Source organism: Limanda limanda, chromosome 7 (assembly GCF_963576545.1).
Source record: "Limanda limanda chromosome 7, fLimLim1.1, whole genome shotgun sequence".
Taxonomy (NCBI): Eukaryota; Metazoa; Chordata; class Actinopteri; order Pleuronectiformes; family Pleuronectidae; genus Limanda; species Limanda limanda.
In genome coordinates this window covers 21,507,901-21,652,079 of record NC_083642.1, presented here as the reverse complement: position 1 = coordinate 21,652,079, position 144,179 = coordinate 21,507,901, and the positions used below count along the sequence as shown (strand labels likewise).

General features: G+C 40.8%; 8 protein-coding genes across 9 annotated transcripts in view; 2 read left to right on the top strand and 6 right to left on the bottom strand.

The window, feature by feature from the left end:
* The window catches only part of mad2l2 (mitotic arrest deficient 2 like 2), a 3,630-nt gene extending 174 nt beyond the window's left edge, over positions 1 to 3,456 (bottom strand). The window contains exons 1-8 of the mRNA XM_061074731.1: positions 3,147 to 3,456; positions 2,786 to 2,904; positions 2,629 to 2,700; positions 2,445 to 2,545; positions 2,228 to 2,322; positions 1,619 to 1,692; positions 1,417 to 1,509; positions 1 to 677 (exon numbers count right to left, since the gene is read on the bottom strand). The exon at positions 1 to 677 is cut by the window's left edge and continues 174 nt beyond it. Coding sequence (XP_060930714.1) covers positions 639 to 677; positions 1,417 to 1,509; positions 1,619 to 1,692; positions 2,228 to 2,322; positions 2,445 to 2,545; positions 2,629 to 2,700; positions 2,786 to 2,904; positions 3,147 to 3,186 — 633 coding nt within the window. The 5' untranslated portion in view covers positions 3,187 to 3,456 and the 3' untranslated portion in view covers positions 1 to 638. The remainder of the gene's footprint in view (positions 678 to 1,416; positions 1,510 to 1,618; positions 1,693 to 2,227; positions 2,323 to 2,444; positions 2,546 to 2,628; positions 2,701 to 2,785; positions 2,905 to 3,146) is intronic.
* Positions 3,457 to 5,082: 1,626 nt separating this feature from the next.
* Positions 5,083 to 10,937, top strand: LOC133005327 (solute carrier family 25 member 45). The gene is made up of 7 exons (XM_061074982.1): positions 5,083 to 5,179; positions 6,105 to 6,161; positions 6,262 to 6,305; positions 6,384 to 6,455; positions 6,564 to 6,746; positions 9,376 to 9,610; positions 10,417 to 10,937. Exons 2-7 carry the CDS (start codon positions 6,125 to 6,127, stop codon positions 10,695 to 10,697), a joined length of 852 nt encoding a protein of 283 aa, XP_060930965.1. The 5' UTR covers positions 5,083 to 5,179; positions 6,105 to 6,124; the 3' UTR covers positions 10,698 to 10,937.
* A 1,364-nt stretch (positions 10,938 to 12,301) lies between these two features.
* Positions 12,302 to 19,821, bottom strand: LOC133004797 (solute carrier family 35 member E2A-like). Its single transcript, XM_061074317.1, has 9 exons — positions 19,514 to 19,821; positions 17,771 to 18,196; positions 17,103 to 17,238; positions 16,803 to 16,930; positions 15,615 to 15,735; positions 15,489 to 15,542; positions 15,323 to 15,395; positions 14,991 to 15,136; positions 12,302 to 14,474 (listed from the first exon to the last, which is right to left on the bottom strand). Exons 2-9 carry the CDS (start codon positions 18,048 to 18,050, stop codon positions 14,231 to 14,233), a joined length of 1,182 nt encoding a protein of 393 aa, XP_060930300.1. The 5' UTR covers positions 18,051 to 18,196; positions 19,514 to 19,821; the 3' UTR covers positions 12,302 to 14,230.
* An 18,309-nt stretch (positions 19,822 to 38,130) lies between these two features.
* Positions 38,131 to 39,199, top strand: her3 (hairy-related 3). Its single transcript, XM_061074655.1, has 5 exons — positions 38,131 to 38,184; positions 38,291 to 38,386; positions 38,478 to 38,559; positions 38,691 to 38,884; positions 38,936 to 39,199. The coding sequence occupies exons 1-5, from the start codon at positions 38,131 to 38,133 to the stop codon at positions 39,197 to 39,199; spliced, it is 690 nt and encodes a 229-aa protein (XP_060930638.1).
* A 3,484-nt stretch (positions 39,200 to 42,683) lies between these two features.
* LOC133005698 (uncharacterized) lies at positions 42,684 to 46,934 on the bottom strand. Its single transcript, XM_061075459.1, has 11 exons — positions 46,901 to 46,934; positions 46,694 to 46,778; positions 46,258 to 46,407; positions 45,992 to 46,146; positions 45,725 to 45,861; positions 45,531 to 45,624; positions 45,331 to 45,442; positions 44,609 to 44,835; positions 44,303 to 44,474; positions 43,927 to 44,054; positions 42,684 to 43,813 (listed from the first exon to the last, which is right to left on the bottom strand). The coding sequence occupies exons 2-11, from the start codon at positions 46,773 to 46,775 to the stop codon at positions 43,496 to 43,498; spliced, it is 1,575 nt and encodes a 524-aa protein (XP_060931442.1). The 5' UTR covers positions 46,776 to 46,778; positions 46,901 to 46,934; the 3' UTR covers positions 42,684 to 43,495.
* Positions 46,935 to 50,059: 3,125 nt separating this feature from the next.
* LOC133005300 (probable G-protein coupled receptor 153) lies at positions 50,060 to 83,341 on the bottom strand. Its single transcript, XM_061074944.1, has 6 exons — positions 82,945 to 83,341; positions 67,632 to 68,248; positions 64,487 to 64,916; positions 57,574 to 57,763; positions 54,879 to 55,063; positions 50,060 to 52,729 (listed from the first exon to the last, which is right to left on the bottom strand). The coding sequence occupies exons 2-6, from the start codon at positions 68,003 to 68,005 to the stop codon at positions 51,896 to 51,898; spliced, it is 2,013 nt and encodes a 670-aa protein (XP_060930927.1). The 5' UTR covers positions 68,006 to 68,248; positions 82,945 to 83,341; the 3' UTR covers positions 50,060 to 51,895.
* A 4,495-nt stretch (positions 83,342 to 87,836) lies between these two features.
* On the bottom strand, positions 87,837 to 137,411 carry acot7 (acyl-CoA thioesterase 7). 2 transcript variants are annotated; one of them, XM_061075353.1, is made up of 9 exons: positions 137,377 to 137,411; positions 130,421 to 130,538; positions 129,507 to 129,663; positions 120,734 to 120,825; positions 120,345 to 120,459; positions 119,736 to 119,822; positions 106,025 to 106,141; positions 99,055 to 99,239; positions 87,837 to 88,302 (listed from the first exon to the last, which is right to left on the bottom strand). In XM_061075353.1, exons 1-9 carry the CDS (start codon positions 137,409 to 137,411, stop codon positions 88,204 to 88,206), a joined length of 1,005 nt encoding a protein of 334 aa, XP_060931336.1. In that variant the 3' UTR covers positions 87,837 to 88,203. The 2 variants fall into 2 exon arrangements, with proteins under 2 accessions (XP_060931336.1, XP_060931335.1); XM_061075352.1 differs by lacking the exon at positions 137,377 to 137,411 and adding an exon at positions 132,841 to 132,968.
* A 1,329-nt stretch (positions 137,412 to 138,740) lies between these two features.
* On the bottom strand, positions 138,741 to 139,653 carry LOC133005796 (transcription factor HES-2-like). Its single transcript, XM_061075587.1, has 4 exons — positions 139,564 to 139,653; positions 139,365 to 139,460; positions 139,163 to 139,250; positions 138,741 to 139,063 (listed from the first exon to the last, which is right to left on the bottom strand). The coding sequence occupies exons 1-4, from the start codon at positions 139,651 to 139,653 to the stop codon at positions 138,741 to 138,743; spliced, it is 597 nt and encodes a 198-aa protein (XP_060931570.1).
* Positions 139,654 to 144,179: the final 4,526 nt, after the last annotated feature.

The following is a 144,179-nucleotide window of genomic DNA, read 5'->3' as shown; positions in this document are numbered from 1 at the left end:
CGCAATGAACGTTTATCCTGCAGTTTTAGCACAGCATGCATGATGCCACTGTAACCACCCTTCAAGGACTGAGATAACTTGACCTCTGACCTCCTAGAGGATGTGACAAGGCTACTTCTTCTCAGTGATCATTTGCAAAAGAAAATGCCTACCAAGAACAATGAGTAGTGGATATTTTTACATTTAAAACACTGCTGAACCCCTCTGATACAACTGGGATTTAAAGTGAAACTGATTCTTGGTTCTCATCAAGGATTCAATATCCTCTGGAAGGTTGTTGTCATGTTGCAACTACATTTCAATCTTGATGATCACGTTACTTTAAAGATCTGCAGTCAAAACATTAAAATGCACAATACATGACAATAAGAACAGAAGCACATCCATCTATACGTGTATGGTATGTTCCTCAATCACAGACAAATGAAACAGCCCAACACAAACTGCAGGTTTACAAACTTCTCAAACACATTCCCACAGGAAAATCCCACTCTTAATAATCCCATGTGTTCAACACATCCTCGTGTTTCTTCCAAGCTGTTGCTGAGAGGCTGCATTATACTAGTACTTAGCTGATGATTCAGTGTTGTCACATAGAGGCTTTTGCTGCACTATCTGAGTTTCTACAGAGTGTGGAGCTATGTTTTCTGGGCTCTCTCCTCCACGTAGAGCTGCATCTGTGAAAGAAAAAGAACAAACAGATATCAGTAAGTGTGGGAGCATTTGAAAACAATTCAACAAAACATAAATGACAGAATTTGATTTCAAACTGTTAATCTGAGCAAGAGGATAAAACTCCAGTTGAGTGTCTGTAGCTGTTTTCAGACATGACCTCCAGAGGATGTCCAGAAACGAGTCGGTACTTTTCCACGTTCACACATGTACAATGGAGAAGGAGGTTCTCTGGTCAGATATGTCCTAAACAACACAGACCTCTCTGGAGGGTTAGGGGCGGTGCGGCAGACAGGAGGCAAAACGTAACGTCAAAACTCCACTGCAGAGATCATGTTTCTGTTTGCAGCACATTGACACCGGAGTCTGGCTTCATCACATCTGCGTCGCTATCTACTACGTGTATGACATTGCTTTTTCATCCTGAGATATTTGTATATTCTTTTAGGTTTTGTTATTTTTTGCTTTCGTGGCATGTTAGAACAACATCAACACATCCACTTGCTCGCGGTGAATCCTGCGGAGGATCTACTGCTGTTTCCTCAAATGAGCTCCTTTGGACATTCAGAAGAGTTTTCATCACAGGGCTGGCTAGAGAAAGTCCCCGGAAAGTCCGAAAGCTCTAACTTGGACATTTGCACTCACACATATAGCATTTTTTGAAAGATCTCTGAGTTCAGTGCATTTCTGGAAGACAAGATGCTGTTTTTTCTCTTTGAACTGATGAGAAAGATGTTTGCTCACTTTTACGATGTCAGATGTCATGGTCTTCAGTGGGATGAGTCTCGGCTCCTGCATGTGGACTTCTTGTTCATCAGCAACTATCCACGGGAAATCCTGAGGGGGAAATGCAGAAACAGGAAACAGCAAATGCATGGGATTATTCTGTGTTTACATATAATTTGATTTGTTTGTGTTGATGCAGCGGTTTAAAAAAAAAACTCACCTTGATGACTTGAACCTTCTCCATGTTGCGTGTGGCAGCATCTCTGGTGTGTACTAGTACTGTAAATGAACACCCTGTGACAAAAAATAAATAACATTATTAAATCTATGATTTGTATCCATTCCCTTATGGATATTATTTACATGTCATATAATCTCTCGTAGAGGCTTTGCCACCATAATCTTAATTATCTCCTAATAATTCTTCTCTCTAGTTGCTCAACTATTAATTTGCTCAAAGGCACCTTCTGTAATTTTAGTGAGCCTCTTTATAAGCAATAAAGAGCTGGACAGAGTCATGTTCTTGACTCAGGAGACTATTATACCCTGAACTAAACCTTGCAGGCTTCCTCTCAAGTTACACCCAAAGCCGGTCTCCTTTGCTAAGACATACAGAGGAGTATGTCTCCCTCGTTGAGGACTCATGTGCAGTGAGAGCACAGGCAGCAGGTTCCTTGGTTACTGATAAACAGGTGCACCCGTGAATGATTTCATGGGGAGAGGATGTCAATGAATAAAATAAAAAGTATTTCACAAACAAATCAAATGTATAGTCAGTTAAACAGAATTTTTTATAAATATTTGTATTCTAAATGAATAATGCTTTTACCTGGCGGGTTACTATTTAAAACAGCATCACACACACTGATCTTCAGGATGAACGCCCTCAGCAGCTGCTCCACATGTGAAAGTAAAGTGTCAGAGCTGCAAAGCAAAAGGAGAGTTAAGGACCACGATCACAAAACAAGCATGTCGGTGTTTCAGCAATATATAAGGATAGAGATCTATATTAATTTCTGAATAAATACATAAATAAAAGTAAAAACCTGATGGACAGCAGTGTAGGTTGGGAAATCTCAAACACAAATCTCTCCACTGGATGATGCTCTTTGTCCATGATGACCACCACCACCTTCTCTGCATCGTTCTGGGAAGTAAGTGGAAGATTTTAACAGAGGGAAACACACGTTACCGAATATGAACTGGTCTTTGCTTCAGGTCGTGTCTTGCCTTTTCAATCAGCGGCTTTACGCAGTGCAGCGTGTCTTCGATATACTGATTCAGCTCCGGGTGACATGACATCTGCAAAGAAACACACAAGATAGAACTTAATGGGACTTCCAACAATATGTGAGCATGTAATAATTACACATAAATGTATCTGCACCTGCACAGGTACGTTGTACTTCTTCCTCTTCTGAAATATTCCCGAGGGATAAACTTCTCGGACGTACAGGATGAGGTGAATAGCGACCTCCAGGAACTCACACAGGATGTCAGCGACCACTGAAACGAGACCGATCCATAGGGACAGAAACCATCTCATTCAGTGTCTTTGCTCTCGTATTGACAGACTCACATCAAACCCAGAACAACTGATCAGCTCCAGAGTGTTTACTCATAATGACAGGACTGTATAGAAATACAGCACCGATTAGTTTCATGCTAAGACCTTCACGTTTTGGTGAATGAGATGTATTGTCTCGAAGCATTTGCCAGAGGAGAACATTTGACCATTTCACGCTTACCTTGTCCAAAGTTGAGATCTTGTCTCGTTAGAGTTGTCATGTTGTCTTCCTCACAAACGGTCGAATGAAACAAACACGAGCTAGTTTCCCAGCAGGCTATCGCTAGCAGCCTGACGAGCCTTCATCTTCTGTTTCTGTTTGTTCGATGTCCGACTGGACGACGTCCACCCGAGGGAAAGCAGCGCTGAGCTGGGGGTTTGAACTACTGTGCTACGGAAACACTGAGGCGGATTTTAAACAGAATCAAAATATAATGTAGTTCACGACCGGTGTTCCAGTTTAGCTGGCGATCTTGGCAACTGGGGATTTGTTTTCTTTATTCCAGATGTTGTCGGTGTATTGCAGACTCGGTCACAGATTCGCCATTTTTAAAAGCGCCTGTGTATGAAGTGCGGTGATCTACCGGAGGTGTCGTTAAAATAAACCTAAAAAAACACACAGTCTATTTCAACGACACTCCAGTAGATTACCGCACTTCATACACAGGCGCTTTGTGAAAATGACGAATCTGCGACCGAGTCTGTAACCGACCGTCAACATCTGGAATAAAGACAACATATTCCCAGGTGCCATGGTCCCCAGCTGAACTGGAACACCGGAGGTGACGCCGCTCGCCGTTGTTAAGATACCGACGCGACGTCGCGCATCTCTGTGTCGTCACTCGTTGTTTACAAGCAGTTCGCCGTCCACTCGTGATGACTATTCTGTGATCCTGCAGATTACTCATTGACTTTGTCTAAGAAAGGAGAACGAACCATTACAATTGTTTTAAATATGTTAATTCTCCGACATTTCTGAAGATCAGTGAATATATAAATTCATGCAGAGCATAAAGGTCAATTTATATAACCAGAAAAAGTACTTACAATTTCAAGTTTCCTTTTTGGTAAAAATGCATGTCATTCAAGGGGTTCCTATTGTAAGTATCTATTTATAAAAAAAATATTCATTTTGGAGCAAAGGTTTTGTATTGAATTAATTTAACAAACCTTTTTTTTCTAACTTGTTCCACATTACTAACTTTATTTTACATTTAATCTTACAGTACTTCAATTTGTTTCTTCGTACAATGCAACCTTTACACCATGCTTTATCTCATATCTACTCTTGTCTTGATGACAGCTCAAAACGATATACAGGACAGGTTTTTGCCAGGCCTCCAATTTTGGGGCCAGTATCTTGCTCAAGGACACTTTGGCACGCAGATGGGGAAGACTCTTTGTGAATAATCAAATACGTTGTTGTTCTACAGTTCATTGTTTTCTTTGAACGGTGTATATGGTTGTTGTACACTTAACCGTGATATACTTTTTTTCTCTGATTCTATTTGGTAACTGTCCGAATGTTTATCTAGTTTTTTTCTTTGTATTATGATGGTACATTGTATGTGCTCTCTCTCTCTCTCTCTCTCTCTCTCTCTCTCTCTCTCTCTCTCTCTCTCTCTCTCTCTCTCTCTCTCTCTCTCTCTCTCTCTCTCTCTCTCTCTCTCTCTCTCTCTCTCTCTCTCACACACACACACACGTCACGTGACGGCTCTCTGGTTACGTCCCTCCTCTCACCTAGTCACTGTTACAGGGTAACTAAAATTGATGATTATTGGTAAAGGTGTGGAAAGTCGGAAGCAGCAGCGCGGTCACAGACTCGCAGTCGGAGGAATCCACATTTAAAAAGCTTAAAAGCCAGAGAGTAGCGTCGCGTCTGTTGCGTGGATCCATCCATCGAGTCTCAGACCACCGGGATACATGTTCTACAGACCGACTCTTGTCCACTGCTCCTCGGGTTCAGACTGCATGTTGCACCGGTGCTGGTTTGGCCGTATGTTTCGGATGTGGAGGCTTTCTTAACCGTAGTAGGGAGAATCTGTTATAAAATGCTAAAGTATGTTTCTCATGGTGGCCATCCATCCACCCATCCATCAGGCTTTTACAAACCTTAAATCAAGGGTAGGCTACGTGGGTCCTGTACAATTCTACAGCCACCATGTTTACCTTGATGAGGACGTGGTTCAAACACTAAGGTGACTTATACAACAGGTAACACAGTTTGACTAACATAATACATCTTTGTTTGCATGTGGCTTAATGCTTTAATTCATTCACCTGATGATAAGTACACAACCGGAGAAAAGGTCAAGTCTTGAAACATTTTTTGAAAATCCTGTGAAAATGAAATGCCCCAAGTCATATGATGAGGCCTAGTAGGATTATCAGAAGTATGGAGTGTTGTGTGACAGTTTAGCGGGATTATGCCTTCACACTGGTTTATATTCATTTGAAATGAACATAAACCAACTGTGGCACAGAAGGAAGAGACTCATTTACTAACTTTACTTGTGAAAATGAATATATGTGGAGCATTAACTTATATTATTAGGAACATTTAAATGTTCCACACCAACAGCCTACATTTCATGTTTTTTCCATGTATTGTTAAATCAATGACGGGTTTTTTTTATTTAAAAGAAAGTGTCACGTCATGTAGCAATTTTAAATTTTGATAAACCTTTTTTTTTTTTTTTTTGAATAAAAGTGATAAAATATTATTACAGACAACACATGAAAGGCTGTTGGTGGTTCAATCCCTGGTACCTCCAGTCAGTCCAAGTGTCCTTGAGCAAGATTCTGAACAGCTTAAGGCTGTGTGGTGTGTCATTTTTAAAGTGCACTGCAAAGAATGTGTGCGTGAATAGGTTCATGCGACTTTTTTTGTAAAGTGTTTTGTGTGGTTGATAAGACTGGAAAAATCCTATATAAAAACAGTATACTTAACACGTCGACCGATTCAGCTGAAGCGGGCCCCATCTAGGGGCCCCCAGCTTTATATACAACGGTTGATGCTTACAGCAGCCTCTGCCCCATCATGGTCAGTCATATATTAACCACTATATATAGCAGCTGTAAAACATCAGCCTCAGGGATTGTCTTTACCACTGTTCAATCACGCCTATTTTCTCTGCAGGTTGTGAAGCTGTGACAGTCATGCCTTTTGCGGAGTTCATAGCTGGGAGCATTTCAGGTACAAAGAAATCGATTAAATAGAGTACTATTTGTGTAATAGTATTATAGTTGTATACATGTGCAGAAATAACATTTGCATGCTGATTATTGTATTGTAGGTGCACTGGGACTGGCACTTGGACATCCATTAGACACTGTGAAGGTTGGATAACACACTTTATCATAAACATGATGATTTGCATAAAACTAGCTTTTTTTCTGACACATGTTTTATTTGTAGGTGCGTCTGCAGGCCCAGTCCATGTATAAAGGGATACTTCACTGTGTGGCTAAAACGTACAGTCATGAAGGGGTAAAGGCCACACACCTTTCAACTGTTTCACAACATGTCACTGCATAAATAGCACCAGCCTCCACATATTGATGCTCACTTACTGTATTCATTTGATTTTTACATCAGCTCCATGGTTTCTTCAAGGGCATGGCATTTCCTGTGCTGACAACCGGCATCATCAACTCCATTGTTTTTGGCTCTTACTCTAACGCCTTAGATTACCTTACTCAGTCTCAGCGCTGTGACCGTAGCAAACCGGCCTCGACTGCACACGTCTTCACTGCTGGCTGCTTCTCAGGTCTGATGCAGGTAAGAACACATGATGTTCACCGGCTGCTTTCATCCAGAGCACTTGGAAGGACAATGGCTGCAGATATTACTGCCAGGACTGTAGGGCTCCACAGTATTATAGAATTGACCATTCCCAGAATTGACCATTCCCAGAATGTGACAATTCTCCATTCATAACGGCAGCAGCAAATTATTTCTAGTCTCATTTAGGATGTGTGTGTTCCACAGCTGCTAAAGAGTAGGTGAAGGGGTCGTGGGAAAATAAGATTTAATCTGGCCCCTTGAGGTCCTAGTGTTCACTGCAACCCATAGAAGAAGTGTTGGTCAGAATAAGAGACTGTACATAAAGATGGACCACACTTCCTCCCACTATCGGGAAATGAAGCTCAAATATTTGCGTAGTAGTAGTGACAGCACCAATCGCAAGTCAGTCTCATCTGTACATCCAGTTTCACCCTGTTTTATAACATCAATTAACTAATTAAAACCAAACTTATCTGAAAAATCTACTTTTGGACAGACATCAATGTGATAAGAACTAACTAAAGTGACAGAAACCATTGTTTGAAAAAAATTACAACTCCATTAACATGAAGGAGGATGTCCAGAGGGCGATTCAGATGCTTTGGCTTCACTTTTAAGGAGCTGGCACATCGTCCATCTTTATATAAAATCTATGGTCAGAACAGGTTTGAGAATATGAAGTGTTGTGCAACAGGTGTTGAGGAGAGGCAAGAGGCTCATGAAAACCACAAGTGTAGCAATCAATTATGTTAAAGGGATAGTTCACCCAAAAATGAAAATTCACTCATTCGTCTACACACCACTATGCCGATGGAGGGGTCGGTCAAGTGTTTGAGTCCACGAAAAACTTTAGGAGTTCCAGGGGGGGGAAAGCGTGCAACGCAGCGCCAAATCCAATACAAGTGAAGTCAATGAAAAGTAAAAGAAAAGAAAAAACATAAAATGCCTCCACCATACTCGTGTGGTGTCATCCAAGTGTCCCTAAACCCCAACATTCATATTCTTCTTGAAACAGCATTATTTACACCATGTGTCCTCTGCTGCCCTCTTCTGGAGACGTGTTTATGCATGGATCACTGCAGACATTTAGGCTAAAAACATGATGTGAATGACACTGTTTCGAGTTGAATTTCACTCTCGGGGCTTACGGACACTTGGATGACACCAGAGGAGCAGGATGGTCTCAAGTTGTGTTCTTTTCTGTTGTTTTAAGTTTAAAGAAGTGGTCACCATTTACTTAAATTGTATTGGATTTGGCTGCAATGCTGTTTATCCCTGACACTCCAAAACTGTTTTGTGGATTCAAACAATTGACCCACCCCTCTATCGGAATAGCGGTGAGTAGATAATGAGTGAAGTATCCTTCTAGGTGGGCAGCTGTGAAAATGTGGGCCATCCATTAACCAGAAGGCTGGTGGTTTGATCCCTGGTTAAGTGTCCCTGGTTAAGGTACTGAACTGGCTGTGCCACCTGTGTCTGACTAGTTTATGATAGAGAAAGTGCAGCACTGTATGAATGTGTGAATACCATAACTGTACTGTGAAGCACTTTCAGTGGTCATCAAGACTATAAAAAGGGTTATATACATAAATACAATTTAAGGTTGATAGTTATTGTTTTCAAGTGGTAATTGACCCTGGTTCTTATGTTCAGGGTGCAACAATAGTTAGAAAATTCCTTGTCATTGACACAAGTGTAAGTCAAAGTTAACTGTGTAACTAATTTGGAAGGCGATGGTCAGGGACTCATTAACATCAACAGGACTCAATCAGAAATAAGCATGAACACCATACCATTGTCAATAATAAACCCAACCTTTAGCCTTGTACATTCACCAACAGGGACCAAGGTAATTAATCCTAATTAAAAAATCAATCCTGCCGAGCTGGTGCTGTAGGAAAGTTTAGCAGGTCATCAAACTCATAAGGAATCATCCTCAGTGGATCAGGAATACTGTCTAATGTCAGTCAGTATGTTATCTGACCACCAGGAGGCTTCCAAGAGGCTCCTCTGTACCAAGAGCTGACTGGAAATTTTCACAAAGGAACAGAGAGAGAAACATTTTTTGAGATCACATGCTTTGAGATCAATTGAGCCATAGACATTAGTGACAGAGTCACCAAGTAGCCAAAGCTACTATTATCACAGGATAAAAAAAATTAACTTTTATAACAGGAATCATAACTTCTGCTTGGACACTCGCTGACAGTATCAACTCATAGGTAGGGATCAAATAACCCTTTTCATGTGGTTACAGCATAGACTGTATATATAGTATATATAGTCACAGCCCTATCATGCAGTAAATTCACTCTCACCAATCCACACTGGACCATTGTATTCAGTAGGTGAAAACCTGTCTTCAAGGAGCAAGCATGTGGGTTTCAGTTGTAGCCCTGCAGATCAAGTTCCACCGCCAACAAAAGAACAGGGTGGGATAAAGGGTGGAAGCATTTTTCTGTTTGTCCAACAACACCCTGGAGCACAGGAAATCCGCACGTTCACAGTTTCAGCACAAGCTGAGCCTATATAAGCTCAAGCAAAAATACTGTCTAAAATAAAAACAAATCCTCATGGCTTTTAATTTAGGTGGACTAACCCTTTTATTAATGTCATGTTTCAGGTGTTTGTTTGTGCACCTGTCGACCTGGTGAAGGTGCGTCTGCAGGGTCAAACATCTGCTCACCGATACCGTGGACCCATTCACTGTGTTTCCGTCATCCTGAGGGAGGAAGGACCCAGAGGTCTGTTCAGAGGAGGGCTGGCTCTCGCCCTGAGGGATGTACCCTGCTACGGACTCTACTTTATGCCCTATGAGGTCACTCGATTGGCTCTGACAGGGAGCGGCAAAGAATCAGGTCAGCTCCAGAGAGATCGACTCAACAGCACTAACCCTAATGAAGCACTAACACACATAAGTTTGAGGCTTCAATCGAAATACTGCTCATTAAGTTTGAATGGGATGACACCATGCGTTACTGCACTGTGCTTTGGTTTTACTGCTTTGCTTTGTTTGATTGTGTTTGCTTGTGTTGTGAATGCAATACAAATACAGGCTCTGCCTGACAGCAAATGTCCGAATGAGCCTGGAGGGAGGAGGAGGAGCTGATGAACCTGGAGTGGGTTTATTTGGTTGTGGACTTTGGTTTGAGCATTGCATAGACAGCCAGCGTGGCACATTATCACCAAAGCTGTCAATGTTATCTGTCAGTATAAAAGTGTGATTGGTTGTTGTCGCCATGATGTTCGCACCAGCACCAAGGGTCAGGCAGGCGGGCTACCCACTCTTAAGTGTTAAAGCAGGGCGTGCATGTGAGTGCTCTGTCATTGAACTTGTCACTTTTGATATAAGTCAAAGTGTTGTATTTTTATTTATTTATTTTAAATGTCTTCATTTTGACTTGTCTCATATTTTTGATTCGCCATGAGGACATTTGGGGGTTTTCTTTTTTTTCTCTACCTTTCATCTTTTTGGGTTTCTTGGTAGAAAAGTGCTTTCATAAAAGACATCCAAGATATAAATATATGTTATATACATAAAACTACAGAACAATGTTAAGATTTCCAGTAGCTCTCCCAAATGTTATTTAATCTCTACTGTTAAGTTTCCCGTTTCCCACTTGACTTTAGATTTACATCAAGTCCTAAACTTTTCTGTCATCAGATACCTTTGCAATATTGATGGCCGGTGGCACGGCAGGAGTGGTGACCTGGATCTTTGCCACGCCCATGGACGTGGTGAAAGCCCGACTCCAGATGTCAGGGGCAGGCGGACGGGTATACAGCGGAGTCCTGCACTGCCTGAGAGTGAGCGTGAGAGAGGAGGGAGCCAGGGTCCTTTTCAAAGGCCTACTACTGAACAGCCTGAGGGCCTTTCCCGTCAACGCCGTCACCTTCCTAAGCTACGAGAGTCTGATGAAGATGTTCTGTCCGCCAGCGAGATGACGTGATGTCTTACAGTGACAAACTGTTTGTCCTGCAAACTGAAAACCTTCTGTCCAGTCTCACTCTGGTGTCTGGAACACAGTGGACAATGTTTAGGTGCTAGCTGTAAAAATTAAACTAAACTGTTGTTAGACCTCTTTGTCCTCTTTAATAATATCATATGTGGAGGAGGCTCCTCAGGTGGTGGGGGGATTTGACATTGTTAAGATTCAACTAAATTAAAGTGACAACTGAAACATCTCCATGACAACTGAAGGCTCCATTATGCTACTCCGAATCCGTTACGGGCGGACGAACGGACGGATCGGACGGACACTTTTTCATTTATACTTCTACGTGCTGAAAACAATTCACCGCCAGAACAGTAGGTGGCGCAACGGAAGACAAGCTTGGAGAAGCCTACCTCACGAGTAATCAGAAGAAGTCAACGCTGTTTATTTACTTACTCCCCACTTTCCATACACACAGTGTAGGCTACGATGGCAACTAAATAAAATAAAGTGACACCCAGCAGGTCAAAATGCAGCGGTTCCCCGGTCTCGTTTCCGAACTATGTTGCTGATTCCACAGCTTGAAGCTGCTTGAGGCTACATGTAGCTTGAAGCCACACGGAGCTAGCTAGCTTCAACCCCAGCTTCCACACACAGTCAGCAGGGACTCCCGACACTAACTTCTACCCAGTGTTTGCTTCTAACCTGAAGGTATTGTAGAAACAGTGTCATGATAGAAGTGGAATTAAAGTCGTGACAGCAGGTTTTTGCACTGTTACCACCGCAGTTAGCCAACTCATCTGCTAATGAAGGCCATGGCATGTGGCTCAAAAAACCTAGTTCGAGGACATTGACTTATAGCAGCGACAATCAAGATTCAAATGACTGAGTATAGTTTGAATAGGGTTTCTCATAACGACAGCTTTAGAGAACTTTTAGTTTATAATCTTAACTCACATTAGCATGGTTACACCATTTGCCTGGTGCCAGAAAGCTCCTCAAAAGTGAAGCCAAAGTGTTCAGCTCACCTCCTGGTGGCTGGTTGCATTATATGTCAGAAATTTCACCACCTCTATATAAGAAGATTCTCTCAAAGATGGCTTCCGTCATTGTAGTTGGTTCTTATAACAATGATGTTCGTTAAAGGGTTTTTCTGGTAAGTTTTGTTTAAATTAATTTTTTGATGCTCTAAAAACAGAGTGAAATGTCATTGTGTCACGAATGGTCGAGCACCAATGGCTGTACCTTTAAAGAGGGGCTGTGGCTGAGGGTTAGAGTTAGGGTTAGAGTTGTTATCCTGCAACCAGACGGTCGGCTGTTCAATCCTCAGTCTTCCCCATCTGCATGCTGGGCAAGATACTGAACCTGTAAATGGCCACTCACAGATGTTGAATGCACCAATTGTAAGTCGCTTTGGATAAAAGCGTCCGCCTGATGACATGTAATGATACCAACACACAAACTATATGAATTTGACCCTTGAGGCAGCACTTCAAAGACTAAATAATAGAAGTTAAGTGTACAAAGATGTTTGTATGGTAGCAGCATTAATTCATAGTATTGCTTTTTATCAGCATTTTACTGAGAAACACTCAGACAATGAGAGGAAACATGTAGAATGAACATGTTTATTACATAAATTCATAAAATGTTCAAATCAGAAAAGAATGAACAAGTTTTGCTGAGGCACAAAAAGTTAAGCATATGTAAAACATTTGATAAAAATACATTTGAAAAGAGAAAACATGTTACTGTGTGACAATAATTACCAAAGATGTGTCCTATCAGGGACCTGATGGACTTTGTCACTCACTAACGAATCAAGTAGAAGATAAACAGAAAGAGGCCTGGACACATGAGCAGAGCAGCAGACTAGAAGCTGTTTGATTGAAGCTGCAATCTGAGAATAAACATCATGAATGGATTATAAGTCCCCTGCCGTTTATTTTTGGCCAGATGATAAAAGCGGCACTAATGTGTTGTTAGAAGAACACAAAGGGAGGCGCTGGTATCACCTGGTGAATGTGAACTTTAATTATGTTGTTTCAGCTCTTATCCTGAAATCTTGAACGTTAAGAGTAGGCCACGCGGTAGCACATAGAAATATGTTTTACATTAAATGAAAAGGGGTCATAAAGCTTTTTAAGAAAACCGGTTCCCTACAACTAAGTTTTGTATTTGTTTCTGATAACACAGCAATCACCTGAGATATTTGTACAATGTGACTGTCAATCAGTCAGATGACTACTAAATAAACACGATTTACTTTGTATGGAGGTAAAACAAATGAGCACATGTTACGTTGCTATTAATTTCTCTTTGCACAAGGAGAAAACAACTGTAAAAGAGAAGGTCAACCAGGCTTAGCTTTGGCTCAACAAACCTCCAAACAGCCTCACATCTCAGGCATTTGTGCCTTGTTCACAGTTCAAACATGACATTGTCGGTTACCCCGTCACAACAGTCAAATCTTACAGCTTCGATGCTCTCCTACTCGCTATAGCACACTACATTCAGCAGCTGCTGTACCACAGATGAGATCAAAAGTCAGCTGGCACTGGAATTGTAAAACGAAAAGTTTACAGAAGTCCCTTCCTTCAGAGAACCCGGAGCTCCCTCATTTTAAAAACCAGTTTTCAACAAAGCATAGATTCAGGGAGGATTATAAAGGACAAAGAAAGATTCTGTTCCACAGGACTAGTGTTGACATGGTCAGACCAGTGACCTGAGCCAAGCCACACACCAAAGTCTTCTTCTAGCATTAAGACATGACATTGACACTGAATATAAAAAAACATTAGTGGTTTTTCTTTAAAGCAATTTTACGAAACTATTGCAGCGTGAAAAAATATTCTGGGCCATCTTTCATCCCGTTACTTCAGCGGCTTAAACTGCTGGAAACAGGCGCAGCAGGTTAACAGGAAAGCTGAAGTGTAAAAAGTTGACAGAATAAAAAACTCATCTCCGACGTTCAGTGTGAAAACTTTTCAAATAATTCAGAGTGTGGTCCGATTCTGGAAGCTGGTGATCATGAGGAATATAAACCGTTTGGCTGGGTTTCAGTTCAGTCAGTGGAACTTCACAGTCGTCGCTCAGATCAAGAGATGGTGACAGGCTTTGTTTTTCTGTCCATGAAAATCAATGAAAAGGTCCGGTGTGTAGGATTCACATGGACCTCACAACAGAAATGGAATATAATGTTTATAACTATGTTTATATTAGTATAAATCAGCTAAAACTCCTTGTGTCACATAGTCTGACATGTTGAACCGCCAAGTTTCAACGGTAGCCGGGGAGGGGTAGGGGGCAGTTGTTTGCAGTGTGCAACTTAACTGCTAAATGCCACTAAAAGCTGCAGACTGAAACTTTTAGCTGCATGGACTTTCAGACCAATGGAATCAATCACCTCTTGTTGCCGAGCAAAGGTTGCATATTGATGCTTCTCTTTTGTAAATATCCAGTCATCCCGTCTGGACAGCCACAGGCGAGCAAACAGATCATCGTTTGATAATTTGATCCCATTTCAAGCAGCACGTCTGTCTTTCAAGTGCCGAAATCTTTGTGAGTCTGAGCAGCGAGGAAGTCCTGGTGGTCCGGTAGTGGTTTCTGGTTCTGCGCGGCAGCCATCGCCTGTAAGCTCAGTCTCTGGATCTGTCTGGCCTTGTTGTAAAAGAAGACCCCGATGAACACGAAGACGGTGCCAGCGGCGTTGAGGACTGTGATCTTGTTACTGAACACGATGATGCTCATCCACACTGAGAGGGCGTGCTTGACAGTACTGGCAACACTGATGGAGGAAGAAAGTATAAGCGTTGTTAAAAAAAGTGTAAACAAAGGTGGCTTGTCAATCAGAGAGTTAAGAGGAAATCAGTGTCACAGTTGTTTGTAGATAAGTATGAATGTATATGTAAAGTTGTTTGTAGACCATGCAAGGTAAGACTTTAGTCAACTAGAAACTGGCCTTACAATACAACATTTCCATAATGCAGTCAAGATTTAAAGTGGTGACAATTTACCACTGGCAGTCTGGTCAGTAGCTTTAGCAGATTTGAGAAGTGAGCTTCTGATGCTTTCATTTTAAAAGCTTGAATTCCTCAAATCCAGACATATGCCATTATGACCACAAAGACCTATAAGCAGACTTGATGTATAAAATAGCCACAGTTCCCCTTTAAGACAAAGAGAAGCTGAGGGTGTACATTGTGAATGGCAGAAATCTGCAGAAACACTTTGTTGGTATCTAAAAAAACGCGTGATCATACTCACAAAGGAGTGGTTACACAGGTTTGCACAAGTTTCCTACCTGAATGTAACAGGGGAAATCCGACCCATGAGAGCATAGGCGGTGACGCTCTGCAGGTGGAACAGGCCGCCGTCAAATAGCAGCAACAGGACTATGTCTTGACTGAAGATAAAGCTTCGCCCATTCTTCCCAAGCACCGGAAGGTCCTGAAAACACAGTTACACTTTGTGCCATTTACACTCATACAACAGCATTCACCTTAAGTCCTGCCACATGCAGAAAACCAGTCCCACAATTGACTTAATTATAATGTGTACAGTAATTACACTGGTTCAGCCTTGCAAATAATTTAGTGCAATAATAATTGTCACAACATTTCCATGTACACCTACCATGAGGAACACCCAGGCAGGTATAAGCATGATGACTGCTGCTGCACTGGTGTAGAACTGCAGCTCTGGAGGGCTAAAATACATTCATCAGATCATTAATGAGTGTCTAGTTTTAGAGAAAGGTGCCATTTTACATTTATAAATGGAAAGTGCCACAGTATTTTACCTGAACTTGTATGTGTCTCCGCTGAGCAGCTTTTTAGAGAACACGTTCTGTAAACTGAGATAAGAGAGTAGCGGTTATATGAATCATTAAACTGCTGGGGCGTGGCTGTGTTGTTTGATGCATTACCAGTCCATGACGTTGGTGGAGAGCGCGGCAGAGAAGCCAAGCATGTTGAAGCTGATCTCTGTGGCTGTGCAGAGGGCCAGGCCGGCCATGACAGGGAACAAGGACAGGTTCACCCACAGTCCTGTAGTTTGCAAAACAAACAGCAAACACAATGAATAGGGGGAGAACTCTTAAATGCCACATAACTCATTACTTCATTTCAGGAAGTGCTTCTGGTATTATTTACACGAGGTATTCAAGCGTCTGTTCCAGTTAGAGAAATGGTTCCAAACTGTCCAAAGTGTATGCCTTGGATTGTATTTTTTCAAGCTGGTGTTTTTCTTACAGTTGTGCATTGCAAAACAAGGACGTCAAACTCTACGCTGCTGGAAACAATGAGGGGGAGTCAGGTCAGAGAGGAAGAAAAGTCCAATGCATGGAATCACACTATGCACCAGTTCTACAGCTTCCCAACCAAACAGCACGTTGTTATTGAAAGTGAATATCCTGTTATAGTAACCTTACAGATTTTTTTACTTGAAAAAAAGAATTGATGCTGTACAAATATTGTGCAATTGCTTTGAAAGCTTTGCATCCCATTCTAAATAGCAGAATAACCAGAATTATGGAGGGTCACTTGCTTTTCAGGAAGTTGGTGTCACTTGTTGTCAGCCAGACCGTGAGTCGTCTCTAAAGATATCTCTTGATAATGTGAGTTGGTTAAAGGTGGGTTCTCCTCCAGGGCATAAAAACAATAAATCCAAAACTATGTTCATTCAAGAAAAAGGAAAAAAGTGTGTTCTTGCTGAGGGGGAAACATTCTTGTAAACACAGCTCAGAATTATATATTGTTGCAGATCCAGCAGCTGATGGTAGATTATGATTTCAACTAGATTGCTTAGATATACAATATGCCCACTCACATATACTCCTGTCAGACATGTTCTTTTATAGATATACTTTACACATTAATAAACCTCTCCATTTATGTCTTTTCTCATGAATGTTGTAAATATTGTAATTTGTGTATATAATCTATATATGGGATATTAATTTGATGGAATGATATTTTTCCATTATTTTGGGAGCTACATGACACCTTGGTTAAAATACGTCAACAGATACCATCCTCAACAGCTGGTATTACCACATTTCTTGAACTCATACGCACATACACAGATTAGTGTACCACTAAATGTCAGTGTCTACCTGTGTACTCCCCGAGGATCAGCCGGGACATGATGACAGTGAAGATGGGCGCTGAGCTCTTCACCGTCTCTGCAAACGACACTGCCACATTCTTCAGGCTCACCAGGCCCAGAACCACGCTGGTGAACCTGACCAAGAAGCGGAGAATTTAAAAGACCCATGATAACGTTTCCACTACTTTCTTATACGAAATTGTTGTGATTAGCAAATTTGAGTTGCATCAGTACAAAAACACTGGTAAAAGCCTCAGAAACATGTGTCTTTGAAGTAATCCTGCAGTTTGTCGAAAGATGAGCTAACCTGATGAGTCCAACAAATAACATGATCATGATGAAGTTGGGAGGGTACTCGGTTCTGGTCTTGTGCTGGTACAGGCAACAGGGGACATACATCTTCAGGAAGCCAATGACCGTGGTGGACACCATCTGAACAGCACCTGGGGAGCGTGAGAGAGACACAGTAGAGCTACAGCAGCCAACCCCTGCAACGTGAATGTCAAACAGCTCCTTGTCAAACACCTGAAACTAATTCACTGTCACCTTGTTCTTCCCGACGACAAAGCTCACAGGCTCATTCCAGTTATAGTCAGTAGCTGCAGCTCTACCTGCTGCACGCTGTGTTTTTTAGAATCAGCCTTTTATTTCCATTTACTAAAGTCAGTGAGAATTATCCTGTAATGACACATACATTATTGAGGTAGAAAATCCACCATTGTAAACTATGTAATATTATATTATATTCAAACATAAAGTGAAACTGCTTAAGGCTGTAAGATTCTGAGTAAATACAGTGAGCAAACTTTTGGCATGTGGCAGAAAGTCTTGCTATTGAGGTGTCCCTTGTTTTATAAGCCTGGAAGAAAGTCAGTCTGAACACTCGTGGCATCATGCATATTCATGATTCATTATACTGCATTAATTCTAGTATATATCAATATGAAAAGTAGCAGAAATATAGTATGTCCTTACCCAGCATGCTGGGCTCCCCCTCCAACAATGACAGGATGTATTTGTTGAGGAACAGAGTGCAGAAGCTGAAGAAGTACCAGAGGCCCAGGTAGGTGAGTGAGCGCCAGTTCCACACCCCAGACTCATTCTCGATTACTGTGGTCTCTGTGACTGTGATCTTCAGGACATGTTCCCCTGGCTGGCTCTCGCTGCGGGCCAGCACCACTCGCTCCTGCCGCGTGCTGAACGGCGGCAGGAGGTGCCACAGCGGATGCCGGGCAGACTGCCTGCTGTTTGACATCCTGCTGCGTGCTCAGGGGCCCTTCAGGTGAGGGATACGCTGAGGAGCTGGTAAGTGTTTTTTAAATGTTAGTCCATCTTCTGATTGGTGCAGCAGGAGATGATGATGATGGGAGTGCTTCAGGGACTGGTTCTCTTCTGCTGCAGCTGGAAATAATAAAACACATCTGCTGTGAGGTGAGAGGAAAACACAAAGGTGAAAATCAGGGACTTTTCAAAGCAGTTATTATTACAGTTCTATTAATATGATGTGTTTCATCCGATATTTCACATACAATCACAGTCACAATTTTTTGTAATGATTAACACTGTATATGTTTTTAAACAATAAGATTAGATGTGATAAGGCATATCGTGATGATAGCAATGTCCCACCTCTCATGCTGTGCTGAGGAATTTATTGCATTATTTTATGGATATGTTAACAGTTAACATATCCATTTAATCTTATTTGACCTGCGAGTCACGAATAAAGCTTATAAGCATATTTTAAATGCATCCACAATACTTTGATTATACCCAAACGATCAGCTGCGTTATATTACCAACTTACAGGTATGTTGTATTTAACACATATGAATTGCATAGAAACACAGCAGTGTGGCAGAGAGAAACTGAGGGTTTCGCTGAGATCAGAGACAACGGAGAACCTCCACTAATGGTCACACGGGTTACGTTTTCTTTGAATGCAAACACTGGGAAGTCTGCTCCAGCCACAGGTTCAGTGTGGTTAGCCTCTACCAGGAGGTACCAGCGTCAATCTAGGTAAGTAGATAGGGAAGGAAGTGAATAGATAGATAATTAAGTAGGTAAGCAAGGAAGTAAGCAAGTAAGTAAATGGATAGGTAAGATAAGTTGTAGGTAAGTAAGTAGGAAAGCCAGTAAGTAAATGGATAGGTAGGTAAGTAAGTAGGTAGTGACAGTTAGTCAGAAGGTAAGCCAGTGAGACAGCAAACTGTCAGATGTCTGTATTCAAGGGTTCAGTGTAAATGGTAGTGACATCTAGTGGTGAACTTGCATGTTGCAGCTGAATACCCCTCACCTCACCTACCCCCTTCCCAACATGAGAGAGAACCTGAGGTAGCCTTCAGTTGTCATAAATAATCAAAAGGTGTTTAGTTTGTCCAGATGGGGATACTGTAAAGAAAATGGCGACCTCCATAGAGAGGACCCGCTCCTGATGTAAATATAAAGTATTTAAATAAAAATGGTTCATTCCAGGGTAAAGAAAACAACAATTCATACAATTGAGATGATTAAACACTCGTGAAAACATCACTGCACAGCATTATCTAAATCTTCCACAGACTGATGAAACAGACCAGAGATCAGATTTCAACACAAACGTCCGGTCGCACAAATCTGTGCTGCCTGGGCAACACCATGTCAGCCACAGCTGTTTGTTTTGAGACCAATCCCTGCGGCTGTCTCCAGACTCAGTGACTTCAACTTCCACACGCTTACCTGTGTGTTGTGTGTGTGTGTGTGTGTGTGTGTGCACGCCTCAGCCTGCAGCAGGAAACAACGTGTGTGAGTGGACGAGGCGGCGGGCTGGAGGGCTGGGGAATGGAGGGAGGCTTGAGGGAGATGGTGTCAAAAGGCGGAAGTTGCACGTTTACGCTCGCTGCCCGCTGTGTGTTCGAGGCGGCGACGCAGCACACAGAGAGGAAGCCACCGAGCCGGGAGGGATGTCCACCATGTTCCCCAGCACAGAGAGGAGACCACACGTCCACACACATGCAGCTTCTGCTCTGCTGGTAAACACACCAGTGCTGCTGTCAGACCGCTGCAGCTCCAAGCTAACGAGAAACTACCACAGAGTCACAACAGCAACCTTTCAAAATAAAAGTCCCTCTCCTGAATTACTGTCAGCACGAACCCAGAGGCTGGATCTTTTAAGTACTTTGTATTATAATTTATTTCCCTTATCATGAATACGTTTATGTTTTTATTTTAACCGACCGGGGTGAACCCGGATTTAAAATAAATATGCTTTTAGTTTTAAGATAAAATCTTCTTGTTTCCGGTAAGACGTCTTTGAGCTTGACGCAGCTGCCACGAGACAAATTGGCGATGCTGTAAATCATGCGTTCATTGTCTCCAGGTTAATTAGGTTATTCAGCCCTGTTATTCAGGTGTGACATGGACATTTTAATTTCGAATTGTAAATTAAATGTACAATTGAAAACTCACATTATAGTGTTGAGCCCAATGTTGAAAGAAGGAGACATGACTCGAAATCTTCACCTGTTCGTATTTAATCATCCAAAACGGCAGGATTATTAGATTCAGAGACAACTGTGTAGTCCCCAATCTATAGAATTGAGCATATTTAACATTATATGCTCTGTGTGATATTGGACTTAGTTCAGCACAAAGATCACAGATCACAGATCAATAGAATCTATAATAATAATAATCTATATTAGATGATCAGACATCGCTGAACCCTCGCTTCCTCCTCATCCTTCCATTTGCGTGCATCCATCGCGCAGCATTACGCACCAGTGTCACAGCAGTATTTATTTATTTAGAGCAATTGGACAGATTAACTTACATCAGTGGATCCCAACCTCCCCTCTGGGATATTATTTGGAAAGTGAATAGTTTTTATTTATTTTTTGTATGTGATCTCCAGCGCTCTGTGACTGCGGTCAAGCCAGACGACACTCGCATCTCTGTGGTCAAATCAGCCGACACAGAAATTCTACTGCGCGCATATACTGACACTTATGGTAAAGGCATCCAAACCAAGGGGCAACATCCTGGGCTGAGCGATGAGACCGATAAGGAAGTGTAAAAGGCTGCAGTTCACTGGGTGACCGTAGAGGGCCGGGTCCAAGAAACAGAAAGTCCCATTGTCTCCCATGTTAAAAAGCCCGACTTTAGAGCAGAATTAAACCTGTTTACAGAATGGTTCAAAAATTGGTTTTAGTCTCAATCACGAGGTTCTTCCTTCATGACAACTCTGAGGGGGGTGAATTTTATTCTAACTCCCTTGTTTAAGCGATATAGAGGTTTGAAATTCATGTGACGTCACAGTCAGCGCGCCGACTGCAACTCCTAGCCTGCTGCCTGCTCGGCTACACCTGAGCTGACAGGCTAATCCCTGTTAGAGTGAACAGGACCTGAGTCTGTGGAGAGGCTTCCACCCACACATCGGATGAATAACACCGTTTGATGTTCTGCTTGTTCTCCTTACGGAGAAACTAGAGACATCTGCGCTCCCGTTTCTGTGGTAAGTGTTGAGTCTGGTCCCATCCGGACCGTACAGCGTGTTCGTAGATTCAAGGTTCAAATGGGAAAGGATAATAATTTAGACAAGTTCCATGTTCAAAAGTTTCACAGTAATAAGTTTATTGTATAAGAACAATACTTACAGAGAGTCTCTGGGGTTCTGCCGGACACGTCACCAGGTTCTCTGGTTCATGTCGAGAAGAAGCGCGCACAATCATCCTAAGTCCACAGTATTTATAAAGACACAGGGTGTAACACAGAGGCGGTTCTTTCTTTGAGGGAATTCAGCTATTGGCCAGATGTATACTGTTTCCTCAAAGTGCAGTTTTTTGCAAGCATATCACTCGTAAGGGAAAATCCAATCGCCCAGGTGTCCCACTACTGTGGCCTTGGCAAAGAGGGAGTCTGCCACAGCGGAGAGACACAACAGATTAGACTTAGAGGAGGATTTCATATCTTTTTCTCACCACGTTTCATGAAGCACCTCATTGTATTAGTTCTGGCACGTCCTCTCTCTTTCCTGAGCATCCATGCTTTCATTATTTCAAATCTTAAGATGAATTTCCATCACACACTTTTCTCTGAATTGTATTTTGCAGTCAGATTGACACTCAGATTGACACCTGATCATGTGCATGGTTACCAGTTGGTTGCTATGTCTGGTTCCTGTTTTGTTGCTCTTTTTGTGGTTGTGCCCTGTGTCTGACCCTGCGTCTGAGTCAAAAAGATAGACATTATTCTAAGAAACAAACAACCGAGCATAAGCTTTATCTGATATTATTCATAGGATATAGGTGAAACATAGTCATAAGATAAAGAACAAAACATAGATATCTCAACATAAGTAAAGTTAAGTATTTTATTTAGATGTGTTAGTAGTGATTCTCAGGTATCGGTGTCTCTGTACCTGACTCGTTAGCTTAGCTCTGCTAGCCCACAGGCATGATACCAGCAGTAATGGTGACACACTCGGGAGAATACGGTGTGTAGGTTCATTTGAACCTAGACACGCCGACATGCGCGGATCCCACCAGCAGAGAGAAGCGTTACAGTTTGATGATGAATCTTTTAGACTGAGACAGGAGACTTAGTATGGGGTGCCGTTTGTCAAGCAGCTCACGCTGAAAATAACAGCAACATTTTGTCACATTTAGCTTCAAACCATGTTTAAAAAACTCATGTGAATTTTTGAATATTTCAATCAAAATGTTAAATGTTACACTTAAATGTTAAATGTTAAATGTTAAATGTTAAATCTAAATGCTAAATCTAAATCTAAATGTTAAATTTAAATCTAAATGTTAAATTTAAATCTAAATGTTGAATCTAAATCTAAATGTTAAATTAAAATTTAAATCTAAATGTTAAATCTAAATGTTAAATTTAAATCTAATTGTTAAATTTTAATCTAAATGTTAAATCTGAATCTAAATATAAATGTTAAATCTAAATGTTAAATCTAAATATAAATGTTAAATCTAAATTTAAATCTAAATGTTTAATCTAAATGTTAAATTTAAATCTAAATGTTAAATTTAAATCTAAATGTTAAATATAAATATAAATATAAATATAAATATAAATATAAATATAAATATAAATATAAATATAAATATAAATGTTAAATCTAAATCTTTCGGGTGAAACTAAATATTTAGCTAATATGCAAATTCAAATGCCGGTTACAGGAAGTAGTAACAAAATAAAAGCTTGAGGAAGTCTTAGCGAAGTCCTGTGTGTGTCTGTGTCTGCTTCCGCCTCACGTCCCTCTGTCCCCCGCTCACTTTACACTTTAACAATAAACACCAGCGCTGATCACAAGTTATTAGGACACCTACAGGACTGATGTTATGATCTCATACTATCTCATAATAATGAGATACTGACTGCAGGGTCTGTCATGGGAGACTGTGTGTGTGTGTGTGGGCTGTGTGCGTTTGTGTGTGTGTGTGTTGGGGGGGTGCATGCTTGTCTCTGTTCCTCTTCACTAAAACTGATAATCACATGCATTTTTTAGTTATTATCCGATGATGACCGATCATGACTTCGGATCGCTCCGTCACTTTAACGGTGTCAGTCCTGACTGCGCGTCACGTTCTGCTCGTGTTGTGTGGAGCGGGGGACTACGTGCACACGGTGTTTAAACATGTGTTTCATGAGCTCAAACAAACACAAAGTAAACATCAGTCCTGTAGGTGTCCTAATAACTTGTGATCAGCGCTGGTGTTTATTGTTAAAGTGTAAAGCGAGCGCGGGACAGAGGGAAGTGAGGCGGAAGCAGACACAGACACACACATGACGACCGGACTTTTAATGAGCGTCTGTTCTGATGCTGGAGCAGCGCTGGTTATAATGATTCAGCGGCAGCACATCGCTAAGACAATGAACGGAGCAGAAAACATGGATCGATCCTGTTATGTCTCTGTATCGATGCACAGTCGCCCACTTCTGCGAGTAGGGCGGCTGTCCCCGCAGCCGCTCAGCCTCGACTTCCCTGCTCTGTGGCGCCCCGCCCACAACCCGTATCTCATAATAATGACTTAATATGTCATTATTATGAGATACCCGGATGTACATTGTCCTAAACTTTCTCGGGATCTCGCAAAAGTCATTTTGCTGTCCTCATTTTCCCCCGTGTCCCCTGGGGGGCTCCGTAATAAACACACTCTGACTTCCTCGAGCTTTTATTTTGTTACTACTTCCTGTAACCGGCATTTGAATTTGCATATTAGCTAAATATTTAGTTTCACCCGAAACATTTAGATTTAACATTTAGATTTAGATTTAGATTTAACATTTAGATTTAAATTTAACTTTTAGATTTAAATTTAACATTTAGATTAAACATTTAGATTTAAATTTAGATTTAACATTTAGATTTAGATTTAACATTTAGATTTAACATTTATATTTAGATTCAGATTTAACATTTAGATTTCAATTTAACAATTAGATTTCAATTGAACAATTAGATTTAAATTTAAATTTAACAATTAGATTTAAATTTAACAATTAGATTTAAATTTAAATTTAACATTTAGATTTAAATTTAAATTTAAATTTAAATTTAAATTTAAATTTAACATTTAGATTTAAATTTAAATTTAAATTTAACATTTAGATTTAAATTTAACATTTAGATTTAGCATTTAGATTTAAAATTTAACATTTAAGTGTTACATTTAACATTTGGATTGAAATATTTAAAATATCTCCAAGTTGACAAACATTGTTGTATATGTGCAAAAAAGTGACTCTCAAAAATTCACACCAGTTTTTTTAACATGGTTTGAAGCTAAATGTGACAAAATGTTGCTGTTATTTTCAGCGTGAGCTGCTTGACAAACGGCACCCCATAACTGTGTGTGTCCGGAGAAATAGCTCCACCATGTTAGATATCTAATGTTATGTGACGTTTTTCACTCGCCAACCCATTTGACTTGACTGTGTTACACTGATTCTTATTCTGCAGAAACCTCCTGCAGGAGCTCGGTTCAGTCTTTATTATTAGGGCCCGAGCACTGACAGGCACTGACAGACATGAGGCTCTATTGAAATTGTAAGGATTATTATTCAGGCAAATGAATTGGCTTTTTGAGGGCTTTTATTAGGTTATTTTACATGATTTTTTGAAGGTATTCCTTTTTCGATTCACATTCGTTTTCCCTTTCCTGCCTTGTGTCAACATCTGCACATAAATACATAGCTCGAAGTAGCAAGTGGTTAACTTTTCTTAAAGAAAATATTGGAAGTAGTTGGTTTAAACAAAAACTGTTGGCCAATAGAGTATCATTGGTTGCCCGTGTCTACTTAGTCTTACACGTCCACGTAAACAAAACAAACAGATTTAAAACAAGTCGAGATGGAAAAACACACAACACAACCAATTATATAAGCAAACGCAAAAACAACTTTCAGCCAACACAACAAAAAACAAAAACCGGTGCCGTGGACTGCATATTCACGCACACAATTCAGGTTTTTTAATGGACCTCGCCAAATGGAACCCTGGGTAATCAGGCCCAGTTTTCCACTCACTATAATGCCAATATAATTTTTGCAAAGATATTATATATCTATATATTGCCAATTCCAATCCTTAGTCACCCTTTGTGCTGACTCAACACAACTTAGAAGCTGTTGAGTCTTTATATATGTATTGTACAAACTGGCTAATGTGTACAACTTCAAGCAGGGTTGTGTCTTCACTTTGTTGTCCCTACAGGCAAGAGACCCTGCAGGTGTATTGTAACCCTGCTGGAAACAAATGCAAACACAAACGCAGGCCCATTCAGTGAGGATAGTCTAATGATAAATAAATAGGCTTACATGTGGATGTGTGGACAAGCTGGCGGGCAGGTATACAGGCAGTTACAAAATACAGCTAATAAACACAAAAGGTTCATTTGGTCTATTAGTGGCAGGTCTATTAGTGTTCTTAGGTAGAATCAAGAGGCACTTGTTTATTCTGTTGTATTGATTCTTTGTTGTCACTAGAAGTTCAGATGCACTTGTCCAATACATTTTTAACCTCAGCCTCTCGGGTTCAAAATTTGTAAAATTATACATTATATATATAGTGTGTTATAATTTTTCAGTCAGTTGAAATAAATCCTGAACTGAACAATTTTGGGTTGTTTTGTGTCTGTATAGGCCTACTATAAAAAGCACTTAGCATTTTTAATTTTGGTGCTTGTACTTTTACTTTTGATACTTAAGTACATTTCAACACCAGATACTTTTGATACTTAAGTACATTTAATATGAGCAACTCTAAGACTTTTACTCATGTCATTTTCTGACGGGTGACTTGTACTTTAACCAGAGTCACTTTCAAGTAAGATATCTGTAGTTTTACTCAAGTATGGCTTTCAAGTACTTTATACACCACTGCCTACCTCCAGTTTATAGTAAAGATTGCAACCATCCGGTAGCAGCTCCAGCACAGCGCTAACCGTTAGCGCCGGAGGTTAGCATCTCACGGTTAGCCTAGCGCCAAAGCCTAAGCTAACCAGGAAACGTTGCCGTCGCTGAGCTGTGAGTCTTCAGTCACGCTCCTCGTCCTTGCCCATTGATTGGTTAAAGAGGAACTAGAAGCAGTCAGCACCGCCAAGATGGCGTCGGGGGAACGCCTCCTAGTAGCCTCATTCTCACCCTGCAGAATCCAATGGGTGACGTCACAGACCCTCTATCCATTTATATATACAGTCTATGATCCAAACCTGATCCAAACCGCCCAAAATGGGGGAGGCAACGCAGTACTCAAATTGAAAAATAATTTCTTGGATTAAATTCAAAAGAAGTATATATTGTCTTACCTGTGTCATTTTATGACTAGCATTTTGACAGTATCAATTATGATATTTTACAAAATAAAAATCACGAATTTTTAGGTTCAAGTAGGTAATTTCTGGATACATCAAAGTACTGTAAAAACACTTTGCTCAATAACTTCAGAGAGAGACTGATATACCTGTGTTCAGGACCTCTCTGACTACATACTGAATATCAAACATTTTTTGTATAGATTTTGAATTATTTTAAAGTTAAGTCCTAGGGTAAGGGTAAGGGATAAGGGATGAAAGCACATTGGAGAAGGAGATATTCTTGAATAACTTTTTTTGTGAATGTCGAAGTGGTTTTGTCTGATTTAATTTGGGTACCATCCCTGAGCTTCTACGACCTTGGGAAAGGGTTGAACGACCAAATGCAAAAAAATATATACTGTATATATCATACAAAAAAAGAACAAAGGTGGGGGAAGGAAAGGGGGTTTAATAAAAGACGGATGAGGGGGATGGGTATCCTGTAGATATGGTGGACTGGTGTCATTTGTCGTTAAGGCCTGTTGGTATGGTGGTGTCCAGTTTGTATATCCATAACTTCTCTGCCCTCTTTCTCTGCCTTATGGTCCAATGGTCGTTTGCTTCCAGACCTGAGATGATTAAAGTATTGATTGGATGTTGTTGGAAATGAACGACCATGGGGGTGGTTAATTTGCCTTCCCCAATGTTGTAAAGGTGTTGCTTCAGCCGGGTGAGTATGGAATGTTTTGTTTCCCCGACAGTGTTTATTGCAGGTGGTGCATGTGATGATGTAAATGACATTGCTGGTGCTGAGGGAAAATGTACCTAGTGTGGGGAATGCTGTTTTGCTGTGGGGGTTTGAGATGAATTTTCTGTTCTTATAGTGTGTGTCGTACTTTGTTTGGGTTGGGGGTTTGTTTTCTGAGTACTTGGATCTTATTAGTAAGTTGTAGAGGTTTTTGTTTTTCCTGTGGGCCGATATGGTGTTATGGTTTTGGAAAGCCGGATGCAGTGTTTGGGTAAAGTTTTGCTTGATGATGCTATGAAGTCTGGTAATTCTGTGGGAGAACGTGGATATGAACGGGACTACTACGGGGTTGAGGTCAGGGTCATTGGGCAGGTGAATGGTAGTGGTCTCGGAGTGGTCCCCGTTAGGGTTCAGGTTAGGGTTAGGGTTAGTTTCATATTCAGTTAGGGCAATGTTTCATATTCAGTATGTAGGTAGTCAGAGAGCTCCTGACCACAGGCATATCAGTGTCTCTCTGAACTCCTTGAGCAAATTGTTTTTCCAGTACTTTGAAAAATCCTGAAATGATCTATTCCACAGTGAAAATGTTGGACTTTACTTTGAAAATCTCCTAATCTATAAAGTAAATATGTTTGATATTCAGTATGTAGGTAGTCAGAGAGGTCCTGAACACAGGCATATCAGTCTCTCTCTGAACTTATTGCGCAAAGTGTTTTTACAGTACTTTGAAGTATCCTGATATGATCTATTCCACAGTGAATGTTGGACTTTACTTTGAAGTCTTTTAAAAGCCACACTCACTGTGGAAATGAAGGACAGCAGACGTTTTGTAATCAGGTTTGCAACTGCAGTAGCCTGAGTGCAGAAGATGTCATCACAGCAGAGCCAACTTTCTCTTTTCCTGTTTATTCTGCTGTGTACGCCATTGCACATGCTTTACACAATGTTTTACAATGTGGAGCCGGCACATGTAAGGACAGCACTGCAGTGTACCCTCATATGGTAAGTATACAAATAATCTCATAAAAATATGTTTTGGGTCATTGATAAGAAATAAGTTTGTTTTGAAAGTAATACAAATTAGGAATTGGTAATAGTAAAAACTGTTTCCCTCTTTGCCATGTGCTGGATCAATGTAAATAGTTTACAACAGGTCAGTCAAAATCACACAGATTCATATTTAGTCCAGCTTGTTTATTTGCCACCCACATTCAAATTCCACTATACAGATTTCTGGTGAAGCAGTGGTATTGTAATATCCACCAGATGATTGACTTGATTCTGTCAGTCCTCCAGGTATAGTTTCCTCCTGCTCTGGTGAAAGACTGAAAGAACGAACGAGGGCAGTGTGATCAGTCCAGACAATGGCAGAACATTTAGACCTCAAGCCGACCCTAGCCGACCCTAGAGGGCCTTACACAAGTAATAGATCCACACACTCTACATCTGATGACAAAAAATGAAACGATTTACTCAATCTTTAAGGATATATTTGTTGGCGTTTGTCTCATATCTATCATCACCTGTAAAGTTTAATCTAAACTCATTGTCCATTTGTTTTGTGTGATTTCCACCCACAGTTCTCTTCTCTCATCATGATCACATTATACATGCAGAAGTCGAATAAAGTAAAATAGCATTAGATGGGCAGCTTTCTGAGGGGAAGGCCACAGTTTCAGACTGGGAGCTGCTCTGCAGGATTCAGTGCAAGTGATGCTCATCTGATCTTTGTGTGTCCACATCAGGTTCTCGCTGAGCTGAAGAAGTCAAACTTTACGCTTTTAAATCGAAGTGTTCAGTTCGATGAGAACGGTGACCCCAAGTCCGGATCCTATTCTATAGTTTTCTGGAACAAGAGTGGTAGTGCGCAGGAGATCGGCTTTTATCGTGTCCACCCATCAGTCGACTTTTTCATCAACAGCACTGAAATAGAGTGGTACAAGGATGGAGATGTAAGTACATTTAATAACTGATCATGTGTGATAAGATAAGATAATAAGATGATAAGTCTTGTGTTGTTTCACAAAATATCTGTTTTGTTTCTCGCTCTTTCCACTATTGATGTGTACATGTGCATACAGTACATCCTTAGGTTAGTATTTGAAGTATTTATTATTGGGTGCGCATGTGTACAAATTTTATTTCACAATACCTGTTTATGTGTCATTGTGTACTCTACAGGTACGTCTAGAACGTGCCTATAAGGATGGTTACATTTTATTTATACTTTCCTGTGTATGTTTGTGTGGACCGGTCCCTGCATTCGTTTTGCTTCACTTCACATTTTATTTTTTATAAGTCAAAAATGCATCAGGTGCCTACTTCCCTGTGTTGCCCAGAGTGTCCTGTGGGATATGCAAAAAAGTCAGATGGAATCCACGAATGCTGCTTCACTTGTCAAATGTGTTCCGATGGAACTTATGTCAACAGCACAGGTAAATGAAGCTTTAGAAGATTGAAATGGACACATGTATAAGCTTCCTGTTGAACTCTTAGATATTCATTATGGTGAAGATGTTAAACAACTTTGAATTAAACAGTACCTTGTCTTAGCAGAACACACATTATGGAAGATGCGAAGAGTTAGACAACTTCCTCCACAGTCAGACTATCTTTTCAAAACTTTATTAACAAATTGTCCCTCTCTGTTGTCTAACAGAGGATCCCTACAAGTGCATAGACTGTAAGGAGACAGAGTGGTCTGCAGAAGGAAGCAGCTCATGCACCCTGCGGCTGGTGGAGTACATCCCATTCACAGACATTGGTCATGTTCGGGGCCTCGGCCTTGGTGGGCATCTCACTCGCCATGTCTGCTGTCTTTGCCGTGAACTACAACACCCCTGTTGTCAGATCTGCTGGGGGACCCATGTGCTTCCTAATCTTAGGCTGCCTCAGTCTTTGTAGTCTCAGTATTTACTTTAACTTTGGAAAGCCAACTCTTTCTTATTGTATCTTGAGACTCTTACCGTTCTCCTTGTTCTACACTGTTTGTATGGCATGTTTTGTCGTGCGCTCGTTTCAAATTCTTTGCGTTTTCAAAATGGCTGCCAAGTTTCCCAAGCTGAACAGCTGGTGGAGGAAGTATCATGGACAGTGGCTGGTCATCACTGTGGCATTTGTCACTCAGGCACTCTTAACAGCCATTGGCCATTCTTATACACCCCCCAGGTCCTATAATGAAACCGTATGGTACCCAGATAAAATCATACTCAGTTGTGACTTCAGCTGCTGCTGATCCTCACCTGGATCATCTTTGCCACTGAACACATGCTTTACCGGGGAAGATACATCCAAACTCATACCGCTGTGGCAGTGCTCTCCAGTCTCTACTCCTTTCTGTTGTGCTACTTCCTGCCAAAATGTTACATTATCATTTTACAACCTAAGAAAAACACACATCAGTACTTCCAAAGTCTCATTCAGAACTATACCAAAACTATAAGCCAGTAGTGAACTGTTGTAAATATGTACATGCTGACGTGACAGATTTCTGAAAACTTGTAATACAGAATTTATAATTGGGCTTTTTTAAAATATATTTTATGGTTGTCTTGTTTACTTTTCACTCATCTTTTTTTATATATCTGTGCCTATTTTATCAAGGGGTTTATTGTGGAATGTATTAACAAGAACAATATTAAATATTGAATTTAAAATCAAGATTCACCATTAAAAATCCATGGCACATTTAATGACATTTCAGAAAATGTTGGAGAGATGTTCCATAAACAGAAGCTTGAAAGCTTTACCTTCGGTCAAAGTTACAAATAGCCATCAGCCACATGGAACCTCGAACTGCTCTGATTATTTATTATTTATTTAGATTAAGTAGGCCATGTGATAAGCCTCATTCATTTAATCATGAATGTGTATTGGTTTATTTTACAATATTGGGAAGTTCTTATTTCTGAATATCTTTACCTGTGTAGAGTCAGTTAGATACACGACACATATCAATGACATTATCATGAAGTTATCCATGTACATTTGGTTGCTAGTGAATTATTGCTTCAACATATATGGACGTTGTGTCATTAGAAGTTTCATTTGACGCTAACTCTGTTAAGTCTCTATACTACTAATATAGTCATGTACATGTACAGTACTTATATTGATTAATACAAATACATAACATGGAACACGTACTGTCCTCTCTCAATAGTTTTTTAATTGGTGTAATTCAAATTCCACCACATGATGGCACCACCTCACAGTACCACCTATAACCACAGCTCCTCCCTATAGCCCTTGTAAAACTTTATTCTTCTATAATGGTAACATCCACAACTCTAAGCCATGTTCTTTAATGAATAACATTAGACAGTTAAGCCTTATTTTTGTAGGTTTTAGTTACGAAAACAACAAAGTGAAGAACTGTTGTTTTGTTGTGAAAGTTAGCGTGGGGGTGACACGATGTTATACGTTGAAGCTTTTGTGCAGATAATCTACACATGAGCATTTTATTCACACTGTTTAAACTTTTGTATTTTTTTTTATATAATTTGAATGTGTCACTTTAATTTATTCGCTCAATTATAAAACTAATTCGCTGGGGTATAAGATTCTCTTCAGTCCTACAACATGTGCTTGCAAAACTCAATTCGTCAAAGTTTATTGGTGCTCATTTATTTGTTTGTAAAGAGACTTCTGATACTTCTCATTATACATGTGTGAATAAAGTATGGTGTGGACGTCCACTGTCTCCGTCTCTGTACACAGTAGAATCTTCTTGCTCCTTCTCAGAGCCACACTGGTGATTAGTTACGTCCTCACCGAACTGTGAGACACAATCGTATTGCCGGACATTGGATGTTAGCACAGCTGTGATATTTTCTGAGGGTATGAAATACCTTTAAACACATAACTCAGATAGTCGATTTGCATCTGCAAAGTTTGAGGGTGTGCAATATTGCCAACAATTATATTAAGATTAAAATGTTAATATTGGTCTATACTAATATATCACAATCAAGGTTGTGTATTATTTCTTACAGTTTAAAGATTTATTTTTGCTGCTGAGTGAAGATTTTGTTTTAAACTCTTCTTTTTGAGCAGAAGATTACAAACATTTTTCAAATCTGAGGTAGATCAAATATGATTGTATTATATATCACATAAACAATATGTATTGAACCTTTGCCATTTTGAGATATTGTGATAATTATTGGTATTTTTAGTGTGTTTGTGTGTGTTGCCAATGTTTTTATTGCAAGAAAGTGTGTCTCTAATTAATTTATTTGGTTGGAAATGTATTTTTATCGCTAGAATTTGGCTTTTGGACCAATATTCATCCAACATACAGTCAGTTTACCTGTTGTCGCCCATGTGTTGGATACATATTTTCCATGTTTGCAGTATATTTCTTGTATAAATACAGAGCATCACCACGCTGATGACCTGTGACAGTGTGGGCCGCTGACATCCCACCACTTCCCTCTCCCCCCGAGGTTTCACGCCGTGCAGCTCAGCGAGACCGGGGCGCACATATCAAGTGAAACGGAAAAGGCCTTACAGCAGGGGGTATGTGACCATTCCAGAGGGTAAATTGCCATTTTGTTGTAGCCATTCAGTTTCCTGGCGAGGAGAAGGGGAGGATGGACCGTGAAACTAGGAACGAATTGGTAAATAGTGTCACTTAGCATGGCATATGGCGCGTCTGGGGAGCCGAACGCTGACACCAACAAATTGACAATTTCATACCAATTTCACAATCACACTCACCACACACGTTGTCACGCAGATTTTTTTTCTTTTGCTCATTCACCCACATGAGATTTGCGTGATGCCCCAGTGTTTGCTCTGGGTGATTAGAATATGATTATTTAAAATCACAGGTATATATATCATTTTAATTTATTTTAAATTTGTTAAAATATCTGAGACAATATCAGAGTAGTATCTAAAACATGTGTGTTCGCAAAGCAAACAATTCAACATTTTAAGGATTTGTTATGGTCTTGAGGTGGCTAATTCTGCTGAGGGGGGCACATATTTCTGTTTTACAAAATATGGAGCGAGGAAAATCGGAGGAACGCCCCGTGGCTTTTCACTCGTACCTTTCAATTTTCCACGTTGGCCAGATAAAGGGAAAGGCCTGGGAAAAAACTTGGCCAGCGACTGGTTGTTCCTTTTGTACCCAAAGCAAAAATAAAACGCACTTTAACTGGAGGCCGTTTGCGTTTGGTGGCCATATGGGATTTGTCTATAAATAATTGTCTTCTTTGGAACCAATAGATCTGCCTCCATATCTCGCCAAACTTCAAATAACCCGTATTGCGCTCATTCCAACTTACATAGATCAGTTGTTGTGTTCATAATTTTTCAATTTAGGCGCAATTCACCCCAGTAAAACAATATTGTCCTTTCTTGAGTGAGCTTGAATGTATTTTAATTTACTCACTGTTAATACAAACCGTGGTGATCAGTGCTCTGGGTTAATTTTTAGTCATGCACCATTGTGCCAGTGGTCTACAGAGGCTGACCCTTTGCGTAAAAAGATGGATCTCCTCAATCGGTCTGCCTGTACTTCACAATCATAAATCCATCAAGACAAAAAACTAAAATGCTGTGAGATGAAGTACATTTGGAAACTTCTCCAGCTATACTCCATCCAGTAGAAACAGGATGACAGGTTCGCTGCCGCGCAGAGTTCAAATTCAGGCCATGCTGAGAAAAGACTAAAGATTTTCTGTTTAGGTTTGTCTTGATGTGCTTTTTAATCTTCAACCAAACGCTTCATTTCCACGTTGGTCATATGCCTGTTGTTTTACGCACGGCTAAAGACAGTGCGTCGAGGCTTGGTTATTCTCATTCTAATCTCACTCAAGTCGCTCAGAGTAAATGGCAGATGTTTTGCAATTCAAGGCGCATCAATGCCCATGCGCTTTAGTGTTTAACAATGGCGCGCTCCTTTTGTTAGGCACTTGTGTCTTTCAGTTCAGAGCTCGACAAAGGCTTCATCCTCCAGCGAGTTATAAAGTTACTTTCCAGTCAGTTCATTTCGGCCCTTGAAAAAACCTTAAGCGATGTTAATGTGCACCTCTGGTCTTTTCATGCGGTAACCCCGGCACACACAGGCGAACAGTGGCCATTGTGTCCCCGAACCAAAGTAAGAAGTCTTTAAATAACCCGAGGAGCACTCCATAGAAATTCATGATGCTATTTCTATTTGATGTTTGATCAGAGCTTCGCCAACAGGCCCGTCGCGTGGCTCTCCAGACAGTCCTGTCCATATTTATAATATTTCCAGTGCACATGTCCACGTATACCTGCTCGCTTTCTACTGTGTCCTTGTTACGCACAATGCGTTTTGGTCACACCAGTGGTGCCTCGGGTCCATGTGAAAGGAAGGCGGTTCATCGATTTGCTCCGCTCACGGTGAGCCAAATGATGGGCCTATGTTTGCATATTTTAACTGCGATCAGCGATGGTGTCCAGACACGCAAGGCCTGCAGCTCACACGCACTGCAACGAATGCACTTACACAATTAAAGATGTGTGTTAGAAATATGTTCAAACTTTGGTCAGTTTTAAATATATGCTGCACAATAATTATGACCTGCAGCATTGCACACATTGTAAGGTGTTGTTATTAGAATACGTCAGGTTATTTCCAATGGCTTTAGATCATCTTAAATTCATATAAACGTCCATGTAGTTGGATCGTGGGATTCTTTGTCATCTATTGTTATTCTTAACCACCATTACCCACCTATTGTTTTCCTCTGAACTCCCCTAAATGGAAGATGTAGCCATCCACTACATTTCTTTTATCACGGGCCACTGTTTGGTGTGGGCCTATAACCATTGGCTTGCAAATGTCTCCATTTCCCTTGAGGCAGAAAATAGTTTATTGCAGTAATTGCATAATTGCTTCACTAATTGTTGTTAACAAGTTCCCCAATAGTCCAATTATTACAGCAGCAGTGACGGGACCCCGCCGGCAGGCATCCATGACAAAGGTCCGATGGGGTTAATGAATGACCCGGGGCTGAAAAGTGAAAGTGCAGAGAAAGCCCGGAGTCTTTTTATAAACATACACTTAACTTGTCCTTTAATGGCAGTTGCATTATTACGTCAAATTGGAACACAAGTTTCTCGTTGCGCCATTCTCATGGATAGACGAGGACACGGCGGCCTTTAAGAGAAAAGTGATGTGGTATTGGAGGGAAAGTGTTTTAAAGTCTGTCTCCATTCCTTCACAGTGAAGAGCAGGTGATACCTTATTAAATAACACCAGTCCCTCCTGTCACTCTGCAAATAAGCCCTTTCGCCTATATGGGAGCCAACACTAATTGAAATTATACCGAGTAATCAGCGGTGAAATCCCTCCTCTGAGGCGCAGAATCACCAGACAGGCGTTGTGATGCCACCACTCCGCGCTCAAAGCAGCGCTCCACGGTCTGCTGTTAAAGAGCAGGCGTGAAAACGCACATAATGTGGCGTAGAGACAGGACAAAGGCCTCCAGAGAGATCACTTACACCAGGACACCTCGGACAAATTTCATACCGATTAAATGCTTCAGAATACAACACAGCGACTGTGGCCTGCAATGTTTCGGTACATTTTACGCAATTATCGTACGACACGAGTCCAGCATGTCTGCACTTCATGTCAGGGACCTCAGATCAACGACGGGAAGCAGTGATTTAGGTCTATGAAGCCAATCAGGCTCTCATCAACAAAAACGAAAACGACTATGAAGGAAAAAACATTATAGATATCCTAAACATGTGTCACATGTCTCTGAAGGTGATTAGTTAAACTAACCATAGGATAACTGCTATGTGTGTCCTGCACCAGATGGGTTAAAAGCAGAGGTTAAATTTCCCTACAATTGCATGATTGTGCTTGTGCATGTCTGTGCATGTGTTTGGGACAAATAAATGCATCTTAATCTTAATCTTAATAATAATAATAATAATAATAATAATAATAATAATAATAATAATAATAATAATAATAATAATAATAATAATAATAATAATATGATTAATATTATAGACCTATAATGGGGGGAACAAATCTATATACTTAAATCTGTTCATTTAAAGTTGTGAAATAAAGTTCTGCAGAGTGTAGGAACTGTAAGCCATGAAGGGGATTTATTAGAGCAGCTCTGTTTGTTCACTTTAGAAGTGGAGGGGTACTTTTGATGCCCACACGTTTGTGGTCACAAAGCAGACGGGAAGAAAAGATCAATGGCGCACCATTATAAACTGGCCTCTTTTCATGGGCGCTCTCCCCAGACTGAATACAAATACCCCTCCTTTAGAAGCAGACCCTCAGCCGCATTGTGTACGGACTCACGCAAGAGGACTTGGGTGACATGGTTTTCTCACTGGCCATGGTCATGATCTACACCGACTTCATATATCTGGTTATGGAAGTGAACGAGAGACTGTAAATATAGTTGATACTATAGGATACAACTAACCGGTTTTTGTATCAGTAATGACTCATCCAATAAGAGGGTCAAGTGTGGGTCTTAATTCCCAGCCATTATCTGACGGTGTGTGTGCGCGCACATGACGCGCATTGGACTGCAGTGAGCCCATAGTCAACACATTGTTTCAGCTGCGATGACTTTCCCAAGCCTTCAGTCCTTTCAGGGAGCAGTGTGGAGAATCGGGAGGCGAGGGAGCGAGGACAAGGGGCGGCCCGCGATTCTCCTCGGTGCCTCAGTGCGCCTGGTAAGAAAACAAAACCTGGAGACGCACAATGGCCTAAGGATCTTTACGTGTTGAACAATTTTTCCAAACCTCGCGGTTACATGACTGGTGTTAGTGTATAAACAAAGTATACTCGCACCTTTGCCTCAATTAAATAACCCAGCTTAACTGTTACCAGCCTGGCAGTGTGCAGGTGTAACAGTTTGACAAGGTGACCAGAAAATCGAAATGCGGTGTGGACAAGAAGGGAATTACCACGGTGCTGCCTTCGAGCGGGTGGCGTGAAACTCCTTTATAAAAGAAGCAACAGTGAGCACACTGCTCTCCAACAAGAAACATATGATCAGCCATTATGTTTATGATTTATACGCTTCTCTGTAGGTGTTTGCCCCACACGTTGTTTGGTGGATATTTAGACCTACAGGCGTAATGTAACCTGTATGTAATCCACTGTAAGGCCAGGAAAGGGACGTTTATTAACTATACATAGGCAAGTCATTGTGCTTTAAATACAATATGAAATCCTGAAAAATGCTAAAAGCAACACAGATAGATAGATAGATAGATAGATAGATAGATAGATAGATAGATAGATAGATAGATAGATAGATAGATAGATAGATAGATAGATAGATAGATAGATAGATAGATAGATAGATAGATAGATAGATAGATAGATAGATAGATAGATAGATAGATAGATAGATAGATAGATAGATAGATAGATAGATAGATAGATAGATAGATGGATTAAATGATAACATTCCTTTTCATTTTTCATTCATTAATTTCAAGTAAAATTTCCAAATATCACCTTTAAGCTTTGTGCTCGGTCATTAAACATGAAGCTGTTCCATCTCCAGCTTACTAAAGTGCTGTGGGTGACACTTACTTCCCAACACAATGAGAATAAGTGGTGGAAAATTGAGTCTAAGTCTTTGGTTGGTTTTGGCTGTCAGGTGACGCCAGTGTTCCTGATGTGAGCGCATGCATGAGACTCCAGGCGGGACTATGTGCATTGAGATGTTAAGTGGGCGAGTCTCTATATAAGTCCACAGTGTCAACTCGTGCGCCACAGAGGGAGGACAGACATTAACTCCAAGCGAGAAACAAACAGGATGGTGGCGACAACAGATTGCGCGGAAAAGTCCAAACCCATCACTGGAAACAAGGTGTGAAGAGCAACGCATAGAGAAGAAATGGATTTCAGGACAGAAAACTGACTTTCTCTGAGGAGTGTTGTGTGCTGTATTAATCTTATCCGTTTTTTTAAAACAGGTATCCAAACCACTGATGGAAAAGAAACGAAGAGCTCGCATCAACAAGTGTTTGGACCAGTTAAAAGTGCTTCTGGAGAGCTTCTACAGCAGCAATGTATGTGGTCTTTTTTCAAACTTCTATTTACTACTTAAAATAAGTGAGTATTGGAAGAAATGTGTCTCAATGATTCCATCTCTTCACTCAGATTCGAAAACGCAAACTGGAGAAGGCCGACATCCTGGAGCTCACTGTGAAACATCTGAGGAACCTCCAAAGGATTCAGAGCTGTGAGTTAAAAACGTATTCTTCCAGTACACCAACTAAAATCAAATTTCCAAACGCTGGGCCAATTAAGGATGATTTACGCGCAGCTTTACGCATAGATCCTGACCCTAACATGTCTTTCATTCATTTTCAGGCTCTGTCGGTGCCTCCGAGTTTTCTGATCACCAAACCGGCTTCCGAAGGTGTCTGGCAAACGTCGACCAGTACTTGATCATGGCGGACACCTTGAACGGGGGCGACCGCTGGATGGTATCGCAGCTCTCCGGTAAACTCAGCCGCTCTCTGCAGGGACGAGGGCAGGTGTCCAGCACCATGGACAGCGGCCTGGTCCGCGCTGAGGCCCGGGAGGAGGAGGAGGAGAAGGAGAAGGAGGAGGAGGAGGAGGAGGAGGAGGAGAAGGAGGCGCTGAGGCTCCTTCCACCTGCGGCCGGACCCGAGGAGGGAATCACAGCCAGATCCAAAGTACAGAAACTCAACAGCGCAGGCACGTCTCGTTTTCCCCCGAGTGAGGAGGCACGACAGGTCCGTGGAGCCAAACAGGCTGTCGGTGTTGAAAACAGTCCCAGTCACAAGAAATTCCTCTCGGTCAGCCACAGGAATGAAGCAGCGCACAGTCAACACAGTGTCTGGAGGCCTTGGTAGAACCCATCAAATGTAGTTAAAGCTCGACTGCATGTTTATATTTGCACTGTATAGATTTTCACAATATGCTTATTTAGGTAAAACCGTATATGTTCTATATTTTCCTAATAAAATGTTTCAATATAAAGAACATGTCTTTGTTTGATTAAAAGTTGGTGATTGATGTGCACGTGGGGCAGGGAGCTGTATACAGCCGAATACAGCATGAACTAGATTCATGGGAAATAATATGTGGATTTAAATATTGACTTATTGACTTCATATTTGTTTAAAAAAGAAAAGATGATCGAACGTGAGTACCTGTGCCAGCCTGAAGAAATGGGTTGGTATTCTGCTGGAGATGATCTTAAAATGCATATTAAACTAAGAAGATGACATGATAAGTGATATTTTTTTTTAATTTGGAGAAGTAGGTCCATTTTCTCTTTTGTGGTTTGGCCAAAGTAGATGAATTCATGGACTTAAAATACTCTGAATTTGTAAGATTGTGTTAAGCCTTGGAGACATTCATTAATAAGTATTCATGATCATATTATCGTACGTTTCTGACACTCTGCTATGTTTTAAAAAATGTATCCTCCAATCAGCTTGTCGAATTGTTTAACATTTAGAAATAATTGTGCGGGGCTGATACAGAAAATAAAGCACAAATTCTAAAATACAGTTTTCAAATCAACTGTGTAAATATAAACCTATACATCCAAAAATTAATGGATATAAATTCACGGTACGACCATTAGAGACAAACCAAATTCCCAATAGTTTGTCCCAATAATCAACACGTCCCTTTTATATAGAATCAAGAAATAATTTGATGGCGCTGACACAGAGACAACAAGAGGGAAAATAAGCAGGGGAGTGGGTTCAGCCGTCACTTCTTCTTTTTATTCTCAGCTTTCACGCATAAGTACCGAAACAGTGGCGCTCAAATCAAATACGTGTAGAACAAATGCAACAATTTTCTGCTACAGGCTGCAAATTACACGCCGAGCTCCCTTCTCCGTCTACCGTGGACACGCAGATATCAAAGTGGCCCATCAGAAACCAAAGAAATTCACTGAGATAACCTCCTCTTTGCGTCCTGGAGTGCCAAACCAGTTTCATCAAATGCATCCTCATCTCACCTTCCACTTACTTTATCACAACCTATTGCACTTTTCGCTTTTTGTACGCAAAACACAAAACCAGGCCACCACCCAGTTTAAAGTGAACAGTTTTCCTCCGCTGTTTGGCAGGGACGTCATAATGTGGAGCAGCTCTGCAGAGGAAGGCACCTGACAGCGAGGAGAATCGCTCGAACCGCCCAAAACTCTTTCAGATGCTCCCAAGACACCGTGGAAGTGCATGGGGCGCTTCGTGGGCAGTGCAGGAACCAGCCGGGGCCTCTAATTGTATATTACCCTACACAGTAAAAAACAGAGTGTCAATTCAACTCTTAGAGAGTTGAAATTAACTCCGTTTCAGATAACATGTGGTCCCACTCAAATGACACTGGCCATAGAGTTAAAGTGACTCTATGGCCAGTGTCAACTTTTCAGAGTTAATTTTACTCAATTTAGTGTCAAAATTAACAATGAAATGTGTAAAAATATGTAACACTGAGGTTTATTCACACTGTTCAGAGTAATACGATTACACTTTATAGAGCCACTTTTACTCATAATAGAGTTTTAAAATGACACTCTAATGTGTAAAAATATTAAATTTTTATTTCCATAGTGTTATTTATATATATATATATATATATATATATATATATATATATATGTGTGTGTGTGTGTGTGTGATCTAACCTATCAAATGGAAAAAACACATTTAGACAAGATGACAGTATACAGTGTGCTTTATTGCTCAACAGATAAAGCAATATGGAACAACAAAGAGAGCTGTGTCATTCCCTCCATATGACATTTGCATGTCAAAAGGCCTTGGATAATGCAGGCTGTCAGCATGAAAGACCACAAAATTGTTTTTTGTCCTGGTTACCTCATATGCATGGTTATGTTCTTTAAAAGTGACTGTAAAGATAGGCAAAGTGAGCAGCAACAATTTGTCATGCATTAGCAGCACTGACTCAATCTGGTAAAAGACAGGCATTTCAGATTCAACTTTGCCACAAATAACCAGATGTGGGCGGTAAACAAAACCATTGTGTTTAGCCCAATTCACTTTCATAACTTGAACACTGGAAGGCACTTGCACTGCCTTGACAATTTCAGAACCTCCTTTTACCATTTCCAAAGACACCATTTTCCCAGGACCAATGTCCAACCGACTAAAAGTTGTGTAAGATCGCCAAAGATATGCCATATGATGCTGGTGTTTTTTGGCCAGCGTTTTGGTGATATTTTTGAATGACTTGAGCTGTTTCTTGAAAAAATTGTGCTTGCCTTCATACCGCATGCACCAACTATGAAGTACAGGTCCTATTTTCTGGATAATGCGAGGATAATGGATAAGAAAATGGTGCTTTGGTAAAAGGTTTTTCTGGGGATACAACATCTTGAACAGTTTGTGGTGTTCCACAATCAAATGTTTTAAATATACACACAGACCTTGAGATAACATGGGAGAAAATACAATGTTCATTATTTGTAGTAATAAAAGAAGAAGGCCCCAATGTTGGTCAGTAGAGGTTACCAAATCTCCAAAGAGGAGTGGTGCATTCCTCAACAAGCACCATGACTGAATTGCATTCAGTCCCAGATCATTAGACTCCCCACCTAAATTCACAGATACAGGCCTATTGTTTCTTTCCATGAATCCATAATCAAAACTTTGTATACTCGAATTCAGCTCCCCCTGTGTTACATGTTGTTCTTTAAAATACAAAAACAAGAGCTTCAATTCGTACTGGGCCACCCCTTCCAAAATGTCATGCATCACATCAACTGAGAAGTTCTCAGTTGTGTGAAAATATGACAATGAATTCAATGAACATGACCTTTTCACACCAAAAATATAAGGAAGAGATGGATTATCAGCCATTTCTTGACAGTGAGCAGTGTAGGTGTCTTTTGTGCGCAACACTATTTTGGAAGAATCTTCAGAGAATTCTGTTTGAAAGTTCTCTTTTTCAGTTAAACAAAATCTGCAACAGTACCTTGCACTGAAGGACTCGACCAGACCAAACAAGCTATGTAAGCCTAAATTATCACCAGTAACCTGTACCACACTGCCACGAACACGACCACCATATAGTGGAATCTCAATACCATCATTCTCTAAAACTTTAATATCTCGAACAACAGGAGCAAGAATTTCACTAAAACTGTACCGTTTAAGATCTTGTGCATGAAATAAGGCACACAGGTGTATGTTGGCCAAGAGAGAATTCCATTTTGGAGAGAAGTTCCTTAAGGTAAAATATATTGCACCCAATTTATGAATACCTCGCTTGGAACCGAGGGGATTTGCTACCTCAAAGTCATCATAGAACATTTGGATCTGCACAGTGTGCGTTTCAGTTGAAAACAGAGGGTGAGTCTTAAAAAAAGATCCATCATGAATATCTCTGAGTCTTGAGTCATCAGTGTCTGAGCTTTTCAACATTTCTGCAACATACTGACTTTTAAATATTGACTCCAATGTAGATAAAATGGGAACATACATGAATTTATCTTGAACGACTGTCTGATCATATGTTCCAGTCTTTTTATTTCTCCTTGTGTCAAATCTTGAGCCAATTACACATTCAATGGGTTCCACTGTTTCCCACTTGCCTGATAAAAATTTTGATCGTTTGTATTCTGAATTAAGAACTGTGAAAGGATTCTCTAACTCCTCAAAACATGCTTCAACTTTCTTGCACATTTCAGTTTCTCTTTCATCACCAAATACATGCTTAATGACAGTTTCTTTGGCATGCTGCTGGATATCTTGAACAATCTCTTCCATGGACATCACAACAGAGTTCACTACACTTTGGCTTACACCTGCTGCCTTTAAATCAGAAATTACTGCTGCACAACTATTTACAAGGTGGGCTGAAGTTAAGGTGGACTGTCCCTCCAAATGTTCAGACGACACATCAACATCAGTCGCATTACACTCAACACTTTGGTGTGGTGAAAAATCACTTTCTTCTACAGAATCAAATGAACCACTTACATGGCACTTGTTCAGATGCTTTCTAAAGCCTGAAAAGCTACCAAAAGAACATGAACATCCAACTTGGCCACATTTAAGATGAAGAGTCCGGCCAGTGCAGAGACCATGAATTACCTTAAGGTGCTTTATAAGGCTGTTTGGCCTCCCATGGTCACTTTTGCAAAGAAAACACTTCATTAGTTGACACTAACGCACCATTCTTGCCCGCAGCTCTGCAACTCTGGGAGTTTCCTTTGTTTCCCCAACATCAATGTTGTAAATGGTTGTTTGGAGAAAAGTGAAAAAGTTGGCCAAGGAAGAGCTGTAAGAGGTACCAAAGACGTAATGGGCCTTAAAGAGTTCGTCTAGGGCTCCCACTGAACCTGTTGCCTTACATGGAAGCGCATACTTGTCAATCACAATAAAGAAGGTGTGAATGCTGCTTCTTGCAGGACCCTGAGCGAGGAGGTAGGGCTGGCTGCTTTGGCTGATGTTATCCAGGTGCTGCTGTACACTGGTTCCAGCCTACAACCAAACAAACATTGAACAGCAATACTTAGTGACCAACCACTCACAACAGATCACTGTGCATGAAACTGAGGTGATGAAAACTATATTTTAACAACTGTTCAGCATACTTTTATGAATCTGATGAGGTGTTCCACAGCCTGACATGCCGACACCTTCCCCGGCCTCTTCCTTCCCTGTGCAGATGGTGGTAGGAGATGGAGGAGCAGCAATATAGCAGACATGTCACTGTCCCAGCCTACATACCAACAGACATTAGCATTAAGATAAGACAAGATAAGATTTACTTGTCAGATACATCTTTATACATAGCACAATGCACAGTGAAATGTCTTATTGTGCCTATTTCCAGAAATAATCAAACAAAAAGACACAGTGTAATATATAAGAATGTAAGATATGTAAAATATGAAATATTTACGCCACATGTACATTTAATTGGCATAATTACAAAAAAATAGCAATTAAAACCAGTCCCAGTCATACCATTCTCAATTTCAGCAGTTGACTCAGCATTGCGCGTTAAATCCAAGACCTCTCTGGTCGGTACCAGTCCATGGCTTTCTGTTTTCACTTTTGTTTTCAGATTAGTGGCCCACTTTTCCAGGAATTTGTTGGCTGTGGCCTCCCCAAACAGCAGTCTGAAATCTTGTTCTATCTGTAATGCAAAAATACAGTGCAAAGAAAGGAGTGATGAGACACACTGCATGTGTGATGCCCACATTTCTGGACTGTTTCTGGGGAAACTTAATTTTGCCGCTTTCTCATTTTGAACAACTGGAGATGTCTTACCAGTCCAGGTGTGTCTAGAAATCTCGGGAAGACTGAGAACACATCCCCTGCTCTCTTCTCATTGCTGACCATTGACTGACGATAAATGAAGGTAGCTTTCATCTTGTCACGGATGGTGTCTTCATCAGCAAAGTGTCTCAAAACGGCAATAGCTGCTTCCACATCCTCATCAGATAACGCTTTGTCAGCAGTGAAGGGTCTGGGTTGAACACGGCTTGGCCCACCAACTTCAAAGACAAAACACAAGTTCATTGACTCCTGCCTACACAATTCAGCAATATCATATGTAACTAGGGCTGTCACAATTATGAATTTTTAGTTGACGAATAACTGCCATACAAATAATTGTGTTTAACTGTTTTAGTCTTTTTCTGCTTGTCAGTCTTTTGCAGCATTTCTTTAAATACTGGATTTTTCAACCGTATTTAACGGCTGTATTTCTTTAGCTACACCACGTTAAACTGTCTGTTAACGTGCACCATCTATATTTAGACACTCATCTGACTGAATGACATGATGTCATTTAAAGAGGGCCAATCAAACCTTAGATGGTGGGAAACAACATGGAAATAGTGATGAAGGGATGAAAATCTGACATTTCTTTTAGTTTCATCCTGTGTATTTTGTAACGATGAATGAAACAATTATGACAACTATGCATAATAATTGCGATCATTCAAGTTATTGATAACTGTGACAAGCCTGTGTTTAATTGAACTTACTTTTGGGAGATTTGCTCACAGACACACCTCTTTCCTCTGCACTTTTTCGTTGGATTGTTTTCAACCGCCATGCAAGGTATCCGGACCCACTCTCTGGGTCGTAGTAATGTTCCTACATGTAATTAAAATACACACAGACTGACTATACTGTCAACAAAGGGCAATTATGTATTTAACGCAGTGAGGACCTTTTTACTTACATATCCATGCTGTGAATATGGGTCCTCCAGATATGGAAATAGAGCAACTATCCCCTGCGCATACAACACTTTGACACTTTTGGGGGGGGATGTCCTAACGTATGAAATCAATGATTACAGTCACTCAACTGGGCACAATTAACAACAATACAAATACTAAAAATGTTTCTATAGCCTACATGTCTGATTCTTACCCATGTGTTTGTGTCATCTCAGCAGTGAGAATGTTAATCATCTGTCTTCTGGTGCCATCTTTCAGTGATTTTATTTTTGCATACTCTTGCATGATTTTTTCACCACCAGGCTTTGTTGTAAGGATTTTTTCAATCAACTTGAATGGAAACAAAATATGTAGTCAGACATTTTGAAACCAAATGTACAACTGGAAAATGATAACATAAAAACATTCCCCATCAAATGGAACAATATCCAGATTAGACTTAACAATGCCCACTACTCACCGCTTTCGCCCCACAGTTAATGTGGCATGGCTTTTTAGGCTGACTTCCTTCGACAGCAGCTGCTTCTTCAGGAGGGTCACACATTGTGACGTTCAGAATGATAGTATCGTCAGATGCTGCTGAGCATGATGATGATGTTGATGATAGAGAGGCATCTGTGTATAAAGAATATGAACAAAACAGACGTATATTAAATGGAGCTGTTATTACTCATGTCCCAACCCTAAAGTTTAATATGAACACATATGTGAATGGTCAGTGATTACCTAGTTCTTCTTTGCTCAACATGACTTTGAAGGTTCCAGGTGACTCATTCACTATTTCTTCAAAGACTTCTCCATCAACTTCTGTGTCGGATTTGTCAAACACCTTCAAGTCTGGTTGCATGCCTTCCGGTATGTTAAATTTTAGGCACACTGAAGTAAATGAAAAGAAAAAGGATATGATATCAATTGTAACAAACTGGAAAGACAATTTCCTTATGATGAGAATCAAAACATCAACTAAGTAGAGGGAGTGTCATGTCCTCACAAAATGCTGTTGAGATGAAACTTAAGTCAATAGGTCATACCCATCCATTTTATGGCACAGCAGAAACAATTAGCAACTCAAGTAGTTTAGAAAGAATGTTTTTAAGATGAATTAGGTGTATCAACCAAGAAAAAAGTTGTGATTTTATTTTATCCTGATGTACTCACTAACCTTCTTTCATGAAAGAGTCGAATGTTAGGTCAGACAGCCTAACATACTTCTGCTCCCCATCAAACAATACACGCAGCAGCATATCCTATTAAAATAAACAAAGGGAAAAAATGACAACCGAGAAAAAGCTGTTAAACAGTTACCTTTAATGATAAAATTAAAATTAATGTATAGGACTATATTGTTCCATAACCTTAACCTACTTACCAGCTATTGGTCCACTTTGATTGCAATTACTGTGAACAACAAGACAAAGATAATATAGTTAAATTGAGATTAACAAATCCATAATGCTATCAGTTAACTAAATTGGTTTCTCACATAATTTTGAGAGAATATAGTTGGGGATCCTAAGTCAAATGGATCATTCTGGTGCACTCTGACAGCAAAATTGAATAGTCTATGACAGACAAAATAGTTGATTTTAAGTACATTGGGTAGTAGAACAGAAGGACGTAAAATGTTTATAGCTTAGTGTGAGTATAAGAGGACCTCTTAATCATATTTAACTGGGAAATGAAATGCTCAAAATTGTCCAGTTCCGCTCATGAGATTAAAAATAAATTCATTTTAACTCATTCCGAATAGTTTCTGAACTGTCCATGCTGTGTGGACGGAGCCTTGGCCGGGCATCTCCCTCTCTTCCTCTGGCTCTTGCTCTGCTTCTCTTCCCCCCCCCCCCTCAGAGAGCCCGGTGGTCTCCTCTGCGCGCAGCCTTCCTCACGTAAGGAAGGCGTAGCATGCTTCAAGCTAATTAGCGATTAGCATGCTAATAAACCATGGGTAAAACGCTACATAACACAAGCACCGTGCATTAATACATAGTTAACATGTTTGCTACATACTGAAGGTGCATCTTATGAGCACATGTCGAACTTATTTACTGTTAGTTAGCAGTAGGCTGTTGCTCTGCGTGGTAGTATTCTTCAAGCTAATTCGCGATTAGCATGCTAATAAACAGTGAGGTAAAACCATGGGTCAAACGCCACATAACACAAGCATCGTGCATTAATACATAGTTAACATGTTAGCTACATACTGAAGGTGCATCTTATGAGCACATGTCGAACTTATTTACTGTTAGTTAGCAGTAGGCTGTTGCATACTCGACCGTGTCATCTAATAGAGGGCTATATGTTCACAACACGTCCTCAATCAACATCTATGAAAGTATAAAACTGTGTTTAGTTGAAAAACAATCCTTAAACGATGTTGCGAACACGGGAATGTTAACGTTACTTACCTGACCGCCTCACCTCTTCAGACTGACTCCACTCCAGCAGTGACGTCACGTAGACTGGCGCGTAATCATCACTCTGTAGAGTTACATTTTTCACTGCATGTCTCCAGAATTTTACACTGACTTTTAACTCTACACTCAGAGTGGATTTACTCTGCATATAGTTGTAAATACTCCATCTAGGTTAAAAAAGGTTGACTCTGACATTTTGACACTCGGTTTTTTACTGTGTATGAACAACTGAACTCACAGCTCCAAACCCCTCATGATAAGTTGCCCTGTTTTATTATTCCAGCTCTTTCTTTGGTCTGATCCACATTTCTGTTGAGAAACAGTTTGTTTTATCCAGGAAAAAGAAAATCCACTCTGAACGAACTTAAACTCGGTCTGGGTGTTTCTATGAACTCTCCTCAGCATTGTTTAAGTTGCACTAGTTTGGTTAGCCACAAGAATAGCAATGCATTTAATTGCAGGGAAGCGAGGGGATGGAGAGAGTAAGTTATTTGCATTAGATTGGGACCAGTCAAGCGCTCCTAAGAGAGCAGACGTGGATGAAGTGCGCGCCTCTGTCCTCTGCTCCTCGAGGTTCCGCGCAGCCGCAGAATATGGTTTTCTATGTCACACATGTCTCCTGATGACTTATTAACACAAACCATATGTGACTCTCCTAAAGACTCCTGATTAACCGTGACTCTCTCAAGTGTTTCCCGGGCAAGTTCCATCTGGACCCACAGCACACCATAGAAATCTCGATTGGCTCAAAGAAAGAGCTTGAACCAGCTCACCGCTCTTCACCACACCACCGTGCTCAGAGAGTCCTGTCACATCTGACACTGAGGCCTCGCTGGGAAACGATGATCTCTGTAGAGAACAGACCTACACCAAGACCCAGCAGTGCCCTCTTCAAACTACATTAACTTCATTAAGAATTTTATTTCTTCAGTAAGGTCTCAGGGTTTTTTTCTGGTAGTTCAATTCTTCTGGTAATTTTCTCTAATTTTTTTCGTTTAATTTCCAAGACATTCCGATACATTTAATGTTTCTTTTTTTCATTTTACAAATAATTGTCAGTGATTTTTCAAATCTTTTGGTAATTTTCTGGCAGTTTTCTGACGATTTTTTTGTCGATGTTTTTACCATTAACGTTATTCCATGTTTTTTACAGAAGCCCAGACTGGACTGGTTGAGGTTGAGTTTTTAAACGACAACTGAAGGCTACCACAGGGTGTCATGTTGGAAGGGGAGGGTGAGGTGAGGGGTATTCAGCTGCAACATGCAACTTCACTACTAAATTCTACACACTGAACCTTTACCACGACTCAACGACCCATCTTAAAAGTGTTGCCAACCAGAGATGTACGGGTTATGGGCCCAGAACGCCTCCGCTGCCCCACTCTGTTCATGTTCTACTTGATGAACACCTCACATTGTGTGCAGTGTTACATTATTTGCCTTGATGTGTCCATGTCGACATGAAACACATCTCAGTAGGTTTGCTTAGCTAGTTAGTAACTAAACACAGGGCCCAAAACCTACATGGGTCATCATCATCTCCTCCCTTTTTTGAGGAAAATGGTAAGAAGAATAAGTTGCTCTCACTAAAACTACACAAATTATGGATATACTAGATATAACACATGCTATCTCTCTACATAACCACAATCCTGCTTACCGGCCCACCTACCTATACCATCTATCTATGGATGTCAATCTAAGTGTTAACAGATTAATGGAAAAAATAGAAGTTGGTATGGAACTACATTCAAATACGTTTTTTATAAAAAGTAATCGGCCATATCTCATGGGAGCAGGATATTGCCGAAATGAGTGAGACTGAACTAAATCTCAAATCCTTGTCAAAGACTCTTAACCTTGGTCTTCACCTAACGACCTGCCTTCAGTCTTTATGCAGCCTTGTTGACAGCAAGTTGAGGATTGTTGCTTTATGATTTCCGTCCTGTTGCAGTGAAACTCCTGGAGGGAAATAAATCTGCACCCAGCAAAAAGAAAAGGACTGAAACTCATGAATGGAAACTCTCCAACACATTCAAGGCACCTGGTATACAACTCACACTCTGAAGCATCGTCTTGTGAATTTAATCAGTCATATCTTTTTATAACCAAGTCATCATTTGCACGAAAAAATCATAACATTTAACATCATTCATATTTGAATCATAAATCTTTGAATATGTTACAAAATGATACTTTAAAATTGTAAACACAACAAAATGCAACAAATCTATGACAGAGCAAAGTTTGACAGGGGAATGTGGTGTTATGCTGCCAAAGAAATATACATTTCTACTAACTTGTCCAATCAAAAAGGCTGCAATGACTGAGTGGTACAATATTACATGAGAATTCAAACTAAACATCTAAATGACACCAGATGACTGAAATCATATGTGACAAACATTATTATCTGTATGGTAACAGCAAAAAGTTTCACAAATAATAAAGCTGTCAAAGGGGATATTTTCATTTCATATTATCTTGATATTCTTTGAGACTGTACATCTAATTTGTGCAAGTACATTCGTGATCGCAGTTGAAGTCAAAGCTCAGTGTTGGTTCTGCAATTCTATGTCAACATTAGACCTTTCACACCTTTTAGTGATGTGAAATGAGCCCAATTTCTCTCCAAGTTTGTCTTTATACAAGAGTCTAAACTGTAATTGTTCGGCAGTATGCCTGACTGATGCTTACATTTAATTGACATTATTTGGTGGGGCCAAAAAAAAATCACAAAAAAATTCCAGAACAGGACCATTAGTAGTCTCAATGTAATGTCCTGAGGTAAATGACCAAATACAATGCTAACAACTCCAAGTCGTTACACTTCATTTCCATTCGACTCACAGGGTTTCTTACAGTAACACGTTTTTGGGTTTAGACACCAGCATCACGTTATGCTACATCTAGTTGGCCTGAAGGCTACGGCTAAAGACCATCACTGGTGCTTTTCTAACATGTTACTGAAACAAATGGCTGATGAGCTCAGTTGCAGAGGATAAAGCACCATTTCCTGTTCTGATGTTCTGATGTGTGAATACGCAATTTGGCGAACAACTGTTGTGCCTGAGGATCAAACCAAAGTTGACATGAACATGTGAATAATACAAACTGTGGGGAAATGCTTTAATTAAAAGTCTCATTAAACAATAAAGAACACCGAAATCATAAATCCAACCTCCTCCATATATACATGACATGTCAATCTTCTATTAAAACTGACTTCACATTTTCATTAAGAAACTCTGGGGTCACACAGTAAGATGTCAAACCAAAGAGTTTGGGATAACCACTATTTTTCAACATAGGGTGCATTACAAAACTTTTCGTGTGTAGCAAATAATAATGTGAATAGATCAAAATAAAGTAAATATGTGTGTTGAAGCGTAACCTGAAGTCCCAACGTAGATGAGCGGTGTTCAGGGAAAGTTTGGTTTAAAACCAAATGTGTCCATACAGCAAAACACAAAACCATTACAGGGCCAAATAAAACACAAAGTGAGTTTTCAGTTCCAAGTGCAAAAAGAGAAAAAAGAAAGAAGAAAAACCCCACCCTAACAATTACCTCCCCAGATTATTTGAGTATTCCATTAGAAACAATATCAAACAGCAAAAACAAGATGTGGGAATGTTCACGCCATTTAAAAACAGTTTCCGTGTGTCAGTGCTGGAAACAAAAAGTGTCATCTGTTGATACTCTGTGACGTGAAAGCTGAATGATGGGATCATTCAACCTTTTCACCAGGCTACAAACTAAAACTACATCAGGTCCATTCAGAAAAAACTCCAAAGGCCATTTAGCATAACTGAAGCCTATTTATCGGTGGTAGCCTGTAAAACAGTGGCACGAGTTAAAAGGCCAAAATGATTCACTTTACCACAACCACAAATGTTCAAGTGGTTTTCAAGAGGACACCTTTAAAAGAACAAAAGGGAAAACGTTGCTTTTAGGTGGCGGAGCCGACCGAGTCAGACTGAAAGGTGATGTATCCTGAGGACGATGCCGAGGGTGTGCTTAAAAAACTGTTTGTGCTTCCTTTACTCTCTGCCTTGCTCAGGTGCTTCTGATGCCTCCAGTCAGCTCCAGACCCTCCTCCACCACCTGTCCTGGGCCGACAGGTGGAGTGTCCCGGAGTGTGCTGGCTGCGCCCAGGTGAGCCCACCTCACCCTGTCCTTTCGGGTCCCGCAGGCGCTCCCGGTGACCTCTACTGGAGCCACAAGCCACCGGGCTCCTCTTTCCACCGGGTCTCTCCTGTTTGGGGGTACCCTCGGGCGAGTTGCTCCAACTGCTGCTCCTTTTGTATTCTGAGAGCCTCCTGAGCGCCTGAGGCTCGCGCTCAAAGTCTGTGAGTGGGAAGTGAGGCAGGATGACTGTGTGCTGCTCGTACACATTGGGGATGAGCGAGATGGTGGACTTGCGCCGCGGGCTCTTCCTGGGGCTCGGCAGCGGCGTCTCGTCTATAAAGTTGATCACCTCGTCGCGACTGAAACACAGCAGCTCGTCCTCGTAGCGCTCGCCGCTGCAGACCACGCGTGGCAGGTGCTTGAGGGAGTGCATGCTGTCTTCAGATCGCCGCCGCTTGCGATGCGGGTGATGGTGGCTCTCCTCGTGGTAGGAGACCAGGCTGTTCCTGCGCCTCTCGTGGCGCGGCAAGGTGGAGCTGTAGTGGGCACTCACTATCATGTCCTCGGTGGAGCCCCAGCGGTGCAGGTATGAGGGGATCCGGTCGCTGGTCCACATGTCGGTTTCGTCGTGGGAGTATCTTCTTGTAGGGGGCACCTGGAAGCAAGACACAGACCAATCCTGTCAGTCAATAGATGTATTTGACATTCACTCAATCCACAAACACACAGGCCAGCATTGGCACTGCACAGTAAGTCATGCTATGTTACATTATTGTAGATTCACCTACATTTTAAGCTATATACAAGATATTACATGTAGGATTCTTCAATGTTACATGGCCATAAGTGCCACTTTGATACTGGGCTGTAATTTGGTTGAAACAGGAACCCCAGATACCTGCTTTTGAGTTGATGACATTTATGTAGATCAGTAAAAATCTCTCTCTCACCATGCTCGGGTTATTTCAGAATTTATCTTTAGTACCATCATTCAGTTACTGTGTTTGTGGAAAATCCTACATGCATATGAGCTGTTATCAAAGATTAAAGAGGAATTGTATTAATCTGTTTTTTAGCAAATCCCTCAGATTGACTGTTTTTCATTAGCAGGCTTATAACGTCTCCATTATTTGGAAACTGCAATAGTAATTGATAGTTCCCTACATGTTATACTCACATTCCATTCTGTTCTGACAACTATGCAAGAGAGAAAGGGTTTGTCAAGGTGACGTCAAGAGCCACAAGATTGATATCAGCCTGCCCCCCAGTGGCGGCTTTTGGTAAATGCAGATAAACAAAATGAGACAACAGACTATACAGTAGCATGTGAGTGTGCAGGGGGGGGATGAGAGGAGCTGAACAGCAGAGGGCAGCACAGGCATTAAAATGGAGGAGGATGCAGGACGGAATTGGCAGGATGGAGAGAGAGAGGAGAGAAAGAGAGAGAGAGCGAGAAAGAGAGAGAGAGAGAGAGAGAAAGAGAGACTAACAGCTAACAAGCAAATAAAGCCAAAGAAGCTTTATTCTGCAATCAAACCACTTCAGAGGTGCAGTAGCAAATCACAAATGGAGGTGCTATTGGATAGTGATTTGATTATCGTTGACCCATGTTCTAACTGCGGCCTCTAACCCCCGCCCCAGCAGCGACAACAATAACCTGAATGTATCACTGTTGTCCTCTTGTAACTGAAAAAAATGCACCTCATTTGTTTCCCAATCACACACACACAGCGGTGGATAACAGACTCGAGTGATACTTTGCAATCAGAGGGATCTAATGTCATGAATAGAGGCGAATCTGACACAAAACAAGTATGAAGTGATGGTTTGACGTGATGGCAGCTACTGTATACATCTCTGTTTCCACTTTGGTCTTTGAAAGGCTCATCCGAATGATAGAAATCTGGGGTGTTCACCAATTTCACTTTTGTTATACTCAATCGACAATTTATTGGAGTGGATGTAATTCCTTGGGCTGTGCAGAGGCAACGAAAGCCCTTCGCTAAGTTGTTTATGACAAAGATGACACAGTGTTAAGATGCTCTGTTGAAGTTAATACTGTGTGGGTGGCATCAGTAGTTTCTAGAGTTTCGGTACATATTATCACCACAGTCTTCCAGGACAATACTAGCAAGATTTTTAAATTTAATCAGACATTTTCATTCAGTTTGATCCGACATCTGATTTTGGGTCGGATTTGACAGCTTATTGAGTTTAATCAGGATTGAAAATAACGCAGAAAAAAGTGTCTTGTTGTATTGTCTCAGAAGGCTGTGTGTTAGCACAAGCTTTGGTGTGAATGCAGGCTGAAAAGGAGAATTTCACAGCTCTGCATTTGACTGGAATGGATGCTGGATCCAATGGACATAATGCTTATGGGTAGAACATGAGCAGGTGTTTGTGGTCCTGAAACCTTAAGGGATTCCTGAAATGTAAAAGGTAAGTCAGTTACTAAACTCTTAGCTTCTTACGAGATAAAAATGCACTTAGTTGCATGTAGCTCCATGGCTAATATACATCTTAACTAGTTGATAGATGAGGCACATGATCTAATAACATGTTGATGGAGCTGCCCGATGGTCATATTTACCTAACAGTAGTCAGTAAGAGTGTATTTTTGATTCATGAGACAAAAGAAAAGAATAAATGGCATATCTGGAAGAGATAGCATCACAATATGCAAGATGCAAGATACTGTAAAGGCCCACAAGGCCATTTCACCATGCACATTAGCAATGAAGTATCATTTAGTAATAATTCAATTGATCAGGTAAAAGAAATGAAGAAAATCAATGAAAATATACCTGCAAATACTGCATTTTATCTTCCTGTTGTTCCCTCAATGGATACCCTTGCAGAACCCCCCTTTCTAAGGTTGAGAACTCATACTTGGCATTACGGTCTACCGTCACGATTTCAGGCGCCGAACTATAGTCATATGGTCTGTCAAATATTAAGTCGGCATGAATTCCTCCATCTTGGCTGTTTTCTGCAAAGTGCAGAAAAGCACGGGCGTCAGGATTAGAGAGCAACGGACTCAAAACACAAGACAGACAGACAGACAGACAGACGAGTAGATAAGAGAGACAAGGTCAATTGTTCTCTGATTTGTTGTGTTTTCTTACGAGCCTCCTCAGGAAAATGAAATTTAAATTAAAAAAATGCCACAAAAATGCCCAATAATTTAATTTAAATGTTTAATTAGGGGAGGGAAAATAATTTAGAAGCAATGCCAAATAGTCACCAAATAAGGTTCAGTGGTCTTTGTGCATAAATTAATACTCATTGAGTTTGTTTCCCAGTAATGCATTCATGTTCATTAAAGATCAATAGGAGATGGGTGTAAAATGCTGATCTGGAGAAAAAATGTTGGGCCAAAAGATGGAGGATGAGAGTGGCTACTTGCACAGGCAGCTTGCATGCAAAGTCAGTAGCTTTGGAGAAACAGGAAACAATCCTTATACATACAACTGTGATGAGTTATACATGGCAAGCCCTCTGGAAAGAAACAGAGAACTGGCAACTGTTAATTTTCACATAGAATATATGGATATATCCCCTGTGTTGTTTTATGGCTCCTGCTGGACATGGAGCAGTTATTGGGGTGTCAGGGGGGAGGGGGTCAGAAGGTTCGGAAGGTTAGAAACAGGGGAGAAGGGGTTCAGATCAGGTTGAGTTTAAACAGAGCCAATAGGAGAAAAAGACAGATGATTGATACTGTCATTAGTTTGCATGAACTGTGGCGATCTGGTCATTGGCCTCGTCCACCAACGTTCTCATTATCATGTGACCTCATTTTGGGACGAATTTTGTTGAAGTGTCTGTGATTCCATGTGAAACTGTTTATTTTCAGTCCCTTTGGACACACACTCATACTTCTGTCATGAAGTCTTTCTGCCTCTGCCTCTAAAGTACACAGTATTCTGACGACTAGGTGTGAACCCACGTTACAAAAATAAAAGTAAATTAAAACAAACAAAATAAATCATATATACAGCATGTATATCAATAATTGATTTAAATCTATTTCTGTATTGTTTCGAGGAACAGCTTGGCTGATTCCCTTTGTGACTTGAGGGAAATATGACCATCATGATGACATGAAAATGCTTTTCAGCTTAAGTATATTTGTTCCATTTTCACTATGTAACATATCTAATACATGGGAAATGCCCCTTTTTATTATCATCTCATGACAGGGTATTCTAGAGGAAGATTGCAGTTTAAATGCATTTGAGTGAAAAAGAAAAAAAGTACCACATATGTCCTTTGTTCAACAATACTTTTCCGAAGCAAGCAAGTACACACACCACATATAAAAACACATAGAAACATATTTGACACTTTAGTTTCATCTCCTGACAACCGAGGGTCACATGATAGGTCACATGATAACATTTGACCACTGATTTCAGACCTTAACCTTAAAAATACAGAATGTACAATTATCTATTTAAGTAACTTGTACAAACAGACAAAATCACAGATGCTATTGTTAAAAAGCTGTTATTATCAAATGTTAAAAACATCCCTCTAAATAGGCAGAAAGTGTGTAAATATGTTGCTTATTAGATTCACTCAGATTAGATAGTTCAGTGCACAGAGGTGTCGATAAAACCCCAAAATTAGAATAAATGTCAATTACTTCAAATAAAAGATAATTTTAACTCAAAAAGTTTTCAGATTTGTAGCATTTTAATGCATACAACATCTCGTGGTAACTCCTTTGTTCAGTCAAGCCAAAATCAGTGAGACTAGCAGATAGTTTTAATCTATATTTCGATAAAAACAAAAGATGCAGAATCCATTTTTCTTTCTTGTTTAACTTGGGAGTTTGATTGATTTGACTGAAAATAGATGGCAGATTGTAATTGCACGGTTTAATGTTTAGAACAGCAAGCAGTGCAATCACAGAGGATGAGGGAGTGAAGCTGCAGAGATCATGGGTGCTCCAGAGTCAAGGGGTAATTTAAACCTGCACAATGAGCTAGAAATCAGGAGTTATTTTTATATCTCATATGGAGAAACCTGAGATAAATATATAATGTATAATATTTTGCTCCTTTCAATTTCGACTATACAACTGCTCCCTAGGCTAAGAGACAAACTGTTGAGGTTAATAATTCCCATTTGTCACTGTTATTCCTGTGGCCAAAGACAGTCCAGAGGAGTTCACGACACCATTTTCTGTTTCCAGACATTCAATTCCAGAGTCATGGCTACAGTCTTCGACCAACAGCTTTTACAGCTGCTATTTGAAACCAAAGTGTCTATTATATAGGAATACTACAAAATCAAAATCATCTTAGGAACGCCTTTTAGTCAGCCCACTTTGTGTGTGTCCTCATGGAACATTCGACCGGACAAACAGCCGTTACTACTGTCAATACTCCACACTGAGCTGTCTTGGGAGATAGGAATCATTCACATCATCAGGTGAGGAGGAGGAGGGGAAAAGGGAGGGGCAGGGCGGGAGGCTGACACCTGACAGTGACTTACCCTCATCCACGTCATCGTTGGACATGATGGCGACGCACTTCTCCCAAACCATGCGGATGTCGGCGCGATAGCGATCACAAGCCCAGATGAACATGGGCAGCAGGATGGACTGAGCGATGGAGCACCACAGCACACACAACACCATCCAGTTGTAAGAGCGGTCGAACTTCAGACTGGCAAAGCTCACCACCTGCACAGTGTCGGGAACAAACCATGATCAGCTGTTATAGTCTGTGGTGAGGATTTAAGACTGCTTACTAAAGCAGCTTTCAGACATGCACTGAACGCCGGATATTTTCCTGAAATTATCTGAAAAAAGGGTGTATGTGACAAACGAAAATGTCAGTTACATAACATTACATTACATTTAATTTAGCTGACGCTTTTATCCAAAGCAACTTACAATAAGCGCATTCAACCCCGAGGGTACAAACCCAGAACAATAAGAATCAAGAAAGTACAATTTCTTCAAAAATAAAGCAAAAATACAAAGTGCTATAACTAAGTGCCATTTAAGTGCTACTAAATTGTTAGTTTCAAAATTGTATTCAAGGTATAGTCTGATATTCTCCGGAGTTTCTCCTGCCTACCCCCTGGTAAGAACTCTGGATAATATCTGAGTGAGCCCATGTCAGAACACAGCAGGAGATTTTCCGGAGGGTGGGGGTGTTGATGACGTTTCTAAAGCATGACAGATGCAAAACTGTAAAAAATAAATACATACAATGAAGAAAATGCAGATGATGACGCCAACTTGGAAAGACAACGAGACGTGAGAGTTCGTGGTGAGTAGAGCCGATGTGCAGTAAACTGAAATGTGATTTCTGCAGCCGAATTTATACAAACATATGCCTCCTTCATAACCTCTCAACGCTAGATAGGAGATTTCTTTGTTATTGTAAACGTGTGCGTTGTTAAAAAGCTCCAGACTTATGTGGACAACTTCGGACTTCATCTCTGAACACATCTTATGCTCAATTCCAAATACCAGAAATCCACTGAAGAAACCAAAGTGGGATAAATGAAAATATTAGCATTGATTGAATGGATTGTTCTGACAAGTCATTCAACAAAAGAGACCAGATCCACAAAGCTGCTTTTCATCTAATGTGAAAACCCAGTTTACACTCCACCTGCAGCTTTTCAGGCTCTTTTTAAGATGGTGATAATAAATGAAACAGATCGTATTGATTTAATAATCACCCCTGTTGTATGCAATCTTGGTTGGGGATTAAGGATTACATGTAATCCGGATTACATTATCAGATCACATAGATAAATGACTAAACTCAGCTCAAATTACATTACAGAAAAATAATTGTCATTGTAGCTACACAAGGATTACATGATGACGTTATAATTACATTTTGAAAATACAACAATTTGAAAATTATCAAACACTTTGCATGATGACCGAGGCTTCAACTAATGAAAAATGTGTCAGTTTCACCAGGTATGACTGTGGTACCGAGGTTCAAGTTAAATCAGTTTCTGTAGAAATGATTTCAGTTCAGCTCCAGCCTGACGACAGAACCTGTTATTAAATGTTGTATTTGGCCTAAATTCAGTGAGATGTCTCTGTTAAAACCTTTAGGAGACACTTGCTCTGACTATACACCTTCGGTTTTTTTATTTTTCAAGCTATACTACTCCCAGTGGAGGCTAGGCACAAGGTAAAAAATGGAGGGTAACAATACTGAGCATCACGTCTCAGGTTCAGTCCTACATATTGTGTCCTACATTATGTTACAAACTGTTTCTTCTAATCTATGTTATTTTGTCGACGTTCACAGTTACATGTGTTGGCATCTATTGGACTTCTGTCCGTCCTGGGAGAGGGATCCTTCACATTTGGCTCTCTCTCCATGTTAATAGTGCTTTTTTGGTAGTTTTTCCTTACTTTTGTTGAAGGTGAAGGGCAGAGGATGTCGTTGTTAAAGCCCTGTGAGACATATTGTGAAGAATATGGGCTATGCAAATAAAATTTGATTGAATTTGATTGATTGGCAAACGTGATGTGAACCAATTCCGCAGGCAGCATACATACCGCTGCCTCATTCATGTGATGTTTGTTGGAGGGTTGAATTTGTGTGTTTTGACAGCAGGCTTGCTCGAAAACGACATAACAGATTTCCTTGAAACTTAGTGTAATGATGGCGCATTGACCAAGATAAACTGAGCATAATGTTAGTTCAAACAGATCTCAAAGTCAAGCTCAGCAACAAACCAGCTGACAGCAGCAGATCTCAGCCCACATCAGCTGACAGCTCAACTGATCCCCATGTATTTAACGGGCCAAGCTCATATTGTGTGCTGTATTCAAGCTGCTTTAGCTGCCTGTTCCTCCTGCTGCCACTTCGACGCCCACCTCCATCTCAGCACCTCCTTTTCATACTGACTCTGACCTAATGTCATGTGCTGTCACTGATGCCTGCTACTGTTTTAGCTGCTGTTGTCCCTGCCTCACTTTTCATGAAGGAAGGGTAGGAATGTGTGCTCTCCTCACCTGAGGCTTTTCTTGTGGAAGGACAGCGAGGTCCCAGAGCAGAGCCGCACCACCAGATATAAATATTGGATCCTAGTAAATATATCTAAGGGATCGGAACGCAGAGATGAAGCCAGGGACTTAAAAAAATACTTTCCTTAACATTGCAAGATAGGATGTTTAAGATTTTCTCTGATTTCCAAGTCGATAATGAATGGGTCTTGATGGGAAAAAAAGAAAGTGGTTTCATGGAGGGGAATGATTTTGTCAGCCACTGTAAATAGAGCTAGAGGCCTGTAACTACATGTGTAGCTGAGATAACATGGATTCAGTATGTATCTTCAATAGTTTTAGATCTATGTCTAAGTGAACACGACTTGGTGCAGAATGTAAGGGGACTGTTTGGCAATGGTGCAAATATTTGAATGCCATTCTAGTTTTTCATCACCTGAGCTACTGCTGTAAATAATGATTTAATTCAGTTAATCAATAAATTAGTTAAATTTAGTCAATGTAATAATATTATAGTAGGAATGACTCAACATATAATTACAGCCACTTAACCGCTTCTTAGTTTAGGGAGAAGTGACCTGAGTTGGAGCAGGAGCCCTTTATAAAAGCATTAGAGCTAACAAGTCCCTCAGTGAGGCAGCAGAGTGCCCTGTCAGCTCATTAAAGGCGACTGCTCCTGTGTCTAATCCTCATCTCTAATGCATCGGGCACGTTGACTCAATCAAACTCTTAATGTCAGGTTCACACCTTGAACTGGAGCACACACTTTGTGACTTGATCGAGTTTTAACGTCTCCCCCTGATAGATATCTTGTTTGTTTACTGAGCTGATAATTTAAAAAACAGGTCAACCAAAGACAGTGGAGACAATGAGGACACAGATAAACACAGATTTGCTTTCCCCTTATTTTTCTGTAGCAATTGTAAACTTCATGCATCATTTATATCACTGCTGTTGACACAAAAGTCAAAGATCATGTGTCGTGTGACCGTCTTTTGTGTGTGTGTGTGTGTGAATGTGAGAGTAAATAAAGACCATATTCCTCTAAGTGGGCCACTGTGTTTTTAAACTTCTCTCTTGAGGCCTAAGAATTTATGACAGCATCTTGGCAGCGTGGCAGTTATACATCGAGTGTTGTTGGTAAAGAAAAGATTTCTACACAAATCTTTGAACTGAACTTGGATTTCAGAAATCACACTCCATCATCCAAAAATCCATTACAGGCCGACTAAACCAAGGATCTTAAAGATTTCATCCATTATCAGCTTTTACTCTCTCATATAAAAATGTTGGCAGAATAGGCATATTATTTTTTCTTGTAGCTTTTTTCAACTTACTGGCCAGGTTTTGACTGCTTGCTCATACAAATAACTATTGTTTGCTTTGCTTTTTTTGAAGCATCTATAATTGCTCTGTTCTCATATGTACATCTCTATCCAAATCCAGTATTTCTCAATAGCGTCACACCAACGAAAGAGAAATATCCACCTTCATTTATGTGTGTTACAGATTTCCATGCATTTAAATAGCTCATTACATCAGGTCATAAAGATGGCTACCAGACTCTTTATTGTTTCTGTCTCTGCAGAGGAAATATGATCTTTCTTTATGACTATACTCTTTTGTGCACACTCATACAGAAACACACCAGGACGTTGTTGTAATATACCCATGTCTATGCAAACAAACTCTTCCAGCTTATGAAGCAGCAGTTTCACCTCTGGTCCTGTCCTGAACTCAAACATGGAGGTAAAGAGACACACACACACTCATTAATAAACATGTAAAAATAACTGGGGAATTATTTGTGATTATATAAATTATGAAATTATGTAATTGTAGTATTCTAATGTTTATTTTTTTATATTATTTTCAGATTCACAAAATGATAGAACTAATTTCCCAATGTTCTGATTGGTTTTGATACACAAACAGCGGCTTTGGTGCCTCAATTGCTTAGTAATGACTCTTTCCAGTAGGACTTAATACAAATATTAATCAAGTTCATTCATTCTCTTTACATTTATTCAGATAAATTAAATATTGTGGAACTATTGTGTGCTAACATCTCCCCAAAATCTAATCCGGACAGGGTGAGTCTCTACTAGAAGCAAAAACATACATAAAGAAATAAATCTGACAGTTTAATAAAAGCAAAAACATTTATGTTTGAGTGAGAAAAGGAAACATTTTTTATGGCAGCATATATGGATGATCTGAGCAGCATAACTTTACAACCTAAATTCAGCTCACTGTATTTCAGACCACTTTAAAAACAATAAATTGTTATGTTGTGTCCTCTGGGAGAGAATTCTAACACATTGTTAGAGGCATAAAAATGATAAGTCGAGCTTGGGGCATTTAAAACCAAGTGTTACAGTGTATACTGAGAAATAATGAGAATCAGGATTAAGTTGTTTATGATCTGGATGTTGCTGGCAGTTTGGGAGGAGAGGCACATAGGATCTTAAACATAATCGGCTGTTTTCACCCTCACAACAGAACAATAAGCTATTTGGTTATGAGCAAAAAACACTTCCAAAAGTTCCTCTGGGTTTCTGTGAAGCAGTATAATGCTAATGTACTAGTTATTATCACTACAGTTACCATTCATGTCTAAGAAAAGCATTGCTTCTAGGTTAGTCATTGATCAAGTCTTCCTGGAAATTCTAACAAATGTGTTACTCAGAACCCTAAAGAGTATCTCTCCCGTGAATATGCCAAAGAAACTTCAGATTTCAAAATAAAGGCCTGAGCAGATGAAGCCTGTGCTTTGTGCAGAAGTTTCTGTTTGGCTAGCCTCAGGTGTACAACATTAAATTAAAAAGGTTTGTTTAATGTCAAAACAAAATGGTACCAACAAATGGCTTGTACAAATCATAACAGAACCGAGGCAGTTTAATATATATATACAGTATATATATATATATAAACTGGAGCAATTTGATAAATATGTTCACCCACTTACAAGTCACACCTTATACAAGTCAGTCTCATTTAACTAGAGTGTTCAAATTTGAGGATTCAGACTGTAATCCCTGTGGCTTAAACATGAGCAGAGGCTATAACGAAAAAACCCAAACAGATCAGTCTGTACGCTGAGAGGACGGCTGATTTAAGCTGAATCACAGACAATGAGCCCGAAGCGTTCTACCGGCTGTCAAGACTGCACCGAAAACCAATGAACTGACTTGTTGAAAAATGAATGAGAACCTGAGGGTTGAATCTGAAAACCCACTGGTGATTAGTGTCCCCCTGGAAGTTAGACTCTGTATTTAATATTGTACGGACATCCCTGCACGACAACACGAGGACGATGATTCCAGTGATGAACTGTAACATTAAACTGGGACAGTGGCTGACACATTATATCACCGAACAGGAAAACCAGACTGACGGGGGTTTGTAGTTGTACAGGTCACCAAGTTCATGCTTTTATTATCATTATTGTCCTTGCGTTTATAATTTTAGTCATTTTTTTGAAAGAATTCAAACAGGACCTTACCCCTCCTCCTCCAACACGCACACACACTCACACTACAGAGTGTATATAAAGACATATTGTACCATCCATACTCATTCAGTCTGACCTACATACAGCTTCACATGAGCAGAAACATTGAAGTCCATGTAAATAATAAAACAGTATGATATAGACTTTGGAGCATCAGTGGAGAAGCTCCACCATCTTATCTTTTCACCATAAAGGGATAGTTCAGAGAAAAATGAAAATTCATATATATTTATCATTATCTACTGTAAGTGTTTGAGTCCACAAAACACTTCTCGAGTCTCAGGGCTAAACAGGGTTGCAGCAGAATACAATACGATTGAAGTCAAACGTAATAGTAGACAATGAGTTTTTTCCGGTGAACTATCCCTTTAATTTCTTATTTTTACCACAACCATCTTTGTTCAATTTTCTCTCTCTCTCTCGCTCTCTTAAGAGACAAAGAGGTCACAAAATGGCTGCCATCAGCCTGACCTCACTGTATGCTAGTGTGTTTGTGTGTGGCTGTTTTCTAAAACCCATTCACCGTCTGACTGATATGGAAATATAAAAATGTTTATGCTTGCGCATAAAATAACAAGATATCATACATAAAAACGGTGTATATTGTCGTAGAAAATGGAAAAAATGAAATTTGTTCTTGTAGCACCCTCAAAAGCTGATGGATGGATGGTTCCTTCAACATTAGGAAATATCACTCTAAACCAACAGAAAATGCTGGTTAACCACCGCCTGTGTTTTTTAGATCTAATTGATCTTGGAGAAGAACAGACATTAACACACTCACAACTGATCTAAAAGTCTAACATCTGCATAAATGCTTAACCAGGAAATACTCAAACTATTGAACTATTAGTGTTGGGACCAGCTCTATTAGTAACTGCAGATTAGGGCAGTGAACTCACCAGGATGGGGAAGCCAGTCAGGAAGTCGTAGATGAAGACGATGCCACTGATCAGGTAGGTGATCTGCAGAGACGTCTTGAGAGGCTCAGATCCGTCAATGGATGATCTACGCTTACCCTGGGCATCCTCCACCACTATGGTCGGGACGTTAAATTTGTTTTTGTCTGCGTTGTGGCCCGCCTGAATGGTAAAGGTCTGAAAGAGAGCAATGCCGATGCAGATCACACCCATGGCCACACTGCCGCCGATCAGCAGCAGGAAGCACACGCCGAAGCCCAGGCCGATCTCCGTCACGATGAATCTGCAGTCGGAGGTGTAGAAGCGGTTGCCGGTGTCGTGCCAGCCCACTGCCGGAAGAGTGGACAGGATGAAGGAGACCATCCAGATGCCCATCACCGTGTGCACTGCCTGCTTCTTGGTGTTGCTCAACCTACAGGGAGAACAATTTTTTTTGGATTAAGTAATTTGAACTGTTTTCAGGCTTTCAAGTGAAAATAGCTTTAGACTTGTTTGCTTAATCTGTAAATCTTCTTCTTGACCATGACTCTGATGCATCTTAATACAAATAGTGCTAGTGCTTGGGCCACAAATACTTAATGTCCATGCTGGGATGATTTAAACTGGACAGTATGACAGCACATAAACAATATATAGAAACCTTTGATGAGAAATTATATGAAATTAGATAATAGTAAAAGGTGGGAGGATGTGTGTTGCATTCATCAATTTAATGCTTTTATTTCATAAGCAGAAGACAGACTGTAAATAAATATTTCAGCAGATAGTACAATCCTAAAGCTACACCATGTTCTGTCCGGGCCACAAAACTTCATGGTCATCACTTAGATGAACTGAAGTTAAATAGAAAGAGATCAATGCTTTGCTGATGGCAAAAGATTGCTTTTCACATTCCTAGGTCTATTTGTCATCTGGGTCTATTTCAGTTCGAAGGGATTTCTATTTCCTCTCACCTCCACGTAATTGTTACAGTCCAGCAATTTGCCAAATGTGTCTGTGTCCTCTGGGTGGGCCACTGTTCAAAGTTTGCACTGGCACCACACGTAAATCTATAAACGTGGCAGGCGTACTGGTGTTCTCATTTCCAAAACGTGAAGAAAGCTTGTGCCATCTTGTCAAAACCTTTGGACCTAAAGTGGTTATGAGCTGGTTCAAGGCATCAGCAAGAAATTACATACAGAGGGAAATTGTGTCTTGTAGAATTCAAAGATACAATCTATTGCATGACTTTAATCCTTTTTAGTTACATCCGTCCAGCATCTATAAATGGACCTGCATTAAAAGTGTATATAATAATAACAAGGGGCAGAATACTACAGCCACCATAAAGGTACCTCTCCTGTTTCATTTGTGTTTGTGAAGGAATACAGTAAAGTCTCCATCCAGTATCATTTGTCTGGGAGCAGTTTTGGTAGGAAACCCAATCTAGTCTCCCTGTAGAGAACCAGAGCATGTCATCTATCCTGGTATTCCTCTCATTACAATCCTCCCGAGGAGCACTGGCCTGATACGAGATAAATCAAAAATATGGTTCAAAATATATGGAGCTAGTAATTAATTGGCTTATACGCTCTGACACAGTGTGAGTGGCACAGAGGGGGCAGCGGTGGCCACTATCTTTGCACTCTGGCTCTGTGCAAAGACAAGTGGGTCTTGTTGTCACCGTGAGTAATAATGCTAGCCTTTCCTGAATGTGCCTGGGGTACATATGATGGGAAGGTTACGTCACCAAGCTGCTTGAATCTATTACCAGAGAACACGCGTTGCGAGGGAAAATGCTCCTAAGAGATAGCGAGCGCGGGGTGATGAGAACAGCTGCCGAAATACAAGGTAAGAATTCATAATCAGGCCTTCAGTGTGAGTTAATGTCAGAGAAAAGGCAGCTATGCAATGTCAGCAAGGCTAAAGTGGGGCAATTTAAATACATAAATCACAAATATCATATCAGGGGGAAGAGTGACTTGAAGAAAAGCAGACGAGCTGCTGAGAGGAAAAGACAGTGTTTCCAGACAGGAGATGAGACAATATAGTCAGTTGAGTGAGACAACAGACGAGCGAGATAAAAGCATTTGTGTAAAGCCTGATACCTCTGTGTGGGCATTAACCAACAGCGACAGCTGCACAAGCAATATAGATAACAAGCATAGAGCATAGATTTAAAAGGAAGTTTGCATATCTTGTTTCATATGAGCTTATCTGCATGGAGCTGTGAAATTGGCCAATCTGACTGTAGGCTGAGCATCTGCAAGCCTGATGCCACAGGAAGTACAATCAGGCCTTGTTGAGAAGGAAGAGACAGGCAATAGAAAAGTGATTCTCACCACATGTGCCACAGCACCAGCTTCTACACCATTTCAACAGCAAACACAGTAGATATGAATATGATTTCATATGTGCTCAACCTGTGGTTTCCACAGTATAAATGCATCTGCAAATTATTTTTCTGTGCCTGATGACTAAAGATGATCTAAAGATACACAAATAAAAATGTGTATACTGATCATTTCATGTGACAAATGTTTGAATTTTTTTGTTATATTATGATCATGTATCATTGCAGATAAAATACCAGGTGAAAAAAAATATGATGAAAGAAAAACATTTGGTATTGAGTTATCTTAAAGCAGCTTTCATGAATCCCTGAATACAGACAGAAATACAGTGAAAAGCTTGTTGTGGAGGAAGCAGAGTTGATGCTCAGAACATCTGATTACGTGTCAACAGCAGATGTCCTGGAGGTCTAACAAGACCAGTATGGTGTTACTGCAGCATAGTGCTGAATGTTAATGTGAGGTGAACCTCATCCTGATTATTCAGAGTTACTTTGTAATATCACTTGTTGTGTGGAGCCAAATGAAGAACGAAGCCAGAACTGGCAGAGCCTCAGTCTGTGTTAACCTAAATAACTGCAACCAGGAGAGGTGTTGGCATGAGAGACTTCTCCTGATGCAGAGCATCTCCCTCAAAAACACATGTAAACAGGCCAACAAGTGGCATTGATCTAAACAATGGTCCAATCCCACCTGATGAACTGGCCATAATATTTAATGTCATTTTAGGTGTGAGGACCACAACAACACTCAGAGACAGATACAGTATCTAAATCCATCTCCAGAAACCATCTTACCTGTAGTTCACAGGCCAGCGTACCATCCACATGCGGTGATATGACAGTGAGGTGACGGAGAAGCAGGTGACCAAGGTGAGCGTGTAGAAGGTGGAGACAAACATCTTGCATAGACCCTCGTTCCACTCGTAATTGGAGTGACGGCGGCGCAGCGTTATGACGCAGTACATGGTGATGGGGATGGCCATGTTGAGGATGTGCGTGCCCGCCAGTGTGCAGATGAGGAACTCCAGTGGCTTCCACTTCTTCTGCTTGGCACTGACACTGAGGATGCTCCAAGTGTTGGCCAGGATGGACACGCCCGAGCAGACCAGCCAAGCCAGCGTGTTGGCGTTGATGACGTCATCCTTCATGGTGGTTACCTCATCCACCATGTTGGAGCGGGGCAGGGCGGGCGCCTCGAGGAACTGTTGGCAAAAGCAGGTACACACGAGGAAAAGGAGGAGGTGGTGATGGGTAGGAGGGGATGCAGGGCTTCGGGCAAGGCAGGCATCCTATCTGGGTGGGCGTGCATTCTCCATGGGTTGGACACAGCGGGAAAGGAACATGGAGTGACACAGTGGGACGTTCAAGGGGGAGGATGGCAGAGCCGGGCCGGTTCCTTTATAAGCCTGAGGCTGGAGAGAGGGAGAGACAAGAGAGGGACACACAGTGATCAGCAAAATAAAAAGAAAATTATATTAGTCACAATAATCCTTAATCATACATAATTCCTTATCCCAGTGGACTAATAGGGTTACATTAATCACAACAGTTTAATTATCACTGTTAATACTGGAAGCCATCCATTTCATGTAGTTAAAACAGAACAGGAATCAGTATGCAGAGCAAGACCTAAGTTACAGTCGTAACTGCTATTTCAATAACACTGAGTCCAAACTACTCCAGTGGTGCACAGGGAGATATAAATATTGACAAAAGGTATGAGGAGAATACATTGCACATGATGCAATGACAACGTTAAAATAAAAATCGTCCTGAATTAAATTACATTTTAAAAGCTATGTTTAGAATTTGAATAATGAATTAATAGTTTAAGTCATTCATCAAGCCGGAGTTTGGTGTTGACTGAAAATAAACAATTTATAGACTAAATAGGTATAAATAATAATAGATATCTGAAGTGTTAGCACACCACTGTTATGGTGTTGATCGTAATCTGTATGTAAAGGTGAACGACAAGTCTCCACCATTCAGAAATGAAGCTAAAGCCACAGTCTGCGTAGTAGTGACCGGGGATGGAGCTGCTCGCTTGACCAATCGTGAGTCAGTCTCAGATATCAATCAAAATGTTCCTCTACATTTCTATAGCATCAAATAAAGAATTAGAACCAAAATTACCAGAAATAATTAACACTTAAACTAAGTGATAAGAACTAAAATGACAGAAAGCTAATTTTTTTTATTCAATGTGAGTGTTGTAGTTTTAGTTTGGTCCATGTCTCATCCAGTAACATGGAGGCATTGGGTGGCGATTGAGAGGATTTAACTGCACTTTGGGGGACCTGTCATGTCATCCATCATGTTGATTTACTGGGATTCTCTTTATTGTATAAGTTGTGTCTGTTTTTCAGCTTGTCTTTTTCCTCACTAGACAGTCGACTACTCAAAAATCGTAGAAGAAGCTCTCTACAAAAACTATGTAGGTTGCTCCAATTTGTTGAGTTTTGTGAGGGTCATTTCCAGTATAACACAGTTCCAGGCAGAGACACTCTTCAGAGGAGGATGACTTTGGTTCATCCACTGTGGTGTGAAAAATGCTTGGCACAGCTGGAGCATGGTGTCACATCTATTTCCTGTCTTTTGGCTTGTCCAAACACTGATATGCTGTGGGCAAGACCCTTGAGAGGGGACACTGGAAATAACAAGAGCAACGTCATCATCACTCTCTCCCTCTCACTCTCTCAACAACTATGAGCCAATCAGATTCAGTCCTGCTAAAGCACAAGGTTATGCCGCAGCATTGTGGGAGCTCCCCCTGCAGGAACCGTGTAACTACTTGAATCAGGAGATGAAATGACATTTTTAAACAGCTGAGTGTTTGCCATTTGGCCAAGAGAGACCAACATTAATTTGCCTCCATGTAACATCCAACAATGTAAAGTCTCGTTTCTGTTCCAAGCAAAATGTGGTATCAAATAATGGCACCACATTGACACTGTACAACTGAAAGGATGCTAAAACAACATGAGAGTGATGTGAGGGGAAACCTCAATTTGAACTCTGTGTAATAACACAGCTCAAGTTAAAGGTTCAGTGTGTAGAACTAAGTGACATCTAGTGGTGAAGTTGCATGTTGCAGCTGAACAAACCCTCACCTCACCCTCCCCTTCCAAACATGAAAGAGAACCTGTGGAAGCCTTCAAAAGGTCTTCAGTTTGTACAGTTTAAGGCTACTGTACAAAAACATGGCTGCCTCCTTAGAGAGGACCTGCTCCTGATGTTAAAATATGAAGGCCTCATTCAGTGCCATGTAGATGAAACACGCATCAATGGGATTATTTTATATTCAATTGCTGCCAATAGATCCCTTTAACCTAACTCTAAGCACTGATTTGTAATTATCTCCCTGTAGATAAAACAGGTTACCAACTGAAGCTGATGTTGAAATACCATTTTTATTTTCCTGACACCAATACCTTGACTTTGTGCATCGACTGATAATGATCACCGATCCGATACCAGTGCATCAAAAAACTTATATTACAAATTTTAACAGCTGGATGCTACCAACCCTGTACAGAGGTGATGATTGCTATCATTGTTGTGTGGCCTGACCCAGGTTAAAAACAAATTAATAAATCTACAAAAACACAACAATTACCTCCTTTAATTAGATGCAAAATGCATCCACAAATCATAAATATGAAAGACCTTCCAAAGTCTTAAATAGCACAGGGACAGTATAAAACAGCAACTTCACTATTAAATAAAGCTGGAATTAAACAACAATTGTTAACACTAGTGTCCAATATGAAGTCTTGCATACTGTGATGTCGCCATTTTACTTGTGGGACTTTCCATTGTGGAATTGGACATTTTAGCTCACTTCTGCTTTGGCAAAGGAGTGCTTTCCTTTGCAATTCTTGCAATTTTATCTGAAACTAATATACTTGAATCGGTATGGGAGACATTAGACACATGAGACTTAAACTGTTCAGTAGTTATAGCGTGATACCAAACACAAGAAGATCCTAAAAAAAGATGATGACAAAAAAACTTTTCCACTAACATTTCACCATAGAGATGATCAAAGAAAGCATACTGTGTTGAAAAGTGATATCACACCCTGAAAAAAAGAAAACACATGAAAGCAGGCTGTGATATAAAAAGAATGACAGATAGCTTTGATCCAGGAATCCCCAGGTGGTCGGGATAGACACAGTTTGTGTGTTGACTGTTGACTCAAACCTCAGCTGAGTCTAACACTAAACATTGCAACAGTGTCGCACAATCCTCCACAGCTTGAGTCCAAATCCCCCCAAAGTCCATCTGAATTGGCTCCAAATAGTTTTAGAAGCAACAAAGATTGATGTAGGAAAAACACCATATTAGAGTACACAGGTTAGGCAGTAGGTTGGAGTGAAGTTTTTTCCCCAGTTAATAAGTATTTGTGTTATTGTCAATGAGTTACAGTTCCAGATCAACAACTTTCCAGCTCTTCGACTGAGAGTAAAAGTGAACGACATGTACTAAAAGCATCACATTTTTAACTACGACTGGATTCTACAGATAGTAACTCTGCTAGTTTCATTGTAAACATCCATTATCGCTCACTTCCGTTGGGATTGTATTTCCGTGGTGTGGCTCTTTCATTCGTGTTTCATATACATTAGTTGATTTATCAGTATCAATCAGTATCGGAATCAGCCCAAAAGATTCTTCGTTCAGTGAGATACGGTTGCTCAGTGAAGAACCGACAGAGAAGTACAACACAGCTCTGCCAGACCCTGGTACTACACAGGTTTTACAGCAACTCTCAGTTCACTGTTTAGCTCATCTTGGCCTGAACGTTACTGTTTTAGTTCACGAACATCACTCGCATAATTTCACTCACAGCCACAGCAGACAGTTGTGAAAAAAAGCTCTAAAAACCCGCTGTATTATTCAGCTAGCTCTTTATTTTTAGTATCAGTAATAGTAATGATGGCTGCATTCCATTTACGTGTGCATGCTCACTCAATAACATGGTGGCACACTTAATGGAGTGGAGCCACTGTCAGTGTTATTGCTTGCACGTGTGCTCTTTGTGCTTTAACAAGTCTACGGCCCTGTCCCAATTTCCCCCCCAGCCCTACCACTTGGCCAAATCCCTTTGTTTGCGTTGTCCCCTTTCTCTATGTGATGTAGGGGAAGTGGCCATCTAGCCCTTCAAACACCCCTTCAACCGTACTGTATCCAGGTTCCTTCAGGACAAATGGGTAGAACGGCAATTCCTGAATGCTTTACGAACGGACTGACTGTGTATTGATCAGTAGATCCTGTCTGTTCTGCGGTTGTCATCAGATGTGTCACTATTATAATGTTGGTTTATAACAGTTGTTAGTTGATATTGTTTGTAACTGTAATAGCCCTCTCCCTTGGGGCTTGGTTTAGAGGGAACACTCCAAGAGAAGTCGGGAACTGAAAACGAAACAAAGTGCTGCAGAGAGGAATTTACCCGATGTAATTTACCCTCTTTAACTTAAACCGCTGTGCATAGTTGTGGTTTGAGATACATCTATATACAACTTTTAAAAGTGGAATTTAAGGACAAATATTTAAGTGACCAAATGTTTAGGATGTGTAGGGCCACTAACTGACTAACTAACTTACTAACTAACTAACCAGCTAACTAACTAACAGTCAGGGGGGGGAAACATAACCACCTTGGCTTGACAAAGAAATTGATGTAATTACATTGTATTTTGGAAATGTATTGAATAAATAAATCTATTTGTTTCTGTCCTGTTACATAACAATAAACTCTTTTCTTGGTTTTGTTGTGTGTTGCACGATTTAACTAGAACCAAGAAAACATTTGAGTCTCAGTAAAGCAACCTGCCCTTTGGCTGTTTTGTGTTTCTGCTTTTGATTGTCACATAATATTTCCAGCAGCAGAAAATAGGAAACCATTTATCCAACAGTGTGCTCCATAATCAAGATAAGTCATGTTCCAACATAGGAAGAGTGCAGTGGAAAATAACACTAAGCTTTCCTGCTTGGGCTGACCTGAGGCTCTAGAGGGGCAATGTCAGCTTTCAATTAAATACAAGACATTTCAATAAGGTCTAACTAGGTTATTCCAGGATGTTTATAAGCAACTGAAGTTTTTCTGCCTCTGGGAACAGCTGGATTAACTGTAGGGAGATTCCTCTCCTGGCATCGATTAAACCCTGAAAAGGGATCTTTATTCCTTAATATTATAAATTCCATTTTTTTTCCCATGAAAAAAGATTCCCTTCATGGACTTTAAATGGCTTGGGTATAAGTCGTCACCTTTGACACATTAAGTGTTTGCTAATCAATGAATATATAAATTAGCCTTGTCTCCATCTCAACCCTCAGACAGACAAACATCTGCTTGTTTTCTGTTTTGCTGACTACAACACAGTGGTAAGTGGTAACATGCAATTCAGGCATACGTGTTCAAGAATACATGTAAAAGAATATAGCAAATGTAAAGTTGGAAACAGTCAAAGTATCAGAAGGATAATGTATATGTAGCTGGACTACATAATCAAACAGCTAATAATGTGTTGCTACGAACTACAGATTTGGTTAAACAGACAATTGGTTACTGCAGGATTCCTCTAGAGGGCGCAGCACACAGCTCAGACCCCTATATGCTCAGACCAGATCAAACTAGAGACAGGGACAAACAGATGCTTTTGACTGTTACATTATCACAACCTCCTCAAGTGACACCTTGTTGGTTGTTATCGGAAACTTTCACCTCTGGCGGCCTTCTGGTGGACGTAATGCCTAACAACATACCACCATAAAGGACACATAGAAGAATTTTCACATGTAAAACCAGCATAAATTAGCCTTAATGCACCTTTGATTTATGGTGAAAAATTGGTCAGTGCTTGACATAATTCAGTAGTCAGCAAAGGCAATTGATGGGAAAAAGATGCCACTGGCACCGTTCCCACTCCAATTTTACAACTCTTCCACCATGCTCGTGCCTATCGGAAGTTGGAAAATGGAATTTGGAATCATTATTTGCCAATCTGCCCCAATCTGCCAAGCTAAATTAAGAATACACCACATTCTACATGTGCACTGCGTGATGTCATTTGCCCTTGCGATGGATTGGATTACTATAAATTGGGGTTTGGCTTTGCATCACAAAGAGAATTGTTACTATTTGCAGCAACTGCTGTGCCACAGAATATGATTGACAGTTGGCTGTAAATATCTGACATTTACATAAGAGCCTGCCTTCTTGTAAAACCTCCGACCCAAATGTGGGCAGACTGTTTGAGTTTGTACGTTTAATGTTCTCACAGAGGCACTGTTATTCTAAAGATCTGCACCTTATCTATAGTAACACTTGAGATGTCCAGGATCATAATAACCATGATGACATATCATCCTCTTTAGTACAAGTCTCCAGGCTTAAAGCCAAGCAGCTCATTGTGTATATTGATGCAACGGCCGCAGTAACTTTTAGTGCGAACAAGAACACACACTGTAAATACTGGCAGTCATAGCTGAGATGATTTTCTTCAGACTCCTAGGGATGCTACAGAGCACACACTGTAACATTTCTGCCTCTTTTCAACCCCTCTTTAGCAACCCGTCAGAGAATATGCTCTGTTGTTCAACTCTCTTGGTTTTTGTTTTTTGACTGAACTTCCCTAGATCATATCTCATTATGTTCCTTCTTCTCTCTGTTTTTCTCTTTACTTTCTCAGAGTGGAAGCAACATATCAGCTGTCTTTACCACAGGAAAACCTTTGTTTAACGTAAACTGCCAGAAAATTCAACAACTAATCCAGAAACAATGAAGGTAATGACAAATACGATGCTACACATTGTCAGAGCACTAAGGAGTTATTCATTGTAGTTACAGTAGTAACATTTGAGTACTGGTAATAGTGGCGTCAGTAGAAGTAGAAATATTAGTGGTAGTAATAGGAATAGCATTAGTAGTAATTGTAGGACTGGTTATATTTAAACCCTTGACTGATGATCTTTGTAACCCTAGCGAATCTAACAGCGTGATCACCTACAATCCCATGGGCCTCTAAGCCAAATCTGTCCTCTACACAGGGGAAATCACTACCAACAATTACACACACGCTGTAAACACTTGTGCTCAAACATCAGGATATTGAATTTTAATAGAGTTGCACAAATTCATGGAGGTGTTGATACAAGGGAGATTGGAAAGTGGAAAAGTGCCATGTCTTTTAATGATTACTCATTTTCTACTTCCCTGAGCTCACATGAACAGTTTACATCCCAACACAAAGAAGTGCTTCAGAGCAAAGGTACAGTAAATAAATCATATTTTGACCTGATTCAATTTGGTATCAGCTGAGGTACGAAAAAATTATTGATTCTGCAACTATTAAAATTATGACACAAATAATGAGTGATAAAAATGATGCCTTTAAGAGTCACATGGCATGTTCTTCCAAGTGTTTCAGTTCATTAGGATGTTTTGAGGAAATCCTTGATAAACCTTTGCCAAAATCTCTGGCAATTAATAAATCAATAAGATGTTAAATAAAGACACTTGCTTAAGATGATCGTGTATTATAGATCAGATATGTTCCATGAGCAAAGCTGCAGAGCACATTACAGAGATCCCAAATTACTCCTGATAGGTCACCTGTATGTATGACAGTGCTTTCTAACCAGTGTTTTGATTTTCAATTGACATAGTCAGCCTTTGTTTTTTTCTAGGCACAGAGTAAGTCTTCTCCTGATGATTATTTATCACTTTGCACATTAGTCACATTTTGAACTACTGAGAAAAAGGACAAATGGTTTTTCATTGTTCATCTCCAACGATAATCAGCTGAGATAAAGAGAGGAGTGTGTCTGGACAGATTTTGGCAGGCGTAAAGAGGGATTTATCCATCAAATCAAAGGCAGAGATGGATGAGATCAAAGCAGTAATTACACAGAAACCTGTTCCAAGAAGTTTTCATAGCATATTTTAACCATCAGCGCCATGTTGCTCAGTGTGTTGGGTGTGGTGCACAGTGAACGCTGATGTACATGACTGGTGCTGATCCACATCTCTCAGCTTCAAATTGGCAGGAGCTGGAGTAGAAGAAGGGGAGTGGACCTGTTTTATAAGCTCCCTGCCGACAGGTGTGATGCATGGGTCTTTTATAGCCACTCATCCCTGGATCTGTCGGGGGGGTGGGAGGGTGGGGGTAAATACTGCACCCCAGGAGGCAGAGTATAGTACTGGTGTTTAATATTACATCTCTGATGCTTACCCATGACAGCTGACTGTACTATGAAGGTCTACTCAGCAGGTATGCTTTTTGCAGCAGCACCCAGCACCACTTTTACACAGTTATAAACACTCAGGCTAGGGGCTGCGCAGTACTTACACAGCCCCCTTATGCATTTATATGGGAAATGTCAGGGCTCTTATTCATTTCTCAATCTCACTTTCAAGCAATTATGAAAACGCTAAGGTTACTGCACTGCTTTCAGATTTACAGATATTTAAATTCTATTTCTTGTCTGTCTTTTTATTTTTTTACTTAATTATGTTGACCGATTTCTAATATTACTGTTTGTTTATGTTCTTTAATCCTGGACATATGTATTTAGCAGCAAAACGTTAAATGAACAACCACTTTTTGGCCGCTGAGGTGTGCCAAAGCCTAAAGTGCACCTCACTAAACATGTACTGATGACAACTGTGATTGGTAGCGTCGCATTTTCTCCTATAGGCACAATTGATTTGATGGGGAATCGAAGAAAGTAAAATGAACTGTAGTTTAACATTTATTTAACTGAAAGTCCACCATGATCTTCTCAGTTTCAGTCATCATTGTTTGTAACACACAAAGACACTCAACACAGCGAAATAGAAACTCAATGGGCATCTACTGTGTGATTGCAGAGCGACGCAGACACACAAGAGCATGAGTATAAATACTCACATCAGCGTATGCCACTTGAATATAGGTAACAGTGTAGGTATGGGTCAATCATCCCCAGACATATAAATCAGCCTTTACACAAGTGTGGCGTGAAAACTTGAAAAATACACGAAGAGCTTTTAGTAAAGCATCCATCTTTTAACAATCAGGTGAAGTAAAAAATATGAGCATATTCATTATTACAGTCCTTTACAGAACCTATAAACTATCATGTTTTTCATCTTTAAATAGAAAATCACTAAAGGACACTAAGCAGTTTATTTACATGACAGCCAGATAGCTTACTGCGTTACCAAGATCAGCCCATTGGCAAACCACCATCACATTAGATAGTCTGCTTCACTGCACTGGAACCAGACTGCATCTCTTATTTCTATGTTGCATAGCAACTGCCTCAGTCTAGAAGAAAGCATTCAGTGGAAAAAAACATGAAAGTTTGCCTTATGAAGTTAGTTAGTGTGTGTGTATGCCGAGCTGTTTATCAGAGACAGAGTTATAGCTAAATATGTCTTTTTTACATTATAAGGTTTGGAATTTATCTACAGGAAATTGTATTTGTACAAAATGGTCTAGTTAAATGTATCACTACAGACAGACAGAAAATGGGCTACCACATAATATTCATAAATGCAAAAAAGCCTATTCCTTGAGTGAAAATGCAGGCTGTAATAAAAATAAATATGGCATTTAAACACAACTGTATCCCACACAGAGCCAGGAAGCGAGGACGACTCAGAAGGCCACAGCAGGTCGACAAGGATAAATCGTAAAGACAGAATACATTACAGAGGAAGACACCAGCGTGCTAACTTCAGCGACAGGTTATGTAGAGCAAAGCCTGGTCTGCCTCCGACAGTTTAATATTTACTCAGTATAATGAACTCCATAATCTGTGTCAAGTCTTCTTATGCGGCCTGTTAAATTTCATTGTGTGGTTGAAATGAAAAATTCACATCCTCTGTGCTCCAGTGGCTTGTCTCCAATAAAAGTACATGTATTTCTTTAAAGTTGGTGAATTATTTAAGTGATTTCCTGGATAAACTCAATTTACAGGACTACTATATTATACTTTTCTGGTGTTTTTATTTAGTTTAGTTAATATCTATAAGTCTGGTTTTAAGAACTACAAAACATTTGAAGGTGTAGTTTTACAGCTCATCAACAACAGGTCAGCTAGCCAATCAGAAGAGAGGCTCAAGCTGAGTGACACATAGCCAGGCCAACCACAGGTCAGGATAAAAGCCCTCCACTATGGTCAACACTGCGATGTCTTATTTTAAGCCACAGTTTGTGAATATGGTCTGTGTGTGTTTCTCCATCAATTGAGCACTTTATAACTCTTGCAGTATTTATATTACACCAAGACCTGCTTTATAATTCCAAAAGCTATACAAAGCTCGATTCATGCATTATAGGGCCTTTAGGTCTAGTTGAGAAGCTACTGCAGCACCAGAAGATGGTGATAACAGTGTGAGGGCACATTGCATTTCCTGTGTCAACATTCCCCAGTCAGCAGTTTTACAGTAATGATATAATCCATGGAAATCTGAGTCAGAGGTAAAGGTGTCTGATATTACTCCCTTGTTCACTTATTAATTATTCCATATCATTATCCCATTTAACACTCTGGTTTCCAGTGGTTATGAATCATCCTCATTCTGCGTCATGTTCTGTAGTTTCACACAAGGGGAATTTCCATGAGAATCAAAGGCCTGGCTTTGTATTGGGGACTTGTATTGAGTTCCTAACGATTTATAAAAACAATTTAGACTGAGAGTATAAATAATAAATAATAATAACAATAATAAGTAAAATGGTTTTTGAAGTTAATTTATATCATCTTCATCACTTAACTCTCACCATTATGTGTAGTTATCTACACCTAACCCATAAAATCATAGTTTTTTCACCGACAGTCACCATTTGGATCCATCCATCCATAAAAGCTATGAAGAAAACATATCTCGGACACAGTATGCTGTTATTGGAGCAGGACAGCATTGAACCTGAGACCAGCTGACATTTTCCATTTAATATAGGGTATAAAGATTTTCCCATAGGCAGTAACTCTCATTAGTTGCTTTTATAGAGTAGTATCCACTTACCGCATATGAAACCGGACAATACAAGCACTCCTACTCACGGACTGAAACAAAACAATAACAGGTTGTGATGCACAGCAGGGAGGCACGGTGAGCTGGAGGCTGTGCTCTGCAACCAGGGGCCCAGATCTAGATTCAAGACCCAGTGCCATCTCTGCTCCGCTGAGGTCTCTAAACAGAACCAGTGAAATTCTATCGGCTCCGGTTGTCAGAAAATAGAAAGCTCTAGAGGTGGTCTATGACCTTGACCTATGATCTCCCGGTCAGGAGAGGTAAGCAGAGACGGCCTCTCCGGTGAATCGATACCCTGCTGCTGTCGGTTCTCCATCATACCAACAAATTGAAAGCAATACAACCTCCTTGATCAATGTACCAAGAGGTCCACTAATTCAACTCAATACCTTCTCCCAATAGCGCCAAATATAGAGCTAAGTATATTTTACCTATTCATGAATAAAATATTCTTCAAATAAAAATGTTTGTATCCTCAAAAGTAAGATATTAAGGAAGGTGTAGTTTAAGTATTAATTCTGAAATGCATCTTTTCAACATATTATAAACCTTCAAACGAGATGAACTATGTTTGATGAGTTGTTATTGTTTTGAGTCCACTGGTTTCAGATCCGTACTCACTATCGCACGATCGACGCGGTAAAGTCCAGGAATCAGAAACAGTGTCAGGGAGGTGAAAAATGGCCTCAGAACATCTCTACTTCTATAAGACTATCATTTATCGATGGGAATGTGAGGAAGGCATCAATCAATCCTGAATCAATCCAGGATAACAAGGATATATGTCACACTGATGCTCCATGATCCTAAAGATAAAAAACAACTGATTAAATATCACTGATTGATGCTCATCAGTTGCTATCTATGGTATTGTGCAGAGGTACTCTGGGGATATCTCAAACTTCAGCTCTAATTGGCTTTTGCAGTGAAGTTAAATGGAGTCTGCCGGGCTCTTCACTCCACAGTAAACATTGAATGATAAACATAAAGACACCTTCAACAGGTTACTGGTTCCAGAGTGAAGCTGATTTAAAACCACATCGTGGCTGATGAGAGCAGCTTCCAAACGAGCTGTAATTTGCCGGTCCAACTTAAAATGTAAAATGTTTAGAAAGTGTCCTTTATTTCCGTAGGTCCTGTGAGGATGCATTACACAAACTAATATTGCAACCAAGCTTGACACTATTTTCTCAAATAGTGTGTGGCAGTCATAAGAGAGCAACGAGGTTCCAGCACTGATGTGCCATGTTTACAAGAGATGTTCTGATACCATTTTTATCGTCCTGATACTGATTCCAATACCTGAACTTTACTTGTCGGGTGATAGAGAGTACCCATCTGATACCAGTGCATTCAAAACAATAACAACTTACAAACATAGTTTAACAGCTGTTTGCCTCTAACCCTGGTGGTGATTGCTGTAATTGTTGTTCAGGTTAAAGCTTTTGAAAAACAAATACATACATAGGATGATGCCATAGAACTTCTTTTATTTCACAGTCATAACTAAATAATGAACACAAATAAATAAAATCTATGAATACACAACAATTGCCTCCTTTAAATAGCTGCTAAGATGCGACCAGTTAAAAAAACTTTAACTTCAAGGCTCCGCAAACTCTACAGTGACTTTAAATGTTCCATTTATCTGCTAAATCCCATATTTTCCACAACTAACAGGGTTTCCTTGTCCAGAACAATGAACCTGACAAGTTGGCCCATTATCTTGCTTTGTGGCTGTTTTTGTCAAATTCATAGATCGTTATAATGCAATTTCCGAAGTTTGCTGCTGCACTGGCTAACGCTTCACTACCAGAAATCACGTCTTCTTCTTGGACGGCTGGATCTCTAATATGTACGGTGATTTTGATAATTCCCAGCATGCACATGATTGTCCTGTATCACAGAGCTGCAGTTAACGCCAATGATAACCAGCAGTGCAGTGAGAGTGAGTATACCTTGAATAAAATTTTAAACTCACAATTTAGTAGCACTTACATAGCACTTAATTATAGCACTTTGTAGTTTTGCTTTTTTTAAGAAATTGTACTTTCTTGATTCTTGTTGATCTGGGTTTGTACCCTCATGGTTGAATGCACTTATTGTAAGTCGCTTTGGATAAAAGCGTCAGCTAAATGAAATGTAATGTAATGTTATGTGAGGAGGATGCCTCTGCACAATTGAACTAATAAGATAAAAGGTATTTAACGGTCTGTTTGATGTAGCTGGAGCACATTTTAAACACTTTTCTTAACTGAGTGGCCAGATTGTCACAGAGCAAGTAGTGATTTTTTTCCCCATCACAAGTGTAACCCTAGAGGCTCCCTTCCTGTTTATGTTAAGCTACCTCTAACAATGACTGTAGCTGGATCACTGGGCGCCATATGGCAGAGGGTTTAGACTTCATCTTAGAAACCGCTGGGATTTTTTATGTGCTGGGAAAACAGCATGAATTAAAAATGAAAAATTATATTGATTATTAAATTCAAACCGATGCATAAGGACTTAAAGCGTCCAGATATTATTAAAATTTTATTTTGAATTAGTGCTGTTGTTATTAATGCTATCTTACTATATATTGGTGTCTGAAGGAAGGCAGACTCTTATCCGTGTGTTGTGTGAAAAACAGGACAGTGTGAACTCGGACTAACATTGTCACAAAATGACAGAGCCCCAACGTGTGACAAACAAAATGTCACATATGCCCTGTGAAACACTGAGATCTGTAGTGAGGCTTTGTGGTGTAGCAGCAACTGTCACATGTAGGCTGCAGCACTGTCTCTGAGCTGTGGTTGTGATGATGATCGTCCATGGCCACTTTTTCTGACTTGTGGCTATTTCTCTCTCAGGAAAATCAAATGGAAAAATAACATTTGAAAGGAAACAAAGATCAAACTGCCTCTTCATTCCCCATCTTTTGTCATCTCAGTGAGATTTCTGTGAAAAGATGCTGTTGTGCATGTGTTACACACAACAGACATTTAAAGAATATCTTCAATTTTATAACTGCAGTATGTAACTACCTAAAGTAAAGACTCTCAAATCAGGAAAACTGTCAGGGAATGAGTGCCACTGTAACTTCTTGATCATAAAAACCATTAAGATTATATGCATGCTGTAAAAATGGCACATAACAGAATGTTGAATTTATTTGACCTAGTTAGAATGTACACCCAGTATCTTAAGTCCATCACTACAGTGCGTTCAGCTGTACTGTGTCAGTATGAAGGTACAAATCATGTGTGCATTTTTCAACATTTCAAATAATAAAATAAATGCTAATTTGTATATTCTTTGTTGTGTGTTTTATAAAGATATGATAGATAATCTTATCTTTGGGGTTAGAATACAAGGATGCACTTGGGATTTGCTCATTTTTCAAGTAGTGTTCCTCTTTTCAGTTTGATATTTAAGTTGAAAATCAGGAAAATCACGTGAATTTATGTTTCAAATCAAAATATGAGATTATCTATCATATCGTTACACAACAGCTATAAAGAATCCATGAGGTAAAGCATTAATAAAACCAGTGGTGGAGGTGTAAGGCTAAATGTGCAAAACACAATTCTCAGATTGTTTGTATATGTGTGATAAGATTTGTGATAACATGGCTACTCCAAATGTACTAATGTCAAAATCAGCCTAAGTACAATACTAGATCACTTCCACAATTACAATGGTTAAAAATAGATTGTACAGGAAATCCTTATTGTTTAAGAGTAGCGGCTCTGAGTGTAGTAACCAGGTTTATTTTTCATCATACACATTTCATCCTGAAGACCTCCCTCTCAGTGAAGTGAGTGCATGTGCAGCCTCGAGCAGCTGGAATGCCACCTCTCAGTTACAGGCCACTTGGTTATCAATGGACCAAATCAAAAATGGGTCAGATTGGCACAGGCATGTTTCATTTTAAGTGCACACGTTCACATGCACGCCACTTCCCCCCTGCTCTTGCTGCAGGAAACCCCCTGTGTGGACGAAACCTTGTTTTAATGGCAGCTTCAGAAGGAGGAGATCAGCAGTGAGGCTGATCATGGCTCTGATCTTACATCTATATATACAGTCTATGGATCTTACCTGCGTTAGTCTCCACACAGACCTGCAGGCTCCTGGGGGCGATGGGAGCACTCACACCAGCCCAGGTCCGTTCTTTCCAAGTGTTTCCCAAAGGCTTTACATCCCCACACCGAGGCACCAAGTTAGAGCAGTGGGCTGCGGGAGATGAAGGATGTGGAACAGCACACTCCTCCTCTTCCTCATCAGCTGTACTCCTCGCGTGTCTTCCTGCCCTCTTTTGTCTCACTGACGGGAAAACAAATCATACACGTGTTGGCCGGAAGTCTCTGCCTCTCCTCCGCGCACCCTGCCTGAACCACGCGTGTGGCTAAAAAGACGGATTTTCTTCTTCTTCTCCTTCTTCTTCTTCCTCCTCTTCTTCTCCTCTCTCTCTTATTTCCTCTGACACTGGCGGCGACGCGAGCGACGGACGAAGCATGACTCGCTGCGCGCGCTCCCGACAGCTCAGGGCTCGTGCGCGACGCTCAGACCCGAACCTGTGTGGCAGAGGGAGAGAGAGAGAGAATTTGTGATAGGGAGTTATAGAATAAGAGAGAGAGAGGAGAGTAACAGAGGGAGGGAGAGAGAGACAAAGAGAGACAGAGAGAGAGAGTGAGAGAGAAATAGAGAGAGAGCGAGAGAGAGAGAGAGCCAGAGAGAGAGAGAGCCAGAGAGAAAGCGAGTGAGTGCGAGAAAGACAGAGAGAAAGAGAGAGTGAGAGAGAGAGAGAGAGAGAGATGCAATGAGAAATAATTCATGAAAAAAGAAAAAAAGAGGTGGTGTTGACGAAGCTGCACCATGGATCTGAAAACAAAACGGGTCCTCTAACCTGTGAATGAAGGGGCTCCCTTCACTGAGCACTCCTCAAAATAAAAACACATACATATTCTCACCGCTGTCTGACTCTGCAGCACCATTCCAAATGTAAAATACACACAACTTTGTATTCATATAATAAAGTGTAAGTGTGTTTCTCCACAAAAAATATTGTCCGTCAGTAGTGAAAGGTGTTTATTGTGCACATATACTCATATGCCTTTTTTATTCTCTTATCTACCTCATTCTCGATTTTTGTCTTCTAATGGGTGGAATTTTCAACACAAAATAGGGGGCTTCATTAAGCTTTTATTCAAGCACAACAGAGCAAATTAGACGTGCTTATAATAGACAGGTAGATCTTGAGCTGGAATTACTGCACGTTATTTTCTCCTGTAATTCACGCTCCTGTAAATGGCCCCTCTTCATTGACCTTATACGACTGTTATGTAAGACTGGATGATTTCTGTATGGACAGCTTCCTCCCCTCAGGGCTTAGATTGTACCCAGCGAGAAAACTAATAGTCCCTGCATGAGAGGCGAGACGCAGAGAGGTCCCTGGTGCCTTGGTTTGTCTCACCATTATAAGGATTATTTTCATTTTCATTTATTGGATGGATGTGTGCGACGAGTGCCTCACACTCTCTCTGCTTCCTATTTATTAGAATGGATAGCCTACACACACTCTCACACCTGAGAGCCGACAGTGCAGTGTTTATACATATATCTCTATATGTAGGCCTATATACAAGTTGGAGTTTCAGTACTGATGAGCTTTTAAAAGAGAAGGATGGAGGCAGAAGAGAAACTTTCCCCCTGAGCTTCCCAGTCGATCCAGTCAATAGTGAGAGGTGGACAAATGTATTGCATATGTTTAAGAGCAAGACTTAACAGTGAGAGTTCTTGTTTCGTCTGAGGAAAATGTCAGAGGAAGAAGATTAGATATCATATTGGATGGGAACATGTAATTTGATTATTTTAATCTTTTAATCTAATTTTAATTTCATGACATTTTTCTTGCCAACTTAATGGCCGAGATATAGAAAACTATTCCAACATCATACAAACCTTAGTTTGAGTCCTGTTGTCTTCATCACAGTTTGGATGAGAAAACCCATTTAGAAGTTCACTGTATTACCAAAAGCTATCTGATCTCCCATAACACTTTTACCTTACACTGAGTATTGCTATAAATTTGTGCAGGTTTGTGTTAAATTACTTGGTTTCCGATTTCAAGGCTTTCTCTGACGTAAAATATGTAGATAACTCAAATGTAAGGTTTGAAAATACATTTTGTTGCAGAACAACACATGGTTGCATAAATCAAACCGATTTCTAGCGATAGATTAAACACATTTGGATAAAGCTTGTGTTAGAAACATGTAAATTCTGAGATTTATTGTGCAGGAAATGCAGCTTCTCTAGGATACTTTATTTTTTGTCATTCAGAATTAAATGAGTCCTTCAAAGGAATTGGACAGGGCAACAGAGTTTGGTAAAAGAAGCAGACCGTCCATCTCCAGCTTCTTCTGTGTGATGCTAGGTGACCTGGAAGTAAAAAGTAACAGAAGGCATTCCCGCCCACTGGCTCCACTGGCACTGGGATGCCCTCCACTCTCACCGTCAGCTCCATGATCACAACTCACATCACATCTCTTCCTCACACACACACACACACACACACACACACACACACACACACACACACACACACACACACACACACACACACACACACACACACACACACACACACACACACACACACACACACACACACACACACACACACACACACACACACACACAAACCCACACACACATAAGCACAGACACAGCAGCTGTTTAATACTTAACACTGTTTTGAATGTCAATTTGCTCCTTCACAATCTACTTTTCCGCGGCCGGCCAGGATCCCCATCTCTCCGTGTGAAAGGGTTCTTGCACCTTACAGTCAGCAGCAGCTTGATTTAGTGGTATCCTCCCAGCGAGGTCCCCTGTGGCAGTGAGGAAGAGGGAGGTGCCGGGCCAGACAAAGTGCGGCCCCTCACCTACTCCTCTGCAAGGGAAGCCCTGCTGGCTGCGAGCCCAGAGAACAGGAGAGGTCTGAATGTAGGACTCATATCTCCGCTCTGTGAAGGTGTTCCAGGAAGAGCAAAACAAAACAACTTATACAGACCAAATGGAAACATGAGAGACTCCGATTTTGAGAATCTGAAACTTCTGCCAACAAACCTATCGTGAGCGTTGACTCGCGCAGTTATCGACAAACTTATTTTCACGTGACCTTGAAGTATGACGTGCACATATGGTTCGGGCCTCTGTGTTCATGCAGCAGAGCGCCTGCTGAGAGGGGAACGACTGACAATGCAGACGTTCTCGCACTTTTTGCTCAGCGAGGAGAAAATGAAAGCCGGGGATTTTCTCTACCACCTCACTTTATCATTTTATCCCTCGTTCTGAGTCGTTAATGATTTTTTTCTCCTGCATCAGAGCTTCATTCATCTTCTGAGTAGCCTTGACAGTCTGCAGGGATACAACAGTGAGAAGACTGCTCTCCCTGAATTTAGACGCAAAGACACGAATAGTTCAGATTTTGCCTGGATTCCATAATTTTGTGTTGATTAAAAGCAGATTGATGTGTGACTTCATTCACTGAAATTGTCTACTTTCTCTGAGTATATACTGCAAGATCATTTACATACGACTTCAATGATGCGATTTAAAGCGATTCCATCTTTTTAGTGAGAGAAACATCTATTTCTGATAATGTCATCTCTTTTATTCCGAGTCTGTTCTTCCACAAATGTAACCATGGTTACCATATTGTGTCTCTACGTATAAAAGCCAGCTGCTGCCAGCCGAAATGGCCACAGACAGTAATGAACACTGTGCAGAATGATGAGAAATGAGACTAATTTCTGAATGTTTTAAAACCAGGAGGAATCTGTTGTGTCTGTGCTGATGTTGCACATCAAGATGATGCTCATTAAAAAATAAAAGGTTTCCCGTAAGTCCTATCTTACCATCTAAGCTGGATTCTGTCTCCCCGTTTTCTCCTTCACCCACAAGATGCCTCGACTTCAATGGGGTTAAAAATAGATATATTCCCCCAGTGCAGCCTCAGCCTAACTTTATTTTCATAAATAAAAAGAACATATATTGTGTTTGAGGCACTCACGGAAAAAAACAATAACCTTCAAGATCCAATGACAAATCAGATTCTGTCTTTGTCAGACAAACAGCGCACAGACGAGAAAAGGGTCGAAACAAAAAGACATTCTGCTGAGGTTTAAACCTGTTCTTCATATTCTTTTCAGTTCACTTTTTTTTCACATTCGTCCTTTTAATCTCTTGCATATGGTTGAAACTCCACCCCCTGATGAATCAGATTGAAGTCTTAACAGTGTTCTGGGTACACAAATGATAAACCAATCCTGATAAATATTTAAACAGGAGTTTTTATGTCAGGTCATTAATCACACCCATTTCAGTCCATATGGATATTGATTTTTCACCGGCTGCTGCTGCCGACCTCAATTCACTGTTCTGATCTTCCCGTAGAGAAAGATTCACATACTGATAGTTTTCCACCCCTCTCTCTGGCTCCTATCAGGCTGTGAGGAGTCCTCACATCTAAACTGGAGACAAAGAGAGTCAGGCTGGGAGAAGAACAGAGGAGACAGAGGGACAAACAGAGTAAACGAGAGGAGCAAGAGAGTGACATTGGGAGAGAATGGAGACGGACGAGGACGTGACAGTAACCAGGAGAAGGAAAGGGGAGCGAGGTGAGGCAGAGCGAATGTTGGAGCGAGAGTGTGACAGACAGGCGGAGAGGAAGAGGGGAGTGGAGAGGAGAGGAAGCAGGGGGAGGGAGGGAGGGCAGGCGTGGGAGAGATGCGAGTTGAGTCAAAGCCCCTGAGCTCCCCTGATTTCTATGTGAAAGACACAGTGGTGAAAAGATGAATAGCGTGGGCCCTCTCAGCCGAGGCATGCCCAAGACAATGACATCATCCTCATCAAACCATCAAGGACACAAGGCCAGAGCCCCAGACTCACGCTTGAATCTTTTATTCATTATTATTCACTCACTTATTCATCATTTTCCTTCTCAGACCATCATTTGCAAAAATCATGAAGTCGTCATTTAAAAAAATCTGCTTAACAGAAAATAGAGCTCTTACTTCTACATCTACAGTTAGACTGTCACTTTGCATGGAAAGTGTTCATAAATAGTCTTCATTTATCATTAAAAATCTCCCCTCTCTCTTTTATATATATACGTAAACAAATATATATGGAAGCTTTGGTGTGTAGCACAGCTGAAAATGATCACAGGTTCAGGTTTAACAGGAGGCTACAGTAACAGAACAGAGGGTTATTTTTTCTTCATACGCTACGTTGTGTTGTGAGGGGTTAATAAACTATTGTAGCAGGCGTTGAATTGCGTGCAACACAGCAGCGTCACTGTTGGTTCTCCTTCGCTGCAAGTCTCTTTGCCTTATTGCTGAGGTAACGTGCGTTGCCCTCTTCAAAACTTCTCTGCTCCTCCTCTCCTTTGATCTGAGAAACAGGCAAAAAGACAAAAACACATGTTTTCAGACACATCCACACACATTGCACACTGGAATGATAGAAACTGGAAAAGTCCAAATAAAACCATTGAGCATTAAGCTCTCATGCAATTTCCCAGTGTATTGTATTACTCATTGATCTCCGTGGTGATGTGCAGAATGATTGATTGAGTCTTGGAGAGGCTCAGCATTGTATATTGTATTTTAGTATAGTTTAACAAAACCATTCCGGTTCGTATCCCAGCTTGGCTCTGAACTTTACTTGTGGAGTTGACATGTTCTCCCTGTTTCTGTGGGATATCTCTAAGTACTCTGGCTTCCTCTCACAGTTTAAAGACATGCAGATTGGAGTTAAGTTTATTGGAGACTCTAAATTGACCATACGTAAGAATGTGAGTGTGAATGATTGTTTGACTCCGGCTACGTCCACACCACTACTTTTTGTATGAAAACTCTGCAACAAATACGCCTGGCATCAACACAGTTTTTGAGGCGCTCAGGCTGAAAAGTTTGGAAATGCTGCCTCCCCCAATTGCGTCTAAAAAATCCAGGGGGAGCTTTTTGGTCTGGGCGGGCAGAAGCAATGACGTAGACACTCACAAAAGCTTTCTAATTTGATATTTTCTTGTGCAGAGTGCAGCATTGATAATCAACTACAAGTGTTGCTGACACTGTTGTGCATATAAATTCTACAAATCCCTGGTAATACTTTTTTTAATTGCATCTTCCTGTTTGTAGCCCTGCTCTTTGTGCAACCATCACCAAATTCTGTTTCAAACGAAACATAGCCATTGTACGTCAGCCTTGCAATACGCTGGTGACCAGTTCAGGGTGTGCCCTGCCTCTTGGCACCTGGGATTGGCCCCAGCTCCTCCCTCGACCCTCAAGGATAAGCAGTACAGATGATGGAAGGATGGATGAACAAAACCACATTTTAAATCTTAGCTGCATTTCATCAACGTATTAGACAAAACCGGCATCAAAATCTTCAGTCAGTCAGTCGGTTAGTCTGTTAATCTGTCCGTGATTGCATAAAATTTGCAAAGATTCCCCAAAAATAATTATTATACTTTTCGGTAACTTGTCACATATTATGGTCAAATCTTCCATAAAACCAGCTTTGGATTTTCACAGCTCCCTTCTGGATGGATCCTGGTGTTTTCAGCTGTACTAAAAATCCGTACTGTAGCATCATCATCATCATCATCATCATCATCAAATTCCACAATGTTTGCATTATACTAGATGCACCTTCATAAATGGGGAATCTGGGAAACCCCGCTGGATTTACAGATGTGATGAATCCCTTTTACTCTCCTGTATTAATCCTGAGAAACACTTTCAAGCCTGTGAAGAACAAATTCCCTCTTTTTCCTTCACTTAGCTTGACATAGCTCTGATTCATAGGTGGAGGCACTTGCTAGCCTGCACAGTTTAATTAGATTGCCTGGCAACTGTGCAACTTAAACAACAAATACCAACACCAGTGACAGTGTCAACACTAAGTTTCATGGTGCTACCCACTTCCCCATACACTATCACCTGTGTGGTGTTCTTTAGCAGCACGGGAGGATGTTGTAACCATATATATGTTTGTGTTTGTTTTTGTATGTAAAGTATACATCAGGCGAGCATGTAGTGTTAATGATGTGTTGAGGTAGAAGCTCTATGCTGTGATACACCAGGTGGTTGGCAGAATCCAGAGCACCTGCCACTCAGCAGCAAGCTGTCAGATGGCACCTTGACTTGATGGAGAGAGCAGGGTGGTAACAGATATGTCAAAATAAAAGTCCTCCCAGAGACGAGCCCGGGGGTCACAACACAAATGTGATGAGAATCTTAAAATAGTGATGCTGAGCTACAAACACACCAATGAGACTGGAGCAGGTTCAGGAGTTTACAGCTGTGGTATTGGTGTGTTTGTTGTGTGCTGGTTATATAACAGTCAACATACTGCTCAGTCAATTTTGCTTTTGCCATTCATCTGAAAGTAATGGATGATTCCAGTTCATTGACTTCAAAAGCAAAAAAAAAGAGAGGGAGAGAGAGAAAGTTTCACCAAAGCTCCAGTATTTACATAATTAACATTTACATAAACACAAACACTGATTAAAAAATCATTATGAGATTATTTTTGGATCAATTCAAAGTCATGATGGTAAAATTATTATTGATCTATCGATTACCTTCACCAAGGAGGATATTATAGCATCTGTTTGATCGGGATTACCACAAATCTTGGTGGAAAGATGAGGTATGGTTCAATAAATAGGTGCAACAAGACTGGACTGCAAATCGATGCAACAACATGTAAATGGATATCAACATACAAAGACATAATGTATTCTCTAAATGAAAGCCCATATGGTAGGGATGCGCAGATGGAAGTGGTAGAATTTAATTATAAACATTTAATTTGGGTTCTTTGAACCTTGTATCCCCTTCCCTCTGTCACTCAGGCCCATTAGGACCTATTATTTAATTGAACCATACTGATATACAATTTGAGATAGATTTAATGAACAAGACAATTAATATAAACTGTACACCTGACTACTGCTAATAAAGAATGACAATCCATAACTGTAGAAGATATGGTGCTCTCCACAATGGACGAAATGAGAGGCTGATTGTTTGAATGACAAACAGAGTCGTAACAACTATAGACTATAGATAACCTGGTGTTACCTGGGCTTTAATGAGGTTTCTTGTGACTGTCTCAATATACATTTTTTTAGTAAAGGATGATTTTTCAGTTCTTATGTTTCCTCTATAGTAGGTTTTATAGGTCTTAATATGTTTGCGAAGTTCAAAAGCCCAAAGTCAGCGTCGAAGGGAGCTCGTCTCTCTGACAGAAAACACTTCTACTGAAGCTCCTGATACTTCTGTACCATTCCGCACATGCCTCATATCATTACCACCATGATGTTATGTGACACCACTCTGCCGCACATTAGCATCACGTCGTTTACAGGGGCTAGTCTGGCACAGCCAAAAACAAAACTAGGTAAAGCAAGAGTGGAGGCTGTAATTTCTGTGGGCTAGCGGATGCAGATGCAGATCAGAGCAGATGGGCTTAATCTGGAGAGGGGCCTTAAAGAGACAGGAGCTACAATCAAGAGGACGAAAAAAAGGGGGTGCAGCAATGAACGATATGAGGAAAGTTATGGGTTTTCTAAGAGCATTTAAACCTAGCTAAACCTAGCTATGTACCTACATAATATGTCTCCTTTAAAATTTCCTCAGTAAATGTTTCCATATGCTGTTTTTCAGCCCTTTATCTCTCTGGAGTCAAACCTGACAACAGACCTAATGTTCATTTTTTATTCTGACAATCTCCTTTAGGTCATCAGAAGAAAATGTTTCCTTAATCTGAAGACAAATTATTCACACCTGCATTATAATGGGATTCAACCTGACCTACAGAGGGAATATTTCAATTTGTAATATTGCTCATGTCTATAATGGCTAGAGATGAGTGAACCCTATATTCAGTGATATAACATCTACACTTAATACTGACGCTTCTATACCTTTTTGTACATATGTATCTCTATGTGGACACATTATTTGCCTTGCTTGTATTATGAGCGCCTTACTGCTAGACTGCACATGCATATGTTTATGCTAATGTAGATCACATTTGCATAACTCAATGAGACAATTCAATGCCATGCTCCAAATGTCCTTTTGGTGTCCCCATGTAATTGGTATTCCCACAGTGGCCCCGGTCTAATAACTGTTATTATTCAGCATCATCAGCTCCTACTGGTGACTCTCTGATGCAGAACCTGTCAACATCCCAAAAAGCACTCATGCTTGTTTTATGGGTTTATTTCTATTCCCTTTGTGTTTCAAATTTCAGGTTACTAAACGTTTAAAAAACTTGATAATTATGTTGCATTTACAATACCACAGGTACTATGATTTTATTAATGAATCATACTTCAGACACACTGCTTCATGGCTGCATTGCATCTGTCTTAGACTGAAGGCAGATTACATTTATTTGGGAATTATCTCTCGATTTTAAATGAAATATTTAATTTGGCATACTTCATTTGTACTCATTCAGAATCAGTTGAACCAGGCATAAGAAGGAGGGAAGAGATAATACATTACATTTAAAAGCTCTTTTGCTTTTGTCAAATGAAGGCAAATCTGGCAACAAAAACAATACCAATCTTATAATAATTAAAGACAAATATGAGTCTACAGTCATGTATGAATCATGGATCACATAAAGGTCTGTACCAGATTTCATGAAAACCAAAATGTGAGACGTCATGGGGATGATCAAAGCCATTAGGGAAACATCATGTCGGAAACATTTTGAAGCACAATATTTAATGTCAATCCATTGGTGTTCAGATATTTCAATCTGTGTACAAACCTAGAGACTGATGTTAACCCCCCCCAAAAAAAAAACACCATTAGATTACCTAAACAAATAAATAAAAGAACAAATAATCAAAATTCAATGTTATCTGTTCTGATTGCACAGGAAAATATTAAATTCAATTCTAAATGTCATCCAAAAGGAACTGAGACAACCTTAGCACTTTGGCTAATCGGGTCAAAGAGCCAAGACAAACAGCTGCTTCACCTGGCATGCTGGTCACTCATTAGGTGAACAGTCAGATGGAGTGTGACAAACCGAACGGTGTAAACTTGGAAAATGGACAAGGTTTGTAAAAGTGACTCGCTCAGACAACGCCAGCAAAATGCCAGAGGGGTTCCTCAGTGCTGGCACAAGCTGTTATTAGAGTGGGCACACAGGGCATCAGTGGCACTGCCAAATGCCAGAGTCTTGAAAGTACCACTGAGCTGTAAGCAAGTAGCCCGAAAGAAATGAGAAGAGGAGGAAGGAAAAGAAGAGGAAGAAGAACACCCATCTGGAATAACCTACAGTATATGTTTGTGTGAAATACTGAGATACACTCATGCACAAAGGACAACATTTTAGACAAAGCTGAAAGGTGTTTCATTTGTAGACATTTAACAAATTTCTGCTGAAAGGACCTCTTTCCACACATCCCTCAGATCAATCATGAAAAAACTTTATGTTTAGTCGGTAAACTATCACTAAACTGGTCTTCATCTCTATTTCAATTTCACACTAAAACGAGTGAACACTAAAAATAAAATATATATATACTTGCCATTGTTATGACCAACAAGTAGTTTTATCACTGTTATTTGTGTATGTATACATGGTTGGACTATGTGTCTTCCTCACACTATCCAGAAGTTAAGCTGAAATATGCCAGATATCAACGCTGCCTCTTTGTGCATTTGAAGCCAGAGTCTGCACAGTAGTGAGCGGAGAATGGAGCGGCGGCAACTCGACAAATCAGGACTCAGTGTGAGCTGTCAATCATGACGTCTCACCCCGTTGCTATAGCATCGACTAACCGATCATAACCAAACTTTACCAGAAAATTAACACTTTAACAAACATCTCATTATGATAAGAGCTACCTAAAATTACAGATCCATGTCCCATCTGCTAACATGGAAGTGGTAGGATTTATGAGCTATACTGCAGCCAGCCACCATTGAGATGCTTTGGCTTCACTTTTGGGGAACAGTCACGTCAGCCATCTTTATATACAGTGTGGACTGGGGTCATCTGCGTATCTGCTCATATTTCATTTTTACATAGTATATGAAAGGTAATAGATAAATGAAAGTTGGATGAAGTCTCCATATGCAAAACTACTTTTTCTCTCTTACTACTGAGTAATGGGTAAACGGATATGTAAGAAATAAAAAAATGAACTCAGAACTGGATGAGATTAAACAAAATAAAAAAGATTGATTATCAAACTTGTACATGTGTTATTTTTGTTAGGATGAAAAGTAGTTTGCTGTATGGATGTGAATTATTAACACCTTCACAAATCGATCATGCCAGGTTTGCATTTCCTCACAAAACAGCGTAAAAAATGGAAGCAATTTAGTTTTGGCCATGAAAATGGAACACGGAAGGCTTTTTATGCATATTCATGAATAAGGCATAATGAAAAATTAACCACCCTTGACAGATTCCGGCACTGAAGCACTAGGACAAATGTCAGTTTGTTCCCTGTGTCATGTCATCGGATTTCCACAGTGGAAGAAATATCTGCTACTCTGGCACAAGTGTGTACCTGTTAACCCGTTGCTGATTGTCTTGAATGGGATTCGTCTAAAAATAAATGTACATCACTTCGTGTGGACTACGGTGGGGTTGCCGTGACAACCGGGCTTGTTTTTGTGTCAAGGGAGGCCAGCTGAGCCTCTGTCAGCGAAGAGGGGGGGAGATGGAGGAAGAGGAAGAAGGGGGAGATGAAGGGATGAGTAAAAGACGGCAGGGGGAAGAGATATTATGAAACAAGAATGAAGGATGGTGAGGAAAAGCAAGATGTGAGGAGGACCAAACCTATACTGAATGTTCACAAGGATTTTTTTCACTTATTCTCGTTGTTTCAGCCTTGATATGGATTTTGAGCTTTTCATTCATCACATAAGACACATCCACACTTGTTTTCTGTCCAGTGGACACATTCTCCCACCACCAGCTGGCATTCACTTTGTCCTGGTTAAGGATTCAAAGTGCAGAGCTCCTGGGAACGAGCCTCTTTTTTCTAACCTCTAGGCAACGGCTAACCCTTACAAATAATCCAAAAAACACGACAGCCTAAAGTGCCTTCAGGCTTTTTTTCGATACATCTACCCTGGGCCCAGCCTGCACACATATTACTTCATTACTTTTCAAGGGTACTGCTGCCGAGAGGCAAAGCATTCCCCTGATATCCTCCCCTCTGCTCATGCTGTCCTCTTTCCCCACTTCAGCAGTACCCACAGTATGCTAACATTAGTGACAGCTCATCTACAACCCCCCACATACACACACAGAGAGAGAGAGAGAGAGAGAGAGTGTGTGTGTGTGTGTGTGTGTGTGTGCCCCCCCCCCCCCGCTGAGCAAAAACAGGGAAATCTAAAGATAGTAAACGCAGCAGGCTCACTTGAGAGAAAGCCAGAATGAGAGAATCGGGGAAAAGTACCTGCAGTCAAAAATAGCTTCAGCTATTTTCCTCCAAGATATTTATAGAATGCAACTGGCGCAAAATCTGCCACAGTCTCGCATCAGAGAAAGTCCGACATTTATTTTTAGCTTTCGGGGATGATTTTGTGTTCAAGTCCAAGGGAGCAAGTTAGACAGAGATAAGATATTAAATTCTGAATTAAGAAGAGGCTATTCAGGTTAGAGGTAAACAAAATTCAAATTAAGAATTAAAATACTGGATTAAATAGTAAGAGATGTTTGTTTTAAGATGCGCTTTGTTTGATTTATGATAGAGATTTTAAGCACAAGCAGATGAAGTTGGTCTGACGTAGAGAGATGATGTATTTTTGGCAAAGGAGGACGGGGTGAGGGTCAGCTTGATGGAAAATGGAGAAGGAGGAGGAGGAAAAAGGAAAATGCAGTTTTATAAAATCGTACAAGATAAAATACCACGATCTTTCAAGAAAGTTCTCTACTGCATTTTCTGAGTTCTTTGTTAGAGGTGAAAATTAATACTGCTCACATATGCTTAACATTTAGCTACATCAGTATTGGCAGCAGTATAGCTTTATATAGCAGCTTACGAACTACAGGTTGGTTGTGAAGGATTTAGTGGAATCTAGTGGTAAACATGCCCATTGCAACCAACTTAAACCTTCTTCCAAGCCTTTCCGAGAACCTGATGGTTGTCAGGCCAAGTAATAAAATGCAAAAGGTTTAGAGCCAGGGTTGGTTTGTTTGTTCTAGGCTACTCTAGAAATATGACTGGGCAATGTGGCTGACTGAGACGATTGGTCCTCCGATTGAAAGGGCTCATTCTATAACAAAAAACAACAATTCTTAATTTCAGGCAATTAAAGGCTAATGAAAAGAATAAAGATTATTCTTTTCCATGGCTGCTGATAGTTACCCTACTTTTAACATGTTAAACCTTTGTTTAATATAATCACTGTAAAAAAGCAATTTGTGAAAAGGCCATCTTGTGGTTACATGAGGACATCAGAAGGCACAGTGACTTTCTCTAGTCTTGAAATGGGCACTTGACCTTTGTACCACTGCAGTTTGTCATTTGTACACTGCTGAGTGCTGGTTCCACAGAGTTTGTGCTGTGAGCCAGTTAAGATATTTCCTACCTTTTCCAGTATTAATGCGAAGCTATGGGCTGTGAGTAATCAGCCATGTTGTCATGATAACACAGAGGAGGAAAGTCTTGTTCTCTGGAGGATGATCTTTGAGGAAACTTTTTGTTGTCATAGAAACAGCAACTATTGTACTTCGAAGGCAGAAAAAAATTACAGCGGTGACTGTTTTCACTAGTTGTTGTTTGGAAAATACATCGTTTTGCTGTTGGTCGTTCATGCATTTCCAAAATTGTGACAAAACGTTTACAAATGTTATTTGAAAGTACTATTCAATATTACAGAGCGTAGTATTGGCCCGGGGTAAAATCATAAGTAAAGGGAGGCAAAACGCTTACGAGGCAAACAAGTGTCATCTTTGTGTTTCCCTCCGTCACAGTCCCATCTCCACTGGAAATCCAAGGAAATCCAGGTGTTGATTAGATTGACGTGTTAAACCCTTTTTCCTGCATGCGACACGTCTCCTCTACCCACACAGAGGGACTGACATCCATAAATAGTTTTATTGCCATCGGTAGATTTTGCCGCTGCCACTCATTTTGAGTCAACCTCATCCCATGTTTAAGCTCTCTGTAAATAGTTACGAAGCCAGAAATAGCCTTGATTGAGCCTCGCCATCCTTCTCTCACTCATATAAATAAACACACGCATTTGTGCTCAGTGATCTGTTCAAGCACGTGCACATCCACACACTCTCACACATACAGACCTGCACAAGGAGGAGCTCTATTTGTCTTCCTCTGACACACAAGTCTGTCTATATTGTATCCCTGTCCAATATTTTCTCTCTTTCTCAGACACACACACACACACACACTTCTCCATTCCTGCCCTTGTTTATACGACATGCTACATCAGAGCCCTTGGCTGCCCGGGGCTCCATTTAGATTTCCATTTATAGCATTGAGTATGAATTATTAACATCACTAAGAGATTTTTTAATTTTCTTTTCATAAAATTGAGGTGAACAGAGAAATTACAATGACTCTAATCACCACAGCAACTCTCTGTCAATATCAGAGAAGCTAAGAGCAGCTTGTGCAAGATGGATACGCAGGTAATGAATTTGAAGAGGGAGGCGGACAATAGACAAACCCAACGTGGGTTTTTTGTGAAATGGTAATAAGGAAACGTACAGGCTCTTCAGAAAAGGCTGACCAGCAGGACATGGATTTGATGCTCATTTTTCTTCCGAAATAGACGTGTCATGGTTTTAAACGCTGATGTTGCACCTTTACATGTATGGGAACATGAATAATTAAGGTGAGCAGGGTCAGGGTAGCGCTCAATGGCATTTATAACGACCAGTTTTCCCCAATTCACTCTCAGCCAAGCTTGGATTTCTTCATCCAAGTTTCTTATTACGCTTGTTTCACTTTAAACTTGGTGGGACATTATTTAGGTTGAGGCAGGAGAAAATATGCAGGTTCCCCCCACGAAACAGCTTTGTTCTGACCTTATCGTATTCACTTCCAATGCACTTCCCTGGTGTACACGCTGCCCCATACTTAAAGTTTAATGATTTGTGAAGATGCCAACTCGGCTGAAGCCATTTTCATGGATTTAGCTTGACTAAAATGCATGGCTAATCATATCAATCATTATATCCACACACATATTCATATGTTGTGCAGGGAAGCAAACAAAAAATTCAACAGAGCAAGAAACTGCTAAATTAAATAGATAATATTAGTTGTCAATTCAAAATATGAAGGGACTGTTATTATCAGTGAAATAGAATAAAACCTGATATTAAAATTAATTGCAATCTACTAAATCCTTTATTTAGCGATAGGAATACATTTAAAGCGCTCCTCTCCTGTCACATCCCCACTCACTGACAAGCTGAAATCATCTCATGCATAAGCTGGATGAGTTTTTAAAGGCACCATCACAGAGACATTTAGGGAGCGTGAGCGGTGCCAGGAAATAATTTAATTTAATGTGCTGATTTAAACAGATGGCCAGTGCATACAGTGTTTGCATATAAACAGGGTTTGGAATCATCGGGTGCTGAGGGGGCAGATCAAACAGCAGGCGTCCCCTCTCCTGCAGGTAAACATACACACTTTACATCTGCACGACAAGTGCTGAGTCATCCACACATTGCCATCTCCGGATGTCGGGGGGATATTAGCATTAAGCCCCTTGTGCTTATGGGCCGAGCGTAGACGCAGCAAAGAATTCAATGTTCTGAAAATACGCTCATAGGCAGGATTAGAAAATAACGGTGTCTCTCATGCTGTGAGCTCTCCAGAAGTGTGACTGACTAAAGGATTTTTACTGTCAGGAAAACAGAAGAGAAAAGCATGATTAAAATCCATGGCCGAATCTTTTCATCCCAAAAAGGTGGGGATGTAAGAAAGAAGGGTTTTAGGGTACACCACACTTGTCTGGGATAAAAATATCCATATTTCACTCTTGATCTGTATAAATGGCCTGTGTTGATGTACTTAGTCTGAATTTGGACATGAAATGATATAAAGGATCATTTAATTCAACATTCAGGTTTTAATAAAGCTCCAGAGTGCACAGCCTGCATGGTACCGACCTTTAGAGGAGGAACAGGGAGAGCCCTGTTGTACTTGTCCAGGGAGATGAAGGTGAAGAAGGCGGACACCGCGTGGTATTTCCCTTTTTCTTCCTCCATCAGCGGGGAAGCATCTACGATCACTTGAATTTCCATTGACTTGTTACTGACAAATGTGAGACGCCCAGTCACCGTCACCACGCAGCCTTGGAGAGAAGAGGAAGAACATTATCAAATTGATATTTTAACATTTCCAATGTGTGACTCAATGCTCAAAAATCTTTGCTTGATTCAAGCAACTCTGTCCTTGAGCCAGCCACAGGAATTACATCTTGTTGTGTTATTTAAAGCTTTTACAGAATATAAAAGGAAAAGTTGTACAAAAGTTATGAGGTTTTACAAAAATATTAATATTTTGTTGTAATTACCTCGCACTCGGAAATATTGAAATCAAATGAAAAACCTGGATGTGTCTTTGTTTTGAGCACAAACTGAACATGAAGTTAGCTGGTAGGTTGTCGACTGAGGAAACTTTAACATGAGCTACTGCAACTGACTTCACATTGTTGCATCATGAACCTGTTGAATTCTTTTTCCACTCAGACTCAAACTAAAGCCAGTTGATCTGTCCTTCACTTTCTAGATTAATACAAAGCAGGATCTTCTTTTTTGTGCTCAAATAGAAAAGAACAGTGAAGCTGTATTTGATGAAAACCTTTTCAAAGAGATCAATGTTTGTAACCGTAAATTCAGAGGACATGTCATTTCCAACGCTGCGGATTTCAACCTGAGATTCATTGAAATTCATCCAATGTTTCAATCACGAAAAACAACTGGTTCTCTCCTTTAGACACTGCAGGGATATGGAGAAAAAAAAAGTCCAGTAATAGTACTGAGCCCCACTGATCTGTTTCTTTATTCCCTTTCATGAGTCTGTACTGTATTATTACTGCTGTTGCCATAGAGACAGTGAGAGAAGGTGTTATCCCTGCCATCTGAGACGGACCTCCAGAATAAGACAGAGATTTTATAAAACAGTCTTTGTCTTAAATAATAAAATATGCATAAGTGAATAAAGGGCTTTTATCGGAATATGTTGTCGCTAACTACTCTGACGTTTTGGGAACAGCTGCTACAGGAACTACACATGGTTGTTGTTCAGAGCTCTTGTACTTATGCAGAAAATGCATGGCAGTTTGAAGACTGTTCTCACTAGCTGATGAATGACAGCACTGACCATAAAATGATTCAAACGGTTTCCTGATATGAAAGTTCTTACTATCAATGGCTGTACTCTCTTTGTAATGTACTACCACAAAAGAAAGGAAGATGAAGTGTTTGTATTTTTAACCATGACACCTATGCTGTAAATCAAGAATATGTATTTAGTAATCATATCAAGTAGTTTTATTTTGTATAATCTTAACTTGGCCTTAACCAGACTCAGAGATGATTTTTTTATTATATGGTTGGTTTTAAAGGATCTTATTTTTAAGAATGATCTCAACATATAATTGCATTAAAACAATAATGGAAAGATTTGGAAAATCCTTAGACTTATTAACACACACAGGTGTGGAAAATGTCACACTGTTACTAAATCTGGTGTGTTACCACCCTCAGTTACATCCATTTCAACAGACTTCCTTTGGCACCCCTTCAAAAACCAGAGTGTGAGCATACATCCTGTGAACTTCTACTTCCACAGGAAAAAATTGTTCTGCTCCTTTTCTCTGGCTGTGCTCAACCAAGCATATTTCCCCCACAGACTTCCATTTAAAAAAGAGTTGACAGAAATCGTCAAACAAGGACAATTATTATGTGGAGGTTTCCTATTTGTAAAACCTTACCAGAGCGCTGAAAAGCTTTTGAATTAAAGTGTAAGGGTTCTGGAGAGAAAAGTTTGAGAACGAGATGCTGATGTACACATGTCCTTGGCCACAAAACACAGAAGCAAACAAGGACGAGAAGAATTTTGGGGTGCGATGTTCCTGAGTGACCATTTGACCCGGAATCCACTGGCAGCATTTGGATTCATGTATACAGTTATTGTCATACATCCATGGCTCTAACATACAATGTTTTCAAATAAACCCTATTGTCAAGAATGCCAGTGGGTCTAGTCCACAAGATTTGTGCGAGAGACCTAACCAATAATCCCTGGACATGAGCTACTCAACTCTAGGACTTCAGGCAGTTTTCTGTGCACCGGGAAAAATTTAAAGGGAGTATATATTTTTTGTACCCTGGTTGGTAACCTCTATCAGAATAGAGCAGGGCTCAGGCTACAATTTTCTGTCTGAATCAGACCAAAACCAAGAGAAAATTAGCCAAGCCATTCTGTTTTTGTGTCTAGACCAGACCCAGCATTTTCTCCAATTACAGGCACGTGAAGCATGAAAAATGAGATAAGTAAAGCCCAGCTAACATCACTGAACCCGGCCCAAACCCAAATATCATTTCAAAATGTTTGTCCAAGCCTGGCCTGACTCTTAGGTCGGGTATCCACACACTTCATCTGTTTGATGTTCTGAAGTCACATCAACTCTAAGAAGGTGATGAAGTGCATGGTTGTATAAGAAAACAGGATAAGGGAGAGCAAAGTTACAACGCAATTTAGATGCAGTTTGTGAAAATAGCACATCCACTGGAAATCTATATTCTTTCTCTTGTTAACTGGCCCTTTAACTGTTTTTGTGTAACCTTAAGCAGCCTGACATATTCAGCTCAGGTGCAGATGTATTAGGATTATTGAAGCATAATTTGCTCACTGACATTACACCAAAAGAATAAGCCCTGATCTCAAGGCTATTCTTGAGTGTTTTTTTAAAAGACCTTCATGATTTATAATTGATTCATGCAGAAAGTAGATCATGGATTTGTGCAGTACTGAAGGTCAGCCAACAGGAAAAACTGTCTGAGTCCGATCTCTGAGGAACTATTTAATGCAGCTAATCTGCTGTGAGGCAAGTCCATGCCGGGTCTTGATGTTGGATAAACTAAACTGGGACTGTAACACCTTTGAGCTATAGATTTCCTATTTTTGTCATGGTTTTGTCTTTTAGGTGTTTAGTTTCCACCTGTTTTTGAAGAGTGTTTTCAGTTTATTAGTACCTCCTTGTGTTTTATGTATATCCTTGTGTTTATGTTTTAATGTGTTGTTTCTGTGTCTCTGGTTTTCCCTTTCCTTGTGTTCTGTTTCCTGTTTTATTTTGTAGGCCCTGCTCCTAGTGTGTTTTCTTTCTTCACTTCCTGTCTTTGTGATTGCCTGCACCAGTCCTCATGTGTTCCACCTGTGTTCAAAGTCTCTGTGCTTCCCGTTGTCGGTTCGTTGTCTGAATTCCTGTCGTTATTCTTCGTCTCCTGTGCTAGCCTCCTCCTCTGCATCCTCTCTGTAGGTTCCTGGTGTTCTCCCCTGTGCTCTTAGTTGTTTTTTCAGTTTAGACCTTTTTGTAAGATTCCTCTGTTTGTTTGTTTTTTCTGTTGGACATGTTCCTAAGGACACCTTTTGTTTAAACTCTGCATCCTGGGTCCACTTGCTAACCAAACCTGACAATTTTAGCTACAGTCTGAGTTTGGGTCAGGCTGGGAAAACAATACCAAAAAAATCTACTAAGATTAATATTTTATTTGCTGTTTTCCTGTATTCCCAGAACTTCCTAATTGAAATTTGTGTTTTCAAGTGGTCAAAGAAGCTTGACTACCCGGAAAAAAAACCTCGCAGACATTGGGTGAACATGAAAACTCTGAAAAGAAAGACCCCGGCTGATCCTGGATTCAGATTGGATCAACAAAATTTGATTTAAAATAAATAAACAAGAATATCGTTGCAAGTTTTCATTATGCATCACAAGTTCTGCAACTTATTTCTTTCTCCCACACTTTCTCACTCACCTTGAGCACTTTCTTCTCTTTCCCTCAATTCTCTTTTCATCTGACTAACACCCTTGGAAGTTTTCTACCTTTCTTCTCAGTCTTTGTACCTGTGGGAATTTTACTGTAATGAATAAAGGAGAAGAGCTCTGACTGAGCACTGTGGCACATCAATGGCCGGCACCTCACTGACATATTCTCAGCTCAGAATCATGCACATTACTGTTCAAACACAGTTTCCTTACCTTTCACAAAGTTTGCATCACTTCACTGTGTCGGAGAAGAACACGAAGGAGTCTAATAAACAAGTGATTTACAAGCTGTAAAGGTGAGGGCAGCGTGACATGTTTCAGACTCAACTTGATGCCTCCGCTTGTCAAGTTTTACAGCATTTACAGAAAGCTAATGTTTTGAAAAGTTCTCGAGAAATATGCTGCAGACAAGATGATTGTCGGCTGCAAACACAAAAGACATTAACTGTCTTAAGCCACTTGTTGATAATTGCCATTTTGGTCCTCACCAAATGATTTGCATTGCACTCTGTATACATGTTTGTGTGACAGGTCTCCTGACAGCTTTCAGCGTTGACAAAGCAGATTCTCTAAACAGAAAATGACAAATGGCATGGGAGGAGGAATTGAATGGGAGGACAAATTAGTGAATAAATTATAAAATTATATAGAATACCAAATACATTCTGAAATTCGTATTGGTGGGGCAGTGGTGAGCACTGTCGCCTCACAGCACAAACATTTTTGGTGTGAATGTGTGGAGTTTGCATGTTCTTCCCGTGTCTGCATAGGTTTTCTCAGGCTTCCTCCCTCAGTCCAAAGACATGGAGATTTGGTTTGGAGAGTTTAACTTCAATTAGAGACAATAAAAGTGTGAATGTGAGTGTGAACGGTTTGTCTCCATATGTCAACCCTGTGATATGATGGCAACCAGTCCAGGGTATAACTTTCCTGTCCATCAACCTGCCTTGTTTAGAAACAGAACACACCACAGCAGTTCTACAAACCTTATATTGGCCTCCAGTGTCTTACGGGACAGAATTCTAAATGTTACTGCCTGTATATGAATCATTAAATAGCTTAGCACCAGTACATACTGCTGTCCTGCCTGCACCAGACCATAACACCTCTTGGAGCCTCTGGAAATAACTTGCTTGTTTTTCCAAGACTGAGAGTAACACAGTCTGCCGAGGCTTCATTTAGTGACTGTGAGCCACATCTACAACAAATGAGACAGAACCTATGGTGTGACTCAACGACCAAGAGTAGACTTCAAAACCTACTATTGTCTGCTGCCTTCTAAGGGTTTGTTTATCTCCTATTTATTGAATTATACATCTGCCTGCGATAAGAATACTCTCTGTGGAAAGGAACTGCTGATAGTTTGGATCCTTTTACCAGTTTGACTTCAACTTCTGCTGGATCTGTGGAGGAAACATCTCACATGATGTATATTATCTGCACTTAGCGAGCGAGAGAAAGTATCCAGAGGAAATACTTACACCATAAAGTGACTGACTACATGCAGAGTGGCTGTTTTCATTTGGCTTTGTTTTTTAATCCTTCATTGTCATCATTGTTTTCCTAGGAACACCTCTTTTTGTTTGTTTGTCTGAACTCCTTCACCAAATCGGAAAATCTACTAGTGACACAACACATATGTCAAAGTGGAAGCCAGATCAAATCATTTCACCAATTTCTGAACCCAGAGGAAAGGAGGAGGCAACAGCTGGAGCGATAGGGAGCATCTGAGAGATGGGGACATAGATCTAAACTGAAGTCTTTCATTTTCAGTTTTCTGGTACTGAAACTCACAAGCCATTTCTGACATGAACTCAGGAGAATGTGAGCACATTGGGTCCGGACTTTCACACATTACATTACAACACAGAAAACTCAGAGGCGGGTCAAAATGAATAATGTAATAAAAGGGGAAACTCTGTGACTTGGACATATGCGTTCTCACATAAAGCCCCTCTGGAGAATGTCAGGAGTTAATCCTGAATGCAGTGCATGTCTGAACGCAGGGACAGAGAGGTGGGTTTTAAAAGTCAAACAATCCCCCACCACTCGCTCCATGCGTACTCAGACCTACTTTGGAAAAACACTTTTGGACTGAGTGACTTGTTAAGCTTGAACAAAGTCAGCAGTATTTGAAATTGCATGTACATGCAGTGCAGTCTGAGCTGAGCTGACAGCCAGTACAAAAAAATGTCTTGCCACTTCATAATTCAACAATGGGGAGAGATGAAGCTAGTCCCCTGTTAACATTATATCCTGAGATAATCATAACATCTGGATGTCTGGATCACATCATGTCCAACACTGGAACAGATAGCACAAACACTGATGTAATGTGAATGTAATACACCGCTGTTCTCCGCCATCTTTGAAGAAACTGCTTTCAGTCCTTTTTAGCATATTTAGATTCCATAAGAGGACCAAAAAGACTTTGTAGTAACAGTGTTTTCTGTCTATAGGTGTGTAGCTGCTCTGTTTGTTCCTTGTTTGGGCAACAACCAAACTGTGCTGCAAATAAAAACCTGTATCTCAGTGGTTCACTTTGAAGATAGAAAAATAATAGTTTTCCACTCCATTACAGGAGTAAGGTACAGTACCTAAAACAAATAAATGACAAAAGTATATCGGGAAATCTACTGAGACACTATATTGGCCCTAGTATGATATTTAACGTTTGGCATTTATAACACATCATAACTTTTGTTTACTGAAACGTTCCCTCTCTCAAAGTGAAGTAACACCTCAGCGATAAAGCTCGGTAATGGAAAATACCTCAATCATAACAAAGTTGTGTCTTTCCAGATGTAGCAACAGAACTACAAAACACAACTGTTCTCAATTAGAAACAGTGTGACCGGCGTTAAGGCTGAATTTATGGACTGCTGAGTTTTTCCACATTATCTCCTAATTGTGGTTTTACAGAGTGCACTTCACTTGTGTGTAAAAAAGCAGCTTCATGGAAAATGGACAGAGCTTCCTGTATCAACAATACTCGTAATGTAGAGGTTTGTATTCTACAAAACTGTGGACAATCTTGATGTATCAGTGACCTAAAGCTCTGAATAGATTCTCTGTGTCGTCCTCACCTTTCTTGATCTTGCTGTGGAAGTTGATGGCGTCCACAGAGGCGGTGACAATGTTGGTGTTGCAGTGCCGAGCAGCCACGATGCCGGCGACCTCATCCATCAGCTTCATGGTCACGCCTGTGCCAGACACAAGCAAAGTTTGACTTTAGTAAGAGGCACAGCAAATACAAGAAGGGATATTAAATTATCTTCTTACTCTGCCGCCTTTGTTTTGATTTTATCTTCTATTTTTAACTGAGACTCATCGATCTTTATGGTTTATTTGAGATACTGTTTCACAAAGATGAGATTGGGTTTCTTGATCCAATATCCACCTGAAACTAAACTTCGAATGGGTCTCATCGATCTTTCCTCAACATTAGCTTCTCGCTCAGTATTATGAGGCCCCTGTGTATCAGTTTGTGAATGGAGCAGTGGCAAGTGTCACCTTCCATTCGCTTCCAATCTGTGTGATGGAAGGGGCAAATTAAAACATTTTCTTCCTGTTGCGTGGTAAATCTGCAGCGTGGCTTAACTTTGGTGAACTTTGACGCCCAATATTCAGTTTGCATTCGTGTACAGTATGTGTGACTGTGCCCTAATATGAAGTATTTTGATAGTTGTTTTTATTTTGCAGCTGATGAACGTCAAATAAATGTTGTCTAGTATAGCTCACATTCATGGTAATATAAATATTTTACAAAATTACTAAACAAAACAATACCATTTACAACAAATTGGGAAATGCTAAGCCCCAATCTACCTTTAGCACTCCAGGATATTTAAAAAATGAGGCGATCTGTCACTAACTAAATATAAGTATAATGACCAGTCACATCCCACATCACATCACGTCCCTTTGGTAGGCACTGATAAATAAACTAATTTGTTGTTTCACTGTCTTCGTTTCTGAAAACATTCAGTTAGCACACAGTGTAAGCTGCTTAGTTTTTACTTGGGACAAGTGTTTTTAACCTAATTTGATGAAATAGTAAGGTATTACGTGTTTTTGAACATCGTGAGCTACAAATGGAGAACAGAGAAGTGGATTGTGGTGGATGGGGATCTTTGAGCAACTGACAAATTGTAGCTTAGAACTGGTGCATCACGGCCTTGATCTATGAGACATACTGTTAATTGAAATGCTCTGTATGCTTTAAAGGCTTTATTTGTGACCCTGTGCTCTAGATCTCACAGTTGCTTGAGAGTTTATACTCCCCATGAAAACTTACACGGGTCAAATGAATCTAGTTCTCTGCGTGAGAAACAACCCAATATTTAATGGCCACCTTTCAAGCTGACATGTGCTCGGTAAACTATTTGATCCTAAAACTAGATAGATGTTGGGTCAAGTATCACTTTTAAGATCTGAGGAGATATCCATCAAACAATCCGTCATCAAAACATTTACACAAAGCACAGAATGCTTGCAGATGATTTGAAGCATGAGAAAAACACTTTGAGCAGGAAATCAAAGTCTGACGATCACAGCAGACCTCACAGTGTGGACACAGGAATGCACTAACCTACACCTGTGTTTATCAGACTGCACCACACACACACACACACAAACACACGCACGCACCACCCTCGACAGCTTGTATCATGTGTGAAGGAAAACAGTTGTTTGTGGGTTTCTCACAGAAAATGGGACATCTTGTATGGAGTGGGTGGGTTGTAGATGAGAGAAGCGAGGAAGAGGGTGGCATCTGTTCCTCATCTCGGAGAAAGTGTGAGTGCATGTGTAATGTGCGTGTCTTTGGGAACGTATGCTCATTTAAAGATGTTCAGGCCCTTGCTAGACGTTCCAGTTGCCCCAGTCGTTCCCTCTGAGCTGCTTTTTTTGTGTTTCTCGTGCTACAGAAAATCAATAAGTCTGCACGCTGATAGTTAGTTTGGCCCAAAAATGCTCCCACCACCATTTCTATTTATGTCGGCCAAAAGTGTGGGAGTACAAACAGACTGTGCCGCTAGCTCCCAAATGCAACGCTCCATGTAAAAGAAGAAGGACTGAGCTGATTAAAACTGAAACATGCTTTTACTTTGACATCCTGTTATCCTCTTAAATGGATGCAACATCACTCTCATTTTATTTTTCGCTAATTGTGTTGATATGCACAAAAGTAGCTGGAAACTTGGACTTCTTTTTCTGGCACACTTACAATTCTAACTGGATATTTCAAATACAGGAAAAGTCTGGATGCAGGAGAAATTGGATCAAGCTGTGACTCTGAAGTATGTGGTTGAAAGGAAAGACAGTGTGACAGGTTGCTTGATCCATCATCTTCAACTCTGATCGATAATATTTACAATCCACAGTCTCTGCTGTGCACTAAGGTTGACTGGGCCTTTTTTGTTAGAAGTGAGCTCACCATCCTCTTTTAAAAACATTTTAAGGACACATTTTTTTGACCTTCCTCACGGCTTGGAATCTGAATACTGAATTTTATATGTCCCTTCTTAACACATACATTTATATAACGCACTCTAGCTCTCCTAGCTCTTAACTTGTTGATTATTTTATTCATTTTAATATGTTATTATTGAATTTTAATAAAGCCCCTTTGCACTTGCACATGATCGTTCCCATCTCTGTCGTTTATCATTATTTTGTCATTTATGTTTTTTGTTTTTGTGTTTAGAAAATTGATATATAAAAAAGATTATTCTTATCATAATTATTATGAACACACTCTGACTGAGCCTGATGCTGTGCCTTAAGTGTGAGTGGCCCAGAGGACAAGCAGAAATCTCTCATCCTTAAGCCAGTTGCAAAGCATTTTTCAAAACCAATCTTTCAATCTTTTTTCTTCCCATCTCAGCTATGTACTGGAAATTGATGGGATCTCAACTAAGATGGAAATTTCTTCCCTGAGTACAAAGCACAGCAGGCGGCTGCTATTCAAAGCTCGGAGTGAGTGGTTGTGTCTGAGCCTGTAACACTTGATGGATCATGACCTGACGAGATGATGAAATTGAACGCTGTATTACAATAGACTGAATCTAAACGTTTCCTTTCAATTCTAAGACACGTTGCAATACCTGAGTTTTATCACATGGTCTCCATGTTTCCTCACTTTTGATATTTAAAACGTGTCTATGACTATGTAATGGGGCCTAATGGGACCATAGCAAAGTTATTATAACTATAATTAATATTTTCACATTAATAATGGATCACTTAAATGTATGAGACGAGATTAACTCAGAGACTCATCACCCAGCTCTGCAGTTCCCCAGTTCTGTCGATATTTATAGCAAACTATAGCAGATTTTGGGGTTTTCCACTAATTAAACAAACTGCTTTTGTCTTTCCCCAATCTCATCACTTTTGTTTTTAATTGTAGCAAACAGGCATTAAATAACACTGTACAGTTCCTGTTCAGCACCACATGACAGAAATACAAAGTTCTGTAACAAAGTAGTCAACATAGTGGAGCATTTAGCAGCTGATGACGCAGATATTTCCCTCAGGAGTTGGTGGAGACCAAATTAAAGAGACATGATTCCAAATGAATAATATTGTTGTTCTGAATTGGCTGGAGGAGGGAATAAGCAACGAGTTTGCCATGTCGACTTAGGGTGGCAGTGTTGTGTTGAGAAAAAGTTATACGTCTAGAATAGGAACACCTACATGAATATATATAATCCTTATCCATTCCTTTTGTTAAAGCCAGAAAGTAAATGTTGACTGAGGCATGAACTTCAACGGAAGTAGTTCTATGTTGCTGCTAGTGCACTGTCTCCCTCTTAGGAGACTTACATGGTCCACTTGCTTCACCTGAACTCTTGAAGCTGTCCAGACTTTGAAAATTTCTTCAGCCCAAAACTGAGGGAGGCTGCACTCGGAAGCAACAAACCATAAACATCAGATGAAGTCACTGCTTTTTAATCCCCTTCAGGAAGGTTTGCTGCAATATGCATTCAATCAATATCCTACAGATAACCTTTAATTTATGTGTATGTTTCATTCAAAGCTTCTGGGAGCTACAAAAGACAATTGGCTTAGTGCATAATGTTGCATGAGTGGCATTTACTGGTGCTTCTGCTGCTAGCTTCAAAAATAAGATAATCTACTGAACCTTATAGGTCCCTAACTGTGGTATTATTTGTTATAAAGGAATACTATAACACTATGATCATCAAGAAGTATTCAAAAAGAGACATTAAATTACAATAAACAATATCTTTCTGTTGCCTTTATATGTGTTTTTTGTTTTGGTCTCACATAGCAGGGGAATAAACCAGCAGCTGTGGTCGCACAAATCAGATGATAAACTCTGATAAAATATTCATCCTTGAAACAAAGTGACACGGCATTGCTGGGGTTTCATCTCGTTTGATCTTCACTTTTACGAATATTACTGGCGAGAATGAGAATGTGGTGTAATGGTATGAGGGCTCTTATCAGAATAAAACGATCTTTAGGAGGTCATGCGTGGTAAACAAAGGAATCACATGGGACACAAAAAAGTCTCCTCTCAGCATGCTGTTGTATGAAATGAATGCTAATGGGCAAGTGGCTAGACTGGACCAGTTAAGAAGCGCATGAATCTCGATCGCATGATCTCTGTGACTCTGTAAAATGAATTAAATAGAAATAGACTGAAGACTTTCTATTTTTGGTTTGGTTTGAACATGTCTGAGGGATTGTGAGACTGAGTGGAGCAGTGACAGTTGGCTGCCATGTTCTTGTTTAACAGCTCCCCAGATGCCCCGAGAAAGAGGACGGCGGTAATTATTGGGGGAATAATCACACCAGTTTGCCACATTGGAGAGACTTGCCACGTAGGAAGAGTGGCTACGAGTATTAAAAACCTACAAGTTTGGATGTTTAAAAATTACTGTCATTCGGCTTGACAGCAGAGTTGAGAGGCAGCGGGCGTGACGCACCCACTTGTCACATGGTGGGAAAAAGGTTCAGTGATTACCCCAAATGGTTAATTTGAATTCGTCATCAGCAGCAGCATTGACGATGTAAATGTACATATTTAATTTGGACAGAAATATCAACCCTTCATCGAGCAGTACCTATCGTTACTTAAAAATTTTAAACCTATAAATTTCTTATTATCTATAATACATTAACAAACTATTAAAAGAGGATTATCCCCATGTGTCTGAGATTCTTTGAGTTTTTTAGCCTCACACAAGCTGTTTTCAGACATTTCCTTTCATACATGAACAACACAGCAGGAGACTCTCTGCTCAGACCCGTTGAAAATGACACAAATCTCGGCAGCATTCAGCTGAGGGGTGGAGCAGCAGGCAGAGGCAGGACTTAACGTATTCATTCTGCTGTGGGGATCATGTGTTTTGACATCTTTGTCGACGTCTTCCATATCTTTTTTTATTTTATTTATTTCGTTTTTCGTTCTGGTGTGTGCCACGTGTTAGAGACGTCATCATCACACTCACAAGCTCGCAGTGAATCTCTGAGGATCTTCTGCATTGTTCTCAGAAGATGAGCTTATTCTGACATTCTCTGAAGTTTTTACTCGGGGGCGGCCGCAAAGTCCAGAGAAAGTCTGTCGCCTCTGACCAGGACATTTGTGTTCTTGCATACAGCCCATCCAGAGAATGTCAGGAGATTATCCGGAGTTCAGTGCATGTCTGAAAGCAGCTTCAGCATAATATTTTCATGTGGTCCAGCTTTAATGCTCTTGTTAACCCCGTTTAATGCACCAGGCAGATAATCTATACGTTGCGATAGAAACCTGTATCTGAATTGACCAGACATAGAGGGGAGGGCTGAATTGTCCTTGAGTAAAGCAAAGCTGCTTGTCTTTATTAGTGACAAACCGACAGTGGATCTGTTAATGCAACTCAACCCTCTCCTTGTACAGTGGATGTAAAAGGTTGAAGCGACGCACAATGTGAGACTGGAAATGAGGACAAGCGAGGCCAAGACAGCCTTGGGCCCTGCGTTACACATTCACAGGGTGACATGGCACACTATGACTCTCCCTTACCCGTAGGGTGGGAACACGAAAGGCAGAGCGTGGGGATGGGGTGCGGCGGGGTGGGGGGGTGAGGGGTGGTTTGGAGTTGGTGTGTGTGAAGGGGGGAAAGACAGCTCACTCCAAATGGGGAAAAAAAGGGCAATTAGTAACCAAGTCCCTAGTGCAGCCCAGTTTGCCACGGGGCAGAATACCTCTGTGATTAGATCCCATGTGACGATTCACCCAAAATCTGCCCGGCACAGTGCCGTCCATTGGCAGCAGGCATGGGAACAAAGGGGGGAGTCTTCGGGGCAGCTCGTGTCACTCGTCAGCCCTGTCACCCAACTTCAAGCCTGTTTAATTAGAAACGGCTCCGACACAGCACACTACGCAAAGCACCCAGCGATGTAAGGGTGAAGAGAGTGTGACACCAAAAGATCGACAGCGAGTAATCCGTGACATCTGCCTCTCTCACATCCCCTCGCACTGCAGCCAAAACCTTCTTCCTCCATCTTAATCTCTATTCCTTCCCTCGCCTCCTTGTTCTTGCCCTCAGCCTATACTTCTATTCCCCACTGACAATCCCCCTCTCTCTTCTTGTCATTCTCATCCCCTCCCCAATATGTGCTTTAATCATGGACAGTATCAAACGGCTCAAACTGCCTCCTAATGAGCTGTTACTATAGAAACAGCTCCTGTTAACATTACTGCCACGCAGCAACCCACCTACATCCTCATATAAAGTCCCATAAGCTGCATATTTTCTTTATATTATAACCATTCCAGCTGTTGCATGCTTTACTAAACGCCAGGCAGCATCAACATATTCATGTGCGGCTTTGAGTTCTGCAAAGCGGAGGTGAGTGCAGCGATGATTACTGTTCCTCTATAAGCTCCAAGCGCACCGCAGGCCTGGGAAAATCAATGAGATACAATTCCTGTGATGGAAATTCTGTCAGATAAAGGGCTTTCAGATTAAACAGACCTCTGGCTGTGATGGTAAACGTCCTCGGCTACTGCAGATGTGTTCTCTAAGTGTACAACTTGGCCTTCAGTTCTTTTGTGTGCTGTTTTTAACCTGGTAATGGTCATTTCTCCTCTTTGGTCGATATCAGCTTGTTTTACATGTAGCATGGGCGTATTTTCACTGGGGCTGAGAAGATGTTTCCATTGCATTTTTAATCAGATTTAGGCCGCTCAGTATCATTACACAGTTTGATTTATACGCTGTCGCTACAATTTGTGGACTTGCCCTTGAGCCACATTGATCTAGAGGAGAAAAGCTTGATAAAAATATTCTTCATCTTTGGAAACTTCAGTTATGACCACACTGTACAAAGCACATCTTAATGGACAAAGCATCTTCATCAATTTGTCAACATATGCCTGGAAAATAGAAATATGCTGAAAATACTCACAACACAACCAAATACCACACAAACTAATACTCACAACGAAACCAAATACTCACAACTCTAACAATACTCACAACAAAACCAAAGAATAACAACCAAATACTTGCAACGCTACCAAGTAGCCTACTCACAACTTAATACCAACAACACTACCAAATACTCACAACAAGTTCAAGTACTCACGACCAAATACTCAAACACTACCACAACACTACCAAATACTCACACCACTATTACAACACAACCAAATACTCACAAACAACCAAATACTCACAACTCAATTAAGTACTCACAAACAAATACTCACAACACTACCAAATACTCACAACACTACCACAACACAACCAAATACAACATATTCAAATACTCATAACACTACAAAAAACCTGCAACACAACCAGATACGTACAAATACTCTCTAATGTACCACAATATGTTCTGAGTATTTGGTCGTGTTGTGTATTTTCTTTTCGTTTTGGTCCAGGATGATTACTACACTCTGACTGTTGGTGGAGGTTGTTGCAGATGCATGAATAGCTGACAATACTATTCAGGAATGCAAAAAAGTACTGCCACCTTCCTCTGCTCCTTTCAGAAGAGAATAAAATGTAACGATTGACTTGACACCAAGCTGAAAGCAGTGTTTTCCTGTCTTCTTTGGCTGAGCATCACTGATCAAGGTTGTTGTGGTCTGAAGTGTGTGCTTTTGTACCGTTTTCATGGCATGACTCCCAATAAAAGACACCTGACAGCTTGTAGTAATCGCTTAAAGTATATGACTCTTTCCTTTCCCTCTTCTTCTATACACACAGAGACAAGCACATAATTGTATGTATTGTTGTGTTTCTTGTGTTGAATCAATTTGATGCAGGGTAATAGTTGATGCCTTTTCAATTCCATATTGATTTAATGTCTGCATTCAGCACAACTAAAGAAACCCTACTTTTTATTTAATGGCTGATTTGAACAAGCTGAGGCTGTTCTGTTGTGTTTTTGGTTCGGCTCACTGAAGATCCTTTTACTCAGTAATAGCCACGTTCAAGTTTCCTCACTGATTTCACACTTGTTCCAGCCCAGATTATAGACCTTTCATCTCAGCAGCCACAGAAAACTACGACTATATAACCCTTTGTCTGATATATACTGTATTCATTTGTAATATATTAGTGCAGTGCTCGTTCTACACCTGCCTGTTTGGAATGGGCTTGGCCTGTGGTGATGCTGGTAGCAGCCTTTTTTTTCTGAAACTCTTAAAGTAATTGAGCCGGGGCAAGTAAAGACCAACTAATGGACAGAGCTCTGAAACCATCACTGCTGCACAAAGAGATGCTCATCTGTTTGTTCAAAGTGCATTGATGGGCCCCAGCCACCACTGCTACTGACCCCCCCTAGAGGTTTAATTTGTCTCAAAGTTTGTGTGAGTGAAGTACACATGCAAGAGAGCATTTATAACCTCTCCCCCATCACTCTTCTGTAGCCATATTGAACTTTGTGGATCATATATAGCACTGCTGGGGTTAGAAGGTCAGAGATGGGCTTGGACTTTAAAGTTCAAAGTGACCAATCAGAGGAGGCGGGCATCAGCCACTATCCCTCACCGCCAAAGTCTGAACATTCAACTTGACAACTAAGTGGCGAGGGCGGTGTTTAGCAGTTGCGAGCGCAGAGCGAAGGGGCTTATCTGTGTTGGTCTAAGAGAGCGAGCGCGGACCGACAGTTGTGTACGTGGAGCAGAAATGTCCCCTGTTTATTCAAAGTTTATCAATATTTAATGTATCACGTGTCCGTATCGATATCTAATATCGACACTGCACTTCCTTGGGCCCTTATCAATACACATGCCAAGTGTGAAGCCAATAAAGTCAAGATAGGACTTCCATAAACCGACAGGGAAACAGAGATTTCTATAGTTTTATCGAACAGATGAAAACCTTTAAAAAATCTTTAATGTTAATGAGGTGCTCCATGTATTTCAGTCTACCAGGGAAGGAACCCGGGTCTTATTTATAACAGGCGCTTGTTTTCAACTGGATTTACCGATCTCAACAGACTGTCCTCCTGAGTCTGAGGCCCAAACCTGATTCAGTATTTTATTTCTGTATAAATGTTGGTTTGGAAAAGGCTGTCAAAGTAAAGGGAGCAATCCATACACACTTACACACAAACACACACACACACACACACACACACACACACACACACACACACAGACACATACATACACACACACACACACACACAAACTCCTCATAAAGGTCGATCACACAAGCTCCAGTGGACATATCCCTGTCTCCATGAATTCCTGTGTCTCAGGCAGTGACATGTTTATATACTCACTGAGCATAGATCGGAGCAGAGGACAGATAATATATAGAGCCACAGTGATGGATGTGTTCCTGTGCTCCAGAAAGCTGGCTCTGCTCTGTCACACACACACACACCCACACATACTTTTTTGTGCACTGATAAAAAAAAAAACTCGCTAAAATATGTTCATCCTCAAATTTAGATGAATAACCGACAGAACAAATCCCAACCTCTTACAACGGTTCTGTTGCTTTAGCCTTTTCGTCGCTCCGTCTGATTTCATCGGGACTGCGGTTCTGTCCACCTGTGGCAATCAACTGCTGTTTCTATGGAAACAGGTGGTACACTTCCTTCAGAACATGAAGGAGGGAGGAGAGCGAGCAAGTAGAGAAGAGGAAGAGAGAGCATGAGATAATGAGGAGAGGTGGACAGACTTTAAAGAAGCTGCAACAAAGAAAAGGAGAAAGAGAGAAAAGAAAGAACCTTGAGTTGAAGGGACTCATGGTGGGCTCTCGTCAAAGTTTCTGATACTTTGATCTTTTTTAACAGGCATGCTGGAGACTTTCATTACACGCTCAGGTGGTTTGAGTGGCAGCTGTACAGGAGCAGGCCTCGACTGACAAGATCTGGCCCTGTAAACGTTCTGGGCAGTAATGAGTAACGTTTTTGACTGTTTCATTGAATAATAACATAATAGATAGATAGATCATTCTTGACTCCACAAATGTGATCCACCTCATTGACTGTCTATCCTCCCACCATCCAGAGATGAAGCAAATCCCAGATATATGTCAGCTATTTGTTTATGTTTAATATAGAGCCAGAGTCTTCCCAGAAGCAGATGGAGACAGATGGAGCCGATCTAGCGAGGTCCTGCTGACAAAAGTTGCTCGACAAACTGGAGTCAGTCTCAGCTGTCAATCATGATATTTTACAGTTTTTATAGCATCAAATCACTAGTTACTAAACTTCCCAGAACCATCTTTGAGAAATGTTTTTTTGATGTGTACTTTGACTTTTTAGTTTGGTTCATGTCCCATCAGCTAACATGGAGAAGGCAGGGTTAATGACATATACTGCCAGCCAAAGTGAGACACTTTGGCTTCACTTTTGGGAGCGGTCATGTCTTCAATATTTATTTACAATCTATTATCCTACTACAGTTCAAACCACAAATATAAACTCTGTGAAAAATTACATTTGAGAACAGAATATATTGTTTATGAAATATTTTGTTTTTCACAGGGACTATTTCATCAGTAGATGGCAGTTCCAATGAAAAGACTAAAAAAATATCAATACTATGTTTTATTTTAATGAACAGGATGTGTCAATAATTTGAACCATCATTAAATGAGCTAAATGAGAGACTGAGACACCCACACAGGTCTGAATGGGATCCCATGTGACTGTCAAATCAATCCTGACCAAATTGATGGTATTAAAATGTCAAAAATCTAATTGCATTAGCATTAGCGACATAATTGTCAAATGGTGTCTAGTTTTGGCTCTGCTAACACCATCTGCTGTCAGTCAGGATTCCCTGATTGAAAAAAAGGTCCAAATCACCAACTGTGTGTTTGCTTAATGTTTATTTGTGTATGCGTGTGTGTCTGTGTGTCCTCAGATGTTCATGGTTCGTGTGCACGTGCTTTGTGTCTCCTTAATGCTCACACTAAGTAGGCTGCTTCCCTGCACCTCAAAGGGGAAGCAAGTGTGTAAATAACCTGTCATTGTCTCGGAGAAGTCAGTTTGCTTTTGTCCAAAAAGATAATAACAAGAGGACAGAGGACGAGGTGAGAGAGAGAGAGAGAGAGAGAGAGAGAGAGAGAGAGAGAGAGAGAGAGAGAGAGAGAGAGAGAGAGAGAGAGAGAGAGAGAGAGAGAGAGAGAGAGAGAGAGAGAGAGAGAGAGAGAGAGAGAGAGAGAGAGAGAGAGAGAGAGAGAGCCCTGGGTGCCTGACCTGACTCGGTTATGTAAACAAAATAAGTGTAATGAAAGCAGCAGCAGCGAACAACAGGGAACATTGCCTAATGAGCGATGGCATATATAAAGAGAGCAGTAGATTGTGTGTGTGTGTGTTTGTGTGTGTGTGTGTGTGTGTGTGTGTGTGTGTGTGTGTTTTTCGCAGTGACCCGCATGCTTGTTACACATTTGATTTTTAATTGGACATATTTTTCAGCGAGCTCTCCAAATTAAAAAGCAACCATGACACATGTGACACTTATATGTTCCGCCCAGCTCCCTCCTCCCCCCCCCCCCGTCCTGTCATCTGTTCGGTGCTGATAAAAATGTAGGATTTGTTACAGATGTAGCCAGAAAGGTTTCCTCTGAGGATTTGCAGTATTTATATGTCGCATGAGACATCAGACAATTGCAATTCTTGTTTACGGTTGGCCAAACCATCAATCATTAATTGTTTTTCATGCTTTTGTTTTTAAAGTTGACGGAAAACTTTAATCAAAATATCTGGTTAAAGGGAAAAAACAACAACTGGAAGCTTCTTGCTTGCAAAAAGGATTTCGATGTGTATTCGGCTGCTGTGAGTGAAGCAGCCTTCTTGTTTCCTTTAATTGTTCTAGTTCTGCATTTCCTGTTTTGTCCCTGTCACTCTGTTTCTTCACCATTACAGCCGTGCTCTTAACAGGAGCAGAAACCTGTCAGAGGAACTAACAGAGAACAACTCCAGCACCTCTTTCAGCGAGACAACAGTGCACACACACACACAGCTCCAGAACATCAGACAGTGATCACACTCACATCCAGAAACTCCCATTACAGAACCTAAAAACACAATTTACTTTCATCTCTCGTCCACTCACTTAGAGGAGAGGAGAGCATAAGCACTAATGGTCATAAAATTCTTTCTCAAAGATGCTTCACTTTCTATTAAATTCAGCAGCATTTCTTCCTCTGTGACTCTCTCACAGGACACACTGTGCCAGTGTACAGACTGGGGAGGGGGGGGGGGGGGGTTGATGCCAAAGGATATCAAACTTGGCAGAACTTTGTTGGTTATTCATGAGAACGGGATTGTTAAGGACGGACTTAACGAAACAATTTAGATACTGAAAACATATGAGAATATGCACTGCACATCCAGTATGTAGGAGGTTCTTCTGTGTATATCAGTGTGAGATGTTGAGATGTTTAATCACTTGTTACTTTGCTCTTCACCTTCTGTTTTACTTTGACTCAACTTCTATGTATCCCTCTGTTTCTCTTCTTGGAATCTCTGCCTTCCTACATTCTCTCGACCTTTTTACCCTTTTCTGTATGTTCTCTGCCATAAGTGTCTATGTTTAATACTCTCCCTCAAACAGCCCCGAAGCCTCTCCCTGCCTTGAATACTTAACATTCTGATGATATTCATATAAGACGGATCAATCTCAGATATACCGGAGACTAAGTGGCAGAGAGCGACTTGGGGACAGCACTGAAACAGAAGATGTACACACTGAATCAATCACACAGTGTGGTTCTACATTTGAAAGTCGAATAAAAATCAAAGCAAGTTGTAAAATGATACATTGCATTTATTTAAATACTAGGAGAAAATTACAGCGTGAGATTTGTGTTCATTTGCTGCACGCTTCCAGCAATGCTACTTGCTTTTAGAGAAAATTATGTACAGTTATATTAAGGCAAAGAGAAAAAAAATCAGTGTGAATAATATAAAACTATGAAAAGATCATAACAAATCCATTGGTCAGATTAGTTAATAGGAACTGCATCTTGTACTGCACTCCTCACCGGATTCATAGAAAACACATCATGAAAACGACATCAACCTCTCTTGGACACGTTGGTTACCATTGAAAGTAAATGTGTCTTTTCTAGGCTTGATTGCCACTCTTTAGAGCAGTACAGAACTTTACAGTTCAGTTTTTCCATTCCCCCATTCATACAGTGCATCTGTGCAGCCCTTTCTCTATAACTCATCACTCACACTCTGCAGGCACAGCCATCAGGGGCAATCTTAGAGCGACTACTCTTTCTTCACAGCAGCATATAACGGATGGACTCTTGACCTGAGTCAGGAAATAAAAAAGGAACAAGTTGGACTCACCTCCATGGACACAGTCGTGTAGTGTGCAGTCAGAGGGGCCGACCAGATGGATCAGACTGGACTGGCTGAAACCCACAGTGTGCTGTTCTGCAGTGCAAACACACAAACACACACAAAAAATTAGCTAGTGTGTATTTTGCCCAAACAATCCAACACTGACAAACACATCATGCTTCTACTTGTTGTGCACAGCCCCACTGTGATGGACTGACATGCAGCATGCTCTACGACTTGTCATACCTTTTTTTGGATCCTCTGCGGCTCAGCAAACATGACAAATAACTTTAAGTTATTAACTTTATTAACATGATGATTCAAGCACATTTGACAATAATAAAATTGGTAGTATTTTTTTGTTTTTCCAATATATGTTGAAGTTGCAACGTTGCAACAATGGACCATTGTACATTAAATACTGAAAGCATGAGGGATTATTTAAGAAGTTACTTATTTAATCAGTATTTTGCTTTTATATGTCACTGTAATTACAGTGGTGTAACAACAACTACAACATCTTTCATCCCTGAGGAGGTTAACACATTATCTATAACCTCAGATTTCTGTTGTTTGTTTGAGTTTGATTTGGACATTTAGGGTACAGGATATTACCTGGGTTGGATGGAGGTGACACCACGTCTTTAATCCTGGTTTGAGTCTGCAGTCTCTCCGTCTTCTGAGCCTCGTAGCGCTTCCTGCCCTCCTCCCCTTGCTCTGCACTGGCATACTACAGAACACATTCACACATCCATCAAACACCTGTCCCTGCATGGCTATATATAAAACTCTTTTAATACACTGTGTTTCAAGACGAACAAGAGGAGCACATAGGACTTTTTCACAGTGTTAAATGTCATTTTTGTTTTGACCCCAATGGATCCGCTCTCCTCGACTTCCCTTGTAACTACTTATAACTATGGAGGAGGGAGAGTCTGATAGAGAGAGTGCTGCTCACAGGTAAAATGCCAAACATCTGTCTGCTAAGGTCAGAGTGGATGTACCTCGATGGGCGGGACCTCCATAATCTTGTCGACATTCTTCAGAGAGCAGGGAACGTACCACAGCGCCGCCTTGTTGGCCAGCTTCTTTGTACCTGCGGTCACAGATAAAAAAGGTTGAATTATTTTTCCCGGGAAAATGTCAGCTTGGAATCTGCTACCAAATAAACTGACATGTATTTGATGTGTTTGATGGTTCTTTTGAATAAAACAACAATGGAGCAAACCGTTTAGAAACTGCTGTTTTCAAGGCAAACACTTATTAACACAACACCACAAGACAAACCAAGTTTTACAAAGCCGCTAGTGCTGTCCAAACATTTGCTTTCTCTTGCAAACAAAGGGAAAGAATACAAACGAGGAAAATATTCAAAGAAAATGATTATATTCCTGTTCTCACATTCGCTTAACCCATTATAAGGAGGTTTGCAGAAGGTTTAGCCTGATCCCAAACTATCTGCATTTGTATACTCTGAATATAAAATGCGTAGAATACAAAATCACTCATTATAATTCTCTGTACAAACAAAGAAGTTGTGACATTCATTGTTTTTCTGGTTGACACATTATTATTAGAGGTGTTGTCTTCTGTGAAGATTACAATGGTTTTTATGAGGACTTTTAAACAAACAATACACAAGAGTCTGTCAATTGAGGGGGAAAAAACAGATTTCACACAATAAGACAGCTTTCATTCAGTCCACCAAAAAATAAATGTGTTTATATTGTGGTTGATAGCTTTGTCAACGTGAGCTTTATTTTTCTTCCTTGTTCTGTTCTTTTCTCAAACCCAAATGAGAAAGGATAAACAGAAGTATTGAATAAACTTGTTGATAGTTTGAGATATTATTATAGATCACATGTTAACTAAGGAAAAGTGATTTGTTATATTCTATAGAAATTTCTAAGGTCAGTTAACAATGCTTATTTTTGTAGCTTAGTTTGGGGATTTGTTTGGTTTCTTTTTTATATATATATCAGTTACCTCAACGGGTTAGATATTAGGTATTTAAAGTTATATGTTTCTTGTGCATTTGTGGATATTAAGTAATAGTATTACCTCAACCAATGATCTTATTTTCTTTATTATTAGTATTAGTATTGCAGGATGAAAGATTACGTAAAAAATGTTTTTCCAAACCATTTTAAGGAGGGATGGGGCATGACCCAAGAAATTCTGGATACAGATCAGGTGGATCCAGGATTTTTATTCCACTTTCTTCAACATGCATAGCCAGGGCATTATACAGCTCTCTAAGTTCTAGTTTCTAGTTCTAGGAAAAATATTGACACTAACATGTTATCCATTAGATTCGCCTAAACCGTCACAATCAATGAGGGAAGTAAACTGCATCTGAAAATAGATCTTTCTCTTTATAGATCATAAAACAGGCTGCAGCATGAGCTCTTCCTTTCTACAGAAAGTTAAGAACCATAAGATCAAAGTACAAAACTCGTGGAAATCGCATCTCATAGCAATCAGGCGCAGAGGTTGTCATAGTGATATCTGCTCTGTTCTGCCTACACTTTTTCACTTAATTCCCTAACAGAGAGAGAGAGGGGGGCTATTTTGAGGTTGTGTTGTTATGGCATAGAAGGGAGGCGCACTGATTAAAGACAGCACAGGGCCATCAGGTTGAAATTAATTCACTGTCTGTATGTGTTAGAGGCTATTTTCTTGAGGCTGCACCATCTGATTAACTGAGAGGGAAGTTTCACTGGGATGGATGGTCTACAAACCTAAAGCTGCATATACACGTGCAGTGCATCAACACGGACAGAAAATAAATGTAGGACACGTCATGAATAAAAAATAATGAAATGAAAAAGGAGAATTGTGGCGTCACTGTGACGGAGACTTTGCCAAGGGAAATGTGAAGTTAAAGGAAGACTGAGGGAGTAGCAGGCTAGTTATGGGGAATAACATCTGCATTTTACACCCAAGTTAAAACCATGCAGACAGCCGAGTCGTGTTACCATGCCGACCACACTTCTCTCCTCCTCCTCCTCTCATTGGCTCCTGCCCTTGCCAGCAACCAGGAAGTTGCCCAGAGGAGAAAGGGAGGCATATTTACATATCCTTGACTCTACCAAGACAGAGTGACTCCGGTCTATTATTAGCTCCTGCTGGACCCTTTAAGGGAACTGTGTTTAGGATGGAAGGAGGAAGAGGAGGAGTGAGAAAGAGAGAAAGAAAGAGAGACAAAGACTGGAGGGTGAAGCACTGGAATGAACCGGCCAGCTAAGAACCATTCCCAGTCTGGCTGATAACCTTTTTTGACCAGAAAGTAACGAGGGCACTGGCTTTGAATTTGAAATCCCTCTGTAGCAAATGAGAGACAATGTCAGTGTTTGATCATCTAATCGCCTGCACCCTTATTACCTTCACAGTGCTTAGACTTCATAGTATCATGCAAGTTGTTAAGGGGGAAACAAACAGTGTCTATATTCACCTTAAAACTGTAACATGTAGAGTATTTGCATCAGTTCTGTTTATTTTTCTATACTGAGAAACTGGTTTATTGTATGTGTTGGTTTCTACGTGACAAGTGATTGTGGAGAACTAAAATAAGCCACAATGGAGGAGGCTCAACTACCAGGAAGGACAGCTGGCTTACTTAGTTAGCATTAATGAATTGTGTGAATGTGATAAGAATAAGAATTTGGCTGTGACCACACTGAACACAAGCTCCACAAATCTGCTCAGTCAGATTTCCACACCCTGGCAGAATGCTGAAGAAACACCCCGAAAACATAGTGACTTTGTGCATCATGGTTTGTCAAGTCTCTCCTAGCTTTACAACCAGGAACTCCATGAATGAAAGAGGGATCTGTGGCTCTTCTGATGACGGGTAATTAGCAGTGGAAGGCACCTTTCCATCCTAAAATTGAAGTTGTACTTATGGAACATGACTGTGTGAAAGATTTGCAGCAGGGCATGAACCTACGAGAACAAACCTGCATGTGAGCAGGATTTTACACATCAGCTGACATCCCCAAAAATATAAAACTTTCCGCTGATTACAGTAAATCAGGTATCAACACAAATGGAAGCAGCAGCCAAACCAGCAGAGTGTTTTTAAAGCGCACTCTGAGTCACAGGTGCTGATCTCCGCCATGGCAACAACATTTACAGAATCACTTCCTGTATGTTGAGTTGTCTTCAAAGTTAAAGCACATTGTTTGTTTTGTTGATGCAATGATATATATATATATCCAGGTCAATTACATTTGTTTTATTTTGAAAGGTTGTGAACTTGTGTATGAAAATTGTGTCGATTTCTTCGACCGACCTCTTAAATAGCCGACTTTCAACGTATGAAAATGTAACACCAGTTAAGTCAATCACTCAAACTTACATAAACGCCAAACATGTGAACAGTAATAAAGCCATTTCAGCTTAATTTTATGAAAAGCATTGACTGTCATGGCAGATAAACCAGGCAGGATGAACAGTAAAAAAGTTTACTAACTTTACTCTGCACCATACACTTTAAATGAAAAGCTCTGCACACAACATTCAGTGTGGAGACAATAAAAAGTGACAGTACATTGTAGAACTTTTTAAGGACGACTCACCCGTGACAAGGAATCATTATGAAGGAGTCCCAGAGAACAGTCCATTCCAAACAGGCCGCAGGTTTCATTATAAGTTAAAGCATTTTGTGGGGGGTGATTTGACTCTGGATGCTCAAGAGTAAAGAGTCTTTGTTTATTCATCGTCCTGTCCCCTAAAATCTAAGCTTAAGGCATCAATTATGACTTCATACTTCGTTGACGTCCTTGAAATTTCGAAATTTCCAAACCTCAGCCTAAACTGCTCTGAGATCTTTAATATATAATCTTCTTGTTCCTCTCCCTCTCTTTTTGCTCCAACCTTTCTGTGCACTCCACCCTAATCCATTTCTTTCACCTCAAGCACTTTTACTTGATTTATTGCTGCCTTTTACCCATTCACCCCTCTGCTCTCCCCTTTGTCTCCAACCCACTATACCCTTCACTCTTCCTCCCAAACAGAACCCCCCCCATTTCCCTTTCTCCTTCCTGAACAGCGTGTTCCAGGCTCAGTGACAGGACAGAGAGATTCATCCTCAGTGCTGGATCCCCGTGTGCAAAACCACATTTTCCACTGTGCTGAGCCAAGGCTCCATTAGTTTTAACTCCATTACAGTTGCTCTGTGGGATGCTACATCCTGGTAGGGAGAAATGAAATCAGGCCAGGAGTAGAGTTTTGTGACAAAGCTTTCTGACAGAGCATATCAACATTATTGTATATTTAGGTTTATGAGACTCAGCGCTGAATATTGATATAGTGAGCTCCTCACTTTTTTAACTAGATTTTAAAATGGGAGAACAAAAAGTCCACAGTTGACATGTTGCACAGTTACTCTAAACAAACCGTGGTCTGTTGTGTTTAGTATGAGAGTAATGTTGCCTGTCCAGTTATAGACCTCAGATCTGCCCTCAGGCCATTTGCTCTGCTACAAAAGTCAACCTAGCCTCAAATGTTGCTGTGGGTGTTACTGATACAATGAATGATTACATCTTTAAAAAAGCATAAATAATCTTGTTTAAGTGCAAAAGGCTTTAGAGCTCAATAAAATCCTAACAATTATTATATATGATATTTATTATCTTAAAAGGTTGTATGTGGGTGTGTGTTTGTGTGTGTGTGTGTGTGTGTGTGTGTGTGTGTGTGTGTGTGTGTGTGTTTGTGTGTGTGTATTCCCACAACGTTGCAGTTGTGTGACCAACCAGGATCATGGCAGGAACTGTCATGCTTATTTTAAGCCTTAACCCACAATGCATTGCTCTCAGCCCTGTCTATGCATGCATGCGTGTGTGTGTGTGTGTGTGTGTGTCTGTGTGTGTGTTGAGGGGGCACGATCTGTCTATGCTGTCTTTATGCAAATACACGCCTGAGTGTGCATGCGATACAAGCATTATTACCTCTTTGAGAATTCTGCTTCTGCGTGTTTGTTCGAAGTGTAACTGCGCTATTCATACATTAATGTAGTCAGCGCTTTTTTCTCTTCATATCTGCAGATCTTGATGAATGTGTGTGTCCATGTGTGTGCGTACGTGTAAAGTGTATACTGTGTGTATCCTGTTTGCGTTTATGTGGCTGCGTGCAGTTTTCTAGATACCGAGTGTAAGGGTACTGTACTTACATACATGTTTGAACATATATCTGTAAGTGCAAATCTGTGTGTGCTGTTGTGTGTTGGTCTCTTTGTGAGTGCGCATGTGTAGGACATTTGTGCGCATGTGCATCCCCCCCAGCGGGGACAATCATCACGGCTCGTGCCCACAGTAGGCAGCCTTCCCCTGGGGGGCCGTGACTGAGGACTGCCTGACGAGATGCTGCCTGACTGACTGTGGAACCTGGAAGCTTGCCTCCTCCCCCAACACGCACACACAAACGCACACACACGTGAAATAAACATGAATATATAAAAACAAACACGCATGCTCAGAGTGTAATATACTGTCACAGACGCATGCACACCAACATATGAATAAAGCATGCATGGCTGCACATACACTCAACCTCCAATGTCCATAAACATGCATACAAATTAATAAAAAACACTAGATATCATATTGTAGAGCCAAACAATAACAATCTTTCCTGAGCAAAAGTGCAGCTATGTGACACTAGTCAGTCCTGTTTCTGTCCTTTAGAAGGAAGTGTGTGTGTGTGTGTGTGTGTGTGTGTGTGCGCTTGTGTGTGTGACTTTTTCTGTGCAGAATGTGTCAGTATGCGCAGATCAGGTCGGCACACAGGTCGTCCCTACACAACCGCATATGCCAGGGAGTCGAGTACGTGCGTACGTCGTGTCGGAGCATGTGTGCAGGTACATCCACTTGGTGTTTGTATCTGACTGGGCCACAGTGTGTGAGGCCTGACGCTAAGACGACATGACAGAAGCAAATAATGTCTGCTCCCGTTATCTTCTCTTCCCCCTCGGCCCTGCAGGAACCTTTTAAAGGGCCAAACACTGATGAAAACACACACATATATCCATGCACACACATCCATGTATACAATACAGTGCATATACATACTGTGTCACACACGCAGGCACACAAACATGCATCTAGGTGCAGAGTGGAAATCCCATCTAACCTCTGCTTTTGTCTCAATTATTGACATCAGCTCCTGCACAAATTCACAGGTCTAAAACCTAAATACGCGACAAATCAGAACATGCGCACATTAACACAGTCCTACATCCTGTGCGTAAGAATGGACGATGCAAATGAGGTTTAGATCAAAAAAACATCCATAGAACAGAGATGTCCATACGTATGTAATGATTAACAGCTGTGTCAACTCAAATGCACACAAACATACATTTTCCCACATATGACCTACATCCCATAACTATGAACTAATAGACCACCCAGCTGCCGCCTCCTCTGGCTCTCCTTTAATGTCAACGCTGCCTGTGTGTGCCTGACTTGAGGACACACAGTCATCCGCTCACTCCACACAGTACCGGAGAATAATCCTTTGAAAATTGTATTCTATTCTATTCCCTCAAAGTGGGACACAGGGGTTCACGTGTGTTGCGATGTTTTTTGTTTTGTAAGAGTAAAAAATGATGCCATTTAATCTGAATCAGGGTGACGGCAGAGTTCATACATATCATTTGGGCTATTATGTGGGCAAATCCCATCCCAGATGCTGAGGTTGGCCCACGCAGCCTCCAGAGAGCTGGAAGGGAAGTTTTGTCCTCCCGGAGGAACTCACCTCTGCGCCTGCTCTCGACACGAGCATGAGCTCCTCGTCTTCATTCCACCCACACTGCCCTGACAGTGAACCTGCACCTAGACTTCAGAGCTGTTTACTCCTCTTTGAGCTCTCACATGCAAAGCTGTGCAATTACGGAACTGGAAAAGTTTTGTTCCATCTAATAATGACTAAAACTACATACATGTCATTTTCTGATAAAATAATGGAGCCAATAACTGGTATTATGACCACTTAATGTGCTTTACAGTATAGTTTTGCCATTCAACCATCCACACACAACCATACAGTGTCATCTATTTGCAGCAATTTCAATTTCTATCAATAGAACACTGTCTGCACGGCCGTCAGGGGAACTTTGGGGTTCAGTCTCTTCCCCGAGGACACTTTGGCATGAAGAATTAGATTAGTGGACAAACCACTCTACCTCCTGAGCCACAGCCGCCAACATTAATTCTAATGTGCCAAAAATGTATGTAATTTACAAAAATTCTTGGCAAAATACATTCTGCAACACCATGACTAGAGTCTTGCGCCTTGAGTGTATTCTGTCCATCAGCTCTCTTCCTGACTGAGGTCCTTCCTGGTGGGCCCATGCACTATAGTGGGCTGCCTGTGAAGATGCCTGTACGTACATCCACTTCTCTCCACCTGTCATCTCATATCACTGCCTCCGCCTCCGTCAACCTGCTTCCAGCCCAGCAACCAGCCAACCAACCAATATAAGCCTGTTGCTAGGGCAACGGCTGTCTAGGGGATACTTCTTTTGTTTCTCACACCTCCTTTCCTTCATCCTTTTTTCCGTCTCTTCCGTACTCTCAATCTTGCTTCCTTTTTCATTCTCACAGCCGTCCTTCTGGCCATTGATATGTCTGACTAGTTATCTCCTCCCATTTTTCTTCCTGTCTCACTTCCATCCCCCTCGTTTTTTCTCTATTCGTCACTCTCCTGAATCTACTGAAATGGAAGAGGGATATGTTGCTTTCATGCCAAACTACTTCTTCATTTCAAATTCCTTTAAAAAAAATAATAATAACAAACAACCGAGTGAGCTTTGCTGTTGTTCATCTCAAGAAACTGCCCTGGTGCTGCAGCACTTCAATGATATGTTGTATGTGTCTATCTTTAAATGTATTAACAGGCACATGCTCCATCAATCCAACCTGGATATGAACTAAAGAAGTTGCAGTACAGCACGTGGCATTTGGTTGTTTCAGGCAGTCTGTGAATCTCTGTTGCTACTGGCATTTAAAGGTTCAGAGACAACGCTAGGTCAGCACAATCTGATCCTCCCGTCTTTACTGGGTAGTGTGTGTGTGTGCGTGTGTGTGTGTGTGTGTGTGTGTGTGTGTGTGTGCGCGTGTGTGTTATGTGTGTGGGTGCATGTGTCTGTGGGTGCATGCATGCTTTTCTATGTAAATGGCGCACATTAAAGGTGCACAATTCTTAATTAACAAGACATACAGCATCACTCAAACCAGACACCAACATGACTCTTAGTTTCTTTCCCCCTGTCTCAGCTCTAAATGCAGCTCTTCCAGCAAATGGTTTATAATCGGTCAGTCTTCTACGAGCTGCATTACTTATCGTATGCTGCCCTCCACTGATCACATGGCAGAATATCACAATGATGAAGTGAGGGAGCTATGTAGTTGAATTATATTTTCCAAAGTGTACGTCTTCCCGGTGAGTGAGATGATCGGATGAATTTATTACAGTCCTGCGAGGGCCACAGGCATTTTTTCACGTGATTTCAGAAAAAGTAGTAAAGTATAAATAGTATAAATTAAAAAAATAATAACGGTTGAATTTCTGTTGGTCCGGACTGTTTGTCGCACTGTCAGGTCTAACAGAGACAGATGGTTATTGTTTTTTAGAACATCTGTGGTTTAGTGTCTGCTTTAAATTCCTTTTCGAAAAAGGTTTCTCAGCAACATTACTTCTGCTGTGTGAGATAGAAATACTACTAGAACAATATGTAAAGCATGATTTATGGTCAACTGCTTCCAAATAGGTCACCTGTGAGGATGTTCTCCGCCATGACTTCGACCTGCACCTCCAGTGAGTGCTGGGAGGTGTGGGTGATCTCAGCCGTGACGTGGGCGACCTCGCCGATGAACACAGGGCACAGGAACTCTGTCTTCTCCACCCGAGCCAGAGCTGCCATACAGCGGTCCTGGAGAGGAGAAACAGCAAACCTCAAAGCTTCGCCAAATGTCATGCACAGACAAAAATGTAGTTTTTGAAAGAGGCCTTTAGTAAACAATGACTTTCATCACCCTCTACTCTACGACCTGCGGTTGCAGTGTTGCCAATTTCTATTGGGGTATATTATAGAATCTCCCCAGAGCAAGTACCCTGCCTGCTTATTTGTCCTCACTATATATTTCAACATTCGTATTACTTCCTGGTGAACTCAGTTGTTTTGTCGTGAACTGAAGCAAGTCTCCTCTTCTTCTTTAGCTCTTCAATTTGTCAACAATCAGGATGTTGGGGCAAAGCCAGGTAAAAACCTCTTAATCTTATTCATCAACATTTGAACAAACAGTCAGATAAGTCAAAGGAACCACGATGTCTGTAAAAGATAAATCCCTTGTGCACAAAGTATGTGAAAACTGAGGAAACTCAGTTCTTGGTATGACATACCAGAGAATGCAGTAGCTAAGTAAACACATCGTGATGAAACATGATACCGTTTTTTATGAAAGGCATATCCGTATAGTTCCGCATCTTGACAGGTTAGATTTAAAAGCTGTACTGTGTGACTTTGTTGTATTCTTTTTTTTATTTTGAAGACAACTGTCACAAAGTGAATGAATCAGTTTGAGTTAGTAAACATATGAAGTTAAGGGGGAGCAGTTCTAAAAGCTTTTCAGAATGTGGAAGAAACAAAAAACCTCTAGGATTTTTGGGGGCTGACTTTCGTCTCTCACCCCTTTCTGTGTGTTGCAGTGTCGCGTGCCGATGATGCAACCAGCTTCCTCGATCATTTTGAGGATAGTGCCGCCGTGGACGTTGCCCATGATGTTGGCGTCATCTGGCCGCATGATCCTGCATCAAAGAGGAGATGGATTAGCATTAACTGTGGGATCTGATGAATGGTAGATTTAAAACATGTGCTATTAGCATCTTGTGTTAAAATAGATCTTGGCCTCTTGTTTCCCACATTTAAACTGTTAAGAGGGAAGTTCTTCTTATGGAGGACAAGATCCCCAGACCCCAAACCGCAATGTGGATTGTGCAGGTTAATGCAACGAGGACTGCTTAGACTTGGAGAATAAAACAACCAGTGAATACAACAGATGGCTCAGCATAGGTGCGCCAGTTCATCAGGCCCGGGCTCAGCAGTTTATTTTTATAAAACAAGGACAAGGGACACTCTTTTGAGGATGCTCATGGAACGAATTTTAGCCAGAGAAGGCAGATGGTTTTAAAGAGGAGTGGGAGAAGCCATCTTTGACAACCTGGGAAAAGCATCACACAACAGAGGAGGAGTTGGTTTAATGAGGCCAACTATCAACCACCTACAATGTTGTTGAGGATTCTCCTCAGACAGCTCAGTATCCCACCGCAACTCCTGTGACGCTAAGTTTGAAGGGGCTACGACTCACAGAGATCAACAGACCCACAGAGGTGAAATACCTGAAAACCTTCCAATACTCATTAGAAGTGAAGAAACAGTATCTGCAGTGTTTGTACATCTGTAAACAGAGAAGGTCCACTTGCTGTTCTTACAACATCTGACAGGGCGTAAGTTTAAAAAAATAGGATTGAGTCAGAACCTTGCGACAGAGGGCTGAAGATGGGTTAATTACTTCTTTCATGGGCCTTTGTTAGTTAGTTTAAGTTAGTTTGTTAATTACTCAGTTAGTCAGTTAGTCAGTTAGTCAGTTAGTTGGTTAGTTGGTTAGTTGGTTAGTTGGTTAGTTAGTATGATTAGGCTAACAAATACTGAAGGGATTGGTGGAAGTGAATTTAAATGTGGTTTCTTGACTTGGTGCATGCCATTCTATCTAGTTTAGTTGATCTAATTGAATCATGACACCAATATTTAATATTTAAGCTTTAATATAAGAAAGGCTGTTTGATGAAACCAGGTTTTTGTTAACAAAAGCAAGACAAAGGGACCAGTGATGAGCTTGTAGATACAGTCAACATACACATAACTATGACAGAGTTCAGTGCGCTGTCACATACTGTCACATCTGCTGGTTCCTGTTCTCCAGTGAGTGCCTCAAACTGGTCTTACCACTATTATCTGATCTGCTCGAATACTCAGAGGTTACAAACACACAGGTATGCACCATTGCACTGACATCTGACTAATCAGAGAGGTAAGATTTGCAGGAATGTGATGAATGTTCCTTGTTTAGATGAAAGTTCAGACCTACGAGACAGTCCTGTCTGAGTCATAGTGGCAGTTAGAGAACAGAATTTTTTACAATTCACAATAGATTCCAATGGAGAGATAACCTGTAATTATCTTGGCCCTAATGAGGCAAAACATAATTTCTTATGAGGTCCTGGTCCTTGTTAAGGTAAGTGGTAAGATGTAAATTGAGGTTAAGGTTAGGTATGAATTGTTCATGATCAGGGTTGGGGGTAATTGTTTTGTAAGGCTGTCCACAATAATGGAAGTCAATACGAAGAAAATAAGGAAGCTCCCCAAACCTGTCAGAGAGAGAGAGAGAGAGAGAGAGAGAGAGAGAGAGAGAGAGAGAGAGAGAGAGAGAGAGAGAGAGAGAGAGAGAGAGAGAGAGAGAGAGAGAGAGAGAGAGAGAGAGAGAGAGAGAGAGAGAGAGGTATTGCTTAGGGTTTTTTCATCCTTTGAAAACGTATCTGGTGCCTAAACTGTGCCAGAACAGATACTTCATTCTTAAAAAGAGCGAAAAAAGACTGACAGCAATTAGAACAGATTTTTTTTACTGCTAAGGCAAAATGGAAGTTTAAATTTAACATAGTACATGAATATAAATACGTGCAACCAAAAAATCACATAATAAATATAACCGTACTATAATAATGCAACACAAAATAAAACAGGTTTCAGTGCATTTCTGTGCAATTCAATGGCTTATGTGCAATCCCACTTAAATTTAAAAACAGTGCCTCCCTCTGTTTTAATAGTGTCCCTCTGTGTCACCATGGTGATCATGAAGTTTGTCGTGTGCCTCATTTTGTCGTGAAAGGTGGAAATGTCCCGGTGTCTGAATCCCTCCCCGTGAAACACAGACACTTTTGCCACCGTTTAGTTTTACACGTGTCAGTTGCAGCTAGTGTCATGTTAACCACACACGTGTGGTGATGTCTACATTGCCTGTGGTTGTGATTCCAGCCCAGTGTGATGATCTACCTGCTGATTTGACATTTGGAGCTCTCCCATCCTTCCCTGACACCTCCGCTGACTGGCTGACTTAGACGTTTCACGATCGCCGCTGTCTTATCCACTTCATGCATACGAGCAGGTCTGAAACACCGCATCTCTGCAATTGACTGACTGAATCTAACCTCTGACCTCCAGCTCCTCTCCTGCCTCTAGATCCACGGACTCTACGGAGATTCAGGTCCCGACAGCGGCTAATACCTGGCAGGTTGTCATGTATGGCTGCATGTTGACTCCGCCTTACTGACTTAATGACGACTGGTCAAACTGGATCACAACTACAACACGCCCACTGACGCAGCAGGGGACCGAGCAAACCTGTCATCACCTCACACACACACACACACACACACACACACACACACACACACACACACTGAGATATGTCACACAATCACACAACATGAAAACATATCTCCACACATGGGACACAAGAACCCAGATCAGCAGTGGGAAAGCCAGACCAAGATCACAAAATAAACTGATATTACAAATCACAGGACCTGTCTGTTGACCATATTCCACAAACAAGCCACAGACAAATAAAGCTAGTGTGGACAAAAGCAACCACACATAAATCTGGTTAAAGAATTGATATAGAGGTGAAGTCTATGCCAGGGTTAAAAACCCTATAGTCTGAAAGTCCATCGGCCCTTCAAAAAGATAATCTTTCAAAATAATGTTACAGTGCAGGATAATAATCCCCTTTCAGTGCCAATTAAAGTCTAAACTTCCTCATACTGTATGAGTTGGTTTCCAATGAAATGAAAAACAATCTAAAGGAATTCTTCACTGAGTTATGAGGTCATGTCCGAGAGGTGTAAACAACCCAACAACGTGTGGACTGCTTAAAATTAGTTGAGGTATATGCCAAAGCAGTAATATATAAAATAAAAACTGATTCTATGTACAGGTCATGACTTTCAGTTTCCAATGATTGGCTGTCGAAGCACCCACACATTACACCTCAAAGTCGTCATTAGTTATAGTTAGTGAGATCTGCAGCAACGACACCAGGAAAATAAAGCTCAGAACTGAGTGAAAGGCAGAGTTCTACCCGAACAAAGACATAAATCCATCAGCGAAATCTTCCCTCAATGGTTTCTGTTAAATTTAAGTCTTTTAAGGACCTTTGTTAAGTACGACAGATTTGACACCAAATTGTAAGGTATGCAGAAGTAGCCTTAAATGAACACTAACACAATTGAGACATATACCTAAATGTATTTAAGACCCAGGATGTAATTTTTCAACATATTTCAGACTTTTTCAGGCATACAATTCAGATTATTCAATTTTAGACTATTTTAAACTTATTAAGACCCACAGAAACCCTAATCCTTCCCCATGTTTTACCTGTGTAGAGAAGAGCAGCGGTGAAAACTGTGAAGCAGCTTCAGAAAAACACATCTTGGGGACATTTCTGTCCCGGGCTCCGGCTATGAGAACACAGCAAAGAACAAAGATCGAATGGTTCTGGGAGGGATTTTGTACCAATACCAGGTAAGAAAGGTATTTTAACAAAATAAACACAACTGTGTATACACCAATGTCAAACACACACATCGGTCCCACAAATGCATTACTGTGTGTTTGAACAGATGGACACACACTTAGCTGATTAACCTTAGTTTAATCATTAAATACATTATCAACAACAGTGTGTATTTGCTATTTTAATTGCATTTTAGCCATTTTAGACATCCTACGATCAATAGGAGAACAAGTTAAAATGTAATTGTGTTTTTTCTTGTTCTATGCAACTTGGTGAGTGGGTACAATCTCCTTTGAGAAGTGTGTGACTGACAGTCGCAGCTTAGATGACCAGGATTAGGCCCAGTGACCTCAAGATTAATACTGAACTGTATATTTAGGCTGTCAGTTAAAAAGACATGTAAGTAATTAAAAGGCATTTTCTAACTCAATATTCCACAAGTCTTACAGCTGCAGCTCTTCTAATCAACAGACTGATAGGCTTTGTTTTATCCCCACATGAAAACTATACTGAATATCTCTGACAGAGTTTGAGCCCAACAGAATCAACCACATTTGGCTGGAGAGGGCGCTGTTGCTCAAGTCACATAGTGTTGATTTGACTGGTTGTACAAGAGTTGAAAAGTAGGAATTACATTGTTTACTCTAATGCAGCTTTAAAACGACAAAAGACCATGAGGTGTTTACAGGAACTGTGTCATGACTCATTTTAACATATACACACATAGACAGGAAGTGGGGCCAGGCATTGGTAAACAGTGTTGGGAAGGATACTTTCAAAACGTATTCCGTTACAGAATACAGAATACATGCCCAAAAATGTAATCTGTAACGTATTCCATTACATTAACTAATCTGAGTAACGTATTCTGAATACTTGGAATACTTCCGGTTTGTATTGCATTTTTTAAGTGTATGATTGCGGCGTTGTTATAGTCAGTGGAGCAGCAGCAGTTTAAACTCTCTCTCCGCCGATGCGGCGGGCCAGCTGGATGTCCGGCTCCCATCCACTCCACCTCTGTGCGGGTCCCACCGGACGCTGAAGGACCCCCCCCTGCGCCAAGGCTGCCTCGCGCCGTGCAGCGATCGTTTCGGCGTCGAGTCTATTTTTTTTTGCGCTTGACGCGAGCGTATCGCTCCAGGAAACACACTGAAAAATGATTTTAAACGATATTGATGACATTTTATATGATATAAATGATAAAGTATGCATCCCATAGTTTGTATTCCCCTTCTGTTGTCCTGGAGTTTTAATTTTACCAATTTTACCGATCACATTATTAAATGCCCCCCTCTGCCCATCCACTATAGACAAACAAGCAGTCATAAAGATAAAAAGAGAGGGGGGGGGGGCGGGGGGCGGAGAATACGTAATTTACCCTCGACACCCGACATTGAACGGAGCAAACAGCGGAGAAGTTCTTGAAGATAGATGACATTAAATTGGGACGCTGTTGCAGTTAATGTTGGAGCAACAAGTGACCATATGCTTTTATACTACTGGGTCAACGGGTGATATTATTAGCGCTGCCCGGCGCTTCAGCGTCCGGTGTGAACCCGGCGTGCCTCGCTAGCCTCCTGCAGAGCCATGACAGCGGAGCTCTGGGAGCGCAGGTCGGTCTTCTCTCACCAGGCGCTGGAAGGGCAGCTGCGGATCAGCAGCTCCGTAGATTTCTGGTAGCGACGGAACTCTCTCAGAGCCACGGTCCCGGGCCTGTAACGGTCCCGAGCCGGTAGCGGTGAGGCTCTTTCACGCCGCCGGGGTCCGGGCGCTCTTACGGCAGCCCTGGTCTCCAGCTGCTTCCTGGTGGCTTTGCCGCCGGTGGATTTACGAGAGAGTGAATAAACTCGAGAAGTACCGTCATGTAATCTACTGATTTCAACAATGTAACTGTATTCTGAATACCATCTATTTATTTTGTAACTGTAACGGAATACAGTTACTCAAAATTTGTATTCTAAATACGTAACGCCGTTACATGTATTCCGTTACTCCCCAACACTGTTGGTAAACAGCCGGCCTGGTCACATTCACAACACTTCACAAAGACTTTCTAACCTGAAAACTCAAACTGACTGTGAACATATTGTACGGCAAAGAATTATATTCCAAATTCTTACAGTTAATCACAAACAACTCTGTTATTTCAATACGAGAATACAAGATAATGTTCTGAACTAGATTATAGATTATTGTCTATACAAAACAGGCTGTAAAACTTCAGGAGTAGTGAAAGCTTTGAGGGATTTCTGAAATCCTTATTCCACATCACAATGATTAACAATATGATGTGCAGACAGACATACAGTCTATGTGTTGTAGATGGAGATGGTGTAATGTGACAGAGGTGTATACCTCCACCTACAGGCGAGCACAAGGACAACACCCCTGAGTGCTGCTGGGAAATGAAGCCCATTCATTGCAAAGGTATTTTAAATGGAACCAGTCACTTCCACGGTGTCGCTCAGAGCTGAATTCTGTAACTACAATGTTCTTCCTCTTTTTATTGTCTTTTCAGTATAATAAAAATGGATCGGCTACACGCTGGGGTCATTAACCATACGTCCCAGACAAACCATTAACCGGAACCATAATATTCAAGCTTAGAAGCCATGAAATAAAACTTTGAAAGGCGACCTCGACGTGTCCTTGGTAGTTTCAGCGCGTCCTACCCGTGCTTGAGGTAATCAAGCAGGGGACATTGGACCGTGTGCACCGCGGCTCGGGCTGAACCCCCCCCTGTGCCTGATCCACATGATCCGACCCTTTGGAGCCGGGTGGGACAGAGCCGCAGTGTCTGTGTGGACCACAGTGTGGACACATGAAGGTGTCCTGTGTGGACCACAGTGTGGACACATGAAGGTGTCCTGTGTGACCGCAGGACATGGAGCGGATTACCTCGTTCTGTGAGGAGCACTCACTCGATGACGCCGGTGTTCTCGCCGGTTACACGTCATAAGCAGGTGAAGGCTGCTCACACATCCGGGATCGAGTCGTATCAAACGTCCTACCTGCACAGCTGGAGGGAGGATGCCGGTGCCGCCATGCTGGTGATGATGGTGGTGGTGGTGGTGATGAGCTCTCGGGTGTCTTTGTTCCTGTGCGATGTGAGGGGGAGATCGGACTCATCCGGTGTTCAGCAGCCGCTCTGTTCACGGTCTCTCTGAGAAATGGCTCTTCGCGGAGTAAAGTATAGAGTTCTTAGAAGCGCTAGAATATCGGTTTGCGCCAAGGAGCTAAACTATCTTAGAGTAGGCAAAAACAAATGAGATGTTCCGTAGTGACCGGAAGCTTTCAAGGAAGTAAACGGTGAAGACAAGCAAGAGAATTAGGAAACACAGCCGGTGTCAGTGTCTACATCTGCCAGATGGGGGCAGCAGAGACCACATTTAACCATATAATACTGTAATCAGAGCCGGGGCAGTGTTTCAAGCTGCCTGCTGTGGGCGCCTCTGACCTCAACATCCACCAGGGAGGCCAACGGTTTTTATTGTGTTGAGACGTTTTTGACAGATGTGCGGGCCCCTGATTCTGCCCATCATAGGCAGACATTACGCGTCATTGTTGTGCATCAAAGTTGAATTTAGAGTCTAGTGGAGCTGACGTGAGTCTCCCTTCACCTATTGTTAGGTGGAGGATGCATAAAACGTGTTTTTAGTTTGTGTGTGATATTTGTTGTGACTTGTTTTTGTGTGTAATCTATTTTTCCATACAAAATACATTCAGTCTATCCAACTATATTAGTGTTTCCCTCTTTTTTATGGCCCTCTTGTAGCCTTAAGTGCGTCCAAAATGCGTAATTACGCACGCGTAAAGACCAATATTCTCACAATACAGTGAAAACAAATAGACAACACAGCATCTTACCACGACATCGCAGTTTATTTTTGTTAATATAGCATATATACAACATTTGCTGACAATAGCAAAAATAGAACACATCCCAACAGAGATACAACAGAGACACATAATGTGTCTACAATGTTCATCTGCACAGATTCAGGACACTGAATATGGTGCAAATTCATACATACTTTGACCCTTTGGGTCTTACAGGGCTGTTTCAACAGCCCTTAATCATTTAGTCCACGAACAGGACTAAATATTTAACGTTTACATACATGCAGATTTAAAAAATACGACTGTCTAACCTTGTCAACTTATACAGGACAAAAGACTTGTGCGCAAAACGTAAGTATATAATACTCAATCATTACGATTTAACGATGAATTCTGGCTTTTCATCCTCGGAAACGACGCATTAGATCACTGTGTATATTTACAAGTGATACCTTCTGTACACGTTGCCTTCTTGTGCATTATTTGAGTCTCTCCGCAGGCTTTGGTGAGACCCTGTTTCTTGAAGTTGCGAGATCTACCAAGGTCTCCACATGGCAGCGTTGACAGGTTGCGGCTGTGCGCGGCTCGGAGCCACTGCGCTGCTGCTGCGGGACTGGGTCTCCAGTCTGGAGCTGAAGCTGGATTTGAGGCTCAGGAGTCTCTGTTGGATCTGAGGGAGGCTCCTGGAGCTCTGGGCGCAGCAGTTCAAGCAGGCCGGGGAGACGGTGGCGGACATGGACTGCTGAACGAAGCAGTTCACCCGCTGGCACGCGTCCTGATCCAGGCTCGTTTTGGGAAGCAGAGTTGAGACGCGCTGGAGGCAGGCTTTGTAGCCTTCTCTGTAACTGTCTGCGGAATCTGAAAAGACAATAAAACGTTAGTTTCGTTGTTAAAAAACAATGTTCGAATCAATTACGACCAACTGTTTATCTGCAAACGAGCAGAACTATAACTCACCTTTGTTGTTAACAGGGGGGATGTCGCTGAGGAACCTCGCAGTCATTTCGAGGATGTCGGCTTTCTCAAGCTTGGAATAGCGAGTTTTCTGGAGGAAATTATAAAAAGAACACATTTAATACATCATTTTTAACGTAACCTTGATGTTAGTATATGTGAAAAACATATATATTGCATATCCTGAATTGACATTATAACTTACATCTCTGCCTGTGAGGGGAAGGATGAGGTTTTTCAGGTGGTTCAGGCTGTCGTTGATACGAGCGCGCCTTCTTTTTTCCATCAGAGGTTTCATAGTCTGAAAAGAACAAATTATGTTTAGTATCCATTCGTTACATCAAGAGGAATAAATGGGAGAAAACATTTGAAATAACGAAACAAAATGCAGTGACTTCACATACCTTTCTGAGCTCAAGGGCCTGTTTTCTTTTGGCCACAGTTACTCGTGGAGAAAAAGCTGGGAGAGCTTCACAAGTCATGTTTGGAGACATTTTCAGGGTCTTCTTTGTGCCAGAGAAGTGTCCGGAGTACAAATCTGGGAGAAGAGTGACTCTAACTGCCGAGAGCTGCGGTATTTATCCAGGTCCGTGGCTTCGGTCTTCGTGCGTCACGGGTACGCCCCCAAGCCAACACAAAACGATTTGAAATGACTACGTATACGATGAAAACAACGCCAACGCCTCACATTTGGTCATGATAACCATCTGTCTTCTGCTCTAATCCAAGCGTGACAACTGCAGTGCGTGTCTGCGGTAAGATCCATCGATCTAATCAAACAAAATGTGCCTCCAAAAGCTGAGGAAAACTGTGCGTAAAGAAGCCTGAGGCTTGGACGCACCGAGAGCCTATTCACCAAATACAAATCTGCACTCTCCAAATTAACATACTTTTAAAAAGTAAACAATTTAGGTCAATATAAGTCATTTATTCTCATATATAATTGGAAATTAATGTTGTTTATTTATTGAATACAAATAACTGGCGCGTAATTACGCATCAATAGGTGGGCTGTATATGGTTGGGAAAAGGCGTAGGGTTAATAGCATGTAAATATTCGGTGAGCTACTGATGAAACATCAAAAATAATAAACCAAATATTATGTTTATCGGTAACAATAGTCTCAGTTTGATTGAAGATGCATGTGCCTGCTTCTTTCCTGTTGCTGTTCAGCGCTGAGGTTGTATCGTATATAATTATCGTTTTTTATTATTAATCATAATCTCATTTGGTTTGATCAGTTTCAGTTTTTAAATCATTTAATGCTGAATATTTGAAACATTTAAAGAATAATCCAGCACACTGAGAACAGGGTGCAGTACATACATTGCTGGCATAGGGGTCACGCTTGCGTGCGTGTAAAGTGTCTATGGAGATACAGACTCTTAAATCACATACCCAAGCCACGCTACTTTCTAAAACATCTGCTGCTAGATTTTGACAACAATAGTTTTGCATATGACGTTTTATGCAGTTTCAGCCCGGGGGAGTCTCTACCTGTAGGGAGTGTCCCCCCCTCTTCTGCCAGCCACTGACGCATGCATTCAGGGCGGTGGGGGCTGAAGCCAGAGGATGCATGTTCTTCAATCCCAGTAGCCATGGCACATATACAGTAAAATTACCCTGGTTTCAAACTCATGGGACATTAAGCACACACAACACTTTGGTGCAATACTCAAAGTTGTTAATAATCAAAAACATTGTGCCCTGTAAAGTAGGAATCAAACTATCTTTGAGGTTTTTAAATAAAAACTGCAGAGACATGACGACCCATCGAATACCCCTGGGGAACCACGCGTGCAGCACGCGCCACGGGGACCAGGTGGCTGTCTGTTACCGACCCCCCCCCACACACACACACACACACACACACACATGCACTCCTCCTGCTCACCACACCAGCATCCCGAGGAGCCAATCCCCATGTCCAATCGTAGATCCATCCCTCATCCATAAGCACATGCACACACGCACCGACCCACAAACAGACACTCGCACACACACACACACACACCCACCCACACACACACACACACACACACACACACACACACACACACACACACACACACACACACACACACACACACACACTTTACAAGCCAAGACACATGATCTCCACGCAGTATTAGCGTGGGTATCCCATCTGCATGCGAGTTGTTATGGGTCCATTAGTGTCCAACCGAAACAAACCAACACCCCCCCCCCTCTCTCCCCGTTCACTAACTCCGTGCTGCATTTGTTTTCTATAGCTTGAATGCGAGGACATTTCAGCGTCCACGCCATCACAAAGTACTTGTTTACCAATTCTATGGTGATGACGAAACACAAAGCTCAGTCCGCATGACGCATGGAGATGAAAGGTGTTTGTCTGGAGGAGCACGCTGCCTCGTACGGCCCCGTCGATTATAACAACACACTGTAAAGCAAACAGTTAGAATGTTAAAATCTTTAACAGAACCTTTTATTCTGACATGCATGGTGACAAGTTGACCAAAATAAAAGTGTATAACCCATATAGCATTTATATATATTTATAAATATAAATGTGCCACGTATATGAAACAAAGGAAAACTGCAATCCAAGGGATTTGAAGTTCACTGACATAACTCTAAAGTCTGCAGCCAACGTTGTACTCACATTTTTGTAGCTTATAACCTTTTTATTGTGTTTTACCTAACTATGACTTACTGACATATGTGGTGGGATTTCTTTCCTTTTTATGGCACAATGGGATATGGATATTTATTGCAGTTTACATTGACTTTTATGTGGATCCATTATATGCACATGCAGGATATTTTTATTTTAACTTCTACAACTTGAAATGGACAAAATAAAGTGCATGATTCAAATGTGTCGCCATCGTGTTCTGCTTTAAAACAAAATATGAAAAGAGAAAAGCGTTGCTGGCCTGAAATTGAGAGGCACACTTGCTGCACGCGTCCCCCTCCGCCCCGCTGTGATGGAGGGATGGAGGGATGATGGGGATGATGACGATGGGGGTTGGGCGGAGGTCGCTGGGTGGGGGGGGCAACCACTTCTCCTGAGTTTTTGCTCTTACGGTTAGAGTCCCCCTTTGTCTCTACAGGCAAATTCGGCGTCGGTGACCCATCTGTGCAGGCCGGATAACAGGGAGCCTTTGTCTGACAATGTTCCGACACTTCATGGGAATTAAATGTCACATGGTGGAGACGCGACAAGCGGGACTCCACCTGACTCCTGCTGTGATGTGGCTCCGGTGTCACACACAACGCCAAGCATCGTTGCCAGCTACGGACAATGTCTGATCCCTACACGTGGTACACAGGAGCGGTTAAAAGAAATATAATATGTTGCTGAAATGTGTTGACCGCATGTGTTTATCCGTCATTCTGTTCAGCAGTGAAAGCAAACTTGAACACGCCTCTCTGCCATAAAACATAGTGGAATTAGACTTTATCATCATTTAATGTAATTTTCTAAGTCGCAACATTTTTACTTTACATTTGTGGACAGTCTTCATTTATATTCATATATTTATCCATTGGCTAATTTGGTCATTTTCGTTGCTTTTGTGAGATTCAATGTCTTTCTTGTAATTCAACAAAAACAGTAAAAACTTAATAATATCAATTTGAAATCAGCCATAAAGTATTATATTTAATAAAAAGTCATTTTTTTACATTATTATCCTTTGCAAATTACTTGAATTTGTACAATGTATATCAATTTCATAATATAAATCCGTACGTATCCCTCTTATTGTAAAAATTCACCTGAATTTACATACCATTTTTATAATCAGATCATATTGTATAACACTGTGGATTTATACACATATAGCACATACCATTTTAAAGTCATATTCATAATGTATACCATGCCTTCCTACACTCAGTCTAACAGTCTATACTGTATATATTTATAATACTTTCTGTTTGGAAGCAGGCGTCTTCTTTACGTTTAAGAGTATAGGCTTAAGACCTTCCTTTACGATAAAGCTTAGAGCCAATCCAGGCTTGTCTTGGACCTGCTCTTAGTTATGCTGCTATAGTTCTAGAATGTTGGGGGACACATGACACATGGAGCTTCTCTTCCTCTTCCCAGCTTCCCCTTCCTCTTCTCTCTCCTCATCACATCAAATAAATGTATTTCTCATCAATACATGATACTGACTTGACTTCTTCCCCGGAGTCCCTATGCCTTATCGTCCACAGATCCAGGACCGCGGCTGCTGTCCTGGCTGATCGTGATCATATTGGCGGATTCTGTATCGTGGTGGCAGATCGTGATAATAATGGTGGATCCTGTATTGTGCTGGCTGATCGTGATAAAAATGACAGCTCCTGCATCGTGTTGGCATCTGGTAGTGCTGGTGGACCATGGTCGAGGTGGCAGCTGATGGTGGATCCTGATGGCGGCAGTGGATCATGATTGTGGATACCATTGTAATGGTGGATCCTGATCATTGTGGATGCTGACCATGGACTATGATAACAACAAGACTGACTGCTGACAATGATCCATCAATTCATTTACCCTCCATTATGCTAAAAACTGTTTGTTCTAATCAATGCTGCAAATACCGTTGTCTTCCTGGTGTTCTCCATTACACACAGCATCTATTGCACTTCTGTCCATCATGGGAGAGGGATCCCTCACATGTGGCCCTGTCTGAGGTGTCTACATTCTTTTGACCCGGTTAAAAGTTTGTTTTTTAGTAGTTTGTCCTTACTCTTGTTGGGGGTTAAGGACAGAGGATGTCACACTCGGTTGTAGAAACCAAAGCTGGTTCAGAAGAGAGCGTGAAGTCAAAGAGTTTTATAGCATACATGCATTAGGATTTCAAGGTCAAACAGCTGGAGAGTCAGTGTCATGAAACCTGTGAAGACAAAGGAACAGTTCCAACAACTCAGCCAAAAATGACTGAAAACCACAAATGAGTGACTGCACAAGTCACCAAGAGAACTCTGACACTGTTTGGAGCTTCAGACTGGAAAGTCAGTGCCTAGCTCATGATAACACATCGGCAGCTT

Coding starts and splice junctions, on each gene's coding strand:
- LOC133005327 (XM_061074982.1), top strand. CDS start 6,125: ATGCCTTTTGCGGAGTTCATAGCTGGGAGCATTTCAG. Junction 6,306..6,383: donor ATCCATTAGACACTGTGAAG/GTTGGATAACAC, acceptor TTTTATTTGTAG/GTGCGTCTGCAGGCCCAGTC. Junction 6,456..6,563: donor AAACGTACAGTCATGAAGGG/GTAAAGGCCACA, acceptor TTTTTACATCAG/CTCCATGGTTTCTTCAAGGG.
- LOC133004797 (XM_061074317.1), bottom strand. CDS start 18,050: ATGTCAAACAGCAGGCAGTCTGCCCGGCATCCGCTGTGGCACCTCCTG. Junction 16,931..17,102: donor TTATTTGTTGGACTCATCAG/GTTAGCTCATCT, acceptor CTTCTTGGTCAG/GTTCACCAGCGTGGTTCTGG. Junction 15,736..16,802: donor GATCCTCGGGGAGTACACAG/GTAGACACTGAC, acceptor TGCAAACTACAG/GACTGTGGGTGAACCTGTCC.
- her3 (XM_061074655.1), top strand. CDS start 38,131: ATGGTGGCGACAACAGATTGCGCGGAAAAGTCCAAACCCATCACTGGA. Junction 38,560..38,690: donor CCTCCAAAGGATTCAGAGCT/GTGAGTTAAAAA, acceptor ATTCATTTTCAG/GCTCTGTCGGTGCCTCCGAG. Junction 38,885..38,935: donor GCACCATGGACAGCGGCCTG/GTCCGCGCTGAG, acceptor AAGGAGGAGGAG/GAGGAGGAGGAGGAGGAGAA.
- LOC133005698 (XM_061075459.1), bottom strand. CDS start 46,775: ATGCTGCTGCGTGTATTGTTTGATGGGGAGCAGAAGTATGTTAGGCTG. Junction 45,862..45,991: donor TTAACTGTGGGGCGAAAGCG/GTGAGTAGTGGG, acceptor TTTCCATTCAAG/TTGATTGAAAAAATCCTTAC. Junction 43,814..43,926: donor ACCTCATCAGATTCATAAAA/GTATGCTGAACA, acceptor GTTTGGTTGTAG/GCTGGAACCAGTGTACAGCA.
- LOC133005300 (XM_061074944.1), bottom strand. CDS start 68,005: ATGGTGGATGAGGTAACCACCATGAAGGATGACGTCATCAACGCCAAC. Junction 57,764..64,486: donor TGACTGGCTTCCCCATCCTG/GTGAGTTCACTG, acceptor GACACTGTGCAG/GTGGTGAGCTTTGCCAGTCT. Junction 52,730..54,878: donor ATAAAATGCAGTATTTGCAG/GTATATTTTCAT, acceptor TCTTGCTTCCAG/GTGCCCCCTACAAGAAGATA.
- acot7 (XM_061075352.1), bottom strand. CDS start 132,968: ATGCGGTGTTTCAGACCTGCTCGTATGCATGAAGTGGATAAGACAGCG. Junction 106,142..119,735: donor ACACGACTGTGTCCATGGAG/GTGAGTCCAACT, acceptor TGTCTGGCACAG/GCGTGACCATGAAGCTGATG. Junction 88,303..99,054: donor TCCCTGTTCCTCCTCTAAAG/GTCGGTACCATG, acceptor CCTGTTTCTCAG/ATCAAAGGAGAGGAGGAGCA.
- LOC133005796 (XM_061075587.1), bottom strand. CDS start 139,653: ATGTCTCCAAACATGACTTGTGAAGCTCTCCCAGCTTTTTCTCCACGA. Junction 139,461..139,563: donor AGGCCCTTGAGCTCAGAAAG/GTATGTGAAGTC, acceptor TGTTCTTTTCAG/ACTATGAAACCTCTGATGGA. Junction 139,251..139,364: donor TTCCCCTCACAGGCAGAGAT/GTAAGTTATAAT, acceptor AATTTCCTCCAG/AAAACTCGCTATTCCAAGCT.